Here is a 144,179-nt window from a genome sequence, read left to right as displayed (position 1 = left end):
ATTACATACTTTAAGAATCTTTTTTTTCATACTTTTATCTTTTAAATTCTAAAATATTTTCTCTCTTGGCCCAATAATATCTAGTATTTAGAAGAAAAGACTATCGAAGCCAAACTACTTTTTTAATTGAATGACATATATTTAATAATTTCTTTTTCTTATTCTTTAGAATCATAGTCAGGTGGGATGATTGACATTGAGATGTTATGACTATGACAAAAGTGTATTCTTTCCTAACAAACAATTCATAACTGTTGGGTGTGTTCTTTTGATTTTTTTTTTTCTCATATTAAAATATGCAAGTAACTATAAAATTATGTATGGAAATTGCAACACACGCAAGAATTTGGTATACTAGGATGGGCTTAAAGCCTCATGCGCCTATACCATTTTCCATTTATACAAAAGTCAGAGTTTTGACACTTGGTTAAGAATGGGTACATATAATGTGGTGAATCATTAACCAATAGAAAGCACAAGAGGTGGTGGATGAAATTTTATTCCACTCGAGCATACGTTATCATTTCCTAACTAGAATCAAAATACACTTCGATTCATAAGCACTTCCTTCTTTTATAAATCCATGCCTTCCATTCATAAGAGGGAGTATAATTATCTAATCTATTTCAATTTCCACATAATCATGATCAATGGCATTATAATCATACTCTTGAAAGAAATGGTTGCAACTCATTTCCTTTTATGACAAAAGTACAAATAGAAAAGAAAATTAAAAAAATAAAATAAATTATACATTTCAATATAATTTTTAACATAAATTTTCTTTCTCTTTTGTAGCAAATTTGTCTATATTTTATCCATAGAGATCGGACCATAGTTGGTTAACCACTTTTCTCGGTCAGGAGAACCATGCGATAATCTCTCCCTTCACACCCATAATAACCGCAAATAACGAACAAGAGTTGACTAAGGAAGATTAAATTAAAATATCCTCAAAAGGCCAAAAAATAAAAAAAATTAAAAGACATTATGTCTTAATTATGTCATTTTTCCAATAATAGGCTTGGGAGTCTTATCTTGGCTGAGAGGTGCAGGAGTCGGGTGGTATCCAACCCCTTGGACGTTATATGGAAAGGGGGTTGGAGGAAACAAGGAGGCATAGAGAGGAGATAGAGGAGAGAGAGGAGAGAGAGGAGAGAGGAGGAACGAGGTGGGGAAGGGTTATCGATATTGGATCGAGGGCCCTGGTAGAGGAGGGGGTGGGGTGGAAGACAGTACATCTCTCGCTCCCTTTGCTTTGCTATCTCTCGCTCGCTTCCTTTCCTGAGGAATGCCAAGCCTTTCCTTCACCAACATTGACAGCTTCTCTCGGGGTTGCTGCTCTCATCCTTTAGAACTTAGATAAAGTAGAAGCAAGAAATATTTCAACATCATACAAAGTACTCTCTCTCTCTCTCTCTCCCTCTCTCTCTTTCTTGCTGAAAGTGAATCTAGTTATTGATATAGACCAACCAATCAAATTATTTCAATGAGGATATGCTATGATAATGACCTTTCTACTTATCGTTCTCTTTTGTTGTTATTAATTAGTTAGTGATGATCTCTTTTCGGTTTTGGCACAACAAACAACATAAGCTTGTAAAATTTTCTTGTGTTAACTAGTTTGCTCGTCTAATTAGTTTTCCCTAATTTTGTTAAACAACCAAGGGCTCGTACTAAGAGTGTAGATCAACCAATATGCTTATAGACTAGTTGATTGTCTAACACATTGTTGTATATGCCATTTTACATAGGAGGGGTTAGTGTAGCCAGACATGTATAGTTTATTGTATAGTCCATTAGTTGCCATAATTTATTATCAAATAGTAGTTTGATGAACCACAAGCCTTAGATTTTTTTCCAATTATTAAACATTAAAATTTTTAAAATTTAATATATTAGATTCCAGCAGTCTAGAATGCCACGCTAATCATGAAGCAGCCAATAAAGTAAAAAAGTAAAATTCCTAAAAAATAGAAAATATACTTGCCAATTAAATGAGTTTTGTTGACCTTATGTGCTCTGAAGTAGCTTGAATAGAAAATTTTATGCCTTAAAAAACTTTAATAGAACAAAAAGGCTTTGGCTTTCTTCAAACTTTTATTCCAATTTCCTATTCTATAAGTATTGGCCTAAATATTGTAAATATTATGTTTAATAAAAATTTATAATATCTTCTGAAATTTTGAGGTTAAAAGTTTTTACTGTCACGTCACTATTTTATTAATTAATTTCAAATAGTCTATTTATGAAAATTAATGTTTACTTTATAAATATTATATGTATATTATTGTATAATTTAATAAGCTAAGTTTTATTATATTAACTTTATAATGATCAGAAACGATAATTGATATTCGATAACCTGCATGTGAGTTAAAAAGAAAAGCACAATATGCAATGATCCATAAAAAGATCACCTATTTAAGGGAAAACTGGAAAATCGTGTCTAGATCTATTAAGCTTTTCTACTTGGACTATTTTCAATGTTCATTTATTATCGTCTTTAGACTCTTTACTGAGACTTGTAACAATGCTAGTTTTACAAAGTTTATTATATATGTGCACTCTATGGAGCCACAGGGGTTTCATTTCATTGCAATTAGAAATCATTTGCTGACATAAATTACAACCTTAATCTATAAGAATATATCATATTAGTTACACTTAGCAAACTAATTTAGTTTTTCATCTCACTTCTCCACTTATATTGCCTCATTCTTTAGTTGGATTGCTGCTATAAATTAAGGTATTAATAAGCATGAAATAGCTATGCCAGTGGACCTACCCTCCAATTCCATCCAGTAAATCCGTAAAATTTTTACATCTCCCTTTCTCGCTAATCAACTCAAAATACGTTCTCGTCTCAGCCATTTCCTTCTATTGGCCCTTGCAGATTGCCAATGCAAATGATGCCTCCATAGGAATTTTGCAACCGAAGTTACACTAACAGTCCCAGCCCGTAAGGTAACTCATGCATGCCTACCAACCCCTGCCACCAATTCAGACCATCTCCAATGGCCGTCGCCGTCGACCACTGCCACGGTTTCAAGCCCCCCATCTGGAACCGCCGCTGCCGCCTCCGCTCCTTCCCCCACCCCGACGCCGCCCTCCTCGACCCCGACCCCCCCTACTCCGCCCTCCCCATCATGCCATCCCCTAACTTCCCCCGTAGCGTCTCCACCCCCTGCCTCTCCTCCGCCACCGCCCCCGCCAGCCCCGACGAGCCACCCGACCACATTGCCCGCATCGAGATCGTCGGCGGCCGCCGCGCCTGCGGCGTCCGCGCCCTCGTGGTTGAGGTGGCCATCGCCATGGCCTCCGGAACCCAGCCGGTCCCCGTCACCAACGGCCTCAGCGGGGCCTACTACCTCCGCAACCGCTCCGGCGAGAGCTTCGTCATTGTCAAGCCTATCGACGACGAGCCACTGCCCATCGGCATCCTCGGCCGGCCCGGGTCGCGCCACTCGGTGCGCGCCAGCGAGACCGGGGTGCGCGAGGTGGCTGCCTACCTCCTCGACCACGGCAGCTTCTCCGGCGTCCCTCCCACCGCCCTCATCAAGATATCCCATCCTGCGTTCGCCTCCGGCACCAACTCACAGGCGGCGAGACAGACGGCGTCCATCCAGCGGTTCGTGCCCCACGACTTCGACGCCGGCGAGCTCGGGCCGTCGCGGTTCTCCGTGTCGTCGGTGCACCGGATCGGCATCCTCGACATCAGACTCCTCAACATCGACCGCCATGCCGGGAATATCCTCGTCAAGAAAAGGCCGACCGGCAGCCACGGATGCCACGACAGCTATGACAGTTACAGCAACGACTCGGTGACAGAGCTGGTGCCCATCGACCATGGGCTCTGCCTGCCGGAAATCCTCGACGACCCCTACTTCGAGTGGCTCCACTGGCCGCAGGCCGCCGTGCCATTCTCCGAGCACGAAGCTGAGTACGTATCAGCACTGGACCCGTTCCGCGACGCCGAGCTCCTCCGGGCGGAGCTGCCATCCCTGAGAGAGTCGGCCATAAGAATCCTGGTTCTCTGCAGCATCTTCTTGAAACGAGCACTTGCTGCTGGTCTTTGCCTGGCCGACATCGGAGACATGATGACCCGCGAGTTCTCCGGCCTCGAAGAAGGGCCGAGCATGCTTGAGACACTCTGCAAGCAGGCCGAGGATTCCATGAACAGCACCACACTGTCATCTGACGACGAGGAAGTAGTACTCGAAGGCAATGAGTCCAAACAATTCCAATTCGAAATGGAAAGCGATGACAGAGGGTTCTCGGAGAGCAGCGAGGTGCTGGACATTCCTCTCCTGCTCCAGAGCAAGACACCGAAGGATCCGACGGCGAATGCAGATACTAATCGGAAGGTTTTGGTCCCTTTGCATGAAGATGAGGGGGACGAGGAGGGTGATGGCGGCACCAAGTTGGGAGGCATTGCAAAGAGTGTAAGCTTCTCAGCAGCAGGTTTTAGTTGCGAGGGGGTTGGGGGCTTGGGGGCTAAGAGCATTACTTTCGAGGGGTTGAGTGAGGAGGAATGGGGGCGGTTTTTGGAGAGGTTTGAGCAGCTGCTGCCTGATGCTTTTGAGGCTAGGAAGAGCATGGGGTTGAAGCAGCAAAGACTGGGGACCTCATGCAAGTTTTGAGACACAGGGGAGAGGGGCAGAAGGATGGCTGAAGCCAGTAGATTGTAGGAGCTTTTATGCTTATTGGATGAGGGCCGTAGCAAAATTGTACGTACGTTAGCTCGTGTACCATAAGGTCATTTGATGTAGGAACTCCACATACCACATCGGTGTGGGCCACCGGCTTGAACATACCTTGGTAGGTCATTTGATGGTTTCTCATGAGGATGTAAACTTAATCACCAAAAGCTTACTTTGTATTTGGTAGAAAAAAAAACTCTTGGCAAAAAAGAAAACTTTTGGACTATTTTCCGTGTCCGCCGATTGGCATGATTATTTGATCCTCATTCTCTGAACATCCTTGCAAAACCATGTGTATATAAGTATGTACAATATATTGGAATTATTTTGCTTAAAACTGCTATATTTTTATTTTATAAAAATATTATAAAAGAATAAGCTACTAGGATAAAATCAAAAGATTGAAAAAGCTTGCTTAGATTGATACGTGTGATATACACTGTCCTAAGAATGTGATTCACCCCGCACGTATAGGTCAGCGACGATCTCGTCCCCAAAGTATAACAACTCCACTCAACCCGATCCTCCTCTAATGAGTATAATCGCTGGAGAGGTTTGATCCAACCGACTCCTTCAGATGCCTAGATGAAAAAGAAAATTTGAAAGAGGCTTGGAAGAAGAGAAAAGAGAAAAAAAGAAATAAATTATCTGTCTCATCTCAAAAAGCTAAGAAGTAGTAATGTGAATTGAGTAATCCAACACACTGGACCCTGAGCCTATTTATAAACTATCCAGTGACCAATACAGTGTGGTGTTTCCGAAGTACACGATATTTCGAAAACATCGCATCTTTATAGAAGTCAGAACCAACATTTTTTTCCAAAGAGTCGCAATTCTTCTGAAAGAAGTGCCTCAAGAGAAGGATAATTATTTTAAAATTTTTAAATTATATAAAATTTAGGAGATAAGACCAGTTTATTTTTTATTTATTTTAAATTTAAATCTTTTTTCTAAGTTAAAACTCCAATATGATATTATGGAGCAACGTATGATATGTAAGTCTGTATTTTAGAGCAAAACTATGTGTATATAAGTCTGTATGATATTTTAGAGCAATGTATTTTAATTTGGAAAGTAGAATAATTTCTTCTCCTTCTCCTCCTCCTCATCCTCTTTGCGTATATATAAACACTCGCAAGCCGGATATGGAGCCTGATAGTTGCATCCATTGTTGAGTTTGAAATGGATGAACTTCCGGTTCCAATCTTTTTCAATGAACATGACTAATCCATACAATAAATGCACCACCTAAGAATTGAACCTAAAATATTTGCTAAGCAAAGAGATACCACTATTGAGACAAGTACTTGTTAATGTTCTGGTTCAAATCTTGGAAGGTATTTCCCAAGAATTTCCATGCTTAATCCTCTTAAGTTTGGACAACCCTTAAGTGCCTAAAATGTGCACCTGAGTTCGCTTGTCCAGTACTTGTAAGTTGCAATATAATTCTTTTGACTCTCATACACTACAAGAAATTAGGCGGTCTGAGTTAGTATGGGCACTCCATGTATGTGGACTTCCCTTCAGTTGTCTATCCAACTTAACACTATTCTACCAACCGAAATTTTGTACTAAAATATATAAAATCGAAAAAAAAAACTGGTCAAACTAAAGTCCAAGCATTAATGCAGCTGATCTCCTAGCCTTCTCTTATGGAAAAACAAGTAGTCTGGTGATATAATGTCTCGAGGAAACTCCCTTCTACTGCTCTACACTTGACGATATTCTCTCTAGACCCTATCTTTGTCTTGATTTGGCTACGAGCTGGCCTTTTCTTTATATATTTTGAAAGATGTATTCCTTTTATCTTACTGGAGGTTGATTAATTGAAGATGTCTGTTCACTTATGAACGTAGGAAAACTTGTTTGCGTTTTCCCCCATCTTGAACTACGCACCATTTTTGAAAGGATACTGGCCTAAACGTCATCCTTCATTATTTATTTTTAACTCGTTTCAAATATCCAGAATCATTCGGCATAATAGATTGAAGTAAACATCAAAATATTCTCCTGAGAATGTAATCACTGGCAAGTCCAATATTCAAACTTAAGCAGGGCTGCAGGAGAGAGAGAGGGTTCTATGCTTTCTATCACCATCCTCAACTAGTAGAAGTCAAGATCCAAGTTGGCTCTTATGCAGTGTTTGCGATCTATGCCTCTTGCAAGTAATGAAAATGAGCAGTTTGGATCCTTTATGGTAGAATTCTATGCTTCTGCAAATAGCCGCTATGTCATCCATCTTGGAGATGGCAAGATAAATAATATGCTTCAAGATGGATGATATGGCTGCCACCCACGGTGATATAGGAATCTGCAACGCAAAAGTAAGGATCTTGGCCCAAACGTGCAAGGGCTGATAGTGTGGCGGATTCGGTAATTACTCAAATCATATCTCATGCTCATGAGGACTTGGTGAGAGACGCCGGAAGGCATTGGAGGCTCCTTTGCTTCTCAACTTCATGGCCACAACTCGGGTCCTTCCTCTAGCGCCAACTGTTGCTGGAATTTGGACCCGGAGGCGACCAGTGGCTGAGAAGGAGGAGCTCCGGCGTGAGATGGCGGGTGGCGGTCCGTCGGCGGGCGGCGTCCTCCAAGGCACCTGCAAAAAGCCGGTGGCCGGGGTTTCCAGCGCCGGCCCTCCAATGTTTAAGTCAGAGGGAGCAAATGTGTGGAGGGAGAGAAAATGTATCCCAGAGTTTCAGAGTCCAGCCCCCTCTAAGAGGGAGGAATTTTTCTTTTATATAGGGGTACAGGTGTACCTGTGATGTGACGGGGCGAACGGGTTACCGTCATGATTGAGCATGATCGCATGAATTAATGCACGATCATGTAAATTAATGCATTATCGTGGGAGATCAGATCGGAGCCAATGAGTCATCGTGGCTGATCGGACATAGCTGAGTGGGTCAACTGTTTGCCGTGGAGGGCTTGAGATCCATAGACAGCATGCGCATTGATTGTTGAGTGAGCCGGAGATCAACGGAGGCCATGCGCATTAACTGTTGACAGCAGTAGCAGGGCATTGTTCTCGGTCGAGCTGCAGAAGGATATGACCGCAGCAGGTGGATAGTGAGGTCGGGCTTCTGAGGTCAAGGATGCTGAGGTCAGGTGCCCGGGTCGGGCGTATAGGAGTCGGGCACCTGGCCGGGTGCCAGGTCGAGAGCCCTGAAGTCGGGTTTTTGGTTGGGCATCTTGAAGTCAGACGCTTCCAGGCCGGGCGCCTCCAGGTCAGGTGCCTCCATGTCGGGCGCCTCCAATTCGAGCGCTTCCAAGTCGGGTGCCCGGATCGGGCGCCTCCAATCACGTACTGACGATGTGCTCACGTGCTTCGGGGCGATTTATTTTCCTCCAACACTACCCTCCGACTTCTGAGTTCGAGTCGTTTGCGAGCTCGAGTGTGGAAAGTAGTTGCCTTTATTGCATTAGTGGAGGCCAGGGAGCCTTAAATTATTCTGGTGCTCCGCGTGCTTTGGGGGATTCTTAATGAGAGGAGACGGGACGACGCCCTTTCGCCTTTCGATGTTGCCTCGCGTCGTGGGCTCATGATGGGGCTCCGGGATCCGATGGGACGCCGCCTTGATTCTATATTCAAAGCGTCGATCCAGATTAAATATGTTGCTTCGGTCTTCGGGGCCGACACGTGGCGAAATTTGGGCGGAGGGCAAGATCTCGACCTGCCAATCTGGGCCGTCGGGAGGCTCTATATAAACCCCCTGAGTTAGCCCTAGAAAGGTCTTGTTTGGCTATTGCAGTTGCTGTTCTCCTTTGTTTCCTTTGTTTCTTCTCTTCTTTCACAGTCGCAACCGAGTCTTCTCGGTGGCGCCCTGAGGTGATTTCCGGCGAAATTACTTGAGGTCATTTCCCACGTTGGCTCAGAGGATCCTTCTTCTTCTTCTTTTCTCCTTCATTCTTTGTTTCTTTCTCCATCTTTCCTTTTCTGGGATGGGTTGTGGTCCAGGTGAGGTCGGGTCTAGCCTGACTTAGGAGGAACTGGAGCTGGTCCGTTTTCGATTTTTCTTCCGGCCCAGATTTCGTCTCGAACCTGCAGGGTCGGAGGACCGGGTGATGAGACCTCCTTCAAGTCGGATCAGGGTGTATATTGAGACACTCTGGGCCGGCTTGCAGTTTTCTCTTCATGAGTTTGTGAACGAGTTGCTGGTGGCATACCAGCTTGTCCCAGCACAACTCGCTCCGAACTCGTGGAACTCCTGTCCCTTTGCCTTGCGCATGGGATACCGATCTCGGTGAACGTCTTTCGCCGGTGCTTCATGTTGAAGTTAAAATCGGCGGACGGAGAGTGGCTCTATCTCGCCTTTCGAGGTGGTAGGTCACTCTTCCGAGATGCCCCTTCCTCCATCCATGAGTGGAAGAGGAGATTTTTCTTTCTTTCCTCCGAGCTCACGTGGGGATTTGACTCGAGATGGGGGCATCCCCGGCTGAAGGTCCTCAATAAGCTCCCCCAGCTTTCGGCGGACGAGCAGAGGGTTCTTGATGCTCTGCATGGCCTCGGGGAAGATATCCTTCTGACCGACCTCCTGAGCGAAGAGGCCCTGGTGAACGTCGGCTTGAGCTCGGCGCGCCACGAGGGTAAAAGCAGTCATGCTGCTCCTTCTTTATTTTGCTGTCTTTTATCTTATTCGCTTCTTTCCTTCTCTTTTGGGTGCTGATTAGATACTTAGAAATTTTTTCTTCTTTTCAGACATTTCCAACATGGTGACCAGCAACACCGCACTTTTCGCCCGACTGAAGAGGAGGGCGGCCGAGGCTAGCAGGGCTCTTCTCGAGCCTAGGAAGAAGGCCAGGTCGGCCTCAACTTCTGCTCCTACCGAGGCGGGGGGGCTCTGGGGCCGGAACGTCCGGGTCTATCCGGGAAAGGGCTCCAGCCGCCGAGCATGCGAGCTCGGGTTCTAAGAGGGCGACGGACTTGGCGCCTCCAGCCTGCCCCGTCCCCATCTCTCAACGGGCAGATCGGCCGGTCGTCCGTCTGCGGCACTCAGGCCCCCAGCCGAGCAGGGGCCCTGGGGTCCCGAGCGCGTCCCGTCCCGCCGTCGTGAGCCCGGGCGGGCCGAGCTCGTTGGGGGTCGGAGATCGCTCCAAGAGGGAATCTGGCAACCCGGAGTCTCCAATTCATGAGGGCAGTTCGGCCCTCCGCGATAGCGATATCGCGCGTGAGGTATTTCGCCGCGCGTTACTTCCAGCCGACCGGTCCGAGTTCGAATCTGTTGATCTTGGCGATCTTGTCGACCAAACTTATTGTAATGCTGCCCGGGTAAGTCGCCTTCTCGTTTTTGCTTCGGTTATTGACATTTTCTTCACTTTCACTTATCGTTGTTTTTCCTGCAGCATCTCCATGAGATCGACACGCTGGTATTCATAGCTTCAGAATGCCAGAATGAGGCTCGGAGGGGCCAAAGGCAGCTGGAGATGCCCGAGAAGAGCCTTGCCGATTCTGAGGCCATGCGGCTGGAGGCCGTTGCACGGATGGAGGCTGCCAAGGCCGAGCGGCGATTAGCAGTCGATCAACTCGAAGAGGAGAGGGCCGCGCACACTTTGGCGAGGTCGGAGTTGCACGCCTCCGAGGCGCATTTGGCCGAGGCCGCCGGCCACAAGTATGAGGGCGGGGTTCTCCACCTGAAGGTCGAGCAGGCCGGGGTCTGAGAGAAGAGGGCACTAAAATAGGCCCGGGATGCGGTGGAACTCTTCAAAGAATCAAAAGAGTTCCGCGATTTGATGGAGGAGGAGGCCATGGCCGGATTCTTCCAGGGCTTCGAAAACTTTCGGAGACAAATGCAGCGGTTCTGCCCCTAACTCGATCTCACAAGAATTCGGCCAAGGATGGGGGTCGGCATGGAGAGCGAGCTTGATGTTTTCGCGATCCTCGAGGCTGAGTTGGAGGCCGCCGAGGCCGAAACTGACGCGGCCGAGCAAGCGGCTCAAGAGACTCCCGCTGGAGGAGTTGCCGAGGGCGTTCCCGAAGCCACTGGCGAAGCCCCGTCTGAGGCCGTCGCGGAAGGTCCCGAGCCAATTCCTGCCGAGGACCCCCAAGTGATCATCGTGGACAACCCTGAGGTCGGTGCTGATGAAGCCGCGACCTCTTAAGACTTAGCCTCTTCTTTTTCTTTGTTCTCCTTTTTGTAAGTAAGGTCGGCCTTTGAATACGGCCGAACCTCAATTTTGTACTTGGCCTTCAGGCTTTTATCAACAAAGAGCTTTTTCTAAACTTGTGCCTGCTTCTGTTTGCGTAGTGGATAAACTTTTATTTTGGCTGCTTGAGTTGGATTCCTCTTTGGCGAATTTCTTCAAGTCTTCAAGCTCGGATAAGTCTCTAGACTTAGATTCCGGTAGAATTCGCTAAGTTGTTAGGTTCAGCTCCAAGAGGAATCACGTCGAGGCTCTCGGCCTAGACTTTAGAAAAACTCACCAAGTCCTTGAACTCGGATTCTAAAGAAGTCTTGTTAGGCCTTTAGGCCCATCCTCTGGAAAAATTTTGCAAAGTCCTTGGGCTCGGCTTCCAGAATAAGCTTGTCGAAGCTTCGAGCTCGGGTCCGAAGATAACATAGTCGGAGGTCGGGCTATCATTGGAGCCTTCATGTTTTTTGATCTTGGACCTGATCGGAGTGCCATCAGGTAAAATTAGAGCTCATGGTGAGTGACTTGGCACTTCCGAGTCGTCGTTACAGGCCGTCTCGGCTTGAGTCGACGTTCGGACTTGATCGGGCCCTCTTCCAGAGGGGTCTGGAGCAAGTAAGGGTTGAGCTGGAGATTGGTGGTGAGGAGCTTCTCACGCTTGGTCGAGAGATTATGCGCGAGGTCAATTCAGGGGAGCATCCCGACCTTGGTCGGGGAGGGGGATCCCGAGCTTGGTCGGGACTTTGTTGACCGTCCTGCAACATAAGCAAGTTAGCGTAATGACGTAGGTGCTGGGTAGGATATACCTCTCGCACCATCAGAGCCGGGCATCTCAAGTTGAGGTAAGCAATTTCGATTGAGGTCGACTTTCAGCGGCATTCCTTGGCCTGTAGTCCGCTTTGGGCGCGCCTGCACGCCAGGGGGTCCGCGTAGGTACTGCCCCTGGGTCATGCGCTACGGAGGTCCGCATAGGTACTACCCCGTCGTCGTGCGCTACGGAGGTCTGCGTGGGTATTACCCCATTGTCGTGCGCTACAGGGGTCCGCGTAGGTACTACCCCGTTGTTGAATGCCTCGGAGGTCCGTGTAGGTACTATTCCGTTGTCGTCATCGTGCACCACGGGGGTTCGCATAGGTACTACCCCGTCGTTGTACGCTATAGGGGTCCGCGTAGGTACTACCCCATTATTGAATGCCTCGAGGGTCCGCGTAGGTACTACCCCGTTGTCGTCATCGTGCGCCACGGGGGTCCGCGTAGGTACTACCCCGTCGTCGTGCGCTACGGGGGTCCGTATAGGTACTACCTAGTTGTCGTCGTCGTGCGCCACGAGGGTCTGCGTAGGTACTACCCCGTCGTCGTTCGCTACGGGGGTCCGCGTAGGTACTACCCCGTCGTTGAAGGCCTCGAAGGTCCGCATAGGTACTACCCCATCGTTGAAGGCCTCGGGGGGTCCGCGTAGGTACTACCCCATCGTTGAATGTCTTTCCGAGGCCGAGGGAGTTTGGGCTCACTGTCGACTCAGTGGGGCATCCCGACCTTAGTCGGAAGATCGAGCACGAGGTCGAGGGAGCTTGGGCTCACTGTCGACCTGGTGATGCTTCCCAAGCTCGAGGGAGCTTGGGCTCACTATCGACTCAGCGGGGCATTCCGATCTCGGTTGAGGTCTTTGATGAAGATCAAGACCGAGCTCGATGTCAACGTGGCGAGATGTTCTAGACTTGGTTGGGGCATCCGAGCTTGGTCGGGTATCCGAGCTGGGTCGAGTTTCCTGAAGTTCTACCTGTTCCTTTCGGGGGTCATCCCGCACTTCCAAGGTTTCGATGGGCAGTGTCTGATCTGATGTGTGAGTTGGCGTCTTGGCCGGTAGCTCCTCTTGGCTAGATGCCTTAGCCGGTTGCTTTGCTTTGTGAGTCGTCATATAGCACCGCTTAGCTATTGACTGGTCCCCACGAACTTCACCTACTTCTCGGTCGATGGGGAACCGCATAAGCAGGTAATAGGTCGAGACCACAGCTCGGAGGGCATTTAGCTCTGGTCGTCCAAGAATGGCGTTGTAGGCCAAAGATAGGCGGACCACAAGAAAGTCCGTCCTCACAGTACTTTCTCGGAGAGCGAGCCCGACCGTGACAAGGAGGCCGACCTCGCCCTCAACCGAGATCGAATTCTCGGTAAATCCGACCAGTGGAGCATTCATTCTCCGAAGCTGGCTTTCTGTCATTCCCATTTTTTTGATAGGCATCGTAGTACAAAATATTTGCCGAGCTTCCATTATCAACTAGAACGCGCTTTACATCAAATTTGTTTACAATCATGGAGATGACCACAGCGTCATCATGAAGAGTCTCAACCCCTTCCAAATCTTTGTCCGAGAATGAGATGGCTTCGGAGGTGCGCGGGCGCTTCGGAGGGGTCCTTCCCCAGGTTGGTTCTTCAACTGGGCTTCCTCCTCCAATAGTGTTAATGGTGCCGGCGATAGGCCTGTTGTCATTTGGATCTTCGAGCAGTGCGGCATTTTCCACTGGCCTCCTTTTCTCGCGCCGGTTCCGCACAAACTGGTTGAATACTCCGCGGCGGATAAGCGCCTCGATCTCATCTCGGAGCTGGAAGCAATCCTCCGTGTCATAGTCGTGGTCCCGGTGGAAACGGCAATACTTCCTAGGATTGCACCGAGCTCCTGTATCCCGCATCGGGGTTGGAGGTCGGAAGTAGTCTCGACCTTCTATCTCCATTAGGATCTCTGCCCGGGGAACGTTGAGGGGAGTGTAGTTCTCGTACTTCCCTGAAGGCATTCGTGACCGCGGTGGAGATCTCGGTCGAGGCGGAGACCTTGGTCGAAGCTGTCCCTACTGTCGAGGTGGACTTCTTAGCCGAGGCAGGTTCTTATCTCGGCGGGGAGACCGGCTTCCCAGGCGGCCGTGCTCATCGTGGCGTTTCTTCTGCTTCTTTGAGACCTGCTCGGTTGCGCCCCGTCTGGAGGCGATAGCCTCTTCGGCCTTCACATACTTCCGAGCTCGGGCCAGCATTTTAGTGAAGTCGGCGGGGAAGCTCTTCTCAATGGAGAAGAGGAACCTGTAGGATCGAGCCCCAGTCTTAAGTGCCGACATGGCTATCGACTGGTCGAGCTCGCGAACCTCCCAGGTAGCAACGGTAAAGCGGTCGAGGTAGTCTTTGAGGGACTCCCTCCTTTTGTTTGATGTCGAGGAGGAAATCCGACGTTCGTCACTGACGTCGACTGGCAGCAAAGTTAGTGGCGAACAGCCTGCCGAGCTGCTCGAAAGAGGATACCGTGCTCGGCTTCAGTCCAAAGAATCAGAGCCGAGCCGTTCTCCAAAGAGTTGCTGGGAAGGCCTTGCAAAGCACAGCTTTCGAAGACCCCTGCAATGCCATGAGGGCTCGATAACTTTTCAAATGGTCGAGGGGGTCAGCAGCTCCATTGTATGGCTCCACCTGAGGCATTTTGAACCTCGGTGGGACCGGCTCTTCCTCGATCTGGCGGAAAAATGAGGAATTAGTGGTGAACTCAAAGTCACCCTCGCGCCTTGCCTTCCCGTGGTGAAGCGCTTCAATCTGGCGCTCGAGCTTCTCAACCTTTCTGTCGAGTTCCCCAGCCTGGGGGATTGCCACAGTAGTCTTCTCCGGTTCGTGTCGGTCCGGGGCTGACTCAACTTCCGAGCACTGCAGCCTTCTGTCTACGCTCTTCCCTGGCAGTTCTCTCTGGGGAGATGATCGGGCTGAGCCTTGGCAACAGCACCGTTCTTCATTGTTGGCCCTCGAGGAGCCATGGAGATTTTGGCCCTAGGGCGCTGGTCCGTTTAGAGAAAACACTGGCTGGACCTGGGCCTGTAGAGGCGGCATAGATGGGGCTTCCTCACGTTGCAGGCCTTGAACGGCTGTGACCAAGGCCTGAACCTGCTGCACTAGGATATTGAACTATTCCGGTTGGACTTGGGAAACTGGGTCAGCCGAAGGTGGCGAATTCTGGACAGAGTGTCCAGAACTTGGTGGGAGACGCCGGGAGGCATTGGAGGCTCCTTTGCTTCTCAACATCGTGGCCACAACTCGGGCCCTTTCTCTAGCGCCAACTGTTGCTGAAATTTGGATCCGGTAGTGACCAGCGGCTGAGAAGGAGGAGCTCCGGCGTGAGATGGTGGGTGGCGGTCCATCGGCAGGCGGCGTCCTCCGGAGGACCTGCAAAAAGCCGGTGGCCGGGGTTTCCGGCGCCGGCCCTCCGATGCTTAAGTTAGAGGGGGCAAATGTGTGGAGGGAGAGAAAATGTATCCCAGAGTTTCAGAGTCCAGCCCCCTCTAAGAGGGAGGGGTTTTTCTTTTATAGAGGGTACAGGTATACCTGTGATGTGACGGGGCGAACGGGTTACCGTCATGATTGAGCATGATCGCATGAATTAATGCACGATCGTGTAAATTAATGCATTGCCGTGAGAGATTAGGCCGGAGCTAGTGAGTCGTCGTGGCTGATCGGACGTAGCTGAGTGGGTCAACTATTTGCCGTGAAGGGCTTGAGATCCGTAGACAGCATGCGCATTGATTGTTGAGTGAGCCGGAGATCAACGGAGGCCATGCGCATTAACTGTTAACAACGGTCGTAGGGCATGGTTCTCGGTCGAGCTGCAGAAGGATGTGACCGCAGCAGGTGGATAGTGAGGTCGGGCTTCCGAGGTCAAGGATGCTGAGGTCGGGTGCCCGGGTCGGGCGTCTAGGAGTCGGGCACCTAGCCGGGTGCCAGGTCGAGAGCCCTGAAGTTGGGTTTCTGGTTGGGTGTCTTGAAGTTGGACACTTCCAGGCCGGATGCCCGGATCGGGTGCCTCCAAGTCGAGCGCCTCCAGGTTGGGTGCCCGGATCGGACGCCTCCAGGTCGGGCGCCTGGATCGGACGCCTCCAGGTCGGGCGCTTCCAGGTTGAGCGCCTCCAGGTCGGGTGCCTCCATGTCGGGTGCCTCCAAGTCGGGCGCTTCCAGGTCGGGTGTCCGGATCGGGCACCTCCAATCACATGCTGGCGATGTGCTCACGTGCTTCGGGGCGATTATTTTCCCCTAATAGGTTATGGTAGTAGGCGTACGGCTCTCGACAACATGTTATAATAATTAACATACAGTCCTTGCCAGCAAAATATAGTAATTAGCATATGGCCCTTCTAGCGGGTCGTAATAATTGGCATATTGTCGATTACAATTCGCCACAATATAAAGAGACCTTAGCGTTATGTTATTATTTTGAACATAATATGATGGCTCTAGTTATATATTATACTCGGAAACATATTTATAAAATTTGTATGGTTTATGCATATGTGAAAGCAAAATTGATTTTTTAACATATTTTTTTATATAAAATATTTTATTTTTCAACAAAAATTATTATTTTTAAATAATTCATTGAATTATATAAAATTTATACTTGATTCGGTATGGTAGTGTGACGTTTACTTACTGAGCTATGTAACTTACTTTTCTTTATCTTTTCAGATGAGTAAGGTCTCTCAGAGTGGGGAATGATTTAGGCTTGAGGATTTATGCTAGTAAGCTCGGAAATTATGTCTCACCCATCTAGCTCGTCGACAACATTCGATGTTGAAAAAAGAAGGATAAAGGAAGAGAATTGTATTTTTGCTTGTCTGTTACAATGTACGGGAGTAGGTGAGCAACCTTTATATAGACTAGGAGGCTGATGAAATTTGGTAAGACCGACTAAGTTTGGCACAATCAATCATAAATTAATCAAGGTGAAATTTAGTAAGGCCGACTAAGTTTGGCACAATCAATCACAGATCAATCAAGGTGAAGTTTGGTAAAGCCGACTAAGTTTGGCATAATCAAATAATCAATGGATTCTAATATCTTCCCTCAAACTCAAGGTGGTAAAGTGGACACCAACTTGAGTTTGGAAACAAGAGATCAAAAGATGTTAGGAGGATAAGCTTTGGTGAAGACGTCCGCAAGCTGATCAGCCGTGGAAACTGGATCATGAATGTATCAAAAAACTGACGTACTAGATGAAGAGTAGGAGTAGGAGCTGTTGGGATTTGGAGCGAGATTGCGCCTGCCAAGATTATCTTCGCCAAGCTTCTAACGGTACGATTTGATGCGCTGCTGCTGGAGTTTGGAACGAGACTGAGCCTGCCAAATCTACCCGCGAAGCTTCTGACGGTAAGGTTTGACGTACTGCTACTGGAGTTTGGAGTGAGACCACGCCTGCCAAGTTTTACTGTGAAGTTTTTGACGGTACGGTTTGACGCGCTGCTGCTGAGATAGAGACACCAGGAGCAACAGAGGCCGAGATGGGGACCAAAGGAAACAAGAAAGTGGTGAAAAAAATAGGGCAAACACTTTTTTTTCCTCGGCTTGGGAACAACCCCCTGAGTATTCAAGTGGGCTGGTGTCACCTTCTGATCGAAAGTCAAACAAAAAATAAGGAAAAAATAATAAAGAACAATTAAAGAGAAAAAAAAGGCTAGAATTTTATCAGGATCTCGATGAAAAAAAGGGAGCTTTGAAAGTTGCCGAGGCCGGAGCCTTGGCTACCCCCATAAACGAGATAGGAGAAACAGAGGATCTGCGAGCGACGATGACCGCAGAAAAGGTGGAAGAGAGGACGGCAGCAGGTTATATGATTGGTGGTTCTGATACCATGTTGAAAAAAGAAGAATAAAGAAAGAGAATTGTATTTCTGCCTGTCTGTTACAATGTACAGGAGCAGCCTTTATATAAACTAGGAGGTTGATGAAGTTTGCTAAGGTCGACTAAGTTTGGCATAATCAATCACAAATCAATTAGGGTAAAGTTTGGTAAGGCATGTGAAATTTGGTAAGGCCAACTAAGTTTGGCACAATCAATCACAAATCAATCAAGATAAAATTTGGTAAGGCCGACTAAGTTTGATACAATAAATTACAAATCAATTAAGGTGAAGTTTGGTAAGGCCGACTAAGTTTGGCACAATTAATCAATCAATAGATTCTAACATTCGAGATGATCCCTGATAGCTACCTCAATTCATGTTCGGTGGTGCACTGCTCGTGCATTCCTTCGTGACAAAGATGGTGAAGAAGTTTCAGCAGCCAAGCACCATCTTCTCCCAATTATCAGCTTCAATGAAGAAGATGAGTGCGATCGAGGTGCTCATCGGCACAGTGGAAGAGATCAGGAAGCAGTGCCGTGTTGTGAACTCATTCCTTCGTGACAAAGATGGTGAAGAAGTTTCAGCAGCCAAGCACCATCTTCTCCCAATTATCAGCTTCAATGAAGATGAGTGCGATCGAGGTGCTGATCGGCATGGTGGACGAGATCAGGAAGAAGTGCCGTGTTGTGAACTCCTAACCAGATATTTTTTGCTGAAATCTCCTAACCAGATATTCAAAGTCATTTTCTTGATCACACCAAATTGGATTAACTTATGGTGTTTAGTAGACGTTTGTGATGGTGACGGCAGAGATTTTGTTAAGTTGCTTCGATACAATTGATGAAGAAAATAATAGAAGTTATTTTTTTTAATTCCTTTTCTCTATTTTGTGGAAGGTGCGGTTGTGATTTATCCACTTACAACCAAGTTCCAGTCAAATCTAATTTTGACAATCATGTGTAAAATTCTATGGTGCAGAACCATGATAATGAAAATAAACAAAAGCTCTATGTGACGTGCGAATTGGTGGAATTCACAAGGTGATTGCAATATCTAATGGAATTTGGTGTGGAGCACCAATCCTAGGGTGATGCGAGGTAGTGGAGTAATTCTTTTCTTTTCTTCTCTTTTTTTTCGGATACTAAGGTTTGGCTTCAAAGCACTTCTCTAAGAAGTCATAATCTTGAGATTGTGTGATCGAAGTAGTTAGCCAAATCTCATATCCTGATTTTATGGTTGTTTTGTGCACGAAAACATCACATAAAAGGTAGAGTTTCACCTAACTTTAGAAAAAAATGGTAAGTAGCCTAGTTACCCATGTAGAGAAATTATATCCTACACCATGTGCACCAATTTGGCTCGTAGTCCTGTACCATGCCAATCACCTTATCTTCTTGCTGTGGACCAATCACTGAGACAAGCGCATAATGAATAGAACCTGTAAGAAGGAGACAAGATGATTCGTATGGTGCATGCGGCTTAGGGTATACTTTCTTCCGCTCACACCTAGGCTGGAGCCTAATCCTTTAAGGTAGACCAAGTCAAAACTCACATAACAACGATTAGCTTTATTAATCGGTTGTCGGAGTTAGGCCGGACACTCTTCGTAATTTAGCCATGTCCCTTGCCCAAGTGCTAACTGGTGGTACCATCCGTAGGCTGACGCAATCGGGGTGGGCTGCAGATTTTTTTCTTCTTTGAGGATGGCTGAATCTTTCTTCTCTTTTTTTTTTCCAAAGCAATGGCAATGGAGGCTAGGGTTCTTTGTGGTGGAAGGAAGGAGGAAGAAGATGGGTTGCTGGATGGCGAGATTGGGTTCAAGGAGGGTCAGCCAATGGACCAAATTGGACACCAATTTTAGTGGGGGCTGAAATTGGCTAGACCAATTGATTAGGCTGAATTGGGTTTTGTGGAGTCCTAATGGCAATAGGACTTAGAGGAGGACGTGGGAAAGGAGTCTTGGGCGTGAGGGAGGTGCTGAATTGCTGATGTGGCGCTCAAGGAGGGTGCACACAAGGGGTGGAGGCATGAGAACAAAGGAAGGGATAAGGATAAACTTGAGTTGGTTAGGGAAATCTCATCCAAAACCAACCCAGCTTGTGATGGCGTAAAGGGAGGCATCCCACCTCTTCCTTCAGCTCCCTTGGCGTCGCACCAAGCAAGAGAATAGCTTCTCTTCACGTAAACAAAAGGAAAATTTCGAAATCCAAAACTAACTTCATTCATCATACCCTTCTTTATATAGAAAGAAAGGTTGGCAAAGGATAAGGATAAGGACTACACAGAATTTTAAATTAGACTCCTAATTACATGAGGACTCAATTCAAAATTTAAATTTTCTAATTGACCAATCAAAGTCCTTGACACCTAAGCCTAGACACCTAGGAATCCATTCCTTATGGCGTGTGGATTGAAACACATCAAAAGGAATTCAGCCGCATGCCATGAGTTGGAATCTCGGTGGACTCCTTCTCGGATACCAACATCAGCATGAAGTTCGGGAGACTCCTCAAATGTCATCTGATCTCCAAATTTTATGTTCTTATAGTCATTGGAAAGCTACGGATATTTACTTTTCAACAAAATTTGAATCAACTTAATCAGACTTCTGTAGCTCCCAAAATCTTCAAAATACCATATGTTATTCAATCTATCATGGATTTCAACTGGATCTGAACTTTGAATTTCTTCCACATGTGAGAGGTCTTCATGGTTGAACTTCTCTTTATTTTGACATGTGACCACTTCTAATTAGCCATGGACCCATTCACGCCTTGGACTCAATCTAATTGACACTGAAGAGGCTAACCTATTGTGAATCAAATCACTTATTGCAGGGACTCAATCTAATTTCAGCTTGGACTCAACTGTTCTTGGACTCAAATTCTTTTCACCCCTCACCCAATGTCCCACGCCATTAGAATGAGGGTGGTGCTCCTGCATCAACTCTCCCCGGCTGGAAAAAGACTCGACTCTGTCGAGTTCTGTGACTGATAGAGCTCGTAGAGATCCGGGTTCAGCCGTTGGACTTCTTCCGTCTTCAACCAAGAGCAATCTGAAATTGGTCTACCCTTCCATTTAACCAAAAATTTCTGATATCCCCCTCGACGTGTGGACACAATCTAATCATCCAAGATGTCTTCAATGGTGTCTTTAGGGGCTGATCGACGTGGTAATGATGGGGGTACGGCTGGAGGGTCTTCATCTTCAGCAAAGTGACCTTCGTAGAGCTGCAGGTCTTCAACATTGAAAATTGGGCTAACCTGCAAGTCTTCAGGCAAATCAAGCACATATGCATTAGGTCCCATTCGTTTCAGTACCTTGAAGCGACCGGCGCAATAAGGATGTAGCTTCTAAAAATTTCTGCGAGGGAAGCGTTCAGCACTCAACCGCATCATCACAAGGTCTCCTTCTTTGAATTCCAGGAGATGTCGCTTCAAGTCTGCTTGTTGCTTGTAAATCTCGGTGTTGGTGTCCAAACGACGTCGAACTTCAGCATGGATGTCTTGTATGTGCCTAGCAAAGTCTTCACCACCTTCACTGGTCCTTGTGTTGATGGGAAGTGGTACAAGATCAATAGGCCGCCGCGGCTTCAACCCGAGAACAATCTCGAAAGGTGACAATCCTATGGTACGGTTGACACTGCTGTTGTAGGCAAACTCGGCATGGGGTAAAATCAGATCCCATGACTTCACATGATCCCGAATTAAGCATCGAAGAAGGTTCCCAAGACTGCGGTTGACCACCTCGGTCTGCCCATCGGTTTGGGGGTGATAGGCGCTGGAGAAGGAAAGACGGGTGCCAAGCTTCGCCCAAAGTGTCTTCCAAAAATAGATAACGAACTTGACATCACGATCAGATACAATAGTCTTCGGGAGCCCATGTAGACGAACCACTTCTTTTAAGAACAAATCAGCAACTCGTGATGCATCATAAGTCTTCGCACAGAGCACAAAGTGCGACATCTTTGAAAACCTGTCAACAATGACAAAAATAGAATCATGTCCTCGTACCGTCTTGGGCAACCCAAGCACGAAGTCCATGCTGAGGTCCTCCCATGGTGAGCTCGGCAATGGCAGTGGAGAGTAGAGGCCGGCATTGGATTTTGTTCCTTTGGCTAGTTGACAAGTTCGGCAATGTTTGATGATTCGGTGGACATCCTTGCGCAAGGTCGGCCAATAGAACCTGTCCTCCATCATAACGACGATCTTGTCACGCCCGAAATGACCAGCAAGATCTCCCCCATGAACCTCCCGGATGATGTGGTCGCGAAGAGAGGTTTCTGGAATACATAGGCGTGTGCCACGGAAGAGAAAGCCGTCATAGATCGAAAAATCAGAATGCTGCTGGTGACTCCCTGCTGAAATTTCGGTGTAGATAGGCTGAAAATATGCATCAGTAGAATATAGAATTTTTACATCATTGAAGCCCGTTACTTCTGCATTCAAGAGGGTGAGAACATGTGTCTTCTGGCTAAGGGCATCAGCGACTCGATTTTCTGCACCCGGCCTATGCTTCAATACAAAAATAAATTGCTACAGCACATCAACCCATCTCGCATGTCGCGCACTTAGCTTCTTTTGTGAATTGATGTACTTTAAAGAGTCATGGTCGGTGTACATGATAAACTCTCGATGTAGAAGATAATGCTTCTAATGTTTAGGAGTTTGAACCACAGCATAAAACTCAATATCATAAGTGGAATACCTTCGCTTGGCGTTGTTGAGCTTTTCACTGTAGAAGGCGATGGGATGACCTTCTTGGCTCAAAACTCTACCAATCCCAATGTGAGAAGCATCACAAGCGACTTCAAAGAGCTGATCAAAGTCTGGAAGTCGAAGAATTGGGGCTTGGGTTAGACGTTCCTTGATGTCTTCAAAGGCTCTAGTGGCGGCCGGCGTCCAACGGAAATTTTCAGCCTTCATACAATTGGTGATTGGTGCTACTATGCTGCTGAAATTTCTTATGAACCAGCGGTAGAAGGAAGCTAAGCCATGGAAGCTCCTCACCTCATGAATGTTACTTGGCGTCGGCCACTCCCGAATTGTCACGCCCCGAACCCGAACTTAGGCCCGGGACGCGCCAGACGCCGCACACCCGCACGGCGGACCGCACGGGCGTGCAAGGCTGAATAATCAGACACTCAAGTCACAACATCAGATCACAATATCAATACTAAAAATCTATCATTTATGATAATCAAATCAATAATTCAATTTCAAATGTCTCAAATAAAGTTGGTAACATTTATTTACAAGATCAATTACTTATGACAAAATGAATCTAAATCTATCTATGTCCAATGTCATAAGTCCTCTCCTCCCGAATCCCCCATCAATCATCTCCTGCAATTATGTCAAAAACAGGTATGAGCTACAACAGCTCAGTAGGTAACAACATGCATAAAGTCACGATAACATGTATTAAAGCATATGCAATATAACTACAGGTCATGTGCACAAATAAATATGATGATCCGCAAACCAATCCGATACTCAAGTAATATATATATATATACCATCTTAGTCTATCATATCACGCATAACATAATCCACATATCTACCGCATGACTACGGCCACATCACCCAGTGGCATGGTCACACCGAAGTGTCAACACTCTGCTCCAAATGGAGCCCTGCACCGCAGTGCTGCACCCCAGGGTGCCCCAATCTCTGCTCCTCAGAGCATGCTCCGCAGAGCCAAAACACCCCATAGTGCCGGAACTAGCTCCTCATACAAGTCGACAGGGCCAACGTTTCCACCCCATTGGCGGGAATCCTAGACAATAGTCACGCGGTCTCCAAAATCACATCCACAAATTCCAACAATCAAACTTAATATAAACATAAGTTTTCAAAACCAATATATATGCATAATAGATTTTCAGATGATCGATTTACAGTCAAAAACATGCTTCTAAATGATAATACTGCCAAGAATATAAAACATATCAATATGCTGGAAATAATCACACATATGCATAGTACATGTAAATCATACTTTAAGCAAGGTTACCTACCTGGGTTCGCTTAAAAATCCCTGCCACTAATATCACGAACCCCTGATTAAAACACAAACATTAATTATTTAATTAACTAAGAAACGTAATTTAAACTATTCCCAATCCCTTAAATTTCTAAGTTCATGGATCTAAGAATGGGCCCCTAAGATCAAACATAGACCCTAAAATCAGAACCCTTTAAACCCAAGTCAATTGTGGCCCAACACAGATTAGGCCCAATTGAACCAAACCAGATAACAGGTTCAGATCAGATTTCGGGCCCAACCCAAACCAGCCCACAGATCCAATCAGGCCCAACTCAGCCCACAAACAGTTTCCTAGCCCAACCCAAACCAGATCTGATCATACCAGATCAGATCAAATTTTGACGAACCAGATTGTACTCACATCAGGCTAACCCAAACTCCTGACTCAAATTCAGACCCTAACCAAAACCCATTCACTCAAACCCAATTCATGGAGTAGGTGGAACCGGTTCACAGTTTAAACCCGGTTCAAAGTCTGGTTCACAAGTGAGGCACGGATTTCAAAGCAAGGATAAACACCCAAAGTTCATTTGTATCAGGTTTGAGACAACAACAGGGCACGGAAAACGATGCAAGGAAAGCACCCAGCCGGAAGAAGAAGAAGAAGAAGAAGAAGAAAAAGAAGGAGAAGAGGAAGAAGAAGGAGAAGAAGAAGAAGAAAGGAAGAAGGGGGGTGGCTGGTGGCTCCGGTCGGCCCTCGGCGGCCGACTGTGGCCCTCGACGGCGGCGCTCGGCCAGCCGCCGTCGGCTACCCAACCTTCACGAGCGGCGCCGAACGAGAAGAGGAAGAGGAAAAGAAGAAAAAGAGGAAGGAGGGAGGCCGGGGCTGCAAAACTCGTCCCCCCTGTTCGCCCACCTCCGGCCGAACTCATTTCGGCCGGATTGACCTCGGCCGGCCACCGTCGGCCGGCCAAACTTCACAAAAAAAAAAAGTCTTCAGAAACAGGGGAAGGTAAAACCGGTTGATATCCCTCATTTCTCCCCTTAAATCCATAAAAAGTGATAACAAAAATATCTTCCTCACCTCCGGTCGTCAATGGATGAATCCCAGGCGGCGTTGGTGGCTCCGGCGGCGGCGGGGCTCCGGCGATCCTCTCACAAAGAGGGAAAAACGAAGAGGAGAAGGTTTGAACTTTCAGAAGAATGGGAGCTCCTCTGAGAGTTTCTCAAAGAGAGAGAGAGGGAGAGAGGGAGAGAGGGAGAGAGGGGAAGAGGGAAGAGGGGGGTGGGGCGGAGATCCCGCTGGCCGTTCGGCCGGCGTGGTCATCGTGGTCACCCCCACGATGACTCAACTGAAGTCGGCACCCCTTGCCGACTTCAGTATGTTGGGCCCTAGGACGGGCCCAACTCAGGTCTTCACACTCTAACCAACTAAAAAGAAATTTCGTCCTCGAAATTAAAACATACCTCAATTCGAGAACAAGGCAGGAAACTTCTCTCTCATCTCCTCCTCCAGCTCCCAAGTAGCTTCTCTCTTACTGTGATTGCTCCACTGCACCTTTACATAAGGAATCGTGCGCCTCCTCAAAACTTGGTCCTTCCTATTTACCACACGTAGTAAGTTCTTTTGATCTCCTTCAAAAGAATTCCAAACTCCCAACCTTGGATTAAAATACCATAATTATATCCCAAAGAAATTAATTTCTCTTGATTCTACATAGAGATCATGATTGGCTTAATAGAAATAGGAGAAATCTTTAGTATCAAATCCTCTTAATATTCTATAATCATTTTTTTTTTCTTTTCTTTCTCCCACATCATTCCAACAAATAAGAGATCCATGTTAAAACATTCCAAGTCTAAGACCAACCAAGGAATCATCAATCGTAAATGCTAAATTTAACATGCCCAAGATTCTCCCAAAAGTTGTCAACAATAGAGATCCACTGGTGAAAATTACATAGCTACCTTTAGATCATCCATAGAATCAACAACATTCTCCTGAAACTAACTCAAGTATTTCATCATAATGCCTTTTAGATCAAATATTAATGATCTTAACCAGTTTCAAAATAAGTCAAACCACCAGACTTCCGCTGCACACTCTGATTTAATTCATTTAATTCTCTAAAGTCACAAATGATTTCTGACTAAAGTATCACTTTGCATTAAGACTAAGAAACTCCAAATTTCAAATTTCCAAGTAGAACTAGAGCAAAACCTCTAGATCTTTTTGTCCTCAATTTATATAGAGTATACTTACCATAACTAACCCCCAATCCTTTAGTCAAGTTTAAGGTCACTACGTGATCTCCACAACCTTCTTAGAATCCAAAAATATCCAGGTTTAATTTAAAGGGGTAATTCTTGTATTCCCTTAGCAATTAAATCAGAAAATCTACATTGATTTTCCTTCCAACAGAATTTACTTCAAATTCAATGGGTTAGAACTGTTGAGCCAATATCACTATGAGTAGGAATTAACCCTATCAACCTCCAAATTCTTTTTCACCAAAATTCTTAATGTCTATGATCAATGCTACACATAATAACTCACATAAGCATCTCAAAATCGAAATTTCTACTCAATTTTGTATTTTACAATGACAAAAATTTCTAGTTAGATCATAAACCGAGACTTGAGTTCAAATTAACACATCCAATAGTCTCCAACAATTATAAGAAAAATTCAGTAGCCCAATCTGAATATACAAATTCAAGTAATTAGAATTCTCCACCAATTTGCTTACTAGCCCTTAAAATTTAACCCACCAATAGAAATATATCTATTTAAAATATCCAAACATGTCAATACCAAATATAATTTCATATACAGATTTAACCTCGAAGAACAATCTGCTTTAATATTATGAAAAATCGTTCTTAGCTCACTCCAATGCTATAATAGATCCATGCACAAACTCTACTCTAATAATTACCAACAAAACCAAATATTACATCTGCACTCATATCATGTTTGAACTTTCAGATCACTTACACAACATCTAAACATGATATAACTAATATGCCAAGGCTAACCTTCCTATACATGCCTTAGGTCTACCCTCTCTTATCATGATCAAAGACAATTTATACTTTCCTTCCACACTCATCGAAAACCAAATCCGATGCATACATTTTATCACAATGCCCAGTGATCTCACACCTTAAGCACTGAATTTAATTATCATGTCCCAAATGATCATAACCTTAAGCTATGATATATTTCTGTCACGATCCCTAGTGATCTTAAACATATGCTCAGATTCCAACTGGTCACATTTTCCAATAAGCTTAAACCTCAAACTTTAATGCCACTAAGACCACAGTCCCTAGTGGTCTTAAACCTTAGATTATAATATCATTCTTGTTACAATCTCAAGTGATTATAAACCAAATCTCTGATAGTTTTTCTATCATAATTCTCCACTGATACTCACCTGAACATAAACCCTAGGATACCTTAACCTTAAGCTCTGATACCACTAAATCTGTCACGCCCCGAACCCGAACTTAGGCCCGGGACGCGCCAGACGCCGCACACCCGCACGGCGGACCGCACGGGCGTGCAAGGCTGAATAATCAGACACTCAAGTCACAACATCAGATCACAATATCAATACTAAAAATCTATCATTTATGATAATCAAATCAATAATTCAATTTCAAATGTCTCAAATAAAGTTGGTAACATTTATTTACAAGATCAATTACTTATGACAAAATGAATCTAAATCTATCTATGTCCAATGTCATAAGTCCTCTCCTCCCGAATCCCCCATCAATCATCTCCTGCAATTATGTCAAAAACAGGTATGAGCTACAACAGCTCAGTAGGTAACAACATGCATAAAGTCACGATAACATGTATTAAAGCATATGCAATATAACTACAGGTCATGTGCACAAATAAATATGATGATCCGCAAACCAATCCGATACTCAAGTAATATATATATATATACCATCTTAGTCTATCATATCACGCATAACATAATCCACATATCTACCGCATGACTACGGCCACATCACCCAGTGGCATGGTCACACCGAAGTGTCAACACTCTGCTCCAAATGGAGCCCTGCACCGCAGTGCTGCACCCCAGGGTGCCCCAATCTCTGCTCCTCAGAGCATGCTACGCAGAGCCAAAACACCCCATAGTGCCGGAACTAGCTCCTCATACAAGTCGACAGGGCCAACGTTTCCACCCCATTGGCGGGAATCCTAGACAATAGTCACGCGGTCTCCAAAATCACATCCACAAATTCCAACAATCAAACTTAATATAAACATAAGTTTTCAAAACCAATATATATGCATAATAGATTTTCAGATGATCGATTTACAGTCAAAAACATGCTTCTAAATGATAATACTGCCAAGAATATAAAACATATCAATATGCTGGAAATAATCACACATATGCATAGTACATGTAAATCATACTTTAAGCAAGGTTACCTACCTGGGTTCGCTTAAAAATTCCTGCCACTAATATCACGAACCCCTGATTAAAACACAAACATTAATTATTTAATTAACTAAGAAATATAATTTAAACTATTTCCAATCCCTTAAATTTCTAAGTTCATGGATCTAAGAATGGGCCCCTAAGATCAAACATAGACCCTAAAATCAGAACCCTTTAAACCCAAGTCAATTGTGGCCCAACACAGATTAGGCCCAATTGAACCAAACCAGATAACAGGTTCAGATCAGATTTCGGGCCCAACCCAAACCAGCCCACAGATCCAATCAGGCCCAACTCAGCCCACAAACAGTTTCTTAGCCCAACCCAAACCAGATCTGATCATACCAGATCAGATCAAATTTTGACGAACCAGATTGTACTCACATCAGGCTAACCCAAACTCCTGACTCAAATTCAGACCCTAACCAAAACCCATTCACTCAAACCCAATTCATGGAGTAGGTGGAACCGGTTCACAGTTTAAACCCGGTTCAAAGTCTGGTTCACAAGTGAGGCACGGATTTCAAAGCAAGGATAAACACCCAAAGTTCATTTGTATCAGGTTTGAGACAACAACAGGGCACGAAAAACGATGCAAGGAAAGCACCCAGCCGGAAGAAGAAGAAGAAGAAGAAGAAGAAAAAGAAGGAGAAGAGGAAGAAGAAGGAGAAGAAGAAGAAGAAAGGAAGAAGGGGGGTGGCTGGTGGCTCCGGTCGGCCCTCGGCGGCCGACTGTGGCCCTCGACGGCGGCGCTCGGCCAGCCGCCGTCGGCTACCCAACCTTCACGAGCGGCGCCGAACGAGAAGAGGAAGAGGAAAAGAAGAAAAAGAGGAAGGAGGGAGGCCGGGGCTGCAAAACTCGTCCCCCCTGTTCGCCCACCTCCGGCCGAACTCATTTCGGCCGGATTGACCTCGGCCGGCCACCGTCGGCCGGCCAAACTTCACAAAAAAAAAAGTCTTCAGAAACAGGGGAAGGTAAAACCGGTTGATATCCCTCATTTCTCCCCTTAAATCCATAAAAAGTGATAACAAAAATATCTTCCTCACCTCCGGTCGTCAATGGATGAATCCCAGGCGGCGTTGGTGGCTCCGGCGGCGGCGGGGCTCCGGCGATCCTCTCACAAAGAGGGAAAAACGAAGAGGAGAAGGTTTGAACTTTCAGAAGAATGGGAGCTCCTCTGAGAGTTTCTCAAAGAGAGAGAGAGGGAGAGAGGGAGAGAGGGAGAGAGGGGAAGAGGGAAGAGGGGGGTGGGGCGGAGATCCCGCTGGCCGTTCGGCCGGCGTGGTCATCGTGGTCACCCCCACGATGACTCAACTGAAGTCGGCACCCCTTGCCGACTTCAGTATGTTGGGCCCTAGGACGGGCCCAACTCAGGTCTTCACACTCTAACCAACTAAAAAGAAATTTCGTCCTCGAAATTAAAACATACCTCAATTCGAGAACAAGGCAGGAAACTTCTCTCTCATCTCCTCCTCCAGCTCCCAAGTAGCTTCTCTCTTACTGTGATTGCTCCACTGCACCTTTACATAAGGAATCGTGCGCCTCCTCAAAACTTGGTCCTTCCTATTTACCACACGTAGTAAGTTCTTTTGATCTCCTTCAAAAGAATTCCAAACTCCCAACCTTGGATTAAAATACCATAATTATATCCCAAAGAAATTAATTTCTCTTGATTCTACATAGAGATCATGATTGGCTTAATAGAAATAGGAGAAATCTTTAGTATCAAATCCTCTTAATATTCTATAATCATTTTTTTTTTCTTTTCTTTCTCCCACATCATTCCAACAAATAAGAGATCCATGTTAAAACATTCCAAGTCTAAGACCAACCAAGGAATCATCAATCGTAAATGCTAAATTTACATGCCCAAGATTCTCCCAAAAGTTGTCAACAATAGAGATCCACTGGTGAAAATTACATAGCTACCTTTAGATCATCCATAGAATCAACAACATTCTCCTGAAACTAACTCAAGTATTTCATCATAATGCCTTTTAGATCAAATATTAATGATCTTAACCAGTTTCAAAATAAGTCAAACCACCAGACTTCTGCTGCACACTCTGATTTAATTCATTTAATTCTCTAAAGTCACAAATGATTTCTGACTAAAGTATCACTTTGCATTAAGACTAAGAAACTCCAAATTTCAAATTTCCAAGTAGAACTAGAGCAAAACCTCTAGATCTTTTTGTCCTCAATTTATATAGAGTATACTTACCATAACTAACCCCCAATCCTTTAGTCAAGTTTAAGGTCACTACGTGATCTCCACAACCTTCTTAGAATCCAAAAATATCCAGGTTTAATTTAAAGGGGTAATTCTTGTATTCCCTTAGCAATTAAATCAGAAAATCTACATTGATTTTCCTTCCAACAGAATTTACTTCAAATTCAATGGGTTAGAACTGTTGAGCCAATATCACTATGAGTAGGAATTAACCCTATCAACCTCCAAATTCTTTTTCACCAAAATTCTTAATGTCTATGATCAATGCTACACATAATAACTCACATAAGCATCTCAAAATCGAAATTTCTACTCAATTTTGTATTTTACAATGACAAAAATTTCTAGTTAGATCATAAACCGAGACTTGAGTTCAAATTAACACATCCAATAGTCTCCAACAATTATAAGAAAAATTCAGTAGCCCAATCTGAATATACAAATTCAAGTAATTAGAATTCTCCACCAATTTGCTTACTAGCCCTTAAAATTTAACCCACCAATAGAAATACATCTATTTAAAATATCCAAACATGTCAATACCAAATATAATTTCATATACAGATTTAACCTCGAAGAACAATCTGCTTTAATATTATGAAAAATCGTTCTTAGCTCACTCCAATGCTATAATAGATCCATGCACAAACTCTACTCTAATAATTACCAACAAAACCAAATATTACATCTGCACTCATATCATGTTTGAACTTTCAGATCACTTACACAACATCTAAACATGATATAACTAATATGCCAAGGCTAACCTTCCTATACATGCCTTAGGTCTACCCTCTCTTATCATGATCAAAGACAATTTATACTTTCCTTCCACACTCATCGAAAACCAAATCCGATGCATACATTTTATCACAATGCCCAGTGATCTCACACCTTAAGCACTGAATTTAATTATCATGTCCCAAATGATCATAACCTTAAGCTATGATATATTTCTGTCACGATCCCTAGTGATCTTAAACATATGCTCAGATTCCAACTGGTCACATTTTCCAATAAGCTTAAACCTCAAACTTTAATGCCACTAAGACCACAGTCCCTAGTGGTCTTAAACCTTAGATTATAATATCATTCTTGTTACAATCTCAAGTGATTATAAACCAAATCTCTGATAGTTTTTCTATCATAATTCTCCACTGATACTCACCTGAACATAAACCCTAGGATACCTTAACCTTAAGCTCTGATACCACTAAATCTGTCACGCCCCGAACCCGAACTTAGGCCCGGGACGCGCCAGACGCCGCACACCCGCACGGCGGACCGCACGGGCGTGCAAGGCTGAATAATCAGACACTCAAGTCACAACATCAGATCACAATATCAATACTAAAAATCTATCATTTATGATAATCAAATCAATAATTCAATTTCAAATGTCTCAAATAAAGTTGGTAACATTTATTTACAAGATCAATTACTTATGACAAAATGAATCTAAATCTATCTATGTCCAATGTCATAAGTCCTCTCCTCCCGAATCCCCCATCAATCATCTCCTGCAATTATGTCAAAAACAGGTATGAGCTACAACAGCTCAGTAGGTAACAACATGCATAAAGTCACGATAACATGTATTAAAGCATATGCAATATAACTACAGGTCATGTGCACAAATAAATATGATGATCCGCAAACCAATCCGATACTCAAGTAATATATATATATATACCATCTTAGTCTATCATATCACGCATAACATAATCCACATATCTACCGCATGACTACGGCCACATCACCCAGTGGCATGGTCACACCGAAGTGTCAACACTCTGCTCCAAATGGAGCCCTGCACCGCAGTGCTGCACCCCAGGGTGCCCCAATCTCTGCTCCTCAGAGCATGCTCCGCAGAGCCAAAACACCCCATAGTGCCGGAACTAGCTCCTCATACAAGTCGACAGGGCCAACGTTTCCACCCCATTGGCGGGAATCCTAGACAATAGTCACGCGGTCTCCAAAATCACATCCACAAATTCCAACAATCAAACTTAATATAAACATAAGTTTTCAAAACCAATATATATGCATAATAGATTTTCAGATGATCGATTTACAGTCAAAAACATGCTTCTAAATGATAATACTGCCAAGAATATAAAACATATCAATATGCTGGAAATAATCACACATATGCATAGTACATGTAAATCATACTTTAAGCAAGGTTACCTACCTGGGTTCGCTTAAAAATTCCTGCCACTAATATCACGAACCCCTGATTAAAACACAAACATTAATTATTTAATTAACTAAGAAATATAATTTAAACTATTTCCAATCCCTTAAATTTCTAAGTTCATGGATCTAAGAATGGGCCCCTAAGATCAAACATAGACCCTAAAATCAGAACCCTTTAAACCCAAGTCAATTGTGGCCCAACACAGATTAGGCCCAATTGAACCAAACCAGATAACAGGTTCAGATCAGATTTCGGGCCCAACCCAAACCAGCCCACAGATCCAATCAGGCCCAACTCAGCCCACAAACAGTTTCCTAGCCCAACCCAAACCAGATCTGATCATACCAGATCAGATCAAATTTTGACGAACCAGATTGTACTCACATCAGGCTAACCCAAACTCCTGACTCAAATTCAGACCCTAACCAAAACCCATTCACTCAAACCCAATTCATGGAGTAGGTGGAACCGGTTCACAGTTTAAACCCGGTTCAAAGTCTGGTTCACAAGTGAGGCACGGATTTCAAAGCAAGGATAAACACCCAAAGTTCATTTGTATCAGGTTTGAGACAACAACAGGGCACGAAAAACGATGCAAGGAAAGCACCCAGCCGGAAGAAGAAGAAGAAGAAGAAGAAGAAGAAAAAGAAGGAGAAGAGGAAGAAGAAGGAGAAGAAGAAGAAGAAAGGAAGAAGGGGGGTGGCTGGTGGCTCCGGTCGGCCCTCGGCGGCCGACTGTGGCCCTCGACGGCGGCGCTCGGCCAGCCGCCGTCGGCTACCCAACCTTCACGAGCGGCGCCGAACGAGAAGAGGAAGAGGAAAAGAAGAAAAAGAGGAAGGAGGGAGGCCGGGGCTGCAAAACTCGTCCCCCCTGTTCGCCCACCTCCGGCCGAACTCATTTCGGCCGGATTGACCTCGGCCGGCCACCGTCGGCCGGCCAAACTTCACAAAAAAAAAAGTCTTCAGAAACAGGGGAAGGTAAAACCGGTTGATATCCCTCATTTCTCCCCTTAAATCCATAAAAAGTGATAACAAAAATATCTTCCTCACCTCCGGTCGTCAATGGATGAATCCCAGGCGGCGTTGGTGGCTCCGGCGGCGGCGGGGCTCCGGCGATCCTCTCACAAAGAGGGAAAAACGAAGAGGAGAAGGTTTGAACTTTCAGAAGAATGGGAGCTCCTCTGAGAGTTTCTCAAAGAGAGAGAGAGGGAGAGAGGGAGAGAGGGAGAGAGGGGAAGAGGGAAGAGGGGGGTGGGGCGGAGATCCCGCTGGCCGTTCGGCCGGCGTGGTCATCGTGGTCACCCCCACGATGACTCAACTGAAGTCGGCACCCCTTGCCGACTTCAGTATGTTGGGCCCTAGGACGGGCCCAACTCAGGTCTTCACACTCTAACCAACTAAAAAGAAATTTCGTCCTCGAAATTAAAACATACCTCAATTCGAGAACAAGGCAGGAAACTTCTCTCTCATCTCCTCCTCCAGCTCCCAAGTAGCTTCTCTCTTACTGTGATTGCTCCACTGCACCTTTACATAAGGAATCGTGCGCCTCCTCAAAACTTGGTCCTTCCTATTTACCACACGTAGTAAGTTCTTTTGATCTCCTTCAAAAGAATTCCAAACTCCCAACCTTGGATTAAAATACCATAATTATATCCCAAAGAAATTAATTTCTCTTGATTCTACATAGAGATCATGATTGGCTTAATAGAAATAGGAGAAATCTTTAGTATCAAATCCTCTTAATATTCTATAATCATTTTTTTTTTCTTTTCTTTCTCCCACATCATTCCAACAAATAAGAGATCCATGTTAAAACATTCCAAGTCTAAGACCAACCAAGGAATCATCAATCGTAAATGCTAAATTTAACATGCCCAAGATTCTCCCAAAAGTTGTCAACAATAGAGATCCACTGGTGAAAATTACATAGCTACCTTTAGATCATCCATAGAATCAACAACATTCTCCTGAAACTAACTCAAGTATTTCATCATAATGCCTTTTAGATCAAATATTAATGATCTTAACCAGTTTCAAAATAAGTCAAACCACCAGACTTCCGCTGCACACTCTGATTTAATTCATTTAATTCTCTAAAGTCACAAATGATTTCTGACTAAAGTATCACTTTGCATTAAGACTAAGAAACTCCAAATTTCAAATTTCCAAGTAGAACTAGAGCAAAACCTCTAGATCTTTTTGTCCTCAATTTATATAGAGTATACTTACCATAACTAACCCCCAATCCTTTAGTCAAGTTTAAGGTCACTACGTGATCTCCACAACCTTCTTAGAATCCAAAAATATCCAGGTTTAATTTAAAGGGGTAATTCTTGTATTCCCTTAGCAATTAAATCAGAAAATCTACATTGATTTTCCTTCCAACAGAATTTACTTCAAATTCAATGGGTTAGAACTGTTGAGCCAATATCACTATGAGTAGGAATTAACCCTATCAACCTCCAAATTCTTTTTCACCAAAATTCTTAATGTCTATGATCAATGCTACACATAATAACTCACATAAGCATCTCAAAATCGAAATTTCTACTCAATTTTGTATTTTACAATGACAAAAATTTCTAGTTAGATCATAAACCGAGACTTGAGTTCAAATTAACACATCCAATAGTCTCCAACAATTATAAGAAAAATTCAGTAGCCCAATCTGAATATACAAATTCAAGTAATTAGAATTCTCCACCAATTTGCTTACTAGCCCTTAAAATTTAACCCACCAATAGAAATACATCTATTTAAAATATCCAAACATGTCAATACCAAATATAATTTCATATACAGATTTAACCTCGAAGAACAATCTGCTTTAATATTATGAAAAATCGTTCTTAGCTCACTCCAATGCTATAATAGATCCATGCACAAACTCTACTCTAATAATTACCAACAAAACCAAATATTACATCTGCACTCATATCATGTTTGAACTTTCAGATCACTTACACAACATCTAAACATGATATAACTAATATGCCAAGGCTAACCTTCCTATACATGCCTTAGGTCTACCCTCTCTTATCATGATCAAAGACAATTTATACTTTCCTTCCACACTCATCGAAAACCAAATCCGATGCATACATTTTATCACAATGCCCAGTGATCTCACACCTTAAGCACTGAATTTAATTATCATGTCCCAAATGATCATAACCTTAAGCTATGATATATTTCTGTCACGATCCCTAGTGATCTTAAACATATGCTCAGATTCCAACTGGTCACATTTTCCAATAAGCTTAAACCTCAAACTTTAATGCCACTAAGACCACAGTCCCTAGTGGTCTTAAACCTTAGATTATAATATCATTCTTGTTACAATCTCAAGTGATTATAAACCAAATCTCTGATAGTTTTTCTATCATAATTCTCCACTGATACTCACCTGAACATAAACCCTAGGATACCTTAACCTTAAGCTCTGATACCACTAAATCTGTCACGCCCCGAACCCGAACTTAGGCCCGGGACGCGCCAGACGCCGCACACCCGCACGGCGGACCGCACGGGCGTGCAAGGCTGAATAATCAGACACTCAAGTCACAACATCAGATCACAATATCAATACTAAAAATCTATCATTTATGATAATCAAATCAATAATTCAATTTCAAATGTCTCAAATAAAGTTGGTAACATTTATTTACAAGATCAATTACTTATGACAAAATGAATCTAAATCTATCTATGTCCAATGTCATAAGTCCTCTCCTCCCGAATCCCCCATCAATCATCTCCTGCAATTATGTCAAAAACAGGTATGAGCTACAACAGCTCAGTAGGTAACAACATGCATAAAGTCACGATAACATGTATTAAAGCATATGCAATATAACTACAGGTCATGTGCACAAATAAATATGATGATCCGCAAACCAATCCGATACTCAAGTAATATATATATATATACCATCTTAGTCTATCATATCACGCATAACATAATCCACATATCTACCGCATGACTACGGCCACATCACCCAGTGGCATGGTCACACCGAAGTGTCAACACTCTGCTCCAAATGGAGCCCTGCACCGCAGTGCTGCACCCCAGGGTGCCCCAATCTCTGCTCCTCAGAGCATGCTCCGCAGAGCCAAAACACCCCATAGTGCCGGAACTAGCTCCTCATACAAGTCGACAGGGCCAACGTTTCCACCCCATTGGCGGGAATCCTAGACAATAGTCACGCGGTCTCCAAAATCACATCCACAAATTCCAACAATCAAACTTAATATAAACATAAGTTTTCAAAACCAATATATATGCATAATAGATTTTCAGATGATCGATTTACAGTCAAAAACATGCTTCTAAATGATAATACTGCCAAGAATATAAAACATATCAATATGCTGGAAATAATCACACATATGCATAGTACATGTAAATCATACTTTAAGCAAGGTTACCTACCTGGGTTCGCTTAAAAATTCCCTGCCACTAATATCACGAACCCCTGATTAAAATACAAACATTAATTATTTAATTAACTAAGAAATATAATTTAAACTATTTCCAATCCCTTAAATTTCTAAGTTCATGGATCTAAGAATGGGCCCCTAAGATCAAACATAGACCCTAAAATCAGAACCCTTTAAACCCAAGTCAATTGTGGCCCAACACAGATTAGGCCCAATTGAACCAAACCAGATAACAGGTTCAGATCAGATTTCGGGCCCAACCCAAACCAGCCCACAGATCCAATCAGGCCCAACTCAGCCCACAAACAGTTTCCTAGCCCAACCCAAACCAGATCTGATCATACCAGATCAGATCAAATTTTGACGAACCAGATTGTACTCACATCAGGCTAACCCAAACTCCTGACTCAAATTCAGACCCTAACCAAAACCCATTCACTCAAACCCAATTCATGGAGTAGGTGGAACCGGTTCACAGTTTAAACCCGGTTCAAAGTCTGGTTCACAAGTGAGGCACGAATTTCAAAGCAAGGATAAACACCCAAAGTTCATTTGTATCAGGTTTGAGACAACAACAGGGCACGAAAAACGATGCAAGGAAAGCACCCAGCCGGAAGAAGAAGAAGAAGAAGAAGAAGAAGAAAAAGAAGGAGAAGAGGAAGAAGAAGGAGAAGAAGAAGAAGAAAGGAAGAAGGGGGGTGGCTGGTGGCTCCGGTCGGCCCTCGGCGGCCGACTGTGGCCCTCGACGGCGGCGCTCGGCCAGCCGCCGTCGGCTACCCAACCTTCACGAGCGGCGCCGAACGAGAAGAGGAAGAGGAAAAGAAGAAAAAGAGGAAGGAGGGAGGCCGGGGCTGCAAAACTCGTCCCCCCTGTTCGCCCACCTCCGGCCGAACTCATTTCGGCCGGATTGACCTCGGCCGGCCACCGTCGGCCGGCCAAACTTCACAAAAAAAAAAAGTCTTCAGAAACAGGGGAAGGTAAAACCGGTTGATATCCCTCATTTCTCCCCTTAAATCCATAAAAAGTGATAACAAAAATATCTTCCTCACCTCCGGTCGTCAATGGATGAATCCCAGGCGGCGTTGGTGGCTCCGGCGGCGGCGGGGCTCCGGCGATCCTCTCACAAAGAGGGAAAAACGAAGAGGAGAAGGTTTGAACTTTCAGAAGAATGGGAGCTCCTCTGAGAGTTTCTCAAAGAGAGAGAGAGGGAGAGAGGAGAGGAGGGAGAGAGGGGAAGAGGGAAGAGGGGGGTGGGGCGGAGATCCCGCTGGCCGTTCGGCCGGCGTGGTCATCGTGGTCACCCCCACGATGACTCAACTGAAGTCGGCACCCCTTGCCGACTTCAGTATGTTGGGCCCTAGGACGGGCCCAACTCAGGTCTTCACACTCTAACCAACTAAAAAGAAATTTCGTCCTCGAAATTAAAACATACCTCAATTCGAGAACAAGGCAGGAAACTTCTCTCTCATCTCCTCCTCCAGCTCCCAAGTAGCTTCTCTCTTACTGTGATTGCTCCACTGCACCTTTACATAAGGAATCGTGCGCCTCCTCAAAACTTGGTCCTTCCTATTTACCACACGTAGTAAGTTCTTTTGATCTCCTTCAAAAGAATTCCAAACTCCCAACCTTGGATTAAAATACCATAATTATATCCCAAAGAAATTAATTTCTCTTGATTCTACATAGAGATCATGATTGGCTTAATAGAAATAGGAGAAATCTTTAGTATCAAATCCTCTTAATATTCTATAATCATTTTTTTTTCTTTTCTTTCTCCCACATCATTCCAACAAATAAGAGATCCATGTTAAAACATTCCAAGTCTAAGACCAACCAAGGAATCATCAATCGTAAATGCTAAATTTAACATGCCCAAGATTCTCCCAAAAGTTGTCAACAATAGAGATCCACTGGTGAAAATTACATAGCTACCTTTAGATCATCCATAGAATCAACAACATTCTCCTGAAACTAACTCAAGTATTTCATCATAATGCCTTTTAGATCAAATATTAATGATCTTAACCAGTTTCAAAATAAGTCAAACCACCAGACTTCCGCTGCACACTCTGATTTAATTCATTTAATTCTCTAAAGTCACAAATGATTTCTGACTAAAGTATCACTTTGCATTAAGACTAAGAAACTCCAAATTTCAAATTTCCAAGTAGAACTAGAGCAAAACCTCTAGATCTTTTTGTCCTCAATTTATATAGAGTATACTTACCATAACTAACCCCCAATCCTTTAGTCAAGTTTAAGGTCACTACGTGATCTCCACAACCTTCTTAGAATCCAAAAATATCCAGGTTTAATTTAAAGGGGTAATTCTTGTATTCCCTTAGCAATTAAATCAGAAAATCTACATTGATTTTCCTTCCAACAGAATTTACTTCAAATTCAATGGGTTAGAACTGTTGAGCCAATATCACTATGAGTAGGAATTAACCCTATCAACCTCCAAATTCTTTTTCACCAAAATTCTTAATGTCTATGATCAATGCTACACATAATAACTCACATAAGCATCTCAAAATCGAAATTTCTACTCAATTTTGTATTTTACAATGACAAAAATTTCTAGTTAGATCATAAACCGAGACTTGAGTTCAAATTAACACATCCAATAGTCTCCAACAATTATAAGAAAAATTCAGTAGCCCAATCTGAATATACAAATTCAAGTAATTAGAATTCTCCACCAATTTGCTTACTAGCCCTTAAAATTTAACCCACCAATAGAAATACATCTATTTAAAATATCCAAACATGTCAATACCAAATATAATTTCATATACAGATTTAACCTCGAAGAACAATCTGCTTTAATATTATGAAAAATCGTTCTTAGCTCACTCCAATGCTATAATAGATCCATGCACAAACTCTACTCTAATAATTACCAACAAAACCAAATATTACATCTGCACTCATATCATGTTTGAACTTTCAGATCACTTACACAACATCTATAAAATGATATAACTAATATGCCAAGGCTAACCTTCCTATACATGCCTTAGGTCTACCCTCTCTTATCATGATCAAAGACAATTTATACTTTCCTTCCACACTCATCGAAAACCAAATCCGATGCATACATTTTATCACAATGCCCAGTGATCTCACACCTTAAGCACTGAATTTAATTATCATGTCCCAAATGATCATAACCTTAAGCTATGATATATTTCTGTCACGATCCCTAGTGATCTTAAACATATGCTCAGATTCCAACTGGTCACATTTTCCAATAAGCTTAAACCTCAAACTTTAATGCCACTAAGACCACAGTCCCTAGTGGTCTTAAACCTTAGATTATAATATCATTCTTGTTACAATCTCAAGTGATTATAAACCAAATCTCTGATAGTTTTTCTATCATAATTCTCCACTGATACTCACCTGAACATAAACCCTAGGATACCTTAACCTTAAGCTCTGATACCACTAAATCTGTCACGCCCCGAACCCGAACTTAGGCCCGGGACGCGCCAGACGCCGCACACCCGCACGGCGGACCGCACGGGCGTGCAAGGCTGAATAATCAGACACTCAAGTCACAACATCAGATCACAATATCAATACTAAAAATCTATCATTTATGATAATCAAATCAATAATTCAATTTCAAATGTCTCAAATAAAGTTGGTAACATTTATTTACAAGATCAATTACTTATGACAAAATGAATCTAAATCTATCTATGTCCAATGTCATAAGTCCTCTCCTCCCGAATCCCCCATCAATCATCTCCTGCAATTATGTCAAAAACAGGTATGAGCTACAACAGCTCAGTAGGTAACAACATGCATAAAGTCACGATAACATGTATTAAAGCATATGCAATATAACTACAGGTCATGTGCACAAATAAATATGATGATCCGCAAACCAATCCGATACTCAAGTAATATATATATATATATACCATCTTAGTCTATCATATCACGCATAACATAATCCACATATCTACCGCATGACTACGGCCACATCACCCAGTGGCATGGTCACACCGAAGTGTCAACACTCTGCTCCAAATGGAGCCCTGCACCGCAGTGCTGCACCCCAGGGTGCCCCAATCTCTGCTCCTCAGAGCATGCTCCGCAGAGCCAAAACACCCCATAGTGCCGGAACTAGCTCCTCATACAAGTCGACAGGGCCAACGTTTCCACCCCATTGGCGGGAATCCTAGACAATAGTCACGCGGTCTCCAAAATCACATCCACAAATTCCAACAATCAAACTTAATATAAACATAAGTTTTCAAAACCAATATATATGCATAATAGATTTTCAGATGATCGATTTACAGTCAAAAACATGCTTCTAAATGATAATACTGCCAAGAATATAAAACATATCAATATGCTGGAAATAATCACACATATGCATAGTACATGTAAATCATACTTTAAGCAAGGTTACCTACCTGGGTTCGCTTAAAAATCCCTGCCACTAATATCACGAACCCCACATAAACGTTAATTATTTAATTAACTAAGAAACATAATTTTTAAACTATTTCCAATTTCTTAAACTCCTAAGTTCATAGATCCAAGAATGGGCCCCTGAGATCAAACATAGACCCTAAAATCAGAACCCTTTAAACCCAAGTCAATTGTGGCCCAACACAGATTAGGCCCAATTGAACCAAACCAGATAACAGGTTCAGATCAGATTTCGGGCCCAACCCAAACCAGCCCACAGATCCAATCAGGCCCAACTCAGCCCACAAACAGTTCCCTAGCCCAACCCAAACCAGATCTGATCAGACCAGATCAGATCAAATTTTGACGAACCAGATTGTACTCACATCAGGCTAACCCAAACTCCTGACTCAAATTCAGACCCTAACCAAAACCCATTCACTCAAACCCAATTCATGGAGTAGGTGGAACCGGTTCCCAGTTTAAACCCGGTTCAAAGTCTGGTTCATAAGTGAGGCACGGATTTCAAAGTAAGGATAAACACCCAAAGTTCATTTGTATCAGGTTTGAGACAACAACAGGGCACGGAAAATGATGCAAGGAAAGCACCCAGCCGGAAGAAGAAGAAGAAGAAGAAGAAGAAGAAGAAAAAGAAGGAGAAGAGGAAGAAGAAGGAGAAGAAGAAGAAGAAAGGAAGAAGGGGGGTGGCTGGTGGCTCCGGTCGGCCCTCGGCGGCCGACTGTGGCCCTCGACGGCGGCGCTCGGCCAGCCACCGTCGGCTACCCAACCTTCACGAGCGGCGCCGAACGAGAAGAGGAAGAGGAAAAGAAGAAAAAGAGGAAGGAGGGAGGCCGGGGCTGCAAAACTCGTCCCCCCTGTTCGCCCACCTCCGGCCGAACTCATTTCGGCCGGATTGACCCCGGCCGGCCACCGTCGGCCGGCCAAACTTCACAAAAAAAAAAAGTCTTCAGAAACAGGGGAAGGTAAAACCGGTTGATATCCCTCATTTCTCCCCTTAAATCCATAAAAAGTGATAACAAAAATATCTTCCTCACCTCTGGTCGTCAATGGATGAATCCCAGGCGGCGTTGGTGGCTCCGGCGGCGGCGGGGCTCCGGCGATCCTCTCACAAAGAGGGAAAAACGAAGAGGAGAAGGTTTGAACTTTCAGAAGAATGGGAGCTCCTCTGAGAGTTTCTCAAAGAGAGAGAGAGGGAGAGAGGGAGAGAGGGGAAGAGGGAAGAGGGGGGTGGGGCGGAGATCCCGCAGGCCGTTCGGCCGGCGTGGTCATCGTGGTCACCCCCACGATGACTCAACTGAAGTCGGCACCCCTTGCCGACTTCAGCATGTTGGGCCCTAGGACGGGCCCAACTCAGGTCTTCACACGAATGGCACGAACTTTCTCCGGATCTGCTGCAACACCTTGATCTGAAATTATGAAACCAAGAAATGGTACTTGTGATTCAGCAAAGAAGCACTTCTTCAGGTTAGCATAAATTTTTTTTGATCAAAGTGTAAGAAGCACTCGGCGAAGATGTTGCTGATGCTCCACACGGCTATGACTGAAAATCAAAATGTCATCAAAATAAACAACCATAAAGCGCCCAATGTACGGTTTCAGCACTTGATTCATAACCCGCATGAAAGTACTTGGCGTATTGGAGAGACCAAACGGCATAACCATCCATTCATAGAGGCCATCCTTAGTCTTAAATGCCGTCTTCCACTCATCCCCAAGTCTGATTCTGATCTGGTGGTAGCCACTTCGAAGGTCCAACTTGGAGAAGATGGTGGCTCCATGCAACAAATCCAGCTTGTCGTCAAGCCGCAGGATCGGGAAATGGTACTTCACTGTAATCTTGTTGATTGCTCTGCTGTCCACGCACATCCTCCATGAACCATCCTTCTTGGGAGTAAGTAGAGCCGGGATGGCACATGGACTGAGGCTCTCTCGGATGAATCCCTTGCCCAAAAGTTCTTAGACTTGGCGGTGAAGCTCCTCATGTTCTCTGGGATTCAGCCGGTATGCGGGAAGATTCGGTAAGCTTGAATCGGGCACCAAATCTATGGCATGTTGGATGTCCCTCATCGGTGGAAGCTCCTTGGGAAGGTCCTCATGGGTTACATCAGAGAAATCATCCAATATAGACTTGAAATCAGGAGCAACAACTTCTGAAATTTCAGCCCCAACTTTCCTAGACATTAGTGCATACATGACTCCAACCTCTCGGCTACAAGCTTCAAACTTTCTCATGGTTAAAACCCATTGGATTATCATATTTTCAGAGGTAAATAAGTGATCCGAAGGGGCTTTAACACAACTCTTTTGTTGGCACAATATAGAGAATAACAATTGGATCGACCATCATACTCGACACTACGATCATACAACCAAGGTCTTCCTAGAAGAAGATGGCACGCTTTCATAGGTAGAACATCGCACCATACTTCATCTCGGAAGTCCTTACCAAGTGAAAAACTGATCAAGCATCTTTGTTTAACAGGGATGGAGGAGTCTTCGATCCAACTTATCCGATACGGCTTTGGATGCGGTACCGATTTCAGATTCAGCTTTTTCAGCACATCTTCGGAAATGATGTTCATGCAGCTTCCATTGTCAATGATGAGGTTTAGAGACTTGTTGGCATGCTCGACGCAAGTGTGGAAGATATTGGTGCGCCTCCAATCTTCCTCCACGTTCTCCTCCTGCTTGCAACCTATAAGAACCCGCTGCACGATGCACACAGGTAGATCTGAAGCTTCTAGTTCCACCGCAGGGGCTTCTTCATCATGTTCTTCGTTTCCTTCATTTTCCTCTTCATCAGCGGGCTGAGAGGGAGGAGTGACTTCAGAGGGTCCTATGATCTCATCCTCTTCACATACCAATGCAAATCGTTGGTCTCGGGTAGGACAAACAACGGCGAAATGGCCTCGCCCGCCGCACTTGTAGTATTCAACAGGATTCTTCCCTTGCGGTGTGGATTGTGGCATAGGACCTTTACCCTTTTCATTAGCCCTTGGAGCACCCCTTTCCTGATATGTGCTCCTATTTACAGAGGTTTCAGATCTGAAAGCAGGGACGTTACCTCGAGAAAATGGAACTCCTCGATTGGTGCTGCGCTCGGAAAATCGTCATACAACCGGTGCTTGTGCAGGGCGCCTTTGTCGTAGCTGCGATTCAACTCGAATGGCAAGTTGGTATGCCTCCTCTAGGCTGAAGATGCACGTCGTCATTAGCTCCCTCTTGATGTCATCCCTCAGTCTGGATCGGTACCGAGTTAGGGACTGTCGATCCGTCTCCGTGAGGTTGCTGCGGATCATTAACTCATGGAATCGGGCCGTATACTCCTCTACGGAAGAGCTTCCTTGACGAAGTTTCAGAAGTTCTTCGAAGAGTGTCTCCTCATAATCAAGGAAAAGAAACTTTTCCTTCAAACGAAGTTTCATCTCCTCCCAATCATTGATAGGGGGCTGTCGGAGTCGATAAAGCTTCTCTTCAACACTATGCCACCATATGCGTGCTTGGCCCTTGAGCTTCATCTTCACGAATCGCACCTTGGTTTCATTGGGCAAGCTGAACCATTCGAAGTAGTCTTCGAGAGATATCAACCAATCCTGGAAGTAGGTTGGGTCCATGCTTCCGCTGTAATCAGCAACTTCTACACGAACCCGCTTCATGACATCGTCAAGATCATTGCGCTCCCGCTGATTTTGATGAACATAGGGGTTCCTGAAATTATTCCCCATACGAGGAATGTTTGGAGGGGGCATCCGCTGATCCCTAGGTGGCCTTTGGGGTGATAGACCCCCGGGGGAGAATGCTTCAACATTGGGGTCTCCTCCAAATGACACTTCTGAATTTTTAGGTTGCGCGGGGACAGCATTATCATCTTCAAGATTGTTTGGCTTAGGGAAGAGACGATCCCAAACAACTTCCACCTTCTGATTCAAGGCCGCCACTTGCCGGATGAGCTCGGCCATCATCTCAGCACGTTGTCGTTCATTGTTGCAGGGGCGACTACTTCTGGTGCTCATGGCGACAAGGATTCGCTCTGATACCTATTGACGCAATCGGGGTGGGCTGCAGATTTTTTTCTTCTTTGAGGATGGCTGAATCTTTCTTCTCTTTTTTTTTCCAAAGCAATGGCAATGGAGGCTAGGGTTCTTTGTGGTGGAAGGAAGGAGGAAGAAGATGGGTTGCTGGATGGCGAGATTGGGTTCAAGGAGGGTCAGCCAATGGACCAAATTGGACACCAATTTTAGTGGGGGCTGAAATTGGCTAGACCAATTGATTAGGCTGAATTGGGTTTTGTGGAGTCCTAATGGCAATAGGACTTAGAGGAGGACGTGGGAAAGGAGTCTTGGGCGTGAGGGAGGTGCTGAATTGCTGATGTGGCGCTCAAGGAGGGTGCACACAAGGGGTGGAGGCGTGAGAACAAAGGAAGGGATAAGGATAAACTTGAGTTGGTTAGGGAAATCTCATCCAAAACCAACCCAGCTTGTGATGGCGTAAAGGGAGGCATCCCACCTCTTCCTTCAGCTCCCTTGGCGTCGCACCAAGCAAGAGAATAGCTTCTCTTCACGTAAACAAAAGGAAAATTTCGAAATCCAAAACTAACTTCATTCATCATACCCTTCTTTATATAGAAAGAAAGGTTGGCAAAGGATAAGGATAAGGACTACACAGAATTTTAAATTAGACTCCTAATTACATGAGGACTCAATTCAAAATTTAAATTTTCTAATTGACCAATCAAAGGCCTTGACACCTAAGCCTAGACACCTAGGAATCCATTCCTTATGGCGTGTGGATTGAAACACATCAAAAGGAATTCAGCCGCATGCCATGAGTTGGAATCTAGGTGGACTCCTTCTCGGGTACCAACATCAGCATGAAGTTTGGAAGACTTCTCAAATGTCATCTGATCTCCAAATTTCATATTCTTATAGTCATTGGAAAGCTAAGGATATCTACTTTCCAACAAAATTTGAATCAACTTAATCAGACTTCTGTAGCTTCCGAAATCTTCAAAATACCATATGGTATTCAATCTGTCACGGATTTCAACTGGATCTGAACTCCGAATTTCTTCCACATGTGAGAAGTCTTCATGGTTGAACTTCTCTTTATTTTGACATGTGGCCACCTCTAATTAACCATGGACCCATTCATGCCTTGGACTCAATCTAATTGACACTGAAGAGGCTAACCCATTGTGAATCAAATCACTTATTGCAGGGACTCAATCTAATTTCAGCTTGGACTCAAATTCTTTTCACCCCTCACCCAATGTCCCACGCCATTAGAATGAGGGTGGTGCTCCTGCATCATAGGCGCTGTTGAGCCAGTCATAAACATAGTTTGACGAAGCAACAGTGGAATCCCAACCATTATTTATTTGCTCATTCAAAGCTCAACTCATAAGCAAGGAAAGCCTGAACGCTTTAGACTTGCAGATACGAATTAGAGGTCTAGGCCAACTGATAACAAGCTGGCTTAATAAACAAATGAGCCAAGTCTGAACATTTCTCGTCAAGCACAATTCCAGCCCTGCTCCAGCTGAAATTTTATCTGTTTAATAAAATGACCGGGTTTGAATCTAAATTTTTAATTCATTTAATAAATAAATCAAGTTTGGATTAGCAAATTTTTGATCTATTCTATATTTGATCCAATTCGTATCTTATCCTATTTGATCTAGTTATCTTCTCTAAATTATTTTTTATACTGTATATACTAATTAAGTTGTGTATTATGCTAATCATTTTTTTTTTAAAATGAGTACAATCTGCCAAGTCAAAAAAAATAAACTGATATAAAGAAAAGAGTATGTTAGCAAAAGCCGTTCAAACATATTTTTTGGAGGGTTGGGTAATATAAGAGACGATTCAATCCGCCGTCCTGTGCACATGTGCTGCATGGAAAGCTGATCAAGCTACAAGCTTTGCAAAGCAACGGGTGACCATCATCGTGCTGATCATGGCAATGAGCACCTAACGGATAAAGGACGAAGAAAAGATGATTCGCCTGATGGCTACGTGGTGCACGTGTAGGGCATGCAATAATATCTCTTATGAGGTCGAGGTATCAAGCGAAGTCCACTCGGTCTTTCAAGTCAAGGTTACGTCTAACTAGAAAGAACGCAGAGTTCGTGTCGGCAATGGAGTAGGTGGCGGGTCAGAAAGCGAAATAACGTGGCTGTTCAATAAAGTGGTGGGGCCCCACTTGAAGGACTTTGTAACTACAAAACACTGAGAGTGCGGTTTATTCGACCGCCCCACTTCCCACGAGATTTATGAGCTTAGCGTGTGGGGATCCAACAGCGGATCCCCTTAGCAGCCGACGTAGTCTCTCCTCGTACCGTCCAAGGATGCGCGGTTGGCGACTTGCTACCGTGTCCTCCTTCCATGCCAATTGGAAATCTTGGTCTCCTTGGGATTATTTTGTCATTTCACAAAGTTCACATAGTACCATTGTCACCATCATATGCCCCACGTGGTCGTACACAAGGCCCATCATACATCTTTATTTCCATAAGCTCCATTTAACATGCACCCGCACTGAATCGAAAAAATTATATTTTACGCTATATATATACTATAGCAATTCATCGTACCAATTATGTTACTCGATTTTTTAGATCTCATGTGCCATGCACTTGTCTTTAATTGCCATTTTGTGCATTCCATCTTGATTTGTTCTCATAGTATGTTGTTGATATGGTGCATTCAACTGCTAATATGGCGCGCATGGTGCAAAGTATATTTTCTCAGACAAGAGGCTTGATCCTGAAACGTGGTAATAAACCTCCTGTAACCAACGCATGCAAGTTTCTATTTTCTAAGCTGGTGTGAAGAGCAACCCTAAACCAGAGAAAACATGGGAACAAAAATAATGTAAATTGTACCTAGTGAAGAAATATAATTGACATGTTGCTTATTGTTATCAGATGAAAAGTGATGGGCCAGACCTGAATATGACATTGCGAACTTCTCGGTCAAATGAGTTATGATGCCGTCAATCTCAGCTTACATAATATTGGATTTTTTTTTTACATATATGTCCTATCAAATATTGTTTATCGTACATCTATCCCTCCAAAACTAACACATATCCACCCAGTGCACACGAACAAGCAAATAGGGCAACGCATGTTCAAGAAAACATAATAAAAAAACATATGAATATAAACTAATAATATGCATATATAAAAATAAAAAGTAAAAAAAAGAAATTAGAATGACATAAATTTTATTAAAATGTAATGGAAATGTATATATTAATAGATATTAAATGAAATAAAAAATATACAAAACATAAGAATTGAAAGAGATAGCATATAAATTTAAAATAAAAAATCTAATATGAGAATATAAAAAATAAAAAATAAAACTTAGAAACTAACAAAAATGATAATTGAGCATAGAGAGTAAACTAAAAATCCAAAACAAGATACTGCTTAAAAACACAGAAAACGAGATCTATAAAACGAAAAATTAAATATAAATACAAACATTACAAAAAATATAAAGTAAAAACACCAAGAAATGATTCTAATTAGCTTGTTTTCATAACTATAACTATCAGCTTGCTAGCTTGTCCGAGCAAATGATGCAATGTTGAAAAATATTATTTCTTTTCCGAACCTTATCTCTCTCGTTCAAAGAAATTGTGAACACATCTAGAAGCGTAAAGTTTTTTTTCTTCCTTAGGTATAAAAAAGAATATTTTTTTTCTTGTGGGTATCTCAAATAAGATATAAAGAGAAAAGATTTAGACACAAAAGAAAATTGATAGAGAATATTGTGGGGTGGATATATAAAAAAAAAATGCGACAGTAATGATAGGTTTCAATATGGATTTGAGGCATAGTTGTGCTTTTCAAATGATGAGAAATTTAAGGTTAGTGAATAAGGAAGGATTTCCCTAGTTTAAAAAGAAGTCATAGCCTCTAGTACTCATGTTAAGGAATGGTGCATGCATGTAAAGGGAATGTGTTTATTTATCGATATATCAAAGGGTATAAAATTAAAAGAAAATATATTATAATATCGTTTAATGTGATTGAGGTGATTCTAGGTTTCAATTAAAATAGGGATTTTTGTATGGAGTTATAGTGATAGATGATGTATATGTTTAAAATTTAGGACGAAAAAGGATATGAGGTCAAGAAGAAATTAGGATGGAAAGTGTTTGCACCCTATGTCGGCAACCAAAATGATCCACTGAGTGGGCACCACGTGGACAAGTTGTACATAAAGATAAGGTGTAGAGTTGTCACGACTGCTATCAAACTAAATAGAAGGTTTAGTCATTCTAGGCTAAACGACCATAAGAGGAATCAATAGTGCAGATCGAACAATGCTAGAACTTTGTGAAATCAGTAATAGTTTTAGCTTATGGTCACAAGTGAGGAAGGCGCATGACCAAATAGTAGAGTAAGTGGAGTCGTAGAATGTAACTATCGGGCTTTCCAGGGATGCATAATAAGCGATGTGTGCGGTTATGAGTACAGAAAACCAATAGTTGTTTAATTAGCAGTTTAGGATAACATTGTGTACATAAGAAGATGTGATTTGAAAGAAAATCTTTCTGTCAATTTAATTAGCAATCTTTATCTTTATCTTTACTACTTTAGACTTAATTTATCGTTTCTTTTATTTTTTAAATTTCTTGCTCTAAATTAACTGGATTAACTTTAGTTTATCCTTAGCGATAGTGTATGCTTGTAGCTCCGGGTACATTCTACCTCCTTTTTCAAGTAAAAAGTATTATGATAGTGAAAGTCTTTGAATGTCAAAATATTAGAATCCACACTACTATCCATTTTCTTTTTCTCTCTTTCTAGTTATCTGGTGCTAGTGGCACACCTATGCAATTACTAAACCAAGCTGCAAGCTTGTTATCTCACATCAATGGAAACAAAAAGATATTATGGACATATTTCTAAAGTTGGTATACAACTAAGTGCAACCTATTCAAGTTTAGAGTTGTTAAGCGCAACTCAAGGATTTTTACACATGGTCAAAGGGTTAAGCTAGAAAGTATGTGGGAGTGTTTAGAATAAATTTGGAATAGATTCAAGTGTCTTTAGGGTATTATTTGGAAAAATAGGAGAAAATCATCATTAGTTGTGGAAATTAAGAAAAATGGATTTTCGGGCATATTAAATCAAAATATAACACGTACACACATAGCTAAGGTATTAAACTTTAGCAAAGGAGAGAATTAAAGGGTTAAAAGTGGTATTACTTTTTAGCAATGTTTTCTCATTTGTATCCTCATTGGTGAGACAAACTCTTTATCATATTATCAATGCAAATTAATCATTATTGATGATGTAAGCAATTTGATCAATGTTGCACACATTTATAAAAATTTTATATCTTGGTTGTTTTTGTTACATAACTTTTGCGTATGTTTATAAACATGCTAACAAACAAAAATAAAAGAAAAAGTATATGAAAAAAATACAATGGCTTTTGCCCACTTTTTCTGCTGTATGTTTGTCTTCGTTGACGGTGATACATACTCTATTAATTTTGGTAAAAAACTAAATACATTTTGGATTGGTTTGATTCGCAGGAAAAATTTTCTTTCACTAGACATTTTTTTCTGGAAAGCTGATGTTTGGGTATATGATGCATAGAAAAATAGTTTTTTATCTTTGGTTAACTATAAAAAATTGGCATATTACAGAGTATCCTATATTTGGTTGAGCATATATTTTTCTGAAAAAATTGTACGAAATACTTATTATGCCCTTAATAAAGGAAAAAAGCTTATCCCATTGTATCTGAAAACTTAAGGGCACTTTGACCAAAAAAAAATCTCAATTTTCAGCCCATGGAAAAGTGATTTTGTCATATCCCACATAAGTTTTTCTTTTCCATAAAATGTAAAAAATCTTATTTTTCTGAAAAACTACTTTTCATCTCTCTTTTTTAAAAATTACAACCAAACATAAGGCATTTCGCCATTTTTTCAATTGACAACACTTTTTGTAATAACCCGATTTCATTTGAACCGGTTTGGCCCAATTGAAAAGGGCCTAGAGTTCTACATCATGATTTTTATTGTGATGTTTAGACCTACTTCTATAGCAGAGTAGCCATTTGGGCAAGAAAGTGTTGAGTAAGGTATTGTGCACCTCGATTCTTAAATCAAGTTGTGGGTAGGTATTCACTGTATTTGAATCTATCACTAGTCAAGGTAAGAATCCCTCAACATAATTATCTACATGATTATCTAAGCTTTGTATATAGATGTTTCCTATATGATTATGGATATTTTATACATATTGATATGTGTATTATATGTTGATGAATTGATGTTGCATGGATTATGATGTTACTCATTCTAACTTTGTACAAAACTTATTAATTCGTGCCTAAGTATAGTAATCATATAGAGTGTAAATGATTTAAAGAAAATCATGATCGGATTATGGGACATGGGCGACATCCCGGCAAGTTGGCAACATAAAAAATGTGATGTACATATTGTGTCAGCCTCGAGCTAAGGTGCGGCATTATGTTTGGCCTACTATGGGCTGGAGAGCGGCTATAACTAGTCCAATACTAGAAAGTCAATTCCATTTAACGAACTGTTCTTAATCATAGTTGTGACATAATTAAATTGAATGTCGCATAAATGTAAGAGTGGAAAAAAAGGAGGGCATATGGACTAGCCGACTGTTGTTGGAAAGCAGACCTGGGGGTGACCGCGAACCAAGGAGGAGGAGCTTCTGCTATAGTGCGGTGAAGGACGGCTATCTCCGGTGGACCTGCAAGAAACCTGGGCCGGGGGATCCAGCGAAAGCCCTCCGATGCTTAAGTCAGAGAGGGATCTTGAGATATTTTAATGAAGAGATATTTTCTGGCGAGGAGAACAGATGCCTCTCTCCTTGGAGTCCTCCCCTCTTTATAGGAGGGGGTGTAGCGGTTACTCGCAATTAGATGCGATTACGCAAATCTGGGATTAAATGAAATTACCTTAGATAGCACAAAATTTGGCTGGTGATTGGTTGAGATTACCAAGATTCAGGTTTTACATTTGTTGTAGCGGAGACTGCGGGATTTGATCCCGGATATGGAGGACTTGGTGACTCCTTCTTTATGTAGACGTTACGATGTAGGGGTCTGCTTGATTTTCGGCGGAGTAGGAGTTGGTCTCAGCCTCTGACTGGATTTTTCTTGGCCTTGAGGTCAACCGAGCTTTACCTAGTCGAGACCATGCTTGCTGAGATCACGCTTGCCGAGATCATGCATGCCGAGACCATGCCTACTAAGATTGCGCTTGCCGAGATCATGCACACCGGGACCATGCCTGCTGAGGTCATGCTCGCCGAGATCATGCATGCCGAGGCCATGCTTGCTGCCTGATTTGGGTGCTTTGACCATATGCACCGGGTGATCCACTTTCCCCCCAACACCGGCCATGTGTGAAAAGTGGTGTATCAGTTGTGGACTAACATATGATATTGTGGCTGCTAGCTATCAATGAAAGCATAGTATATATTTGGCCTGCCACGGGCTAGAGCATAGCTGTGATTAGTTCAATGCCGATATCAAATCAAGATAATAAATTATGTTTAATTATAAGTAAATTGAGTTTTATATAACTATGAAATGTGGTATATATGATATCGGTTATGGGCTGAGATGCGATATTGTGTTTACCGACCACGGGCAGAAACATGGTATATGCTTTTGGCCTACCATGGCTTGGAGTATAAGCAGGACTAGTCTAATGCCAAAATGATAATATTGTCAAGATTTTACCTATGTGAACTAGTCAATGATAAGTAAATGGAATTGCTGATTAGGTTAAATATATAATGTGTATAACAAAATTGTGGTGTTGTTTGACATACATCTTGAGACTCCTATTATAGTGATATGTATAAAATTGAGTTGCTATACAGTTAGAACTTGATGTATATGTCAGTATAGCTTATATTTATGTTATATAAATATATACATTAGATCCGTTTTATATTTATTTAATTACTAAATTGTTAATATATGAATCTTATTATTTTTCTATCAGCTATATATTTGCCAAAACTATTTTTCATCTTCATGCTTGTGTGCATGCGTGAAGGATTTTTACTCGACTGTAAAACTAATATCTCTTGTCGCATTTTTTTTTTAGAGTCACAAGATGCCTAGCATTGGATGGGTTTGGGCATCGAGTTGGTGCAATAGAGTCGTTAGTTAGATAGTTAATTTTCTGATACTAGATGAATATTTAAAATTTTGTAATTGACTAAACTTTGCTATTTGATAATGGTGGATTTAATTTGATTTTCCAATGTTATTAGAATTATATTTATTGTATGGGCCTTGCATGACCTCTAGTGCATAGCTTTAGGGTTCAAGCAGCTGTGTCATATGATGAACTTGGGTGATAGGTTTAGAGCGTGACACTTTCGTTCCTCCTCTTCTCACGAACCAAACAGGTCCGTTGTCATACAAGTAAAAACAGATAAATCCTACAAGTAAAGAATTGTAATTTTATAAACATTTAGAAAAAAATGCGCACTATGGAGTATGCATTCTTGGAAATTGCTTAATTTCTAATTCTTGGAAACAGATAAGTCTCAGCCGAATGCCCATACATCCAAGTATCTCGGTGGAAATCTCGGCAGAGATGAGAACACTTGCTTTTGTTTTCCCTAACATTTTCTTTTCCTCCGAATGTATCAACCGACGTTATCCTTTGCGAATCTCTGATGAGGTGGCCCAATGAGACCCGGTGCCCATATCGTGTCGGCCCGAGGAGAGGATTTCATGGGGACGGAAGGCACGACCATGGTAGGCCGGCTTCGAACGTAGCAAATTAATGGCAGCCACATGCATCCACGCCTTGACCATTGTCCTCTCTCTATTCATTTTTGGTCTCACTCCCTGTCATCATCCAACATGACACTTTCCTTCTCTTTTCCCTTGCTCTTGCGTCTCTACAAAGCCCACTAACTCTTCCGCTCTTTCGACCCTCCTCCTCCTCTGCTATTGTTTTGTCTATTATTGCTTCCTCTTGTTGCTTCCCATGGCTTTGGCTCTCCCTGCATTCTTCTTCCCTTCCCAAAAACCCTCTCTTTTGTCTTCCCACTGGCTTGGAGGGGCTGACCTCCATTCCTACCAGCATCAGTATAGACTTCTCAAGGTTAGTTTGCTCCACCTTCCAAATTTTTTTTTTTTTAATCTTCAGGTGACTAGCAAGTCTTCTGCAGTGTCTTTAGTTGGAATTATGGTGATGTAATACAGAGTCTTATGAGTGGTTGAGTTCTTAGTTATAAAATATAATGGTTGAGTTGAAGATGAGGAATTTTTTGAATCTTTTCCAAGATTTAATAATTGATAATCTGAATAAAACGACCATGAAGGTGGTCTAAGACACACATAATCATAATTAGAAATTAGAATTATTGATAACAGGTTTTTCAGACTTAAAGCTGCTTATAAACTACCAATGAATTGGATGTATGAGTCAATTAAATGGGGTTGTTTTTGTGGTGTTTTGCAGACTAGGAAAAAGCCATGTGTTGGTGCATCACTGTCAGAGCGTGGAGAGTATCATTCACAGAGACCTCCAACTCCTCTCTTGGACACTATCAACTTTCCCATCCACATGAAGAATCTCTCAATCAAGGTTAGCTGAGGAGTGCCTAAAACCACCCTTTCACACTTTCTCTGAAACGTTTGCTAAGGATCTCAGCGAAAGATCAGTGTGGCATATGGTGCTGAAGCTAGAATTATCATTTTAATTCGTACAGGAGCTTAAACAACTCGCAGATGAGCTCCGTTCGGACATCATCTTCCATGTCTCAGAAACCGGAGGTCATCTTGGCTCGAGCCTTGGTGTTGTTGAGCTAACAGTTGCCCTCCACCATGCCTTCAATGCTCCTCAAGATAAGATACTCTGGGATGTTGGCCACCAGGTTCTTTACTTTTCTTTGAATGCCAAAATCTTCTATACTTTCTCGCAGTTCTCTTCTAATGGAGAGAATGATGATGGCTGCTTGAAAAACTTTAGAATATAGTTATGAATACATTTTATTTTGTTATTTCTCAATCGAATATTCAAATAAGATTTTCTTGATGTATGGAAAAGAAGCAAGACCAAGTGTTCTGAGAGTTCGATGTTTTTGCAGTCATATCCACACAAAATTTTGACAGGGAGGAGAGACAAGATGCCAACTTTGAGACAGAAGAATGGCTTATCGGGGTTCACTAAACGCTCGGAGAGCGAGTATGACTCCTTTGGTGCTGGTCACAGTTCCACCAGTATCTCGGCAGCCCTTGGTACCTTTGGATCCTATACCTCTCTCTAAATTATGCAGTTCATAATAGAAATCATGCTTCTTAGCATCACCATATCAACTAAAACTTCTAGTTTTCTGGTTCTAAGTGTACATAATAATGTAATCTTCTTGGTCTTGAGGTTGCACTACTCTGAGAATGATGAGCTGCCATTTATTTCGTCAAGTATTCATTGCTTCCAATACATGAAATGCTTTCTGGTGATCAGGGATGGCTGTTGGAAGAGACCTGAAGGGAAGAAAGAACAACGTGATCGCGGTAATAGGAGATGGAGCCATGACCGCGGGACAGGCATATGAGGCTATGAACAATGCTGGATATCTTGATTCAGACATGATTGTCATACTGAATGACAACAATCAGGTTTCTCTGCCCACTGCTAATCTTGATGGGCCTATACCACCAGTTGGAGCTTTGAGCAGTGCTCTCAGTAGATTGCAGTCTAGCCGGCCTCTGAGAGAACTCAGGGAGGTAGCCAAGGTAAGCAAAGGCATATATATTCTGTTTAACTTTGGGTGGATGGGTTATGTGGGTGTGCCAGTGTGGGTATGTTCATTTTTTTCTTCTCCCTATCTAAGGGAGAGCAATAATAAGACTGCAAGGCCAAAAAGTTTGAAAAAATTCTGACCAGAGCTTCACTTTAACGGAATTCTAGATAAAAATTTTGGAGAATTGCTCTAGATGGATCCTACTTTATTGTTGAGTTCATGGGCATGCTCATTTTTTCTCCTCCTCATCTATGGGAGAGTAATAATCCAAAAACTGGAAAAATTTCTGACCAAAGCTTCACTCTAACTGAATTCTAGATAAAAATTTGAGGGAATTGCTCTTGTACATGGATCCTACTTTATTGTTGACTTCTTGGGTATGCTCATCTTTCTCCTCCCTATCTAAGGGAAAGTAATAATAAGACTACAAGGCCAAAAAGTTGGAAAACTTTATGACCAGAGCTTCACTCAACTGAATTCTAGATAAAAATTATGAGGAATTGCTCTTGTACATGGACGTTCACAAAAATTTTGATCAATTGTCTTGTGTAAGACTGGTCACCAATTTCTTTAACATTGCTATTGAGCTAGATTTTGCAAGCTTATTGCCACTGAAATTAGTACTACTAGGGAATTTCTTCAGTATTGTCCGCTGAGGAACTAGAATCAGTTCTCCTGGCACAAACAAGCATTATGATGCAGCCAAAAGCACCAGTTATTTCTCTTTTCTGCAATCATAAAAATCTGAAACGTGTGTTTGAACAATTTTTTAGGGAGTCACAAAGCAGATTGGTGGGTCAATGCATGAACTAGCTGCAAAAGTTGATGAATATGCTCGAGGAATGATTAGTGGATCTGGTTCAACATTGTTTGAAGAGCTCGGTCTCTACTACATAGGTCCAGTTGATGGTCACAACATGGATGACCTCGTCACCATTCTCAAAGAGGTTAAGAGCACAAAAACAACAGGCCCCGTTTTCATCCATGTTGTAACTGAGAAAGGAAGAGGATACCCCTATGCGGAGAGAGCTGCTGACAAGTATCATGGTGAAGACTGAATTCTACGGAGGAATGCAGAGTGAAGAAGATTTGAGAATTAGTTTCTACTCAGTGGTAACGTCTGCTATGTCGTAATCTGTGTCTTTTTTTTTCCTCTTCAGGTGTCGCGAAATTTGATCCAGCAAGTGGGAAGCAATTCAAATCTAGTACCAAGACTCAGTCTTACACAAAATACTTTGCTGAGGCTTTGATGGCTGAAGCAGAGGTGGACAAAGATATTGTTGCAATCCATGCAGCAATGGGAGGGGGAACAGGCCTCAACTACTTTGTTCGCCGCTTTCCAGCAAGGTGCTTTGATGTTGGAATCGCAGAGCAGCATGCTGTCACATTTGCAGCTGGTCTAGCCTGTGAAGGCCTTAAGCCCTTCTGCGCAATCTACTCATCGTTCTTGCAACGGGCTTACGATCAGGCAAGTCGATGTCTTGCGCTGCATTTGCTTCTCGAGAATTTGCAGCAGAAGTATGAGAACTTGAGATGCAGTCATGAGCCAGCTGATCCATTTCATAGGCATTTGAAGCAAGATCTCACCAAAATACATTTAGAATTGCGAGAGACTCATGTTTCAGTTTTTGTGATGCAGGTGATACATGATGTGGATCTGCAGAAACTGCCGGTAAGGTTTGCGATGGATCGGGCAGGGCTCGTTGGGGCCGATGGACCGACTCATTGTGGATCCTTCGATGTCGCATACATGGCATGCCTGCCAAATATGGTGGTCATGGCTCCTTCGGACGAGGCTGAGCTGTTTCACATGGTTGCCACTGCCGCAGCCATCGACGACCGGCCATCTTGTTTCCGATATCCAAGAGGTAATGGGGTTGGTGTTCCTCTACCTGCAAGAAACAAGGGTGTCCCTCTTGAGGTATTTGTTATGCTTCAACTATGTGTAAGCTCACATAACAATCATGAGGACAAAATAGATTAACAGGCTTTGGCAGGTGGGCAAAGGTAGGATACTGATAGAGGGTGAGAGGGTGGCACTTCTGGGATATGGAGCAGCTGTTCAAGCCTGCTTGGCTGCTGCTTCCCTGGTAGAGCAACATGGCCTGAAAGTAACGGTTGCGGATGCGCGCTTCTGCAAGCCATTGGATCGCGCCCTCGTTCGAAGCCTAGCGAAATCGCATGAGGTTCTGATCACGGTTGAAGAAGGCTCCATCGGGGGATTCGGCTCTCATGTTGCTCAGTTCATGGCTCTTGATGGCCTCCTTGATGGCGCAACTAAGGTAAGATCCATCGCCTAGTAGCATGATCGGAGGTGTGGTTATATTAGAAGTCTTGCAGGATACTGATTCTGATTTCCAAATTATTGGGTGCAGTGGAGACCAATGGTTCTTCCAGATGGATACATTGACCATGGATCACCAGCTGATCAGTTAGAAGAGGCTGGCTTGACACCATATCATATAGCAGCTACTGTATTTAGTATTCTTGGACAAACTAGAGAGGCTCTTGAAATCATGTCATAGTGAGAAAACAACAGGTAAGTAGATAAAGAGGGTGGTCTTTGTCCCCCTGACTGTAAATTTTGATGTTAGTGTGGTAAGAAGAAAACAGGTCTTTGAGCTAGTCTGAATGCAAAATGATTCACTTGACCAAAGGATGATAACAAATGGATTTTAACTGTTTAAAAACATTAAATCTCTTTTCCTATGATAGGAAAACATTAAATCTCAGAAGGAAAACTTTCGATGTTCAGTAACTCAGGCTCTGAGTATTTATAATTTTGTTGAGGATTATGTATTTGTTTGCTCGAGAACAAAAGAAAATGCAGATATCTTCGGAAATTCGTAGAGATATCTGATCTCCGATGCCTCGATAGGGTGTATAACGAGAAGCCAATTAGAATTCTATGCCTTCATAGGAAACCAATGTTGGCAGTCATAGTAAGATATAACTAAGAAGTTGTTATTAGTTCACTAGAACATCACAACTTACAAAATGAAGTTGATGATTATAAAATTTGTAAATTACATTTTTCAAGCATACTTAAAAACATCCTTTCGCAGCCAAGGGAAGCAATCGAGGACCATTGCAACCGATTATGCTTAACATCATAGATGATATCATCCACCTTCCTAAATGAAGCATGAAGAGTTCTTCTCTTCCTTTCAAATCAAATGGACCACCAGGTAGTCATGAACAAAATATTCCAACATCCTTGAAAACTTGCTTAATTCTCTTCTGCTTACAAATTGTCCAAAAAGAAAATAATGAAGCTATTCACTTCCAACTTGGTCATTAAGGATTTCCATGTAAATTTAACAAAATCATCAAAGATTATTTGGATGGGGCCAACTCCACTTCTTCAAATAATCCAATTTCAAAACTTTCTCCTTTAGAACAAGCGAATAGAAAATCTCAACTTTTTCTGAATCAATAAGTGGACCAAATCTCTTTCCTTTTAGGCATTTGAACTCTCCCAAAATTAAGTTAGTTATAGAAGGACTTTATGAAAACTATCCTGATAAACTCCATTCCCATACTAACTTGTCTGAATTTAAGGATGGAGAGAAGGAATAAACCAACTGAATTAACTGAAATAACCCTCCAAGCAACCCTTAGGAAATAGATCTTCAGAAAAAACAATCTCCAACTCTTTCAGCAATTAGCTCTTAAATGGAATTAGCAACCAAACAATTTTTATCAAATGTCAAACTTAAAAGTTTACAAAAAAAATAAGAATTTAGAGTACATGTTGTATCACACTGATCCAGCTAGAACCTAGCTCTCAATCCATCATCCAGTCTGAAGGAAACAATCTTTGGGCTTTTAAGACTCCCTCCTAGAAAATGAAGCCCAAGGAAGACAAGAATAGGAATCAGAGTGCCTTCGCTTTTGATAATTAATCACACAAACTCTCTCCCTCCAAACCAAGTGCTCTGCATTACAAAACCACCGCCAAGATTCGCCCGGAAGTGCTTTTAATTAAGTTCTTCCAAGTTCCTAACAGCAAGATCACCTTGAGATTTTGATTTGCAAACAATCGTCCAACTTACCAGGCAAAACCCTCCATTAATAGAAACTTCTCCTTTCCAAAGGAAACCTCTTCTAATCCTATCAATCCTTTTAATCACCCCCAAGAAGGAATCAAGGACAGAAGATAGAGAGGAAGATTAGATTAAACAAAATGCTAAAGTTAACCTCCCCCAGAATAAGAGAGCTTTACCCCTTTTTTTTTGTGTGTGTGTGTGGGGGGGGGGGGGGGGGGGGTGTTTACAAAACTTGACCATTGGATCATGCCCCACACATATCTCAAAGCACTCCCAACTCTTCCATTTACATCTGCATGGATCTGAAAGCAATTGTTGTATGGTCCAACGGTAGATTCATGTGAAAGAAGGTGGTGAATCCATCTCCATGCAAAAGATACAACCCCTATCCTATCCAAAAATTATTATACTTTATTTTCTTTAAAATGGAATTATGTTGATAGTAATGTCTCGTGCTATTATTTATCCTCTCTCTCTCTCCTCTTCCTCCCTCCACGCTCCCTCTTTTTTTTTTCCCGATATATCATGCTCTCTCTTAATAAATTTGGTCTTTGGGCCATTTCCTCTCAAAAAAACAGAAAATAAAACTAAAAAAGACAAAGTTGAATATGAAAAAGAAAATAAAAATAATGGATAAGCTTTCTGACTAAGTAGGATCTAAGCTTTCCGTCAAGAGAAAAAAAAAGAAAGAAAGAAAAGCAAGAAAAAAAAGCTAAATATAATTTAATAGAAGAAAAATAAAATTTTAAAAATAAAAAAGAATTGAAAATTTTAAATAGGGTACAATAAATTTAAGGGTCCAACTGGGTTTGAACCTTTTCATTACAAGAAAAGGAATAAAAAGAAAATGGAAAGAAAAAATAAAGAAGAAAGCAAAATAGAATTTAGCAAAAGAAGAGGAAAAGAAAGAAAAGTGTGATAAAAAAGAAGAAAGCTATATATAATTTAACAGAAGAAAGAAAAAAATAAAATTTTAAGAAACGGAAAGGAGTAAAAATTTCAAACAATATAGAATTTGCTTATGGGCCCAACCGGGTTTGAATAAAAGCTACATAGAATTTATCAAAAGGACAAAAAAAAAGAATAGTATTTTTAAAAAAATCATAAAATATATAATTCATTTAAAGGCCCAACTGAGTTTGAATGAAAGCTAAATAGAATTTAGAAAAAAAAAGAAAAATTAAAAAAAAAGTAAAAAATTAATTTTACTTAAGGGCCCAATTTTGAAACAATGTTGGCAAAAATTCTTTTTCTTATAGAGGTTTGGACCAAATTTGTCTCCCAAAATATCCAAAAAAAATAAAAATTATTTTTTTAAAATGGAATTGATGTAATTCTATTGTTCGCACCTTTTGGTGCCATCCTTTATTCTCTCTCTCTCCCCCTTTTTTTTCTCTTTAATATTTTTGAGAGGATTGTACTTCTCTTCCGGATAAATTTAGACTTCGGCTTATTTCCTCTATTAAAAAAATAGAAAAAGAGTTAAATATGAAAAAATAAATAAAAAATAAAGGGATTGATTTTTAACTATGAAGGATTTTAGCTTTTTTTTTTTTGCTAAAACCGGTGTTTCATACAAGTCGGGTACGAATACACCCAGACGAATCTGCAAACAAAATGTCCCGGAATGCACCGGGCAAGTCATCCTCACCAACCCATAAGGTGTCTCCCGAGTGGCTAGCCACATACGCCGCCACCCAGTCCGCGGCCCCATTGGCCTCCCGATATATATGCATAGCCCGAAAGATGATCCCCTCCCCTACCATCGACCGTATATCACGAAGCAAAGGATGCACTCCTCCTCCATCACTGTGAGGGCCCTGCTGGGCCCAGCTGATCATCGTGGACGAGTCGTCCTCCAGGAGGATAGAGCTCGCTCGAAGCACTCGTCGCGCATGTCGCAATCCCAGCCAAGCCGCTCGCAGCTTTGCCCCTGGGATTACTAGGAGGAAAGGAGAAGAAAGAAAAGTGGGGGAGAAAAGGAAGAAAGCTAAATATAATTTAATAAAAGAAAGAATAGAATTTTTAAAGAAAAAAGAAGTATAATTTTCAAATAGTATACAATTCATTTAAAGCCCAACCAGGTTTGAACCTCTTTTCATTAGGAGACAAGGAATAGAAATAAAAGGGAGAAAAAAAAATAAAAGAAGAAAACTAAATAGAATTTAGCAAAAGGAAAAAGCTAAATACAAATTAGCAGTAGAAAGAAAGAATAGATTTTTAAAGAAAAAAGTGAAAATACAAAAAAAATAAAATTTATTTAAGGGCCCAGCTGTAGTTGCATGAAAGCTGAATAGAATTAGCAAAAGAAAGAAAGGAGAATATGAACAAAAATCTACTAAAATATGCAATTCATTTAAGGGCCCAATGAAGCTTGAATGAAAGCTTAATCGATTTAGCAAAAGAAAGAAAAATAATTAAAAAAGTAAAATATTCAATCTTATTTAAGGGCCCAACCGGGTTTGGACCTTTTGATTGAGACCCGAAGAATAGAAAGAAAAAGGAAAGGAAAAAAAAAGAAAAAAGCTAAATAGAATCTGCAAAAAAAAGAGGAAAGCTAAATATATTTAACAGAAGAAAGAAATAACAGAATTTTCAGAAAAGAGAGAGAAAATTAAAAATTTTAAGTAGTATGAAATTCATTTAAAGGCCCAACTAGGTAAGCATGAAAGCTAAAGAGAATTTAGAGGGAAAAAAAAATGTGTATATATATATATATATATATAACGAGAGTAAAAATAATAAGTTTCATTTAAGGGCCCAACCGGGTTCGAACCGGTGACCTATTGATCTGCAGTCAATTGCTCTACCACTGAGCTATGGACCCGAAGCGTGGAATAAAAACTGCTTCTAACTTTCTAAGTTCCATGATACATCAAAAGCAAGGAGCCCTCACTATAATTCATTAATACTTTTCTTCTTTTTTCTATTTTAACAATAATAACTTGGCCACCCCTTGTGCACTTATGTCATTAAGGGCTTAACTGGTAACAGCACCAAATAATGGTCCATTAGTCCAAATCTGTTTGGGTCTAATGTTAGGTCCCAGTCTTAACTTGTTTTACATGAGGCAAGTGTATAAGGTTTGCTTGAAAGCTTGGGAACCAAATACATCAATGGGGGCATTAGATCGATCTTATATGCTGATGACACTTTGTTATTTTCTGATGCTAAAGATTAGTTTAATAATGCCGAAATTTATCCTTTATTATTTGGAATTGCTTACTGGGCTTAAAATAATCTTGAATAAGGATCAAATACAAGATTGTTAGATCACCTAGACGGTCCTATGTTTCGGCCCGTTAAATGACTTAGGCAAAATGCCCAGATGCCAGGTGTTTTGAGTAAAAAGTATCTTAATATAACTATTTTATTCACAGAATTACAGAATTATGAAATTTTTATTTAACGATTTTATTTTTACATAATAATTTTTCTAACAGGTGGTTTAAATTATTTAAAGTTTCGAAGAAATATAACATTTTCAAGCATCAATTAGTATCACATTACAAATGGGCTTAAATAATTCTTTACTAGAATAGAATTAGTTAAAAATAATAATATTTCACAAAACAAGAAATAACATACTCACCGAGACAAAGGCAGGCAGACACTTGTCTAGGTGCCAAACTAAGGGATTTAATAGTTACCTTATGGAAAGTCTAAAATACATCAGACACAGGTATTTAGGTTGTCCATGCACCTAGGTATCCATCTATAATTTCCTTAGGTAGGTAGTTTACTTGGATACTCCAAAAGGTGTAAAAATTCTAACAATAATTTTTTTTTTATATAATAGTAACTCACGCCATATGCATATGAGTGCATCCATAAGAGTCAAAAAGAAGAAGCCAACCAAGGGGTGGGGGAGCTGACTCCATACTCTTCCAGCGAAATCCTCCTGATTGGTGTGCCGCATAAAAGACAACCCAATCGGCCGCACTATTCGCCTCCCGATAGACATAGATAGCCCGGAATGCTGCAAGCCCTCCCATAATCTCACAAATATCCCACCTTCAAGATGGATACAGGTCGTCCCTAGGACCAATCTGGCAAAGATAATACCCTCCTATGTAGCTCTCAGCTCTGCACCATTGATTGACTCGTCGACGACGCACGCCGTCCCTCGACCGCAATGAACCTGGACTCATGATCCCTGATCACAAAGCCCACTCCACCTCTATCTCCTCATGGTTAACCTCCATGAACCCATGTTGGGTGTCTTCTAATCCACGTAGGCCGAGTTCGCTCTGATATCATTTGTCATAATCCAGAACCCCACCCAAAAAAACTAGCCGGAAGATATTTTTTGGGTTTCTTAGTTCTGTATAAGTACTCAAGATCTTCTCGACGAATAACCGATGTGGGACTAAACACACACCCGCATAGGTTCTCACACTCTATTACTTAGTTTTCCTATTCATTGCTTAAAATTAAAGAAAGTTATTAGATGAATTTATCCATGTTGGATAAATTCGTCAAAAGAATTTCTAGGTGGAAGAAAAGGTTGGACATCCTGCAGAAGATTATTGCCTCTCGGTTTTGTTCTAGGAACTATTCTCACCTTCTGGAGGTCTTCTCTAAATTAAGTATCAAGTTCAATGGTTAAAAAAAAGATAAAAATGGGAAAGGAATTACTCTAAAAAGGTGATGATAAGATCTCAGGTGGTGCTTGTTTACTCAACTAGAGAGAATTTACCGACACAATTCTGTATAGGATTGAAGGTAGTACGCATATCGATGATTGAAGGAAATATGCATATCGAAGATTTAAAATCTTTTAGTGTTGCGCTCTTAGTTAGGCGGTGATAATACTTTTCCGAAAAAAGGATTAAATGTTGAAAAATGTTGATTGCAAGGAGGCATTATTCTAGAAAATGGTTCGGGCGTGCTTCTAGTTATTCTATCATAGCTTGCTTCTAGAAGCATGTGCGAAAAATATATAATATTTTTGTAGTTAGGTCGAAGACATACAACACGGACTAAACGATTCGTTCAATGAATCATAAGGCATGGACTCAATCATGGCCAAGGTCGTTCAATAATGTTCATCAATGGTAGTTTCAGGGACACTCAATAGGATCAGGATGATTAGTCTAGCAAGCTGCCTGAGCACCAAGGCGGTTCAGGGCCTCTTTGCAGTGGTCGACCCAGATATATATGATAGGGAGATGGGACTAGTACTTGGATCCATGGGTCGTCTTAGAGAAAGAAAGAGGGAAAGAGAGAAAAAAAAGAGAGAGATAAAAAAGAGAAAGAGGAAAGAGAGGTTGGGATCCTTGGGGGTCGTGCCAGAGGACTTGGCTAGCAGCCAGTGGGGGTGGACAGCTGGCGGTGGTGGCCAGCAAGCAAGAAATCCAAGAAAAAAGCTTGGAAAAATAAGGGAATTGAACATTTTTCTTTGTTTTCAGTTGTTGATCACTTATCGGTAACCATGGCTCCGCTATAGAGAAAAGTAGGGAGGTTGAGGAGTTCGGTCGTAGGCCCATCAATAGAGAAAAGTGGCGGCGGTGGCTCGAAAAAGGAAGAAAAAATTCGGCCAAATATAGTGGATGGTGAGCAAGGGACTTTCCGATCGATTTTCAGCCGATATCTCGGCGACGACAACAATTTCATATCATGAGAAAAAAGAAAAGAAAAGAAAAGAAAGGCCGAGGCATTACCTCAGCTCCGACGGTGTCGACGGCCCCAATTTCAGGCAGGCATGGTGACAAAAAGCCGTGGACTCGATGGGAGAAAAGAGGAAGAAAGAGGGTATGAGATGGGTTGCTTGATGGTGGAGTGTTGTGAGGAGGGAGAGGGCTTCCCTTTTATAGAGGAGCCTAGGAGCCCTAGGATCCCGAAAACCCTAGGATTCCAATTTCTAGCCAAACTTATCGGAGAGGTGGAAGATCCCATTAGCCAAACTTATCGGAGAGGATGGAAGACTCCCATCGCTGATCATGCACAGGGCACGCAGGGCCAGCCCCCTTTTGGGCCAAGCTTGGGCCCGTCAAGTGGTCTGGGCTGAGGCCTTCACAAATAAATCCTTGAAAAGTGAAGTTGTGTATCATTCGTTTGTCAAGTGCCAAGAGATAACTGGAGTTTGTCCTCCTGCATAAGAGGAAGACTACCTTTTTCATCTTGTTCACCATCTTTCAAATTCAATAATTCTGTTCTCCAATACAATGACCTTATTTGGTGATGAACTTGAAGGTTGAATCTCAAACTCTAGTACATGATGTCGAGCTTCCTTTAGGTTGTTTCAATGTTTGTGCCTTTTTGACATATTTGATTCATCAAACTGCAATTCACAACTTCTGATAATCTTGTGGACAATTGGATCCCATAATTGGTTTCATTTCACACATTTAGTGTAGCCAATAAAGATATATTTCTTTGATCCGAAGCGACATATTTCTTTGACAACTAGGAAATGATGCACCAGCATGATAATCAAGTATTCTTAAATTACGATAATCACAAGGAGTTCTGAGCTCTATCTCCTTTGGAGACTTTCTATCCAATGTCATGAAAAGTGAGTGATTGCCAAAGACATCTCATCCAGACATATGGTCTCAGCCAATATTTTTTGTTCCAATAATATCAAATAACTCCTCATTTGACAAGCACAAATGAATTGTAGGCAATGCCTTACCTATGAACTTTTAGCTTCCAAAGCTCAAACTATCTTCTATCAGTTTTTTTCCATATCAAACCAACATGTTACCATTGCAGTAATTTGTCAACCACCCTTTTTTTATAAACCTTGATGCTCTGATACTCATAGTAGTGACAAGAAAACCACAGCATTACTATGAACCGAATCACGTAAGAGAGAAGATCATACAATATTAGATATAACCCACATTCAAGATGTACATCACTATGTGGAAGAAAGTATCAGACAAGAGAACATAAATAAAACACAAGAATAGACCAGCAACTTACGCTGTTCACTAACTATGGCACTACATTCACGAGCACAGATAACACCATAATCACCTATCAACACAATAAATTACAAGTGGGTCAAAGAGATTATGTCCCCTACAAGTTGGATACACTTCTACGAGATTCTCAGCAGATGGAATTTTATATTTTGCAATCCAAACAAAGATACTGATTTTCTTCAGCTTTCCAGATCACAAGAATTCTAGATTCAATTTTGCGTTACAATATCATCATATTGCGGATGGGAAAATATTATTCTCTTTGACTGACATTATTGATCCTTGGGATTGAAAGGACTCATCTTGTGGCCAGCAGGCAGTTACAAGCAGCTAGGACGGTGGTAATGTTTTTGTGTTACCGAAGTGAGTGGAAAGAGGAACTTCATGAATGTTTTCAGAAGCTTGTGAAAAACAATGTTTAATGATACAGGCAAATTAATCAGTGGTTCCTGAACTACCAAAATTTATTCAGTGTATTCTAAAATATTTAACTAATAAGCCTAGTCATTAGGCTCGTATTGGACTTACTTTCCCTGATTGAGAAGCAATTTGGGCATAGTGATCACTACAGAACTAATTGATTGAGACACAAATACACTAGATACCCTTAAGTGCTGCCAAAACAATATTCTCTATCTCATTGAGTCGGACAACCTATGCTCAAGCTCAATTGGAATCAAAATAGATTTATATTGTAAACAATGACAAACATATGATATAATGTATCATCTTTCAATTATTTACATTTCAAGCTTAATTGAAATGAACACAAGCCAGTGGGGCAAATCCTACGCTTAGATCATTTGCTAGTCTGGGAGGCCTGAAATTCAAAAATAAAGAACAATCATATGCAGCAAACTTACATCAGCACGAAGTTGGAAATTAAGTAATGACGAAAACAGCTACGGACATTGTATAATCTTTGTAATCAAGACAGAACTGCAAAAATACAAGACAAAATCCATATTGTTGGTTCATACTTTAAACTACCATCTTTTCTACATGAAAATATAGTTTATTGTCACGGAAGATTCAAAAGCTGATGAGTAAAATTTAAATGGAGAAAACATAAAAGATTTTGACAGATGTAACACTTATCAATTCATCATGAAAATGAAAAATCCCAGCAGGAACAGCACCAATTGGTGGTGAAGAGCGACCTCAACAACTGAAGCAACTCCTGTTGCTGGTGCAAAACTACCAGTGGGCGTGTTCGTGCTCAAAACAACCACCACCCAGTCACCTTCATCAGCGATCCCAGCTCCAACAAAATGACTATCATTCAGATTTTGAGAGTATTGGGATTTTGTGAAGTTGGTCAGGACAAGATCTCGAGCTAAACCGGGTACACAAGCTGGCATTACAGCAGCATCTTGAGTGACCGTTGCATTGAGATGGCAGTGGTTCAGAAAGTCTGGATAGTTGGGGAACTGTTGCTCGGTACCAGGAACAGTATTGGAGCCTGTGGTGTTGCTGCAATCTTGACCCTTAAACTGTTTGGCCAGTTGTTCTGACAAGCACTCCGCATGTTGATTCTCCGTTAATGCTGAAAGGTTGAGGGAAGCTCTGTAGCTGTTGATACCTTTAAGAAGTTCACTGCTTGTATCTGCAAAGAAAGAGATCATGAGGCACTTCATCCATATGAAATGATGGCAGTTTAGAAACTCCTAAAAGTATGAAAGTGTTTCTGATAAATATAAAAAAATATTAGAGACAAGTTCCTGAAAGGTCATACTTGCACTAAAAAGAAATAGAAAGCAGAAAAGAGTGATAGCCCAATTGTTGCACTCCTCTCACTGGGATCAGGTTTTGTTCAAAACTCGGAATTGTTCTCCCAAATGTTTAACATGGTTGATTCTTCTATTAAATCTATGAAACAATTTGTGGAACTCCCACAATAGCCCTCTAAAGTGCATGTTTGTGTATATGCATGAGTATACTACAAGCATAGTAGAAACACACACAAAGATACATATGTATGTACATATATACATATGTGTGTGTGTGTGTGTATGTATGTATATATACATGCAAGCACATGTACATGCATGCATATACATGTATGCATATATGTTCGTACATATGTATATATCTCTCTATATATAACATACAAAAATGCATATGTATATACATACATATAGTAAGGATGGGTTGCAATAGAAATTTTGCAGACAAATACTTCTCAGTTTTTAGTCATCAAATTTCAGGTGTGGCTTTAAGATGCAGGTCAAAGCTGTAAAAGTAATAGTTCCACGGAACTTCCATAAAGTGCTCCTTCCATCAAGAAAATAAAAGAGGAGAAAACATAAAAAGAGGAGATAATGATCTTCCTGATGCTCATCTTTGCTCCAGACACTTCACCCACCTCTTCCTCCCTCTCTGAACCCCTGACAACCTTGTCTAATACTTCTCATAATCCTGAACATACAACTCCCACCAGCCCACTTCTCTTCCCCCTCCTCCCCATGATGCCCCAGCATCACTTCCTCCTTCACTCTCCCAAGTGCTAGCCCATGTTGCCGCCCTCCCCCAACCCAAATCAAGAAATGCTGAACCAGCCCATACCGGCCGGTTCAGCCAGTACCGAACTGATCCGGTTCGGCGTTAAAAAATGGTACCGGCCCTTATCAGTCCGTACCGGTCTTGAACCGGCCCATACCGAACAGTACCGGCTTGGAACCAGTGGGAACCGGTCAGTTCGCACCGGTTCCAAATTTTTTTGGACTTTTGGCTGCGTGAACCAGGCCAAACCAATAGTACTAGTTCGGTTTCGTCCAAACCAGTACCGAACCGGTCCGGTGGCCGACCGATTTGGCGATCCTTGACCCAAATCACCTCCTTTTCTCTTTGCATCCCCACACTCCCCAACCTTCCCCCATCCTTTCTCTCTATCATTTTGTACTTTAAAGTTATAATAATCATAATGCCATTTTACTCCGGCCAACAAGAAAGGTAAAGAAAAGTTAGCTGCACATCCGTCGGAGAGAGTCGAGGTCTATTCACTCAAATTCTGAGATCAGATCATCCCACAATAGTAGCTCAAGCGATAATGCATCTGGTGGCCAAGATGACACGATAGTTTATGACTCAACCTCAGGGTGATCTTCAATTAACCAATGAGTCCTAGTTCACTCATGCAACACAGTATAGAGACCATGGTGCATGATCTAGTAGAACCCATGAGAATACCATTACATATAGAAGACGGATCCTTCGAGGTCATTTAGGACACGACACTATTGATGCAAATGACTTGGCATCTAGAATAAGGTTTCTGGACGTATCCAGATCCGAATCATACATTAGATCCTATTCCACGTAGGAAGGCTATGACTCGCATAGATATGGTTCATCTGAGGAATTGTATATGAGTGGGTCTTCAAGCCTCAAGCATTTTATGGGTCGGATTTTACTGTCAGGATATTCGGATGGCCAGCCCAATGGCAGACAAAAAACTCCTTTTAGGGTACCTATCCAGGATGCACAAATTACTCCTCTCAGGTTAGCTATCTAGGAGAAACAAATTATGAGAGGATATAGAGAGAGGACCGCAATGCTCTAGGAGTCTTGGTCTGCGGTGCTAGGTCCAGACTATGAATACGATCCCGACATCCACAAGGGACATTGACGTTCGACAATATTTTAGATATCGGTACATATTTTGTACTTTAAATACATTAAAGTACTCCATTTATTGTATTGTATGTATATTTACTTATAAATATATTAACTAGTCTGCTTCAAGTCCATTTCATGGTAAAAATGAAGTCAAACCAATGATAAAATTACAAATTAGACAATAATAATTATGAAAATTATAAGCGGAAACAAAAAATTGAGAAAACAAAAAAAATAGAAACAAAGAAAAATTAAAAAATTGGCACACCAATCAACTAACTGGTATGCCATGGTGTACTGTATGTCGGAACAATACTGAACTTGTATGTACCATACTAATGACCAACTGTACAGTCTTGGTGCTGGTCGGTCAACATTGCATGTAGTATTCCGACCTAAAAAATTTCTTAAAGAATTTATCCTTAAGCTCAACAACATGCAGCGACATGAAAACAAAATAGACTCTCCCTTTTGTCCACTTTCATCAAAATCTAATGAGCATGCCTTCATCTATATCACAACTAATTACAGATCAAAGAAAACATGGCATCCTTTCCATTAATTTTCAATATGAATGGGACATTCCATGCTGAAACAAAAAAAATCAGAGAGACATTTTATTAATTAAAAATATTAAAGAAAAGATTTAACATGTTCTTTGGGACTTGTACCAGGCACCAGTGCATGCCTGCTATGATGGACCAGCATGAGCTGGCACTTGAAACCAACTAGAACAACTGAAAAGGTAAATTTATCTTGTGAGATGCATCTAAATTCTTATAGAATGAATGAAATCTTATAGACAAAAGGTAATACATAAGCACTACCATTGAAAAGCTTTCTCAAGGCTTGTATTTTCAAGAATATGGTATACATACAAATCATGGTGATAAGAGAATCCAAGTTATGAAAGAAGATGGATGAAGGTTCATGTTGTCACTGAAGCAAAGAGTTGATACCAGGAACAAAAGGGAGATCCAGCCCATATACAAGGGATAGACCAAAGTCATGCTTACATCATGGAGCACAAACTAAGTTCTTTCAAACCTGTAAAGGATCAATATCAAACTGCACCTAAAACCATCTTATAAGTTATGAAACTACAAAAAGCCAAAGACAAACAGAGTCAACATAATGTGGAGATACATCACTAAGACTATTGTTTTCCAGGACTAGGCATGCAATAGAACTAAAGACAGGTTTTTCCATTACGGCCATCAGTCATTTTTCTGTAGGGGATTTCCAAATAAAAATGGGACATTTGAGACCTTAAATTGATCTTGATTTTTATTGATTATTGAGCTGATAATGTTCTCATGTTTTCACCTGAAATTTAAGTTTTCGTTTAATGCACCGGTGCAGATAAGGTACTATTCGAAGATCTGGTTAATTTGTTGGACCTACTGAATCAGCTGCCAAGGCACATCTTGGGCTAAAGACATGCACTTGAGGCTTGTATCCCCAAACTTTGAAACTGATTTCATGCCTTCAATTGGTTAGAATATTATGATGGCAGAGAGTTAGCAATGTTGTAATGTTAGTTTGGCTTGGTCAAGGGTCTCTAATAATGTAATTAGCTCGAAAGAGTTTGCCAAGTACTACACCTGGGTTGGGGATTATTATTGTGGCTTTATATTCAGAGAAAGTTATAGCATAAATTTATGATGTAGTTTTCTTGATTTTACAAACATAAATTTTGTGCATATCAATGTCTTACTCACAAGTTAAAGAAATATAAGCAAGGGAACATTTAGTCCCGAGTCCTAATAGTCACCAATCACTCACAAGCCAAAACACATCAACAATTGCAGAAAAGAAAGCAAGATTTCCATCAAATATCTGAAGGCATCATTTTATTTATCTGATTCAACATGGACATCGATCATCCAGTCATAAACATCAAGCATCAACTAGACATAAAAGTCAAATATTTATTTCCATCTTCCATATATTTCCAAATTAGGATTTCCTTTTCTCTTTTTCCTTCCCAATATTAGAATTTTTAAATCTAGGACACATCTTTGTTATTTTGCAATGGATCCATGATCCAGCTGAATACATGAAAAAGGGCATATCCGTCACTTCAAACAGAATGAGCAGAAAAACAAAATCTAAGGAAATGTCCATTCATCTAGCCTGCAATGAAAGGGGGAGATATTACATTTTTCATCTCTCTCAAACCTATGATTAATCAATGTTTCTCCCATCAAACAAAGTTATGCTCATGCCATTACCTTGACATTATAAAAAAATTTAAATCCATAGCTAACCAAGTACATGAAACAATCCACAGTCTTTAACTTACTTCCCAGGCATATACTCAGAGAGAATAAGGGGGGATCGAATTACCATCAGATCTGGCAAAATGAAGAAGGAACACGAGGAGGAAGAAGGAGAAAATGGAGAGACGGAGACTCATTTCTGACTATGCTTCCTTTTCTTGAGAAAATAGAAAGGAGATGAAGGAGGAAAATGAGAAGGGTGGGAAAGGATGGATCTTCACTTCTTTCACACCCACTTCTTTTCTTTTATTCTATTCCTTACTTTATTTGTCTCTTTCCTTTTAGCTTTTTGTTTTTTAATCAACCACACTGAGTGGAAGGACTAGGTCGGTGCTCTGTGTCTCTTCTCTGTTGCTACTTACTCAGCAAGGGCACCAAAGCATAACCCTTTTTCCTAACAAAGAAGAAAGGGCAGTAGTAAACTACCCTTCTTTTACTCACCTTCCTTCCAGCAAAGCGACACTGCAAAGGAGCCCCATGCCATAATATCTCCAAAAGGTACGATTTGTAACGCTTACTATAAGTCTGAAGCTTGATTCATGTCTTTCTTTTTTTTTTTTTAAGAGTCTGATGGATATGCACTTGGATAAGATGTCCTCCAAGGCAGGGACTCTCAGCAGCTACCTCTTGGTTGTCATTGCCATGATAACAATATGTTACAAATTATAAAATTTAACAAAATATATGTTTTTGATTTTTTTAGCTGGATCATTCAATAAAATATTCTCATAAATGAACAAACGATAAGATGTCCTCCAAGGCAGGGACTCTCAGCAGCTACCTCTTGGTTGTCATTGCCAGGATAACAATATGTTACAAATTATAAAATTTAACAAAATATATGTTTTTGATTTTTTTAGCTGGATCATTCAATAAACCTATGATTAATCAATGTTTCTCCCATCAAACAAAGTTATGCTCATGCCATTACCTTGACATTATAAAAAAATTTAAATCCATAGCTAACCAAGTACATGAAACAATCCACAGTCTTTAACTTACTTCCCAGGCATATACTCAGAGAGAATAAGGGGGGATCGAATTACCATCAGATCTGGCAAAATGAAGAAGGAACATGAGGAGGAAGAAGGAGAAAATGGAGAGACGGAGACTCATTTCTGACTATGCTTCCTTTTCTTGAGAAAATAGAAAGGAGATGAAGGAGGAGGAAAATGAGAAGGGTGGGAAAGGATGGATCTTCACTTCTTTCACACCCACTTCTTTTCTTTTATTCTGTTCCTTACTTTATTTGTCTCTTTCCTTTTAGCTTTTTGTTTTTTAATCAACCACACTGAGTGGAAGGACTAGGTCGTTGCTCTGTGTCTCTTCTCTGTTGCTACTTACTCAGCAAGGGCACCAAAGCATAACCCTTTTTCCTAACAAAGAAGAAAGGGCAGTAGTAAACTACCCTTCTTTTACTCACCTTCCTTCCAGCAAAGCGACACTGCAAAGGAGCCCCATGCCATAATATCTCCAAAAGGTACGATTTGTAACGCTTACTATAAGTCTGAAGCTTGATTCATGTCTTTCTTTTTTTTTTTTTTTAAGAGTCTGATGGATACGCACTTGGATAAGATGTCCTCCAAGGCAGGGACTCTCAGCAGCTACCTCTTGGTTGTCATTGCCATGATAACAATATGTTACAAATTATAAAATTTAACAAAATATATGTTTTTGATTTTTTTAGCTGGATCATTCAATAAAATATTCTCATAAATGAACAAACCCAGAAGTCAGAACTATTCAATTACTCTTGAATTACATGCAAATTTTATAGTTTAGTCATGATTTGTCGACAACTAGCCTATGGAAGCTTTATGTCTCACAAACTAATGATACTATATATTGTTGCTGGTGATGTTTTTGCTATTGCTTACCATTCTTGTCTCTCCCATATTTACTTTTTATGCAAATAAATATGTAAATATCTTGGAAAGCTTAAGTTCTTTGCTTTTATCATTTTGTTCTCACTCATTTGCCATTCAAATTCTTTCAGAATGTTTGGCAAAATTTCTGGATATTTCTCAAATCTGAATCTTCATCTCTACTGAACTTGTTACTGTAGTCATTGCTGGATTGGCTCTGACTCATGACAGGCTTTCAAATAGATGTTCATCAGACAAAGCAAACAAGGGTCTAGTTTCACCGAGAGACTGATTTGCATCCAAATAAGGCACCATTAATATGACATACTTGAAATCTCAGCCCTCTATATCTCAGCTGGTGTATACCAATCTGTCAAAAGATATCAGACCATATAATATCAACATGTGACTCCTATTTTATTATCCTAAACGATTTTTTTTGCACGCACATTGCATGTGAAAAATCCATAATCTTGATGTAGTAATCTATTTTAAATTGTTCCAAAATATGAGAATCTAACAAGCTAGGAGATCCAAAGCTCCTTCTATAAGTTTTCCTTAGGTCAAAGGTAAGCATCCAGGAATATTTTGTAATTAAAGAGACAAATTAAATTCATACTTGAAAAGGCCATAATATGGAAAAAGGTTTCTTTTTTGTTCAAACTTCAGTAAACTTCACAGTTTTTTTAATGACAACAATGTTATTGAGATTACAAGTTTGGTCGAAATTCGTAGTTAAAAAAATTCATGCAAATTAAAACGGCGAATTAACCAATAATTTTCCTACTATACAATTAGCCTACTACTAGGCATAGACAGCTGATTGTCCTTGGGTCAATCACATGTGTGCAGATGAGAGTAATTTACTATCATAGTTCCCTATCCAGTAAATATGTTCTTAAGCCTGTTTCTGGTTGCAGTATAGAAAATCCAGAGATAGCTGTCCGTAACCTTACATATCCCTCCAAGATTCCTTTAGCCCTAGATTAAGATTAAATTGTCGTTTAATTGGAAATTGGTAGGGATAACTGAGGAGGTGGGGGAACGTGGAGAAAAAGTAAGAGAGAGAAGGAATAAGTCTCTAACTTTTGCTGGGTAAATTATTTCAACCCTGCCCGTCCCATCAAAGCAATAATTTTAACCTAGGATAAGGGGATAAGTGGCATTGACCAGGCTAATCTTATTATCCCAAAAAGTAAAGTTGTTTGTTGGGATTGAAGAATGAACTACCCCTTCTTCAGGGGTATACTGCAACCAACAAGCCCCCAAGTCTATATCTTTAAAAAACATGCCTAAAAAGAGAAAATAGAAAAATCAATCAAAAAGATCAGTGCATTTATTAGTTATTGACTTGTAAAGTAAATGATATTATTAAATAGCACAAAATTGAGATCAAAAGACATTAAGGATCCCGTATACAGATGAGACTACATCCATATAAAACTCTGCCCCATAAATATCTAATATCATAAATCAATACACATTCAAAAATGCAGAAATTAAACCAACTTCTCCATCAAATATGGAGCAGCATCATTCCATTTATCTCAAACGGACATGGATAACACTCATTTAATCATCAGAAAAGGTCAAGTCGCCATTTGATTTTTCATAAATTTCCTAACTGGGAATTTTCTTTTTCTTTTTCATTCACTATATTAGAGTTTTTAAGTCCAGGATCTCTTAAAGTATGACAGGCTCGCAGAGCAACGGCTAGCTCCTAGTTCTTTGGAGATAGAATTGATGATCCAAGAGAGGACCATGTGATTGCAACGAACCCATGACATATACAGAGGATCGGTCGAGCTTGGCTTGGGAAGAGACCCATCAATGAACTCTATTTTGTGCTTGGCACTTAATGCCCTATACATGGAATGGCTCCAGGTGGGGTAGTTATCACCATCAAGGGGCTGCGAGACCAACATGATGCCTGGGCTATCGCCATGATGGAGAAAATATGGGCTGGAATGATCAGCAGCCATATGGGGCATGGAAGCAAAGGCACTCGAGATAGAACTCGAGGATGAACTTGAAGATGACGCCACTAAAAAAATAGAAATAAAAAATAAAAATCGCTCTGATACCATGACAAATGTGAAGAAAACTAAGATTGGAGGAAGATGCTCTGTCCTTCTGTTTGTATTAATGTATGATTTGTTCAATATATACAAGAGTTTGAAATAATCAATAGCTACAACTAAGGACTAAAGAAAGAAAGAAGCAAAAGAAAGAAAGAACTAAATGAGAGAAATAGCTAGCCGTTGCTCTGCTAGCCTGTCATACTTTAAGAGGATCCATTTTTCCTTAGTTTGGCAAAATAGAATCTATGATCTATATATCCAGCCCAAAATACATGAAAAGAAGGATATCAGTTACTTCCAACAAAAAGCCAAGCAGAATAGAAAAATCTAAGGAAAATGCACCATACATATAACATGCATTAAAAGGGGAAGATTTTACAATCCCAACTCTCAAATTTATGATCAATCAATCCTTCTTCTACCAGACAAAATTGTGCCAATTCGCACATACAAACTTCCCTGGAGCATAACTTTGATATATGATGTCTGTTTATGGTTTATTTTTCTCTTTCTTCAAATTGAGTAACTTCTCAAGATCTATGGCATGGTGACTCACCAACAGGCCTATCAGCCTTCAAATAACCCCATTTTGAGGCTGTTTAGGCCTCCAAAAAAGCCCTGTCAAACCAACTTTTATCGTTTTTGGAAAATTTTAATCGATCTGTATCTTCCAATATAAGAGGAATAGGTGATACGATAGAAAGCAATGTTGATGTAGAAGTTAAGATCTAGCTTCAGAAGATTTTAGGATTTCCAATGATTATTCTTACCAGTCACTGGCTATTTCAGGAAATTCTGACTTCTTTTAACTAGAAGAGGACAGAATTTTCCTAATAGTAAGTGACTAGCCGAAACTAGACTGAGTGAATCCTTTGAAAGATTGGATTTTAAATCAAGGAATTGGATGAAGATTACAAAAACAGTACAATATTTTGTTGCGAAGGATATATTTTATTTTAATATGAGAAAAGGGGTTTCTAGTGACCATATATCCCTATTATCTAAATTTTACTTTGCTAGGAAGAAGAAAGAGTTGATTTTGTGGTTGAGGAGAAAAAATTTTGGAACTAAATCCTTTGGATTTTAAATTGAGAGATTGGATAAGGACTAAAAAGACTATATTCACTGTACAATGCATCAAATTACATTGTTAATAATAGATTTTAATGTGAGAGAAGATACGTAGACTAGCCATATGCTAATATAAGTTTTACTATGAGAGGAACAACTAAGACTTGATTTCTTGATTTTGGTTCATGAGTAGTTATATTAGTAAATCTTGAAATTTTTTGCTTAGATTCTCATATCTATCTCTCAATGTGCAACTGCAAAATACAATCTTGAAAGTTCCTCTTTCTCTTGTTTGGTCTTGAAGATGCTTTCTCCTTTCATGTTGCAAGTCAAATGGCAAAGTGCCAAATTAAAGTCTGAGGCATCATGCTTCATACACATGCTTTGTTTTCTGTGGTGTATCTCTAAACTCTAGTGGAGGTTCCATCTCAAACACCAAACCTATTTTTCTTGTACTTTATTTCTCCTGTTATTGTTCTTTATTTGATGGGTAAGTTTGGATCAAATATTATCATCATCGATGATAACTTAAAAAACCTGTAATTCTTAATTGGAGATCAGTAGATCTAAGTAGACTTAACATTCTATCAGGTAGAGTCTCAATAATCTGAGGTGGTGGAGGTTCTTCTCTACTTTTGTTACTTTTAAATATGTATTGATCTAAAGCTTTCCAGGAGATCTAGATTGAAGGACGTGATTGCATTTTTTGATGAGTTCATAAATTTAGCTATTTCTTTTTACCTACCTGTCTTCATTTCCTGAAAGTTTTGTCCATTTTCCTCTTCAAGTATTCTGCTACATTATTTTTCATGGTGCAACCATATATGTTTGGCCCACACCTTGTAAAGGAAGAAGAGGGTCTGAATCCCCTCCAGTACAACTTTTGTACTCAAGAGTTTAGTAGCACCTGGATTTTTGCCACATTATGTGCACCTAGGTCAGACGGTCTCTAGAGAATTAAGATGTGGACATAGCATCCAAAGTAGTGAGAGCCTAAAATCAGCTAATGGGAAGAGCCATCCATCATCCACGCCATTAGTAGCCCCACTGCTGGACTTCATGTTTCTCCTTGCAGCCTTCTATCTTCCATGCTCTGTTTTTTCGTCCATTGTTTTAGAAAAATTTTCTTCAAAATAAACTTTAATAGCATTGAACCATCCATATTTTGCTTAATGGAGAAGGAGAAGAAAAAGTCCCTAAGTTTATATATCTATCAAACATGCCTAGAGAAAGGTCAGTGCATTTATAATATTAGTTACTAACACATAAAGTGAAAGATATTATCAAATAGCAAACAATTAAGATTAGAAGACATTAAGGATCACATGTAGAGCAGCGACTACATCAACAGAAAACTTTGTCCCGTCGACATCTAATATCATAAATCAAAGAATTTTAAGCAAGAAGACAAAATATCGGACTAATAAGTCCCAGCAGTCACCATTCACTTACAACCAATACACATTCAGAAATGCAGAAAAGAAACCAACTTTTCCATCAAATATGGATAAACATCATTCCATTTTATCTCAAATGGACATGGATATCAATCATTAAATCATCAGAAAATGTCGCATATCCATTTCATCTTTCATAAACTTCCCAACTGGGATCTTCCATTTCTTTTTCATTCCCAATGACAGTTTTCAAATCCAAGATCCATTTTCCTTACATGAAAAAAATGAGCAGAAAAGCAAAAATCTGAGGAACCATACATCTAGCGTGCACCGAAAGGGGAAAACTTTTCATTTCCCATCTCACCTCAAATGTATGATCAATCAATGACAAACTTATGCTGTAAACCAAAAGAAAAGAGAAAAAAAATACCGACAAAAACTTATGCCAATGCCATTACATCAACAGTATAAAACAAACTAAATTCATCGCAAGCAAAATACGAAAAACGATCCACATTGCAGGCGTATATTTAGAGTGTGAGAGGGGGGATTGAATTGCTTACCATCAGATCTGGCAAAATGAAGAAGGAAGGCGAGGAGGAAGAAGGAGAAGACGGAGAGGCGAAGACCCATTTTTCAGCGTTCCTTCCTTCGTCTTTTGTCAGAGAAAGTAGAAAAGAGTAGAAAGAGGGGGAGGACGATGAGACTGGGGTGGTAAGAAGGCCGGATCTCCATCGCTGTCACGCCAACTTCCTTCCTTTTTTCTTAACTACGCTGAGTCCTATTGTCGGTTTGGTGGATTACGTACAGTGTACTGCAGGCAAAACTGGACACGGGTGTGAGAACGTGTCTGAAAAACGAATTGTATGCTTTGGTCTAAAAAAACCTGCACCGATGATTAAAACAGCAACCCTAATCAGCTTAATATATTTGAGGGCCTAAGGCGAACTCACTAAACAAAATCTTTTTCCTTTCGGTTTTATCTTTGAGGCCTTTTCTGCAGTTGGCCAGCCTAAGGTGAACTCACTAAGCGGGCTTTTTCCTCTGTTTTGTCTTTAAGGCTTTCTCTGCAGTATGTCTTTTTTGGACTGGGGCCTTAGGCGATCACCTCAGTCACCCTGATCCTAACAAATAATACCATAAATTTCAAATGGCCAAGTTCATCGCCGACCTAATTGCATAGGCCAAGGCTTGACATCTCACTAAAAAGAGCTAAAGAGAAATTATTATCTAATTTTTCAGTGCTATATAAATATTCAAGATATTCTCAATGCACAATAGATATAAAACTAAACATATGCTTGCACGAATCCTTACATGTTCTCTGTTTCCAAGCCCCAGCATCATCACGAGACTAAAGTTCTTAATATGATCTAATCAAATTTTCAAACCGACAACCCTATGGTTAGCCCCAAAAGAATATGCACTTCAATGTCCCTTTCAACTTAGGTTATGAACTAGATACATTCTAATACTTTTTATATCAATCTAGGATTGCACTGTAAAAAGCTAGCTAGAAATTATTTGGATTCCTTGTATAAGTATCAACATATAATCAATGTCGGACTAAGGATATGCCTACATGTTCTCACGTAGTCTCTCTATTTTAAGCATGCCTGGTTGACCAGATCCAATTCAATCAAATTCGCAAGCACCAGGATCAGCCAAGTGATCAACTCCAAAATCTGTGCTGCAACGTCCCAAAGTCCACAGAGGGAATTAGGCTGAATCTATTCCGATACTATTTATAACGATCTAGGATCTTATGCAAAAAGACTAATCCAAAATTATTATTTGAGTTTTTTGGCATTATAAAAATACTTAAGATTTCTTCGGTATACAACCGATATGGGACTAAACAAACACCCAAGCAGGTCCATGTACCCAAGCTTCTTAAACAATGCCTAAATCCCAACACAATGCTACAAGGTCTGCGCCCATTTCTGGGCCAATTGCTGATTTGCAAGTGTAGATCTATGACATTTAATGAGTTATACCTAGCTCAAGCTCTAATAAATAAGTCATTTACTTAGGAGCTAAACTTAGGTGAATCATGACTAACCCATTTAAGTGTGGGAAGAGTACAAGGTCTCCCAAGACGTTCGTATCTATTTTTTTTGAATGGGATGGGGAAGTTTAACTGATATCAAAGTGTGGGTGGAATCAAATCCAAATCAATATTATAAAGCACCAACTGATGGAAATGTAGATCACCTCAAAAGAACTCAAATAAACCATAAGTAATTTAATTTTACTGAAACAACCAGTTTTGATATGTACCTCTTCAACGTTGTTTTCTAATCGGTCCGAGGCGTGTAGTCACTGTCTTTGAAAGAGATTTGCCTCCTTATGTGCACTGGATTCTGACGATCCCTCCCTAAGATACAACGGACCGTTGAATTTATAGACGTGTACAGTACTATAAATTCTCTTGAACTTGGCAGGGTATTTTCAGTATGCTCGTACATAATAGTTTAGTGGGAGATGAAGAAAAGATCGAGAAAGAAAGAAAATAGGGCTTGAAAGGCCTTTCTCTTTTTTCTTCTGCTTAAAATCGTAAAGAAAAACCAAGAAAATATCACCGCTAGGAAGATAAGAATGAGAGCGCCTGTCTCTCTCCCTCTCGGTTACTTTTTGGGCTTCACATGAAGAAACCAACGTCTCTCTATTCAAGATGGTTTTGAAACTGCCGTCCATTGATTTCTTCAATGGGTAGAGCAATCAAGTTGATAGCCATTGAGTTCTTCAACGGAAAAGACTTTAAGGACGAGGCAATAAAGGTTTGTAACGGTTGTTCTCAAATTTCAAAAAAACTTCTTAAATTCCCCACCATTTTTGAAATTTCAAAAAAATTTGAGATAATTTTAAAAATGACAGAAATTTTGAAAATTCAAAGTATGAACAATCAGTACACTTAGCTTTCGATGAAAGATGTCTTCCGAACTTGAATCTTCATCTAGTTAGTATTTCGTCATCCACGCCGGTCCGAAGTAAACAAAGTCTTGAACTTAGACTTTATGTATAGATTTTGAGAATACCGAACACTAAGAGTTGACCCTACATGTGAGTTCCATCGGGGTAGCGCATTACGGTCGTACACAAGTATCTTATTTTGTGAGTGTCTCTTAGAGAACAAGCCTTAATTCTCTATTTAACTGCGGCCCCACAGTCATACTCACATCGGTGATATCTTCAAAGGTATACTGCAACTCTATACCTTGCTATAATAGCCTTGATATCATTAAGGCATTACGTCATCCTCCTGTCCAGTGTAGTTGAGCACCTGCTCCATAGAGATGGATAGTAAACCGAGTTCACTTTAAATTTGGTTAGGTGATCTATATTTCCATCAATTTTGAAAGAGATTCACCTCCTTACGTGCACTGATTTCTGGCGATCCCTCCCCAAGATACAATGGACCGTTGAATTTGTAGACGTGCACAATACTACAAATTCTCTTGAACTGATGCATAGTACTGTAAATTCTCTTGAACTCGGCAGGGTATTTTTTATATGCTCGTACACGATAGTTTGGTGGGACATGAAGAAAGGATAGAAAAGGAAAAAAAATAGGGCTTGAAAGGCCTTTATTTTTTTTTCTGCTTGAAACCGTAAAGAAAAATCAAGAAAATATCACCGCTAGGAAGACAAGAATGAGAGCGCCTGTCTCTCTCCCTCTCGGTTACTTTTTGGGCTTCATATAAATAGATGTTGGAGCCCAACGTCTCTCTATTCAAGATGGTTTTGAAACTGCCATTCGTTGATTTCTTCAACGGGCAGAGCAATCAAGTTGATAGCCGCTGAGTTCTTCGGGAAAGAATTTTAAGGACCAGGCAATAAAAGTTTGTAACGGTTGTTCTCAAATTTCAAAAAAAACTTCTTACATCAACTGACTTCATGAACTCAACTAATTATTAAGGCTTTCATACACTAGCGTCAGGTACATGATATGCACATGAAACGAAGCATAGCTATGATATTTTCCAAAATAAACTTTTATATTTATATTTCAAAACTATTTCCAAAAAATTTACTTTACTTTTATAATTTTACATATATGTAAATAGAATTAGAATACATATTTTACCTTAACTTCTTGCAAAAGGATTTAACAATTTTGACACTAATAATAGGCTATCCAAATGGTTGAACATTATGTACACTGCAAAATATATCTAGAAACCAAAATTCATATATTTTGGTGTTCTCTAATGCATGCATCAAATTGATATAAAAATGAATGGGAGAGTCATCTTTCAATGCCAGCGAAGTTGGAACCTTTACCCTAGCAGGAGCAACAATGGGAGACGTTCAAGCCAATGAGCCAAAGTCTAGTTGGCAAAAAATAGTTGATTGAAGTCCAAGCAGAGGGAGATAATTTCTACTTCAAGTGTACATCTGGTTCGCGATCAGGATTGAAATCAAAATTGAAATGGATTAGAATGGAAATCAGAATGGCCGAATTCTCCGACGCGTTTGATCCGTGGCTAAAATTGAAATTGAAATTGGAATGGAATTTGAATATTAATGGAGAGTCCGGATTAGATTTTGGCAGATTAGGGGCATTCTTATTCACCTCTGGAATCATAATAGGAATGAAAATCCCCTCAACCAAACAGTTGAAACGAAAGCCACTCATTCCCATTCTCATTGCTGAGCCCAACTCTCCCCATACAAACATAGCAACATTGATAAGAATCAAATTGTATTATAGCATGCTGAACTTTTCACAATGTATAATTCATCGGCTAATTGCTAAATTGCATTTATATTGACCATCTATATAATGATATCCACAAATTCTAAAATACTTCAATTAGGAAAAGACATCAGACCACTAGATCTCATGAGCATATATTTTATTTAAGATTATATTCCAATCAACTAGGGGGTGCCAATCTTATAAAATAACACATTGCCTCATTGCTTTGACACATGAAAAAATTTCAAGGTAGACAATGCGCTAGCTGAAGCATCAAATGAAGGATGAGGATTAAGTGAGAACTAAATACTAACGTACAACACAAAAAAGGAATCCATGGGACAAGTTTCGTTCAAAACTCAAATCCAAACACAGATAAACTACATAGTATAAGCAATCATTATTGTCACGCCCCCGCCTCTGCGAGGCACGTGAGGCACCCAGTGCCCACGTGGGGGCCACATGAGGGGGGAACACGGGGCTCCCCTGCCAGATATTGTCCGGTTCTGGGTGGCAGCTGGGTTAGGAGTTTGCTCGGCTGGCTGCCTGGCAACTCCTCTCCCTCTTGATCCTCTCCTCCGAGCTGCAATATTTGCCAAGACTTCATTCTCTCTGTTCCTCATTTTCACCTATAAAAAAAATATTAGCATAATTCAATTAACTAATTTTTTTTTTTATTTTGAATATGCCGAATTTAATTTAACGGGACTTAACTACCCATTTTCCTTACTAAAACTTTTTTTTTTTATACCCTTTATTAAACCTGGCTCTGATACCACTAAATGTCACGCCCCAAATCTGGATCATGACACAGCCGTGCTATTGCTAACTTATGCACACAATAACACGAAGCCACATAAAATTTCATAATAAAAATAAATAGTTTCATTTACTAATGTCATAACATTAGTGAAGAAGTTGGAACAGTACAGAGCTTCTAAAATCTGATTATTACATAACATTTTCAATTACCCCAACCCTGAATAACATCAAGCTCCCTGCTCCTAGTGGTCTTAATCATCTGTAGGAAAAAAAGTAGATAAAAAGGTATGAGCTACACAGCTCAGTAAGTAACCAGGTACTATCTTATTGGATCAAGTACAATTATGCCAATGCAGTGATTAAAAAGCCAACAGTTGATGTAAAATAAAATATTTTATAGATGATATACACAAATCAGGTCATAAAGCAATGCATGTTCTATCCATAAAAATTCATAATCATGATAATGCAAGTCATATAAAAATATTGCCATTTATCCATACTTTATAAAACATACTCTCAGACGGATGTGCTGCTATGGTCACTATAATCCCGTGACAGGGCCTGTTAATCTTAGTCGACTAATTCTGTTATTCGTTACCAACTTTAACCCGTTGGCAGAGGGCCTGTTATTCTTTGGATGCTAGCTCCAGGGTGTCGACTGGCCTCTATTTCTAGAGGTGGTCATAGCTATCTGAGAGTTCATAAATCATATTCTTTTTCTGTCATAAATCATAATCATCATAAATAGGTTTGAAAATGATAAATGGTATTATATAATTTAAAATGCATAAACATGCCTCAAATATCATTTTTCATACAGTCTAACATAATCATAATTTCATAACTCATACACCATCAAATATTCATGAAGGATGCTCTTTAATCAAATTCATGAATTACATGCAATCATATACTTGATCCTAGTTTTGAGAAAAATATATCATAAGCAATACATTTTCATAATGATGAATAACAGTAATTTAAAAACTTTAAGATCAGTGCCAAGGTTACTTACAGCAATATGCTTTCCAATTTCTTACGTCCGGGTGACAAATCCTTGATCACCTAAATAAATCACATAGGGGTCACATTATTCTCTATTTATTTCATAATTTTCTAATTTATCATAACATGAATTTACTTGCTTGGATCTCAAGTCCAATTTATTTAATTTAGAGCCCTTGGCCTCGATTTAGAACCAGATTGGGTTCACGTAGGTCAATTGGGTCTTTAATTAAAGAATTGGGCTCGGTTCCTGATTGGGTCTAGCCCTATCGGGTCAATTTGGTCTTCTGATTATGTTATTGGGCTCAATTTCAAGTCCAATTAAGTTTAATTTTGGTCCAGGGTCAATGTGGCTCATCTAGGCTTGAGTCAGGGTCAGCCCAAAGTCAATTCGGTCTCAATTTAGTTAAACTGGTTTTGAATTGGGCTTGATTCATATTCAATTTGGGTCTGCTGAGACTAACTCAGCTTAATTAGGTTCATATCCAACTCAATTGGGTTTAATTTGGTTCGGATTTAACCCAATTTATAGTTTGGGTTCGTCCGGACTTAGCCTAATCTGACTGGGCTCGGTTTTAATCAAATTTGGCTAAACCCTTTTTTTTTTATTTTATTTGGGCCTAACAGGTTCGGATCCGTACCCGGATCAGACCCGTTAGGTCGGACCCGTTAAGGGTCTCTCACTTCTTCTTTTTTTTTTTTTCTTTCCTTTCCTTTCCTTTTCTTTTTCTTTTCTTTTTCTTCTTTTCTTCTTTTTCTTTTCTTCCTTCTTCCTTCTTCCTTCCCGAACCTTCTTCTCCCATTTTTTTTTTTCTTTCTTTTTCTTCTCCTCCTCTTCTCTTCTCCCGATTTCTCCTTCCCCCTTTTCTTCCCATTTCTTCTCCCATGGAGGGAGGAGGGCGAGCTCGGGAGGAACGGGCAGCGGCCGATGGCGCCCGGCGGCCGGCCCGCGGCGCCCACGGCCACACCCGCGGCCGTGCCCGTGGTCGTGCTCGGGGGCGCATCGGCGGCCCGCGGCCGCGTCTGCCTCCCGCTGCCGGGCATATGACTCGTTCCAGAGCCTGGGCATATGAGGCGGGTGTCTCCAAATCCTACAGACGCGTTTTGGGTGGAAAACAAAACCGGGGAGGGGTGAAGGACGCTTGCGTGAAGCCCCAGAACCGGACAATATCTGGCAGGGGAGCCCCGTGTTCCCCCCTCATGTGGCCCCCACGTGGGCACTAGGTGCCTCACGTGCCTCGCAGAGGCGGGGGCGTGACATTTGGTATCAGAGCCGAGGACGGCTCTTGTCCGATGGTGGGAAGGGTGTGAGGCCCAATAGTCCCACATCGGAAAGACTCGTTCTAGAGCCTGGGCATATGAGGCGGGTGTCTCCTAATCCTGCAGACGCGTTTTGGGTGGAAAATAAAATCGGGGAAGGGTGAAGGACGCTTGCGTGAAGCCCCGGAACTGGACAATATCTGGCAGGGGAGCCCCGCGGTCCCCCCTCATGTGGCCCCCACGTGGGCACTGGGTGCCTCACGTGCTCCGCAGAAGCGGGGGCGTGACATTTGGTATCAGAGCCAGGTTTAATAAAGGGTATAAAAAAAAAAAGTTTTAGTAAGGAAAATGGGGAGTTAAGTCCCGTTAAATTAAATTCAGCATATTCAAAATAAAAAAAAAAATTAGTTAATTGAATTATGCTAATATTTTTTTTATAGGTGAAAATGAGGAACAGAGAGAATGAAGTCTTGGCAAATATTGCAGCTCGGAGGAGAGGAGCAAGAGGGAGAGGAGTTGCCAGGCAGCCAGCCGAGCAAACTCCTAACCCAGCTGCCACCCAGAACCGGACAATATCTGGCAGGGGAGCCCCGTGTTTCCCCCTCATGTGGCCCCCACGTGGGCACTGGGTGCCTCACGTGCCTCGCAGAGGCGGGGGGCGTGACATTTGGTATCAGAGCCGAGGACGGCTCTTGTCCGATGGTGGGAAGGGTGTGAGGCCCAATAGTCCCACATCGGAAAGACTCGTTCCAGAGCCTGGGCATATGAGGCGGGTGTCTCCAAATCCTGCAGACGCGTTTTGGGTGGAAAACAAAACCGGGGAGGGGTGAAGGACGCTTGCGTGAAGCCCCAGAACCGGACAATATCTGGCAGGGGAGCCCCGTGTTCCCCCCTCATGTGGCCCCCACGTGGGCACTAGGTGCCTCACGTGCCTCGCAGAGGCGGGGACGTGACAATTATATTTGTCGACTTAAGAATGAATGACCTAACAACTAATCTTATGCATGTTAGGTTGTTTAAATTTAATATTTTATGCATTTTCCCATATATTTTGTTGATACTATAATCAGTATTCCATGAGAACCTAAAGAGGTTCAATCTTTTACTTCTGACTTATTTAAGATACTCTCTAAAGTTTCTGGAAAGAAACATTAAGTAGCATATTTATGCAAATCCACGAAATTCAGTGAAATAAGTAAATGGATTCATCCATTTCTATCACTGGTAGCTGAATTATTATGCATACATCGGAATAAGTCATCTTTTGAACCTTCAAAATAGAGCTTTAGGTTCATGGGCATGAAGTAAATGACAAACCTGCAATGAGCTATAAAAATGCAATGCAACACTTGGAGGCTCGAATAGAGCCATCTTCTCTGCCATAGATCCAATGATACTAGGTTTATATATCCCTAGAGATTAAGGCTGCAAATAGATCAGGTTGACCCGTGACCCAATCCAACCCGACCTGTTTAGACCCGATCCAACCTGAATTTTAGGACCTGTGAGGCCGGATTGGGTCCTAATTTGGACCAGTTCTATTTTTTGAGTCGGATCTGCGTCAACCCAATCTCGATCCGATCTGGACTCGACCCGACCCATTTTTTTTTGGGTCAAGTTTGGATGGTTTACCAAAAGAAATTCGATCCGATCCGATCCGACCCGCACTCGGATTACGGATTACTCATTTAGACCCGCTGGCGGAAAGCGCTCCCCTTCTTTCTTTCTTCCTTTCTTTCTCTCTCTCTCTCTCTCTCTCTCTCTCTCTCTTTCTTTCTTCTTCTGCTGCTGCTGCTTCTCACCCTCCCTGGATGATCCTCCGATCCCCATTTGACCCTCAGCTCCAAAATTTCACCTACCGCTACCAAAGCCCATAAAAATTAAAACAGTTTCCCCCAAACCCAACTCCCTCCCCTCTCCTTTTCCCCTCTCGAGCTTCTCACTACCCCATCATTTAGCTGGGAATTCTTTCTTTCCCATCGACGCGTTCTCTGGAAAAACTCAATGTGTTTTCCAAGATATTGAGACCTCTCCGCTTGCCATGGATCTCGAGGGTGGCATCTACTCCAGTCCCTCCAAGGTAAGCTGGATTCCTCATCTGTTCCCTGTCTCATCTCATCTCATCACATCATCTAGTTTTCATGCGCTGATAAGGATTCGAGGGCTGGGTGATGACAGAGGGATTCTTGGAGGGCGGTGTTAACTTTGGCGTACCAGAGCCTGGGGATGGTGTACGGGGACCTGAGCACGTCGCCGCTGTACGAGTACAAGAGCACCTTCGCGGGGGACATCCAGCACTCGGAGACTAACGAGGAGATCTACGGCATGCTCTCCTTCGTCTTCTGGACCCTCAACCTCTTCCCGCTCCTCAAGTACGTCTTCATCGTGCTCCAAGCCGATGACAACGGCGAGGGCGGCACCTTCGCACTCTACTCCCTCCTCTGCCGCCACGTTCGCGTCGGCTTCCTCCACAGCAGCCAACTCGCCGATGAGGAGCGGACCGGACCCGGACTCGAACCCGAACCCGACTTGAATTATTCAGGTTGGGTCTGGAACTACGTAGACCCAATCAAATCTGAATAATTCGTTGAATGAAAATTATAGTTGTGGACGCGATCCGACCTGATCCGATCTTCAATTAGGTCAGATTTGAGTCTAAAACTAAGACCCGAGCGAAAAACCGGATCGGATCGGGGTCACTTAAGACCCGATCCGATCTATTTGCATCCCTACTAGAGATGGAGCATACAATTGAAAGGATTACATAGTCGCAACTAATTGAGGCTTTTATTTTTTTATGGTAAAGGAGGCAAAGCCACCAGTTTCTATTGAGGAGAACACACTAAAAATTTATGTAGAGGATGAACCTCTTGACTTGCTGTACTCAAGTGAAGCGCCTTTCTTTAGACACCTATACAAGAGAAATCAACAAAAATAACCAAATGCATCTAATAAAAGATATTAAAATTTAAAAAAAAAAATGAAAAGAAGAATGTTGAAGCATATTTTTGAGATAATTGTTAGCAAAGTATAATTATTCATGATGCCATAGTATGTGAAGAAAAGAAAAATGTAAGGGCATGACTTTAGGACTGGAAAGGCCCTTTGAGCTTCTTTCTTCCAGTGGTCACGGCTTGCATCCACGGGTGCAAACAAACCAAGTGAAGCTGAGCTGATCATCAGGTTGCGTGGGCTTAGTTTGATATGTAACAATGGTGGTAATTTATGACCTTACCCCGAAATAACCCAATTTAAGGGAGTTCAGGTTTTTGGGAAAATTAGTTCGGGTCATATGAACCAATTTGACCTCCTTGTTAAAATGAGTCAAGAATCCTGACACATTCAACTCGCTTAGACCTATTTAATAGCTGGGTTGCATGGATACAATTATAACCCAAATCTAATTAAGACATGCTTAGTCCATTTAATTGTTTAAGATTCATTGCTTAAACTTATTTGACTTGACTCAACTTATTTATTAAAAGGATTATGCAAGTCAGGTTGAGTTAGCTATCTAATAAAAAGATTGGGTTTGGTATCTGATTTTTGACCCATCCAATGAATAGGTTGGTTAGGTTAATAGATTTCCAACCTGACTCATGCCCGTCCCGATGCCCGGCTAGAGCTCAAGCCGAACTTGACATATCTTGCCTAGGCTCAAGTCATATGAGCCCTAATGACATATCTATCTAAATCTGTCCTCTCACCATAAGAAAATCAAGAATTACCGATCCTTTTTATTGTATATACCGATACTTATAAGCATCATTAGTTTTATATAAAACGTCACAAAAGCATCGGTAATGTGAGCACTGAAAATCAATTTGCCAACGCTTTCAGCAATTAGCGACGCAAATAAGCATCACCAATTAGCAATGCTTAATAGCGTCGGCCATTAGGGACGCTAACAAATGTCAGCCATTAGCGACGCTAAAAAGTGTAGCTGATATTTCTTATAACGACACTTTAAAGTGTTGTAAGAGTTTCTTAAGAAATATATATATATATATATATATATATATATATATATATATATATATATATATATATATATATATATATATATATATAATCAACGAAAGCATTTAGTCCAATCAAACCCATACATATCAAAAATTAGATTTGTTGTGGAACGAACAAAATCATTATAAGCTTGAATGAAAGTAATTAAATATTGTTTAAAGTTTTACATTCTCATAGTAACAAAAAAGCTACAGCTTGCTCTAGGTTTTTTTATAAAAAAGAAAAAAATAAATCCAGATGTAACCAATCAATCTTATTTTGTTAAAAATTGAAAGCGAACACAAAATGCAATTAGTAGATATCATCTTCTAATCAAAAAGACTATCAAGGGAAACTCCAATATATCAGATTCGGCTATTATTTGGGATTCGGCTCATTCAGCTCCTCTTCAGCTGCGAGATATTTTGCATGCTGATGCCAATAGTCGTATTTATTGTAGAGCCGTATAATTATTGCCGTCTAAAAAATTAAAAAAAGCCCCAGCCCAATGAGGTGGGGGCTTTAAATGCCCCAGCAACAGGGAGCTCTTCCATGCCCACATTAACCAACATGGCAATTGCCTTGGCAGTTGGCAGATCAGCTTGTTTGCTGCTGGTTAGAGGTGGTCTCATTTCGTGCTGGGAGGAGGACAGGCCTCGTCCCAACACAACTCCAGCACTCCATGAATGAGGCCAGCTTGTGAAGTTGGTCTACAACTTAGATGGATCAAATGATGTAACAAGGCTATATTTTCCTCAATCTGCAAACAGATCAATCAAGGTCCACATGTTATGTACTACAATGAACCTTTTTTTCTTTTCTTTTTTCTTTTTTCTTTTTTGACAAAGAAAAAGTGGTAAAATTGTCTAGTTACTGTAAGCCATGCTTGCTTTTCAGTTTTTGCTTGTACAAACTTAAAACATATTGAATAATCCAGTCATTCTTCCCAATTAGTAGAACTTGGGGGATCTAACTTAGCATGGATTCTTCTTTGCTTAAGCCTTCTTAGATCTGAGATGGGGGTTGCTCTACGGATTTGGGAGATTAAGATTTAATAGAATTAAAGCAAAAGAAGAAGAGGAGGGGAGGGTAAGAGCTAAAGCTAAGGAGAAGGAGGTGCTAGAGAGGGGGGGAGGAGGAAAAAAGTATCTGCGAGGACGGGTGGAGGTGCAACTCGGGTGATTGGGGTCAGTCGGTCGGGGCCGAAGAGGAAAAGGGGCTGCAATCAGGACGCTAGGGCTGGTGGGTCGGAGGAGGAGGTTTTAATATTTGCTTTGGATGACACTTATAAGCATCGTCTTAGTCTTTTCTTTTAGCTTCCGACGACGCTTATAAGCATTATCTTAGTCTTCTTTTTGGCATCCGACAACACTTATAAGCATCGTTTTAAACTAGTCTTAGGCTTTCGATGACGCTTTTAAGTGTCGTCTTAATATTTGCTTCCGATGATGCTTATAAGTGCCGTCTTAGTTTAATTTCTGACGACGCTACTTAGAAGCGTCGACAAATTTTGACGCAGGAGCCAAATTACCGAGGTTTCTATCGAGCATCGGCATATATATGTCGACAATTTTCAATTTTTCTATAGTGTCTCTGTTCAGACTAGCCCGATCTCTAAAATTTCTTTTAGCTCGACTTGTTTCCTAATTTTTTTTTATTTTTTTTTTTTGCTAAAGGAAAGAGGAAGGGGGGAGGAAGGGGGGAGCCCACCCCCGCGTAGCAGCCCCGACCACTGGGCCCCCACCCTGCCAGGAGAATGTTCGATGCGGGTAGACCAAGTCGTGTGTTGGGCACGCCGACCTATTTTACTCATACCCTCCCCACCTGTGGGCCGGCTCGGTTACCCAACCCGACCCTCCGTGTGAGTACGTCACACCTGGCACCACCTAGGCTACCAGCCGACCAGTAGCGCTTTCAGACCCCGTGTCCAGGCGTGGGGCATCCGGTCCCCGAATTTAATCGACGCCCGCGCATTTCGAACCTGGAACCACTTGGTTGGAAGCAAACGCTCCGTTCCAACTGGGCTACCACCTTGGTGGCGACTTGTTTCCTAATTGAGCCAAGCTTAAACTGTCCCAATCGAACAGACCTTGAGATGCTCAGTACAGACGGTTTTTTTCAAGCTCTACTTGTAGCACCATATCTTGATAAAGAATATTCAAACCTAGGATCTCCTTGCTATTTTCAATCAATATCTTCTGAGAATGCAAGCTAGAATGATATCCCAAAAATCTCCCCTCTCAAACCACTAAACTGACAGCTAGAAATGGAATATATCATTTTTTAATGTTGTAAAAAAAATCAAAGCTGTAGATTAATACAAAAACGCTTTCAACGCATTTTCTTGCCGAGGCAGGACAAAGCCTGACATGTCAACTATGGATCAAAATCGGACTTAGAAATTACCTAATCGAATCCCTTGACACTCATCTGCAATCACTCATTACTTGTACCAACCAAAATTATTTCAAATTAGCATGCTTATATGATCGCATCCAACAATACTTACTTGCAACAACTTGAAATCTTCAGACGCCTGCAAGACTCAAATTCATGAGCTCTTTTCATGAGATAATTATGCTATTAAGCCTCATATTTATTGTTGATGCATCCCATGTCAGCTTAAGTTTCTGAGGTCAATTGGTCCATTAACATAGTTTCCATAGAGTATCGTTTATCACTTTTCAATCTTTCCACGATACTTACCAGAACGGTTGCACCCAAATCTAATTATGGGCCGGGCTTGGGCCGAGAAAAGGTTAAATTTTAAATAGGCTCAGCTGGAAGCGTAATTAAAAATAAATAGAGTCTCAGCCCAGAGCCCGGCCCATGATCAGCTATAGTTGCACTATGCAATCTCTCTTTTAAAAAATTGAAAGTAGCCACTTACCAAAGAAAAATGGACTATTGATCAGTTAAACTTTACATATATACATAAGCAACCAGGTAAGTAGAATATTAGATCATCTCATTGAGAGATTATAACTCAGTGGGCCCCCCTAAAAAATAAAATAAAAATAAAAATCTACGCCAATCTTGACATGTACACTCTGCTTTCCATCCTTGTCTACTCATCAATTTCATGATCCAACCATGGACAATCATCTCAAAACACTAATGGTGCTTCTCAGCATGTCCAAGATGATCTTAGGAACTATAATGTCGCTTTTAGGAATAAAAGTTAATCAATCCATTAAATAGTTAGCCTCCTAGTGAACTGGGGTTAGCCTCCAATGAGGCCCAGTACGGCCCATTCAAGGCCTATTCTTACATAACCTATATAGAACAATCTCGTTAGCTTATTCATTATCAGTGACAGATATGAGTGCAGAAACCAGTGGAGATGCAGAAAAGCATACCATGTCAGACCATCAGATAAGCAACTTAAGGTAACTGGAAACATTTGAAACATTACCGACACAAATAGTAGGAAATGTAAAATAAATAGGAGTGGTAGAAAGTTTATTACTATCCGAGACATTGGGGAGGGAAGCAGGAGGGAGAATAGCTTAGCTGCAACTGGGGAGGGAATTAACTGGTGTTGTTTTCAACTATACTGTCCCGCAGGCTAAAACTAATTGCCGAGCATAAAATTTCCAACTAAAGTAAGACTTCATACTTCTTGATGATATGTGAACCCAACATGGTCATAAAGTTCTTGAGTTATATTGACCCAACACTTCCAATATAATAAAGCAGCAGAGTTGCACTTTTCAAGCTCGAGAGATTATCACAATACCTACGTTGCATGCCAATATATTGCTAATGAACTATTGAGGCCTCAGTCTTAAACATTTATACTCTTCTTTCTTTTGGTTTTTGTTTTAAAAGAAGCCAAGCCTCCAGGAGGCTGCTTATCCTCTCATTCTTACATCCCATTAGGGGACTGATGGTTGTTACACATTAAATTTACAAATACCTCATCGACAAACCATTCGTCTTGGGGGGAGGGGGGGTGTAATTCAACATAAATTCTTTTACAAACAAGAGCTATCATTGTTCTAATAAAAAAATCAGAGAAACATCTAAATACAAAACACTTTTACTAAGCGGCTCCCTATGATGTGAAAGTCTTTCAATCTTCTTGATTATTAAATCTCTCTCTTCTTCAAGATGCTCACCTTCACCTAGACAAAGAAATAAAAATCAGATAACAGTAATAATAAACCTACAAAAGAAAAGGCATGAACCAACCCTATGACAGCCCATTGTTTAGCAAACCAGATAGATCTCTATACCTCAATTTACTTAGCCATAGTGAAGATAACTGCCCAAGGATAATTATCTTCATTGCCGATGTGGATCACTTGGATGTGCACAGCCAAAGTTTTCCACGCATATGGCACGCGAGAATTGTGGTCCCTTCAGCAAAATTATTGTTGTGATTTTTGTCCACGCGTAGGTTGGAATTTTAAAGGGACAGCTATCATGATAGCGCCAAAGAAAGTTTCGCGGAAATTTCGTAAAGACAAGCATCTTTCGTCTTTTTTTAATAAAGTAATATTCTTTCTCTTTTTAAAAACTTCGTCTTTACGACCGGGACCTGTTAAAGAATATTTCTTTCCCTGTTGCGTGATAAGGACATCCAACGACGGGCCAGCTGCCACTCCAGTGAAATGTGGTTTAGATTCTCTTTCACCTTGACTTAAATAACACCGCAAGTATCACGAGAAATGTTTTTTTTTTTTTTTTTGATACAAACAAACATGAAGACTTGACGGGAGGAGAAGACACCAAGCAATATTCTTCCTTCGATTTTATTTTTTTTGTTGTGAAGTCATTCTTCCTGGTAGGCGACGGGAAGAAGCGTAATCATGGATGACATGCATTTGGTTCCCAATCCAAAATAAAATTAAAATTAAAATCAAAAATAAAATAAAATAAAAATTAAAATAAAAATTAAAATAAATATATTTTTCGATAGGTTTAGTTCATCGTTGAAATCAAAATCAAAAAACAAATTAAACCGAATATTAAAAAAAAAAATTAGATTACATTTTGAAAAATTAAGATATTGTTATTTCTTCTTGAAATCGGAATAAAAATAAAATTTTCTGCAACCAAAAAAAATGAAAACAAGAGTGATCTATTTTCGTTCCCATTCTAGGTATAATTCTCCCAGCCAAACATCTTCGGATTATCGTTCCTAAAATCATGTAATGGTAGCCCCGAATGTTCGTTGACGTGACAGTAATTTAGTTTGGTAAGATAAACTGAAATAATGGGTAATTACTACAATGCAGAGCACTTGATTACAGACGTTGGGACCACTATTGATTAACCTTTCTGTTCGCATCAAGCAGGGAAGGGAATAGAACAAAAAAGGAAAGCTTCCGGAGCACCTACAGATCTAGCGGAAAGAGGGAGAGCATTTCCACTGGGTCACTTTCTTTGCCATTCATCAACACTTCTTCCCAAATCAATCGGAGAGACTCTTTGGAGCCTGGAGTAATGGCTGACGTGCTTTTCTCAGCCTTGCTACCGGTGGTGATGGAGAAGGCAACCGACCATGTTCTCCAACAGTTTGGAATGATGTGGGGCATCCATGAGAAGCTAGAAAAGCTGGAAAGAATGCTGTCGGCAATCCTGGACAGACTTGGAGATGCAGAGGAGCGGCAAGTCAAGGAAGCGGGTGTGAAGAGCTGGTTGGCAGCACTGAAGAATGCAGCCTACGAAGCAGACGACATACTGGATTACTTCAATGTGGAAGCAAAGCGGCGGAAGGCAGAGATTCAGATCGACATGACAAAAAAGGTGCGCAGCTTCTTTTCTCTTGGCAATCCAGTTTCGTTTCGCCTTAAGATGGGGCGAGAGTTGCATGCTATTGTTGAAAAAATAGAGAAACTAGTAGATGAGGGAAATAAATTTGGTTTCACGGTCAAAACCCAACCACAAAAGGACAGGCCACAAACCCACTCCTATGTGGATGAGTCAGAGGTCATCGGCAGGGAGGAAGATAAAGCAAAAATAGTGGAGTTGTTACTTGATCATGATAACAACCGGAATGTTGCAGTCCTTCCCATAGTTGGGATGGGGGGTTTGGGTAAGACCACACTGGCCCAATTGATTTACAAAGATGAGACGGTGGAGAAACATTTCGAGCCACGAATGTGGGTCTTTGTGTCGGATGAGTTCGATGTTAAAAAACTTGCTAAAGATATAATAGCTTCAGCAGCCCCAGATGATAAGTGCGACCAATCGGACATGGACTCGTTACAACGCCGCCTTCGAGAAGTTGTAAGTGGGAAGAGGTACTTACTTGTATTAGATGACATTTGGAACGAGGATCAGGCAAAGTGGACTGAGCTAAAAACTCTACTAGAAACGGGTGGAGAAGGGAGTAGGATTGTTGTGACTACACGAAGTGAGCGGGCATCGTCGATAATGGGTACCCTCGGCCCTTATCGCCCAGAGTGTTTGACTGAGGATGATTCTTGGGCATTGTTTAAGGCCCTGTTTGGGGGAGCTGTTAGCAGTAGAGCTGTTAGAAGTAGAGCTGTTGGAAGTAGAGCTGTTTGAAGTAGAGCTGTTATAAAAAGCTGTTTGCTGTTTGGTAACTACATTCGTAAAGTGCTGTTGTACTTTATTTTGTGTTTGGTAAACAAACTAAGAAAGTACTTTTGTATGACAAAATTACCATAAAGGACATTGCATAGTATTATACAACAGAACATAATAAAACATAACATAAATTAATACATAAATATACGATATAGTATAATATTATTGTAATATAAAATAATATTATGTTAATATAGCATAATAGTAATATAATTATTAGAATAAATTAATATTTGGTAATATAACATAATATTAAATTATTTAACATAACATATTAATGTATTATGATATAATATAATATATATTATATTTATAGTATAATACAATAATAAAAGTATAAAATATTATAATTATTAGTATAAATTAATTTCTCATAATATAACATAATATTAAATTATTTAAAAAAATATTAATGTATTATAATGTAATGTAATATAATACAATATTTATAGTATAATACAATAATAAAGGTATAAAATATTATAATTATTATTATAAATTAATTTTCCATAATATAACATAATATTAAATTATTTAAAATAACATATTAATGTATTATAATGTAATGTAATATAATATAATATTCATAGTATAATATAATAATAAAGTTATAAAATATTATAATTATTTGTATAAATTAATTTTTCATAATATAACATAATATTAAATTATTTAACATAACATATTAATGTATTATGATATAATATAATATGATCTTATATTTATAGTATAATACAAAAATAAAGGTATAAAATATTATAATTATTAGTATATATTAATTTTCCATAATATAACATAATATTAAATTATTTAACATAACATATTAATGTATTATGATATGATATAATATGATATTATATTTATAGTATAACACAAAAATAAAGGTATAAAATATTATAATTATTAGTATAAAATAATTTCCCATAATTTTTCATAAAATAATTTTCCGCGGTCCAGGGGCTCTTCTTCGTGGTCCACGCTCGAGGAGGACCTCAGCGTGGGCCGCAAGGTTGATGATAAAAAAAAAAACAATAGATTGATTTTGGAAGGTATGGAAAAGGATTAAAAAAATTTTCTTCTAAAATGTGGTTCAAGAGATGCATACAAAAATTGAAAAGAAAAATACCTTTTCTTATGGAAGGGAGTTTGACGGTTAGGGTTCTTGGCTCCAGCAGATTTTTAGGTTTATAAAGGGACAAACTATGTAATTATGTTATTTTAATATGGACATTTTTGTCAAAAATACAGCTTTCTGAAAAAGCTGAAACAGCTTCCTTTCAAAAGCTCCAAATTGGAGCTTCCTCCCAAAAGCTGTTTTCAGCTTCCCGCAAAAGCTGAAACAGCTTTTTGAAAAATTTACCAAACACAGTTTTTCATCTAAAAGTACTTTTGGAGGGCCAGAAAGTGCTTTCTGGCCCTCCAAAAGCTCCCCCAAACAGGGCCTAAGAAGAAAGCATTTGAAGGGAGAGCAGAAGAGCCTAAAAATCTCGTAAACATCGGCAAGGAAATTGTCAAGAAATGTGGTGGGTTGCCTCTGGCAGTGAAGACACTGGGGGGCTTAATGCAGTCCAAGAGCCAGGAAAGGGAATGGTTGTCCGTGAGGGATAGCGAGATTTGGGATCTGCAGGGCGCTGAAGATAGGATCTTAGCAGCACTAAGGTTGAGCTACAGTCATTTGCCTTCCCATTTAAAACAGTGCTTTGCTTTTTGTGCCATATTTCCCAAGGATTATGTGATGCAAAAGGATCTGTTGATTCAACTATGGATGGCCAACGGATTCATTCCATCCGATGGAAGAAAGGCGTTGGAGGACAAAGGGCAAGAGATTTTTAATGAGTTGGCTTGGAGATCTTTCTTTCAGGATATCAAGGAAGCTGAGGAGGACGGTGCTCTTTCATCCAGGCATGAACTTTATTATGTAACAACATGCAAGATGCATGACCTCATGCACGATCTGGCACAATCCATTATGGGGAACGAATGCCTTAGCATACAGGATCCTGCCAGGCAGGAAGATATATCTACGAAAGCCCGTCACTTGTTTACATTTAGGAAAGTTCAATTGAATAATTATCCAAATATTCTCACTCTCCGGTGCTGGGGATTCTCCGCTAGTATGCCTGCGGATTCATTAAAGCCAAAGTCCTTGAGAGCATTGGATCTACATTATAGTCCTATCACACGACTGCCTATTCCAATTGAATATTTGAAACATCTGAGATACCTCGACCTCTCTTATAGTTTTATTGAAGCATTACCGGATGCCACCAGCACACTTTTCAATCTACAAACTTTGAAACTCTCTAGATGCAAGAATCTACATAAGCTGCCTAAAGACATGAGAAATATGAGTAGCCTGAGGCATCTCTACATTGACAGATGTCCTAGTCTGAAGCAGCTGCCAGCAGGTATCAGGCACTTAAGCAGCATGCGAACATTAACCAAATATATTGTAGGCAATGATTCTGGAAGGCGTATAGGTGAATTGAATAGCTTAAATCTCGGTGGCCTTCTAGAGCTGTATAACCTGAGGAATGTAAGGGATGCAGCAGATGCTAAAGAAGCTAATCTTAGCTCGAAGCCTAACCTTTGCTCATTAATATTATGCTGGGATATGACTCAGTGGAATCCCGATCAATTCTATGGAGAAGATGTTTGGCCAACAGAAAATGCTGAAGAGGTGTTGGAAGCCCTTAGACCTCATGATGGCTTGAAGCTGCTAACAATATGGCGCTACGAGGGTGGCAGCTTTCCAACATGGATGATGGACACTGTATTGCTGCAAAATGTTGTTGAAATCCATCTGGGAGCTTGTCCAAGATGCCAACATCTTCCGCCTTTGTGGCAGCTACCTTCTCTTAAATTTCTCTGCTTGTTTAAGATGCATAACGTCAAGCACATTTACGGCAGCACCATCTATGGCAATGCAAGTAATGGCACAGTGCGAGCATTCCCCTCACTAAAAAGACTGGTGTTGCATACGATGCAGAGCTTAGAGAAGTGGTCAGAGTTTGAAGGAACTGCAGAGGTCCCGTTGGTTTTCCCTCATCTTGCTGAGCTTGAGATCAGTAATTGCCCAAATTTGATGACCATGCCAGAGCTACCATCTCTCCAAAGTTTAAAAATGAAGGGAACTACTAATAAGCAGTTGGGCTTGATCTGTAGTCTGACGACACTCTCTTCCCTTACTTCTCTCCTATCTTTGAGGATGGATTCTTGTGATGATCTGGTCTACTGGCCGGAGGCAGAATTCCGTGGCTTGAACTCACTGAAGAACTTAAGTCTCTATCATTGCAAGAAGTTGGTTGGCCCGTCACCTTTGCCATTATCCTCGTCATCATCAGGGGATGGGGAGCTCCTACCGAACTTGGAAGAGCTGGATATTGGAGATTGTGATGGTCTGTTGGAATTGCCCAAGTTGCCTGCTTCCCTCAAATCATTGCATGTTGACAGCTGCCCCAAATTGAATTCCTTGACAGAAGGCCTACCACTCCTACCAAACCTGGAAGAGCTGGATATTGAAGATTGTGATGGTCTGCTGGAATTGCCCAAGTTGCCTGCTTCCCTCAAATCACTGGATGTAGACTCCTGCCCTAAATTGAATTCCTTGTCGGAATGCCTGCGACATGCCACTGCTCTTGAGCATATCTATATTTGGAGTTGCCCAAGCCTGACTTCTCTGCCAGTAGATCTGGGGCACCTAACAGCACTCAAGGTGATGTCTATCACCAACCTTCCTGGCTTGAAATCTTTGCCACAAGGGCTAGGACAACTCGCTGCACTCAAGTCTCTGCGCATCGGCAGTTGCAGCAAATTGTCATCTCTGCCAGAAGGTATGCATGGCCTTACTGCCCTTCAGAATCTGTCTATTTGGCAATGCCCTCAGCTTTCATCACTCCCAGAAGGTCTGCAACGACGACTCCCCGGCCTTCTGGATCTGAATATTGAAGGGTGCCCCAACCTCGAGAGAAAGTGTAAGAGAGGAGGACCGTATTGGTACCTCATCTCACGCATCCCCAGTATCGAAATATTATCTGAGAGGAGCAACTTCAGCACATCCCTTCCTTCCTTTTCTTGCTTTAGAAGACCATCTACAGTCTAATGTCATCTCAGTCCTTTCGAGGTACAATCCCACCTCTCTCACACACACAAATGAAATAGAAATTAGTGAGTACAATTATTTATGTTCCCTCACATTCTCGTTCCTGCTGAGGGAATCTAGTGGCAAGTTTTAGTTCGGTTTGTCCATGCTCACTGAAGCAGTTCTTAAAGGTAATCAATGGCATCTTCCTTAGATGGTAGCCACTGTTCACATAAACTATTATGAACCAATTCATGATTCTGACAAGAATTTTTCAGGGATAAGAGGTCAAGTGGGAGCTGGAGGGATGCACATTGAAATTTTTCATTCATTTTTTCTCATTTTATTTTCTCTTGCTATGTCAGATAAGCAGCAAATTTAGCTTCAAGATGAATTAAGAGAGTCCACGGTACAAGCAGCTTTCTTGTCGATCATTTCAACATTGAACTTCTTGCTATTCTAAATCCAGTAATAGAAGAAACGACATACTATGCCTTGGATAAACTTTTCAAAGATTTCCAGACATTCAATGATCAAGTGGCTTTGTATGAATCTTCCTGATAGATTTGCTTTTGCTGTTGTTACGCATTTAAAGGGACACTAGGAAGAGATAAGCTTAACTCCCTTTCAGAAGATGTTATTTGGCATGTAATGTGATGTTGATTGTTTTCTCTGAACCTTATTTTATTTCATGTCCTTCGATATATAAATATTGTATTTGAAGACTTTGGATGGTACTTCTGCTTTATGTACCAAAAATAATTGAAAGATGGAGATGTTCATTAATTATTTGAACATCCACTTTGGGTGCTCTAACCATTTTTAAGTATATCATACAACAGCTATTTGATTGAGAATGCCACTCTCACTAGCATGTTTGTCTTGTTTGCTTTTATGAGAAAATGTTACTCGTGATGTTTTCTCACAAGCTTTGGCACTTCTCTGGTTAATCTGGAAGGAGGAAAAAGAATGGAGTTAAAAGGTTATTTTTCTTGGAAGAGGGCCTCCCTGAGGGCATTGATGTTTTTTTGCCCTCTTTGCCATTTTTTCTGGGCAGTAAATTGGTAAGCTTCAAGAGAAAGAGAAGCTAAATTTCTTGTTGCTGGCACCTCTGTCTCTATTATTGGGCACAGATACTGGATTGAGGATCCTAGAGGTAAAATATAGAGTGTAGATTGCATGACAATTCCTCTCATATTTGTGCCCTTTATATATTTCAGAAAATGTAGCTTGGCTGCTCCCTAGGAGTTACTGCTATTTGTTCGGTTTTCTTTCGGGGTTGTTCCTATGCCTACACCTCTATTGCATGTAATTCAATTACAGGTTGCAATTAGAAATGCTGCAATTGAAGTTGCCATTGCAAAAACTGTTTCTATTTAATTTTTATATATTTGAAATACTCTAAGCTAAGATCCAGCAATTTTTTGAATTCCTATACACAATTTTTATTTGTTATACTATTTCTATTTATGTTATGTGAGCCCGCTTAGCTCGGAGATTAGAGCATGATCTACTAAAGTTATCCCCTTGGTAACAATTAATGGCTTTCTACATTATACTATAATAATTATCATACTATTTTTATAATTATAATAAAAAATAATGATATTATTAAATTATTATTAAATTATTATTAAAGTATTATAACAATAATTACTATATTAATTAAATCTCTATGAAATAATTTGTCATTATAAATCAAATATATTATTATAATAATAGACAGTATCCAGAATATATATTATTATGATAACTATTAATTATTAGTTAAAATGTATTTTTGTGCTATGAAGTTTTAGGGTGCTAGTAATCAAGACAATGAAGTTCAAAATGTTACGAAATTATACGAAATCAGAAAATCATGCAAACGAAGCTCAATGTCGTCTATCCTCTAGAGTGACATGACTGCACATCAATTTTAAATTTACTGATTTGGCGAATTAAGGATTAAAATAATATTTTCTACCTAGTAAATCAAATAAAAAACTAAAAAAAAAATCTTGAACCCCTAATTATATTCTATACCTAGTGTACCAGATTAGCTAGGCCAACAGAACCATATCCATCGCTCTTAGCAACCTTAGCATCTTTAACGTATCCAGCACCTTCAGCTATGCCCCCTTGACCCTGCAAACTTTAACACTGTCGCAACCTTTCTCGCCCTCCGCGATATCTCCCTCCCCCTCTTGTCCTCTCCTTCAACCTCCCTCACAATTCCTCGGTCGCCGCCTCCCCGACCGGCACCCAGTTCAACTATCCGGACATGTACAGCACCAACCCTGACAAGTGTCGATCTAGCCACACTCGACAACCGGCTATCGTGTCGGCGGCGCCTTCATCCTTTATGCCGCGGCCAATGGGAGGCTTCGGGGCGGCGATGAAGAGGGGGCCAATTGTGAAGATGGGCAAACCAGTACAGGCGTCAAGGAAGGGCTTCTCAAGGGCATCAACAGTGTTTCAAAGGGTGGTGTTCGAATGACGACAGAGGCCTAGCGGCAGATGAAAACGGTGAAAGGGTGAGCAGGGTCGGTGGCGAAGAGCATGAGCATGTTACGGGAGTGTTGGGAGTGAGCTCCCCTAGCTCCGCGACCCCTCTGCATTCTTCCCTAACATACTCCAATGCCTTCCTGTTCTTTTCTTCTTATTCTTGCCCCTTTTTTGATAACTTGGTTGGAGTTCAGAGAATCATAAATTCCATAGTCCATACTAGAATATCTGCCACATGTCAGGCTGCATAGTTTTTTTATTGCATAAGTTCATGCTATCTGTGTAGGTAAATGATCCCCTTCTAACAATACTTGAACTATTGTTTAATATTCGCTTCGGACCATGCTTATAAGCATCGTCTTAGTCTTGTCTTTTGGCTTTCGGTGACGCTTATAAGTATCGTCTTAGTCTTCCTTTTGGCTTCTGACGATGCTTATAAACATCGTCTTAAACCAGTCCTAGGCTTTCGATAACGCTTTTAAATATCGTCTTAATATTTGCTTCCGATAATACTTATAAGTGTCGTCTTAGTTTAATTGCTGACAATGCTACTTAGAAGCGTCGACAAATTTTAGCGCGGTAGCCAAATTACCAACGCTTCTATCTAGCATCAGCATATATGTGTCGGCAAATTCCAATTTTCCTATAGTGTCTCTGTTCAGACTAGCCCGATCTCTAAAATTTCTTTTAGCTCGACTTGTTTCCTAATTGAGCCAAGCTTAAACTGTCTCAATCGAACAGACCTTGAGATGCTCTCTACAGACGGTTTTTTTCAAGCTCTACTTGTAGCACCATATCTTGATAAAGAATATTCAAACCTAGGATCTCCTTGCTATTTGTCAATCAATATCTTATGAGAATGCATGCTAGAATGATATCCCAAAAATCTCCCCTCTCAAACCACTAAATTGATAGCTAAATGGAATATATCATTTTTTAATGTTTAAAAAAATCAAAGCTGGAGATTAATACAAAAACACTTTCAACGCATTTTCTTGCCGAGGCAGGACAAAGCCGACATGTCAACTCTGGATCAAAATCGGACTTAGAATTTACCAAATTGAAGTTTAGAGAATTATAGATTCCACAGTCCATACTGGAATATCTGCCACATGTCAGGCTGCATAGTTTTTTTATTGCATAAGTCCATGCTATCTGTGTAGGTAAATGATCCCCTTCTAACAATACTTGAACTATTGTTTAATATTGGCTTCAGACCATGTTTATAAGCATCGTCTTCGTCGTCTTAGTCTTGTCTTTTGGCTTCCATCGACGCTTATAAGCATCGTCTTAGTCTTCCTTTTGGCTTCTGACGATGCTTATAAGCTTCATCTTAAACTAGTCCTAGGCTTTCGATAACGCTTTCAAGCATCGTCTTAATATTTGCTTCCGATGATACTTATAAGTGTCGTCTTAGTTTAATTGCTGACAACGCTACTTAGAAGCGTCGACAAATTTTGGCGAGGAAGCCAAATTACTAACGCTTCTATCTAGCATCGGCATATATGTGTCGGCAATTTCCAATTTTTCTATAGTGTCTCTGTTCAGACTAGCCCGATTTCTAAAATTTCTTTTAGCTCGACTTGTTTCTTAATTGAGCCAAGCTTAAACTGTCTCAATCGAACAGACCTTGAGATGCTCACTACGGATGGTTTTTTTTAAGCTGTACTTGTAGCACCATATCTTGATAAAGAATATTCAAACCTAGGATCTCCTTGCTATTTTCAATCAATATCTTCTGAGAATGCAAGCTAGGATGATATCCCAAAAATCTCCCCTCTCAAACCACTAAACTGTTAGCTAGAAATGGAATATATCATTTTTTAATGTTTTTAAAAAAATCAAAGCTGTAGATTAATACAAAAACACTTTCAACGCATTTTCTTGCCGAGGCAGGACAAAGCCTGACATGTCAACTATGGATCAAAATCAGACTTAGAATTTACTAAATCGAATCCCTTGACACTCATCTGCAATCACTCATTACTAGTACCAACCAAAATTATTTCAAATTAGTATGCTCATATGGTCGCATCCAACAATACTTACTTGCAACAACTTGAAATCTTCAAACGCCTACAAGATTCAAATTCATGAGCTCTTTTTGTGAGATAATTATGCTATTAAGCCTCATATTTATTGTTGATGCATCCCATGTCAGCTTAAGTTTCTGAGATCAATTGGTCCATTAACATAGTTTCCATAGAGTATTGTTTATCACTTTTCAATCTTTCCACGATACTTACCGGAATAGGTTGCACCCAGAGCTGATTATGGACTGGGCTTGGGCACGAAAAAGATTAAATTTTAAATAGGCCCAGCTTGAAGCCTAATTAAAAATGAAAAATCCATAATCTTGAAGTAGTAATCTATTTTAAATTGTTCCAAAATAAGAGAATCTAACAAGCTTGGAGATCCAAAGCTCCTTCTATAAGTTTTCTTTAGGTCAAAGGTAAGAATCCAGGAACATTTTGTAATTAAAGAGACAAATTAAATTCATACTTGAAAAGGCCAAAATATGGAAAAGGGTTTCTTTTTTGTTCAAACTTCAGTAAACTTCACAGTTTTTTAAATGACAAAAATGTTATTGAGATTAAAAGTTTGGACAAAATTCGTAGTTAAAAAAAAAATCATGCAAATTAAAACGGTGAATTAACCAATACTATTCCTACTATACAATTAGCCTACTATTAGGCATGTGTGCATAGTAGAGAATTTTACAATCATAGTTCCCCATCCAGTAAATATGTTCTTAAGCCTGTGTCTGGTTGCAGTACAGAAAATCCAGAGATAGCTGTCCCTAACCTTACATAACCCTCCAAGATTCCTTTAGCCCTAGATTAAGATTAAATTGTCGTTTAATTGGAAATTGGTAGGGATAACTGAGCAGGTGGGGGAACGTGGAGAAAAAGTAAGAGAGAGAAGGAATAACTCTCTAACTTTTTGCTGGGTAAATTATTTCAACCCCACCTGTCCCCTCGAAGCAATAATTTTAACCTAGGATAAGGGGATAAGTGGCATTGACCAGGCTAATCGTATTATCCCAAAAAGTAAAGCTGTTTGATGGGATTGCAGAATGAACCACCCCTTCTTCAGGGTATACTGCAACCAACAAGGCCCCAAGTCTATATCTTTAAAAAACATGCCTAAAAAGAGAAAATAGAAAAACCAATCAAAAAGATTAGTGCATTTATTAGTTATTGACTTGTAAAGTAAAAGATATTATCAAATGACACAAAATTGAGATTAAAAAACATTAAGGATCCTGTGTGCAGCATAGACTACGCTCTCATTTGAGAGAGCTTTTGGAGGGCCAAAAAGCACTTTCTAACCCTTCAAAAGTACTTTTAGATGAAAAAGGGTGTTTGGTAAAAATTTTGCAAAGCTGTTTTAGCTTTTCTAAAAAGCTGAAAACAGTTTTTTGGGAGAAGCTACATTTTGGAACTTTCCGAAAACGCTGTTTTCAGCTTTGTCGGAAAATATTTTTTTACCAAAATATTCCTATTTATAAGTCTCCTTTTTCTCCCAAAATCCTCCATCCCACCGCCTCTCCCCCTCTCACCCTTCCCTCTCTCTCTCCCCCTCTCTATTGAAAGAGATCGATCGGTACTAGCAGTGATTGCATGCTGAAATTTTAAAATTTTTGTGGTTGCACCTATTCGGGTTGCCTACGTACCCCTTCACAAGAGAGATCAAGCCATACGTAGTTCTTTTAATTTAAAAATTACAGCGAAAAATATTGAATTAAATATTTTAATTATAGCATGCATAAAAAATCAGATTTCAAAACATCACTACAAAGCACATGATCGATATGCCGGAATCGTTTAAACGATTATGCTAAAATATTTGCATGATTAATATCAGATCTGAAATGAGATTATTAAGTTCTAAACTTAACTAATCTATGATCCAACTAATCTTCGAAACCTATTGAATAGGTTCTGAAGATTACTCTATGAAGAGCCCATGAAGAAGTTTAACCCTCGGGGATTAGATCTTAACTAAAGTACTGGTATGAGATTTATACCTTTGCAAAATCAGAAAATAGTTGATCTGATGCTCGAGCTTCGTAGACACACTGATGTAGCACCAGTGCAGGGAAAGAGGAGAAGAAGGAAGAACAAGAGAGGGAGAAGAAAGAAGAGGTTCTAGGGACGCAGGAAGAAGAGAAGGGGAGGAGGAAGAAGAAGAAGAATAAGATGTGGGGGAAAAGAAATTCTTAATCATTCATTAAACCTTAATCATGAAAATAGTTCCCTATATATAGGGCCCAAATACACAATTTGCATAAAATCCCCTTGCACAAAAATAACTCCTAATAAGCCCACAAATAACACGAATAAGCCCTAAAATGCAAACAAGCCCAGAAATAAAAATAAAATAAATATGCAAATAAACGAGTCTGACTCAATCCGGGGGCTCAGGATCATCTGGATGAAGGGCTCTGATGTCCCCATCAACTCCTCCCGGGTGAAAAAACTCGACCCCGTCGAGTACAGATCTGGCCGGCTGTCGTACTACTCCAGAAGATCGGGGTCAAGGCGCTGCAACTGTACTCTGAAAATCTACGTCACATCAGACTTTGGTCGACCTTTCCACCGAACAAGGTAACGTTGGTAACCACCGTTCCTGGTTGAAATAACCTGCTCATCCAATATATGTTCTATTTGTTCTCTGCGTGCATGAAATTTGGGAGGTGGTGGCTCAACAGCAGGTAATAGGTCAGGGTGTCCAACATGGGCAGGTATATCAATAAAGAGGTCAGAAGGCATGAATATTATCTTTTTGTATGGGACTAAATCTTCAATATTAAATGTCGCACTAATCCCATAGTCATCAGGAAGATCCACAACATATGCATTCGAACTGATTTTTTTTATGATTTTAAACGGTTCTACACTACAAGTTTGCAATTTCTTAAACGTATCTGAAGAAAATCGTTCAAGCCTAATTCTTATCATGACGTAATCTTTTTCACTTAACTCTTTATAACGTCTGTCTAAATCAGCAAGGGATTTATATTTTAAGTTATTAAAGTGACTACAATTGCTGATTTCTTGATGTAATGAATGTGGATATGATGCACTTGATTGTGCAGACTCAAATACTCTATATTGATGAGACATAAAAAACAGGTCTATGGGTTGCCTAGATTTATAATCATGCACAACTTCGAATGGATTCCTGCCTATGGACTTATGAACCGAACTATTATATGCAAACTCAACTGTCGGTAATATTAAATCCCAGGTCTTAGCATATGCATTTGGGTTGAGCCTATGATGTGGAAGGTTGGGCAAAAATACTCTGGAAACTTGATCAATTGCGTGTTGCATATCACGCATCGAAGAAAGAACATCCGGAAGATCATCCGGGACTACATCATTAAACTCCTCTAGAAGGGAAACTACTATAGGAAAATGTTCAAGATTGGACTCTACATGGGTATCTTTAGCTACAAGTGCCAATTCAGGTGACTGGCTCTCAATATCTGTCACTACCTCTTCCACAGTAGTAATGTAAAGTGGCTTGGTTGTACTTAGATCAATAGTCTTCCTTTGGGAATCTTTTTGGACAAAATCTAATTCTATAGGTTCGTCTTCAAAGTCTTCTTCATAGTCTTCTATATTTGGTTCATAGACTTCTTCGACATATTCGACCTCTTGGCTCATAACTTCTAGTTCAGTAATCAGGTAGGTCCTAATGGAACATTGGGATGCTATGTGGTCGAATTGTTGACACCTTGAGCATTGGGTTTGGTGCCCAAGAAAATGGGGAAGGATTACCGGTGGTGCAACCAAACAGATTTTAGGTTTGGCTGCAATAGGGGTTGGCGGTGTAGGGGTCCTAGAATTTTGCATGAGCTCACGGATCTCTTGTGTGAATTCTTTGTATCCAGCCCGCATGGCAACGATCTATTCTATGATAGACCTCAAAATGGCGGAATTCATGGTAGCTACAGGGGTTTTAGGTTGATTGAGATAATACTCCATATCACTACAGGTTGGCATGCAATGATGACACTCGGTGATGATGTGAAATGCAGTGTCACTAATGAAACCCTAATAACTATGATGTAGGACCAAATTTGATGCAGGACAACTTACTAATGCAATCTATTATAATTTCAGAAATCAGCAAGTCTTCACAAGAACAACTTAAAATTTAAATATTGCTGATTTTTACTTCGGTTATTCAGAATTAAGGATTAAGATTATTCAATTTAAGAAATTAGATTACAATCAAGTTGTACAGTTGTTCTGATCCCAAAATAATCTGATCGAATAATATTGAGAAACGTCCTGTTACTAAGGTGTGCTAATTTAATACCAAGATTTAATGGGTAATAGGGCGGGTTCGGAAGTGAAAGGTTCAATGTTCTGAATTGTGACAGCAATATAAGTTTTCAAAATGTGGCTTTCATGCAAGAGAACTAGAACATAATTAAATGAACAAGCCAGAAAAAGTAGAAACCTATCACCTGTCGTGAGGCAGGCGACCAGAATCGTCTGATCGTGGGCTAGGGCGACGATCAGGGGCGCGGCTGCAGTTGATGGACTCTCCAATTGCCGAAGATAGAACCTGAGTACAGCAGCTCCAAAGAGATCTGACGGGCCTGATGGACCGGTAAAAGTGGAGGAGAGCGGGCCTGCTGGGGTTTGGGCCACAGAAGGAAAGATCAGTCCTGTGGGCTTGGGCCTGTGGAGTGATGGTTGGGCTCTGAAGAAGGGGGCGGGCCTGTTGATTGATCCATGAGGGACCGTGAGCCTGAGGTCGGTTCTGTGGAGTGGAGGAGGACGTGTGACAGGTCTCGACCGAAACCCTGGGGAGCTACACCTTGGGAGGGGAACGGAGAAGCTCAGGCGGCGAGAGGCGCGAGCGGTGGTGAACGGCGGAGGGGCGTGGCAGCGGCGTGGTGCGGCAGCAGTGTGGCGCAAGGGCGGTGGAGCGGCGCTGTGGTCGGCCTCGGAGAAGGAGGCGCACGGGGCTCGGCAGCGGCGGGGAAGGCTAGCCGGCGCGGAGACGCTGCTCGTCGGGGAGGGCAACGACGGCTCGGTCACCGGAGGTCGAGCGGCGACGGCTTGGGGTGCTCGGACGAGGCGGCAGATCCGGAGGGGGCGCTCGGAGGAGGCGGCACGCGGCGACAAGGCGGCGACGGGCAACAGTTGTTGGACTCAGGCGGCGGGGAGGCACCGTGGACGAAACGGCGGCACCTCGGCTGCTCGGCGAAGACGGCGTCGGCGGGCAGATGATCGGGGAAGAAGAACAGGTAAGGGTTTTTTTTTGTGTTTTTTTTTACGCACGTGCGGTCACGTGTGGGCTTCGTGGAACCGGGTTTCGGTTTATCGGGTTGGACCCGACCCGATACTCGTCACGGATTTGTCACGTGTAAATCACGTGCAGGACTTTTTTTTTGGATCCGAGCTACTGGATTCGGGTTAACGGGTTTTGTGACTTACCCGTTAATCCTTTCTTCAACCTTCCGATGGGTTCGGGAGGATATGCCGATCTCGGCGGCGGCGATCGCGGGGCGGGGCGGCAATCACGGGCGGCGGCCGGTCACGAGCTCCGGCTGGTGGCCGCTGCGGACTTTTGGCGACAGACGGCGGCCGACCACAGGTTGTTCCACGGCGGCAGTCTCTTTTGCGGACCCGACGCAGGCGGCCGGTGGCAGACGCGGGTGGCTCGGGTGGGGTGCTCGTCGGCAAAGTTTGACGGCGGGGAGGCGGCGCGATGCGGGGTGATGGTGGCCTCGGGTATGGTGACGGGTGGAAGGGGAGGAGCAGCCGCAGGGGTTTCCCCTTTTTTTACTTTTGTGTGGGAGCCGAGAGAGAAGAAATGGGCAACAGAAGGGTTTTCTTCTCTCTTTTTTTTATCTGGTGAGAACCGAGAGGGAGGGAACGTGGGCAGTTGAGGGAGGAGAGTGGTGAGGTGAGGCGACGCAGCAGGCCGAAAGTGGGGGTGGCGGAGGTGATCCGTTCAGAAATAGGATCTCCGGGCTTTGGCGACAGAGGCAAAGCCGAAGCTCTGATACCAAGTTGATGTAGCACCAGTGCAGGGAAAGAGGAGAAGAAGGAAGAACAAGAGAGGGAGAAGGAAGAAGAGGTTCTAGGGACGCAGGAAGAAGAGAAGGGGAGGAGGAAGAAGAAGAATAAGATGTGGGGGAAAAGAAATTCTTAATCATTCATTGAAACCTAATCATGAAAATAGTTTCCTATATATAGGGCCCAAATACACAATTTGCATAAAACCCCCTTACACAAAAATAACTCCTAATAAGCCCACAAATAGCACAAATAAGCCCTAAAATGCAAACAAGCCCAGAAATAAAAATAAAATAAATATGCAAATAAACGAGTCTGACTCAATCCGGAGGCTCAAGATCATCTGGATGAAGGGCTCTGATGTCTCCATCACACACACTCGTCTAGCCTCTATGAATAATCCACGCGAAGTTCCTGGAGAGATCCAATCCCATGGAAGTGCTAGCTTGCGTAGAATTTCTTGAGGCTGAAATTTGATCTTTCCAACACTATCAACTTTTGATCCGCCTTCTTCGAAGAATTTAGAGGAATGGTTTATAGGGATTGAAGAGGACTTAGATCTGATCTAAAGGCTCTTATCAGGGATCCCTATCAGCTAAGCTAAGAAGGACTTATGGGAAGATGAAGTCGGCTCAAAGAAATGGTGCTACGGTTTTAATCTTGCTTTTTTTTTAAAAAAGAGAAATTAAATGTAGAATACCCCAAGTATAAGGTGTAGCAAAGTAATATTTTCGGTGAGTCCGAGGTCGAATCCACAGGAATTTGACAGTAAACAAAAACTAAAGGCTGAATAATATTTGGATTAACAAAAATATAACTAAGGCATCAGGATTCAGCCTAGCACTTCATCATGCTTTTCTTAAAATCACCTATTAATTATAATAAAATAGATTTAGTTTTATGGGCAGCATTACAGTAATTCTATTTTAAACTACAGGGATTTCTAAGCATCTGTTATACCCGGGGGAAATAACAAATCAAAGGAAATATATAAGTTTGAAATAATTTCTATCAATCTACTGCACCATAAATTAAATCAAAAATATTAAAATCCTATTGATGATTAAAGGAAATACATGAAGAAAATGCTAGGCTTTTCCCTAGCCTTAGCTAAAAGAGGTTTAACTACTCATATGAGATGGAAGCAATTTTTGTAAAAAGGATTTAGCAAAGAAAAAGAATAAAACATAAACTCTTTCTCCCTTTTTATTTAGAAACAGAGCACTCTGTCTCTTTTCATTTTCACGCTCCCCATCTCCACCGGATGGCTTCTTTCCTCCGTGGCCTCCTCCTGCTCTCTCTGCCAACCGGGAAAGATGTGGATGTTGGCTTCCCCCTCCTCTCCTTTCCGTCCTCGGCTCTTCTTTGCCTCCACCGGCAGCAAAGACTTGGGATGGGAAGAGCCGCTAACACTTGGATGGATCCGGCCGGCTGTCCTCTTCTCTTCCCTCGCTCGGCTGAGAAAAATCGGAAGAAAGATGTGGTTGTTTGGCTTCCCTCTGGTTCCCTTCTGCCTCTCTCACCCCTCCTCCCTCGTAGCCCCTTCCTGGTTCCTTTTATAGACACCTTCAGCGGATTGGAGAAGCTGGAACGCTGCTGGGAGCGGATGAGACGCGGGGTGGAATGATCCTGCTGGTAACGGCTGGAAGAAGATAATACAATCGGATAGGGAGTTGCTGAGGCGCGGTTGAAGATTTGGCTTCTTCCCTTTTGCTGCCGTTGGGAATTTATTTTCATGTTTGAGAAGACTCTTCAGATGAATGATGGGAAGAATGGAATGTGGATGACCGTTGGGAAGAAACAGGGGAGACGCTTGGAGATGATGAACGTTGGGAAGCTCCTCACGGCCGCTGGCTCGAACAGATGGAATGTGGCGATGGTTGGGAAGCTGAGAAGACTCCTCTAATGGCTGGAATTCATTTGCTGTAAAGGAAGTGGAGGGATGTTGAGAAGTTGAAGACTTGGGCAGATGATCGGATGCCGCTTGGAATACGTGGGACGCGGACGGTTTGGGAGCTGTTCGGCTGCTGGGATGAACCGAACGGATGCATGGAATATGTGGATGGCCGTTGTGGATGAGCTGGGATCTTCATGACGCGGGCACTAATGCTGGCTGAATCAGCTGGACGCAGTGATATGGATTGCATGATGGATGACGGGCAACGTGAGACTCAGATGAGACGCTAGGGATTTGTTGAGCACGGGCTGCCAGGCATTGAGCTCAAATCCAACGTTATTGGGTCTTTTGAATTACATGCACTCAGACACAAATAAAACATTAATTAATTAATTTTATTAATAAAGATTAGCTATAATACAAATTAAGATAATATGAAAATTTTACTTTTGTACTCTCATCACACCCCCCAACTAGCTTATTGCTAGTCTCTAGCAATTTAGTGTGAAAATGATAAAATGAGGGTGCAAAAGTATTGTTTATTTTATTAATATATATCAATATGCATGAATTAAAATAAATACTCACTTTCGTAGAGCATTACGATTGCACTTAGCACGTGCAACAAGCCGTTAAACCCCTAGGTTATCCTAGTGGACGAGTGTTGTCTCGTGAAGGTTTGCAGTGATGTTACCCACAAACATCGTTTTTAAGTTTAAAAGATACTTTAAATCATAGCAACCCTTAAGGCAAATGAAAATGTGACGTCTCAGAATATCTATACCTCCACCACAATTGGGTACCCCTTGAGTTCTAGGTGCACTACTCAAATTCACAAGTGTTAACTACCATTTGTTAGCTCCCGATCCACTGAATTTTCCGAATATCATATGTTATTTGTCCAGAATGGTTTGCATATAAAAATGAAGCTATCAATCCCAACTAGACATCCCAGGTACACAGAGTTCCAAAACAATGGAGTCAAACCAGTCATCCACATGTCACTTGGTTTAAGTTTAACTAACTCACTCATGTTTAAAATATATTTTTTTTTAATCAAAATGACTACAACAGTCCAACTCCATTAGGCTCTAGTAAGGTCCATGTAACGAGCTTTAGGTCAATGACTCTTGATCCAGTTGGCTCAAGGCATTAGGTGAAACACCCCTCGGACTTAATTACTCGAACCAAACTACGCCACGAGGTCAGACTAGTCACTTATTTCAGTCATTTTCACCTTTTTACGCGAACACTCGCTGCTTTGTAGGCAAGAGGCCCGGTTACTCAGTGAAGACAAACTGTATTATTTCTCTCTCTTTCTTTCTTTCTTTTCTTTTTTCTTTTCTTTTTTTTTGTGACTGTATTGTGACTATAGGTCAACCAAGGTCAGAACATAAAGCACCCAGGTGATCTAGCCAGGAATTTCAATCTCTATCTTTATGTGAAAACCAAATCATGAACTTTAGGACAAGGACACCCGTACTTCTCTTGCGAATAAGGTCAACAAACAAATAGGTAACACAAGTGAACTCCTGAGGCTTTCCTATTGTCATTGAATACTTGTGTGGGGATCTAATAATAGGTCTCTAATAAGTCATAATGTGCTCCTTGTCTTAATAGCTGCACATGTTTAATTCTATAAAAAAATTATTATTTTTTATTTATTTATATATTTATTTATTTATTTATTTATTTTATTTTTTTAATAGATTTTTTTTTTTTGAAAGATATGACAATTGGTATAATATATAGACAAATACAGTAATCTCTCCCCCCAACTTAATTTCAACATTGTCCCCAATGTTGCAACATGAATGCATGAAATATGGCATTAATGATTGTATGAAGGATAATAAGGCTGAAGGTGAGAATTTACCTGATAGAATGACTGCATACTGTTGTTGCTCTCCAATTGTCATATTAACAGAAAATGAAAGAAAGACAAAATTATGATACAAACAGAGGATCTCTAGCAGATATAGAGATCAATCCTGATAAACAGGATCTCCCAGATTGGTCGATTCAACCTCTGGGGTAAAGTTTTCCAAAAATAACTTCAAACGTTGGCCATTTACTTTAAAAATATTACCGTTGTTTGGATTCTCTATCTCAACAGTTCCATAAGGATAAACAGTTTTAACTATAAACAGGCCGGTCCACCTAGATCTCAATTTTCCTGAAAATAAATGAAGTCTTGAATTATACAATAGAACTTTCTGGGAAGGCTCAAATGTTTTCCTTATAATATTTCTATCATGAAAGACTTTCATTTTGTTCTTATAAATTCGAGCATTCTCATATGCTTCATTCCTGATTTCCTCTAGTTCATTAAGTTGAAGTTTGCGTAGTGAACTAGCCTTATCCATATCAAAATTAAATCTCTTAATAGCCCAGTAGGCCCTATGCTCCAATTCCACAGGCAAGTGACACGGTTTACCAAAAATAAGACGGTATGGAGACATACCAATCGGGCTTTTAAAAGCAGTACGATAAGCCCAGAGTGCATCAGTTAAACGCAAAGACCAGTCTTTGCGATTTTGGTTAACCGTTTTTTCCAGAATATTCTTAATTGATCGATTGGATACTTCAACTTGTCCACTTGTTTGTGGATGATAAGGGGTGGCGACTTTATGGGTGATCCCATATTTTCGCATTAAAGCCTCAAAAGGCTTATTACAGAAGTGTGAACCCCCATCACTGATGATGGCTCGAGGCGTTCCAAATCTGGAAAGAATGTTTTCTTTTAAAAATTTTAAAACAGTTTTATGGTCATTATGCTTGCAAGGAATTGCCTCAATCCATTTGGAGACATAATCTACAGCTACTAAAATGTACAAATTTCCGAATGAAGGAGGAAATGGATCCATAAAATCTATTCCCCAACAATCAAATATTTTGATAATTAAAATTGGATTGAGGGGCATCATATTCCTACAAGTTATCCCACCTAACTTTTGACAACGCTCGCAAGCTTTGCAAAAGTTATGGGAATCTTTGAACAAGGTGGACCAATAGAAACCGCACTGTAAAATTTTTGCAGCCGTTTTCTTAGTAGAGAAATGACCACCGCAAGCTTCAGAATGACAAAAGAAAATGACAATAATAAATTCGTCATTAGGTACACATCTCCTAATAATTTGGTCTGGGCAGTATTTGAAAAGATAAGGATCGTCCCAGAAGAAATTTTTTATTTCGGTCAGAAATTTTCTTTTATCCTGTTTATTCCAATGAATCGGGAGTTCACCCGTGACAAGAAAATTTGCAATGTCTGCAAACCAGGGTGATGACGTGATCTCATAGAGTTGCTCATCAGGGAAAGTGTCTCTTATGGGTGAATTGTCTATGGAATCTGGAAGAGTGAGACGGGACAAGTGATCAGCTACTACGTTCTCTACCCCCTTTTTATCTCTTATTTCTAGAAAAAATTCTTGGAGCAGAAGGATCCACCTAAGCAAACGCGCCTTAGCATCCTTTTTTGAAAGAAGGTACTTAAGGGCAGCGTGGTCAGTGTAGATAATGATTTTGGATCCAATCAAGTAAGACCTAAATTTGTCTAGTGCAAATACTACGGCGAGTAGTTCCTTTTCCGTAGTGGTGTAATTCTTTTGTGCACTATTTAAAGTCTTACTTGCATAGTAGATAACATAAGGCTTCCTTTCTTTTCTTTGCCCTAGAACTACCCCAACTGCATATTCACTAGCATCACACATAATTTCAAAAGGAAGCGACCAGTCAGGTGGTTGCATGATGGGAGCAGAGGTCAGCAAGCTTTTAAGTTTATCAAAAGCTCTTTGACATTCTTCAGACCACACAAATTGGGTTTCTTTTTGAAGGAGATTACATAAGGGTTTAGATATTGAGCTAAAATTTTTAATGAATCTCCTATAAAATCCTGCATGACCCAAAAATGAGCATATATCTTTGATAGTTTTTGGGTTGGGTAAATTAGCAATTAAGTCAATTTTAGCCTTGTCTACTTCAATTCCTTCAGATGAAATGACATGCCCGAGAACAATTCCCCTAGTTACCATGAAATGGCACTTTTTCCAGTTTAAGATTAGATTCTTCTCCTCACACCGAATTAAGACTAGCCTTAAATGGTTCACACAGTTTTCAAAAGAGGAGCCGAAAACCGAAAAATCATCCATAAAGACTTCCAAAAAGCGCTCAACCATGTCAGAGAAAATACTGAGCATGCATCTTTGGAAGGTTGCAGGAGCATTACATAACCCAAATGGCATTCTCTTGTAAGCAAATGTGCCAAAAGGACATGTAAAAGTGGTCTTTTCCTGATCTTCAAGATCAATTGCAATTTGGTTGTAACCGGAATAGCCATCTAGGAAGCAATAATATTTATGACCTGCCAACCTTTCTAAGATTTGATCAATAAAAGGTAGAGGAAAGTGATCCTTCCTAGTGACAGAATTAAGTTCCTATAGTCAATACATACACGCCAACTAGTGGGGACCCTAGTTGGAACTAATTCATTGTTGGCATTTTTGACTACAGTAACACCAGATTTTTTCGGGACCACTTGGGTTGGACTTACCCATTTGCTATCTGAAAGTGGGTAGATCATACCCGCATCCAAAAGTTTCAGAACTTCTGCCCTAACCACATCCTTCATGTTTGGGTTCAATCGACGTTGAGGTTGACAAGAAGGTCTCGCATCAGCTTCTAGGTGGATTCTATGAGTGCAAATTGAGGGACTAATTCCCTTGATATCAGCAATTGTCCACCCTATTGCTCCCTTATGTTCCTTGAGAATTTCTAACAATTTTAATTCTTGACTTTGTTCGAATTGGGATGATATGATCACAGGAAAAGTCTCTTCGTGACCAAGGTATGCGTACTTGAGCTCAGATGGCAAAGGTTTTAGCTCAAGTTTAGGTGCTTGAACACTAGATGGTAGAGGACTATTGTTGCGTGTGGGCAATTCTTCCACTACCAGAAAACACGCGTATAGTGACCGAGATTCCCGTCACTATACCGTGTTTCCGGTTACTAATATGGAATTTGTGACCGGAGCTTCCGTCACTGATTTGGTTACAAAAACACGCGTCACTAAATTATCAGTGACGGCGGCGATTCCCGTCACTAACCCCCGTGACAGAACCGCCGTCACTAAGCCGTTACAAATTCAAGAATTAAATATTTAAGAAATTATGTATTTCCCGTCACTATCTAGTTGCGGAGTTAGTGACGAAGGTAACTTGGTCACTGATTTTGTCACAGAATGCGGTCACAAGTTTGGTCACTGATCTGTCACAACCGTTAGTGACAGATTTAGTCGTCACAGACATGGTCACACATTTTGTCACTACATTTGTCATTAATCCCGTCACTGACCTAGTGATAAGTTTACCGTCACTAATTGGTTACAAACGTGCTAAGCAAAATCAATTTTTATTAACCAAAATTCTGTCACTAAGTTTATGACTGCTCGTCACAATACTTGGTAAACAATTTAGTAACCAAAATTTGGTCACCGATCACAATCTAATAACCTGGTACATTTGGTACATTGATTGGCTCATAATAATAATAATAATAATATCATTAATAGCAAAGGCATTCAACATTACGCAAAAGTCATTTTAAATGTCATTCAAAATTGGCATCAACATGTCCTGAATCTATCAAAATCAAAGTCTAAAAATATGTCATAAAGATCAACAGAGATTTCATTCCTCCTAGGAATGCAAGGACCTATCATCTAAGGCAAAAACAATCATAATGAAGCATGATCAGCAGAACCAGAATCACCATTACACCCCCGATCTGCATGCCTTGTTCCAAAGCCAATCTCTTCTCTCATCTTTTGAAGAACCTCCTCTTGCCATTTTTTCTTTTCCTGCTCAAGAATACGTAGAAGGTCTTCATGAGTGTACAGCTCTGGAGCTTGACTTGTAGAGGTGGAAGAGGATGATGATTGCCCAATAATTCCAGTGAGATCCTTTAGGGGACTAAAGCCATAGACATGGCCATGAGTTGGGACACCAGTTGCCTCAAACCACAAGTCATAAAAAAATGGAGATTAATCATTGAGAGCTAATAGTATCGGACCATTGGAACCACAATATCTGATGTTGAAACTCTTGAAACAAAGTACTACTATAATCCTTGGCAGCTGGAAACACAAGCCTTTAGTCAATAATTTCATCAGTTTTTCAGTTGAAGTTAAAACATGCGCCAAAGAGTGAGATCTGTTTATTTAGAAGAACCCCCAAGAACATATATTCTCTAAATCCTGGCTGCTTCATATTTCTCAAAAAGAAAAAAGGGAAGAAAAAAAAAAAGAAATAGTTGCTGCTCCATGTCACAACATGAGATTTTGCGGTTCCAAACTTAACAGACACTATTAATCAAAAAATTCGTCTGCTAAACGAAACATCAACAGGGAATTAAGGGAAACAAACCCTGCTTCACCACAGCATCTCAAAAACCCTGCTTCACCACAGCATCTCAAAAACCCTGCTTCACCACAGCATCTCAGAAAGGAGATTAAAATGTATACATTTACATCCACATCTGGAATCTTGGATCATGTATATAATGACTAGATGAAGATGAACACAAAGAGATGTAAACACAGGATCATGTATATAATCGAAAGGCACGGCGATCAAGCGCGACGCCGGATCCACAGGGGAGACCCTCGGTAGGTTCCTTCCCCCTTCCTCTTCCTCTTCTTCGTTTCTTTTATTTTGTTATCATGGGGTAAAAGGAAATGGGGTTAGGGTTTACCTCCGGGAAGAACCGGTTCTGAAAATCCTAGCCGACGAGCAAGAAACAGGGGAGCGTCGACGGGGTGACGTAGCCGCGATGATCTCGTCCTGGGCGAGAAGGAGATGAACACAGGCGCCGAGCAAAGAGACAATGAAACCCTCGGTAGGTTAGGGTTTACCTCCGGGAAGACCAGTTGTGGGTTCTAAAAATCCTAGCCGACGAGCAAGAAGGAGGGGGGCGTCGACGAGGTGATGTAGCCGCGATCGGGAGGCGTGATGTAGCCGTGGTCGCCGTCGGCAAGGGGGATCGGAGAGGAGAGGCCGGAGGTGGAGGAGAGGAGAGGAGATGGGAAGCCGCGATGCCAAATCCCTAACCACGCCAATCTTTTAATCGAGACCAAATGCTTCGAGTCACAGGCTCACCCTGTCACCCAGCTCCAAATCGGGACGGGACTGCAAGCCAAATTTCATATTGAATTATTTTTGGACTAAGTCGGTGTGCAAACCAAATTTCATATTAAACTATTTTTTATCTATAAGGTTGATTGGAAGAAGGCTGATTGGACGGAACTTGCTGGAAAAAATATTTTTGAACTATAAAGCATGGTAAAAAAAATTCGAGACCTTCTTCCAAAATCCAATCCCATTGCAGGAAAGTTGCAATAGGGGTACAAATGGGTCATGGCCAACACCATGAGATTTGAAAATGAGAAGGAATTTGAGTTTTCTGGAGAGCGTTTGGAATTTGAGTTATCGAAGAAATTTGGGCGAAACGGCGGGCATACTTAGTTTCATTTTGGATTTCCACCTATCTGTATCCAACACGAGATTTCCACCTATCTGTATCCAACAAAGAAGCTGAATCTAATATAGCACTGATTTCTCTAAAGTTTTGGTTGATATCTGTATTTCCGAAATGAGTTAGGCATGTTTCTAAAGAATCAGAAGAAAGAGATGGGACAAGAGCATCTTCTACAATGGAGTCGATCAGATTAACTCCATAAATTTCATCATTTTCGTTGTCATTATCGGGTTGTTTACAAATGTTAAATATATTAAAATCTATAGTCATATTCCCGAATGACATTTTCATTATTCCATTTCAACAGTTGATCAAAGCATTGGAAGTAGCTAGAAATGGGCGGCCTAGAATGACAGGTATTGGAGTGGTACAGTTCATGACAGGCTGGGTATCTAATACTATGAAGTCGACTGGAAAATAGAATTTATCAATTTGGACAAGTACATCCTCGACTACTCCTCTTGGTATCTTTATAGATCGATCGGCAAGTTGGAGAGTAACCTTGGTGGGTTTTAGTTCACCAAGTCATAACTATTCATAAACTGAATAGGGCAGTAAGTTAACACTTGCACCTAAATCAAGAAGGGCTCGTTGTATCCTGAAGTTTCCTATGATGCAAGATATGGTAGAACAACCAGGATCTTTATACTTAGGTGGGGTGTTGTGTTTGAGAATAGCACTCACCTGTTCAGTTAGAAAAGCTTTCTTTTGTACGTAAAGCTTTCGCTTTATGGTACAAAGATCTTTTAAAAATTTGGCATAAGATGGGATCCGCTTAATGGCATCTAATAAAGGAATATTAATCTTTACTTGTTTAAAGATATCCAGAATTTCTTGGTCAGGTATTCCCTTTTTAGCTGCAAGCAAGCGCTGAGGGAATGGAGCAACTATCTTGTGATGGGGTATTGGATCATCTTGTTCATTATCATCTTCATCCTTCTTTTCAATAGATTTTTCAGGTTTGTCATCTTTTATCGGAATTTCTTTGTTAATTATTTTTCCACTACGAAGGGTTGTGACAGACTTAACTTGCTCATATTTATGTTGGGATGAACTTGCTTCATGGACCTCATGTTGACCCTTTGGGTTAGATTGAGGTTGGGCTGGAAATGTCCCTTTTCCCCTAACATTTAGTTGAGCCTCAATTCTACCTACAGAATTTTTAAGTTCTTGGAGTGATTGCATTGTATTCTGATTTATTTGAGTCTGCCCTTGCATGAAAGTTTGCAAAGTATCTTCAAGGGATTTCCTATGTGGTGGCACATAAGGAGTAGGAACAGAATTTTCTTGAGATTCATTGGCAGTGGGTCCATGTCTCCAACTAAAGTTAGGATGGTTTCGCCAATTAGGATTATATGTTTCTGGAAATGGTCTTTTATAAGTATTGGTGAAATTTGCTTGATCATGCAGCACTTCTTGAAAAGCAGGGATTGTAGGACAATCCTTGGTCACATGTACATTACTCTCGCAAATCCCACATATACTTTCAACAATAGTTTGTGCTTTTCCTATATTGGCTTTGCTTAATTCCATGGCTTTAACCTTCCTAGTCAGATTAGCAATTTTTACATTGACATCATTATCATCTTTAATAAGATATATTCCTCCTTTTGCATTAGGTGCTATTTTAGATTTTTCATTTTTATCTGTTGTATCCCAAGCTTGTGCATTTTCTGCTAAAAGATCAAAATAATCCCAGGCTTCATTTGGTTCCTTACTCATGAATTCACCATTACACATCATTTCTACAAATTATCTCATATTGGAGGACAAACCATCATAAAAGAAATTAATGACCCTCCAAATTTCATATCCATGATGTGGGCAAGCAAGCAAAAGGTCCTTAAATCTTTTCCAACACTGAAAAAATGTTTCTCCATCTTTTTGTGCGAAGTTCATGATATTTCTTCTAAGTGTGTTTGTTTTATGTGTTGGGAAGAATTTCTTTAAAAATTCTCGTGTCATTTCTTTCCAGGTAGCTATGGTCCTAGGCCTTAAGGAGTGTAACCATGACTTAGCTTTTTCCTTTAAAGAAAAAGGAAATAACTTAAGCTTAACTACCTCTTCAGTGACATCATTGAAATGAAGTGTTGAACACACTTCATCAAATTCTTTCAGGTGCAAATAGGAACTTTCAGAATCAAGTCCGTGAAACTTTGGGAGTAATTGGATTATTCCTGGTTTCATGTCAAAAGCTCCCGCAGCAGTAGGAATAACCATACAGGATGGGGTACTGGTCCTAGTGGGTTGTAGATAATCACAAAGCGTTCTAATAGGTAAGTCATCTTGAAATTCATTATCTCCCTGATTACTACCATTATCTTCCATTTGATTATTTGAATTTTGAACAATTAAATTTTTATCTCTTGATTCAACTCGAAATAATCTATTCGTTTTATCTCTCTTCCACAACAGCATATACTGAAATTTTATTTTATTTTATATATTTTATTATTTATTTATTATTATTATTATTATTTTATTATTATTTTTTTGGATTGGTACAAGTACCACCTAAAGAGATCTAAACAAACACACGAACAAAAATTTAATTAAAATTATGCATTAAAACATCACCCAATAATTTCTAATGTTTTCCTAAAAATTTTAGACAGCTCCTAACTGGTTTGAAGAGAACACCTAAGCCTCCAATCCGGTCTAGTAACCTTAGTCGATCAGGTAAGCTCCCAGGTAAGTGGAGGGGTCACAATGCGTGTAGCAAAGGTCCCACTTAAGACCCACTTTCCTCGAACAGAAACTGTCTCCCGTCAATCACTTAGAGGGACAAAACTTGCCTAGACATCGACCCGGGCCATAGAGCGAAATTGGTGCAACTTTCAGTGGTCTTCGTCCTATTGAGCTCGAATATCCTTAGGGGCCAACGTCTAGTTGATTTTAATTAGGCTTAGGATATTTATGCACTGGGATGATTTTTGGGCTAAAGACGAGTGATGAAATTCCGATCTTATCTTTTTAATGGGTTCAACCCTTAGATTATTTTATGCAAATGCTTTATACTATATGCAACAATCAAGAAGATTTTTAACATTTTATGTCATGACATTAAATTGCATTTGAATAGTTGATCAAGCAAACTAGCTAAAAAAAATTTTTAATTTTTAATTTTATTTTTATTTATTTTATTATTATTTTAATTATTAATTATTTTTTTTAACAAGAGTAAAATTCTAATCTAGGAATTAAAATAGGACTAGTATGAACAAAATAGGAAAAATAATTTAAATACTCACGGCCGGAGTTTGTTCACTCCGGGAATCCAAAAATTTGATCTTGATCTTTCTCGTTACTAGTCCTGCTTTGTGTCGTCCTTGAATCTGAAAAGATTTGAAATTTCAACCTTGTTAAAAATAAAGAAAAATTGAAGAACTAGAAATTAAAAATTGAAATTTGCAGCCTTGTTCTCGTTCGCACGTTGCAAATCCTCGGCAACGACGCCAAAAACTTGCTCACGGCCGGAGTTTGTTCACTCCGGGAATCCAAAAATTTGATCTTGATCTTTCTCGTTACTAGTCCTGCTTTGTGTCGTCCTTGAATCTGAAAAGATTTGAAATTTCAACCTTGTTAAAAATAAAGAAAAATTGAAGAACTAGAAATTAAAAATTGAAATTTGCAGCCTTGTTCTCGTTCGCACGTTGCAAATCCCCGGCAACGACGCCAAAAACTTGCTACGGTTTTAATCTTGCTTTTTTTAAAAAAAAGAGAAATTAAATATAGAATACCCCAAGTATAGGGTGTAGCAAAGTAATATTCTCGGTGAGTCCGAGGTCGAATCCACAGGGATTTGACAGTGAACAAAAACTAAAGGCTGAATAATATTTGGATTAACAAAAATATAACTAAGGCATCAGGATTCAGCCTAGCACTTCATCATGCTTTTCTTAAAATTACCTATTAATTATAATAAAATAGATTTAGTTTTATGGGCAGCATTATAGTAATTCTATTTTAAACTACAGGAATTTCTAAGCATCTGTTATACCCGGGGGAAATAACAAATCAAAGGAAATATATAAGTTTGAAATAATTTCTATCAATCTACTGCACCATAAATTAAATCAAAAACATTAAAATTCCATTGATGATTAAAGGAAATACATGAAGAAAATGCTAGGCTTTTCCCTAGCCTTAGCTAAAAGAGGTTTAACTACTCATATGAGATGGAAGCAATTTTTGTAAAAAGGATTTAGCAAAGAAAAAGAATAAAACATAAACTCTTTCTCCCTTTTTATTTAGAAACAGAGCACTCTGTTTCTTTTCATTTCCACGCTCCCCATCTCCACCGGATGGCTTCTTTCCTCCGTGGCCTCCTCCTGCTCTCTCTGCCGACCGGGAAAGATGTGGATGTTGGCTTCCCCCTCCTCTCCTTTCCGTCCTCGGCTCTTCTTTGCCTCCACCGGCAGCAAAGACTTGGGATGGGAAGAGCCGCTAACACTTGGATGGATCCGGCCGGCTGTCCTCTTCTCTTCCCTCGCTCGGCTGAGAAAAATCGGAAGAAAGATGTGGTTGTTTGGCTTCCCTCTGGTTCCCTTCTGCCTCTCTCACCCCTCCTCCCTCGTAGCCCCTTCCTGGTTCCTTTTATAGACACCTTCAGCGGATTGGAGAAGCTGGAACGCTGCTGGGAGCGGATGAGACGCGGGGTGGAATGATCCTGCTGGTAACGGCTGGAAGAAGATAATACAATCGGATAGGGAGTTGCTGAGGCGCGGTTGAAGATTTGGCTTCTTCCCTTTTGCTGCCGTTGGGAATTTATTTTCATGTTTGAGAAGACTCTTCAGATGAATGATGGGAAGAATGGAATGTGGATGACCGTTGGGAAGAAACAGGGGAGACGCTTGGAGATGATGAACGTTGGGAAGCTCCTCACGGCCGCTGGCTCGAACAGATGGAATGTGGCGATGGTTGGGAAGCTGAGAAGACTCCTCTAATGGCTGGAATTCATTTGCTGTAAAGGAAGTGGAGGGATGTTGAGAAGTTGAAGACTTGGGCAGATGATCGGATGCCGCTTGGAATACGTGGGACGCGGACGGTTTGGGAGTTGTTCGGCTGCTGGGATGAACCGAACGGATGCATGGAATATGTGGATGGCCGTTGTGGATGAGCTGGGATCTTCATGACGCGGGCACTAATGCTGGCTGAATCAGCTGGACGCAGTGATATGGATTGCATGATGGATGACGGGCAACGTGAGGCTCAGATGAGACGCTAGGGATTTGTTGAGCACGGGCTGCCAGGCATTGAGCTCAAATCCAACGTTATTGGGTCTTTTGAATTACATGCACTCAGACACAAATAAAACATTAATTAATTAATTTTATTAATAAAGATTAGCTATAATACTAATTAAGATAATATGAAAATTTCACTTTTGTACTCTCATCAAATGGCTGAATTCTTTTCTTGCTAGGCTTGCTCTCTTGGGGTTTTTGGTTGGTTCGGCCACTAGGATGAAGACCTCCTTTTAATGTCGCCCCACCTCCTCTCTCTCCTCCCTTTTACACGCCAACCATCAGAAGATGGTTTTGATTTTGTGGAATTTGAATTCAAAAAACAAATTCAAACGGAGTTGGGCGATTTGAATGCATGGCGCCATGATGTCTTTGATCTTATCATCACCCTTCATCATGGAGCCTTATCCTTTCGATTACAATCAATCTCCCACGCCCACAATCAGATTAGAGGTCATGTGGTGATTTTGTGGTGTTTGAATTCAAAATTCAAACTTAATTAGAAGTGAGATAGAGATAAGGATGACATATGTCATGGCGCCATGAAGAAAGAGAATTTGATCTTATCCAATTCTTTTCATGAATTTATCTCTCCATGTCGCCCCATCTGATAATGAAGGAGGTCCCTCATGTGTGCCACATGTCCCATGGCACCATTAAATAAATTAAATTAGTTTTTAATCATATTAAAAAATCAATTCATAGTGCCATGCATGGATATGTGACATGTGGATTTTAAGATTCGAACAATTTTAGATCAAACCCTTTTAATTTAATTAAATTCTAACTATTAGGACTGTCCAATTACCTTGAGTTGAACCTAATCCAATTAGGTCAATCTCTAATTAAGCACAAATTTAATTTAATTTAATTTGGTCAACCTAAGTCCTCTTGATTCAGACCTAATCCAATCAGGTCAAAAATCCTGATTGAGCCCAGAGTTGATTCCAATTCAATTTGGCTCATCCTTAGTCCAATTACTCAATCAAATTGAATTCATTAGTAATCTAATTACTAATTAATCCTCCAATAATTACTTTAATTATTTTTACGATAATTTGCCAATCGAATTGACCAAATTACCCCTGAATGATTTTCAATCATTCTTCAGCCATCTTGATCAATCAGGAAACTTCTATGCGTGTGACCTTATAGGTTCGAACCTAAGTCGGTAGTACAAGAACGACTTCCTACACTAATCGATGTGACCATCTAGCAATGGTATCCGACATCCGGATAGGCCGAATATATGCGAAGCAAATATTCTGGAATTCTGAACTATGGTTGCTGTATAGTTCATCCCTTTGACTCCTAATGCCAGGATGACCTCAGAGTTCTGTCAAATCTGTAATAAGTATATCCTTTATGTGATCAACTTTAGAAATCGTGTGACTCCTCACAAGGATTACCCTGGCCAAGATTTTGCTAAATTGAACTCAAAGCATTATCTCCTGTTTCTAGGAAGGGTCAATTCCATCTTGACTCACGCACTGATTTTGTAAATACTTGACTGTACCCAGTAACCTTCCATCCCAGAATTAGAAATTCTGCTAGTCCGGTACCAAAGTACAGTGAGTTGCTTGCTAATCACTGTGGTGATCTCAGGTCTGAGGGATACTTATACCCATATCCACTCGGAACATCTCTTGATAGTAGAGCATTCCGGAATTGGTCACGTTCAGTGAAATGTACTCCTACACTTCACCTGTGTGACATATCAGTGTCTCCACACTCCTTGGTTAAGAGGACAACCAACGTATATGTCACACAACGACCTAATCTCGATTATGTTGTCATCCTAGTAACAGCATATCATTTGGTCGCGAACAGATTTAAGGACTCGAAGATAAATCCTCCTTTATCATAAAATATGTCTTAAGGACTTCAACATATAAGAGTTTATTTGAAGATGTACAATAAAATGATGAATAATGCCAAATAACACTTTATTAATTTGTCAATTTATTTACAAAATTCAATCATCAACACACTGACGATTGACTTTTAGGATACAATTCCCAACATCTATCTCCTTCTTCTTCTCAATGCCGCCGGCCCTTTTTTTTTTTTTTGGGAGGCAGCCTGTGGCTACCCACGGTGGCAGCCACCACGCTGGCCACCATCCGTGGCCGCCTCCCCAGCCGCAGCTGCGGCCTGTCGCCCCGGCGAGCCGGCACGGACATCCGGCTCGTCGCTGCGACCCACCACAGCCATCGGGCAGTGGAAAGTAAAACAAACAAAAAAAAGAGGTAGGGGAGGAAAGGGCAGCCATGGCCGCCGCCTCCCCGGCAGGCGCTGCGGCCCGCCATCCCGACCCCCCTATAATATTATATTACATTATATCATAATACATTGATATGTTATGTTAAATAATTTAATATTATATTAAATTATTATCCTATAGTATACAATATTATAGTACTTTATTATAACAATATTATATTACATTACATTAATATTATACTATATCATATATTTATGTATTAATATATATTATATTTTATTATGCTCTCTTGTATAATACTAATAATGTTCTTGATGGTCATTTTGTCATACAAAAGTACTTTCTCAGTTTGTTTACCAAACAAATGTTAAACCGCCACAACACTTTAGAAATGTAGTTACTAACAGCAAATAGCTTTTTATAAAAGCTCTACTTCTAATAATTCTACTTCCAACAGCTCCCTCAAATAGAGTCTTATCCATAGTGAAGATAACTGCCTAAGGATAATTATCTTATTGCCAATGTGGATCACTTAGAAGTGTGCAGCCAAAGTTTTCCACACATAAGGCACGTAAGAATTGTGGTCCCTTCGGCAAAATTATTGTTGCGATTTTTATCCACGGGTAGGTTGGAATTTCAAAGAGACGAGCCATCGTGACAGCGACAAAGAAAGTTTCGCGGAAATTTCGTCAGACGGGCATTGGTCGTTTTTCTCTTTTTGAAAACTCCATCTTGACGACCTAACAGAGACCGTGTTAAAAAATATTCCTTTTTTTGTTGGATAATAAGGAAATCCAACGGCAGGCCGGCTGCCACTCCAGTGATATGTGGTTAGATGCTCTTTTTGGGAGCCCTTTTAGGCTTTAGCCGTTTCCAGACTTTTTCTGGTGGTGGTGCCATGTCCTGTCACCTTGACTTAAACAACACTGCAAGGATGAGAAACGCGAAGACTTTTTTTGTTTGACACATTCAAATGTGAGGACTTGACGGGAGGAAAAGAAACCACCAAGAAGCAATATTCTTCCTTCGATTTTTTTCTTTTTTGTTGAAAAGATATTCTTCATAGTAGGCGACGGCCGGAAGAAGCGTAATCATGGACGACACCAAAGATGTATTTAATTCGCAATCCAAAATAAAACTGGAATTAAAATCAAAATAAACTAAAATAAAAATTAAAATAAATATATTTAGTTCATCATTGAAATCAAAATCAAAAAAGTTATTAAAGTGAATATAAAAAAAACTAAGATTATATTTTGAAAAATTAAAATATTTTTATTTCTTCTTAAAACGTCCAATAAAATAATAAAATAAGAGGCATCTATTTCCGTTCACATCAAATCTCTCAGCCAAACATCCTCGGATTATCTTTCCTAAAATCACATAATGGTAGCCACGAATGTTCATTGACGTGGCGGTAATTTGTTTTGGTAAGATAAAACTGAAATAATGGATAGTTGTAATACTGTAGTTACAACATGCAGTGCACTTGATCAAACAGACGTTGGGACCACTATTAATTGACTTTTCTGTTCACATCAAGCAGGAAAGGAAAAAAGAGCAAAGGAGAAAAACTTCCAGAGCACCTACAGATCTAGCGGAAAGAGAGAGAGCATTTCCACTGGGTCACGCTCTTTTCCATCCATCAACTCTTCTTCCCAAATCAATCGGAGAGACTCTTTGCAGCCTGGAGTAATGGCTGACGTGCTTCTCTCAGCCTTGCTACCGGTGGTAATGAGGAAGGCGACCGACCATGTTCTCCAACAGTTTGGAGTGATGTGGGGCATCCATGAGAAGCTAAAAAAGCTGGAAAGAAAGCTGTTGGCAATCCAGTCCAAACTTGGAGATGCAGAGGAGCGACAAGTCAAGGATGCGGCTGTGAAGAGCTGGTTGGCAGATCTGAAGGATGCAGCCTACGAAGCAGACGACATCCTGGATGAGTTCAATATGGAAGCAATGCGGCGGAAGGCAGAGATTCAGATCGATATGACAAAAAGGGTGCGCAGCTTCTTTTCTTTTCATAATCCAATTTGGTTTCGTTTTAAAATGGGGCGAAAGTTGAATGCTATTGTTGAAAAAATAGAGAAACTAGCAGACGAGGGAAATAAATTTGGTTTCGAGGTCAAAACCCAACCCCAAAACAGGGACAGGCCACAAACCCACTCTTATGTTGATGAGTCAGAGGTCATCGGTAGGGAGGAAGATAAAGAAAGAATAGTGAAGTTGCTACTGGATCATGATACCAACCAGAATGTTGCAGTCCTTCCCATAGTTGGGATGGGGGGTTTGGGTAAGACCACACTGGCCCAATTGATTTACAAAGATCAGAGGGTGGAGAAACATTTCCAGCCGCTCATATGGGTCTGTGTGTCGGATGAGTTCGATGTTGCAAAACTTGCTAAAGCAATAATAGCTTCAGCCACAGGGGTTCAGTGCGAGCTATCAAACATGGAGTTGTTACAACGCCGCCTTCGAGAAGTTGTAAGTGGGAAGAGGTACTTACTTGTATTAGATGATATTTGGAACGAGGATCAGGCAAAGTGGGATCAGCTAAGAACTTTACTAGGAACTGGTGGAGAAGGGAGTAGGATTGTTGCGACTACACGAAGTGAGCGGGCATCGTCGATAATGGGTACCCTCGGCACTTATTACCTACCGTATTTGACTGCGGATGTTTCTTGGGAATTGTTTAGGAAGAGAGCATTTGAAGGGGGAGCAGAAGAGCCTCAAAATCTCGTAACCATCGGCAAGGAGATTGTCAAGAAATGTGGTGGGTTGCCTCTGGCAGTGAATACACTGGGGGGATTAATGCATTCCGAGACCCAGGAGTCGGAATGGCGGTCCGTGAGGGATAGCGAGATTTGGGATCTGCAGGTCGCTGAAGATGGGATCTTGCCAGCACTAAGGTTGAGCTACAGTCACTTGCCTTCCCATTTAAAACAATGCTTTGCTTTTTGTGCCATATTTCCGAAGGATTATGAGATGGAAAAGGATTTGTTGATTCAACTATGGATGGCCAACGGATTCATTCCATCCTATGGAAGAAAGGAGTTGGAAGACAAAGGGCATGAGATTTTTAATGAGTTGGCTTGGAGATCCTTCTTTCAGGATATCAAGGAAACTGGGGAGAATGCCTTATACGGGCGTCTTTATTATCAAACAAGATGCAAGATGCATGACCTCATGCACGATCTGGCGCGATCCATTATGGGGAATGAATGCCTTGCCACACTGGACCCTGCCAGGTGGGAAGATATGTCTACGAAAGCCCGTCACTTGTTTGCATTTAGGAAAGTTCAATTGAATAATTATCCAAATATTCGCACTCTCCGGTGCCCGGGATTCTCTGCTAGTATTCCTGCGGATTCATCAAACCCAAAGTCCTTGAGAGCATTGGATCTGCATTATTCTAATATCAAACGACTGCCTATTGCAATTGCATATTTGCAACATCTGAGATACCTCGACCTCTCTGGTAACCCTATTGAAGCATTACCGGATGCCACCAGCACACTTTTCAATCTACAAACTCTGAAACTCTCTCGCTGCAAGAATCTACGTAAGCTGCCCGAAAACATAAGAAATATGAGTAGCCTGAGGCATCTCTACATTGACAGATGTCCTAGTCTGAAGCACCTGCCAGCAGGTATCGGGAAATTGAGCAGCCTGCGAACGTTGACCAAATATTTTGTAGGAAATGATGCTGGATGGCGTATAGGTGAGTTGAATAGCTTAAATCTCGGTGGCCATCTAGAGCTGTATAACTTGAGGAATGTGAGGGATGCAGCAGATGCTAAAGAAGCTAATCTTAGTTCCAAACATAACCTTTGCTCATTAATAATATGCTGGGATATGGTTGAGTGGTATCTCCCTTTCCGCTATGAAGAAAGTGCCCATGAATGTTTCGAAGAAGATGTTTTGCCAGCAGAAAATGCCGAAGAGGTGTCGGAAGCCTTTAGACCTCATGATGGCTTAAAACTGCTGAAAGTATGGCGCTACGGGGGTGGCAGCTTTCCAACATGGATGATGGACTCTCTATTGCTGCAACATGTAGTTGAAATCTATCTGGGAGTTTGCACAAGATGTCAATATCTCCCGCCTTTGTGGCAGCTACCTTCTCTTAAATTTCTGTACATGATTAAGATGGATAGCGTCAAGCACATCCGCAGCAGCACCATCTATGGCAACGCAAGCAATGGCACAGTGCGACCATTCCCCTCACTGAAAAGATTAGTGTTGCATACGATGAAGAGCTTGGAGAAGTGGTCAGAGTTTGAAGGAACTGCAGAAGTCCCGTTGGTTTTTCCTCACCTTGCTGAGCTTAAGATCATCAATTGCCCAAATTTGATGACCATGCCAGAGCTACCATCTCTCCAAAGTTTAGAAATGAATGGAACTACTAGTAAGAAGTCGGGCTTGATCTGTAGTCTGACGACACTCTCTTCCCTTACTTCTCTCCTATCTTTGAGGATGAAACATTGTGATGATCTGGTCTACTGGTCGGAGAAGGAGTTTCGTGGCTTGAACTCACTGAAGATGTTAAGTCTCCATCATTGCAACAAGTTGGTTGGCCCGTCACCTTTGCCATTATCCTCGCCATCATCAGGGGATGGAGAGCTCCTACCAAACCTGGAAGAGTTGGATATTAGAAATTGTGATAGTCTGCTGGAATTGCCCAAGTTGCCTGCTTCCCTCAGATCACTGTATGTTGGCTACTGCCGCAAAATAAATTCCTTGACAGACGGCCTGCGACTCCTACCAAATCTAGAAAAGCTGGATATTACACGTTGTGATGGTCTGCTGGAATTGCCCAAGTTGCCTGCATCCCTCAGATCACTGACTGTCTACCACTGCCCAAAATTGAATTTCTTGATGGAAGCCCTGCGACTCCTACCAAACCTGGAAGAGCTCGATATTGAACATTGTGATGGTCTGCTGGAATTGTCCAAGTTGCCTGCTTCCCTCAGATCACTGAAAGTTGGGTACTGTCCCAACATAAATTCCTTGACAGAAGGCTTGCGACATGCCACCTCTCTTGAGAGTGTCAATATTTCAGATTGCCCAAGCCTGACTTCTCTGCCGGTAGATCTGGGGCACCTAACAGCACTCAAGAAGATGGATATCAGCGAGCTTCATGGCTTGGAATCTTTGCCACAAGGGCTGGGACAGCTCGCTGCACTCGAGTCTCTGTTCATCAACGGTTGCAACAAATTATCATCTCTGCCAGAAGAGATGCAGAGCCTCACTGCCCTTCAGGATCTGTTTATTAGCTGTTGCCCTCGGTTGTCATCACTCCCAAAAGGTCTACAACGACGACTTCCTGGACTTGAGAATCTAGCCATTGAAGGCTGCCCCGATCTGGAGAGACAGTGCAAGAGAGGAGGACCGTATTGGGACCTCATCTCACGCATCCCCAGTACTGAAATATCGTCTAAGAGGAGGGGCAACTTCAGCACATTCCTTCCTTCCTTTTCTTGCTTTAGAAGACCATCTACAGCTTAATGTCATCCCAGTCCTTTCCAGGTACAAGCCCATCTCTCTCTCTCTCAAATGAAACTGAAATTAGTGAGTACAATTATTTATGTTCCCTCACATTCTCGTTCTTGCTGGGGGAATCTAGTGGCAAGTTTAGATCAGTTTGTCCATACTCACCAATGCGGTTCCTAATATGAGATGGTAGCCACACTACACTGTTCACACAAACTAATATGAACCAATTCATGATTAATTCTGACAAGAATTTTTTAGGGATAAGAGGTCAAGTGGGAGCTGGAGGGATACACATTGGAAATTTTCATTCATTTTTTCTCATTTTATTTTCTCTTGCTATGTCAGATGAGCAGCAAATTTAGCTTCAGGATGAATTAAGAGAGTTCACGGTACAAGCTGCTTTCTTGTCGATCATTTCAGCATGGAACTTCTTGCTATTCTAAATTTAATAACAGAAAAAACGGCATACTATGCCTTGGATAAACTTTTCAAAGATTTCCAAACATTCAATGATCAAGTGGCTTCGTATGAATCTTCCTGATAGATTTGCTTTTGTTGTTGTTACGCATTTAAAGGGACACCAGGAAGAGATAAGCTTAACTGCCTTTCAGAAGACGTTATTTGGCATGTAATGTGATGTTGATTGTTTTCTCTTAACCTTATTTTATTTCATATCCTTCGATATATAAATATTGTATTTGAAGACTTTGGACAGTACTTCTGCTTTATGTACCAAAAATAATTGAAAGATGAAGTGTTCATTAATTATTTGAACATCCACTTTGGGTGCTCTAACCATTTTTAAGTAGTATCATACAACAGCTATTTGATTGAGAATACTACTCTCATTAGCATGTTTTTCTTGTTTGCTTTTATGAGAAAATGTTACTCGTGATGTTTTCTCACAAGCTTTGGCACTTCTCTGGTTAATCTGGAAGGAGGAAAAAGAATGGAGTTAAAAGGTTATTTTTCTTGGAAGAGGGCCTCCCTGAGGGCATTGATGTTTTTTTGCCCTCTTTGCCATTTTTTCTGGGCAGTGAATTGATAAGCTTCAAGAGAAAGAGAAGCAAAATTTCTTGTTGCTGGCACCTCTATCTGTATTATTGGGCACAGATACCGGATTGAGGATCCTAGAGGTAAAATCTAGAGTGTAGATTGCATGACAATTCCTCTCATATTTATGCCCTTCATATATTTCAAAAAATGTAGCTTCGCTGCTCCCTAGGAGTTACTGCTATTTGTTCTGTTTTCTTTGGGGGTTATTCCTATGCCTACACCTCTATTGCATGTAATTCAATTACAGGTTGCAATTAGAAATACTGCAATTGAAGTTGTCATTGCAAAAACTATCTCTATTTAATTTTTATATATTTGAAATGCTCTAAGCTAAGATCCAGCAGTTTCTTAAATTCCTATACACTATTTTTATTTGTTATATTATTTCTATTTCTGTTATGTGAGCCTGCTTAGCTCGGAGATTAGAGCATGATCTATTAAAGTTACCGCCTTGAAAACAATGAACTGCTTTCTGCTATTATACTATAATAATTATCATACTATATTTATAATTAAAATAAAAAATAATGATATTATTAAATTATTATTAAATATTATTAAATTATTATAAAAATAATTACTATATTAATTAAGTCTCCATGAAATAATTTGTCATTATAAATCAAATATATTATTATAATAATAGACAGTATCCATAATATATATTCTTATGATAACTATTAATTATTAGTTAAAATGTATTTTTGTGCTATGAAGTTTTAGGGTGCTAGCAATCAAGACAATGAAGTTCAACATGTGGAAATTTAGTCACGAATGTTAAGAAATCATACGAAATCAGAAAATCATGCAAACAAAGCTCAATGTCGCCTGTCCTCTAGAGTGACGTGACTGCACGTCAATTTTAAATTTGCTGATATGGCGAACTAAGAATTAAAATAATATTTTCTACCTAGTAAATCAAATAAAAAACTAAAAAAAAAAATCTAGATCCGGATCTACCACTTCTTGACCCCTAATTATATCCTAAACCTATTGTACAAGATCAATGGTACACTAGACCAATAGTACAGAACCATATCCAGCGCCCTTAGCAACCTTAGCATCTTTAATGTATCAGCACCTTCAGCTATGCCCCCTTGACCATACTAGGAAGGGCTTCTCAAGGGCATCACAAGTGTGTCAGAGGGCGGTGTTCGAATGATGACAGAGGCCTAGCGGCGGACGAAAACAGTGAAAGGGTGATCGGGGGTGGTGGCGGAGAGCATGTTACGGGAGTGTTGGGAGTGAGATCCCATGGCTCAGCGACCCCTCTGCATTCTCCCCTAACATACTCCAATGCCTTCCTTTTCTTTTCTTCTAATTCTTTCCCCTATTTTGATAACTTGGATTTTAGAGAATCATAGATTCCACAGTCCATACTAGAACATCTGCTACATGTCAGGCTGCATAGTTTTTTTATTGCATAAGCTCATGCATGCTATCTGTGTAGTTAAATGATCCCCTTCTAACAATACTTGAACTACTGTTTATTTAACCTTTCCATGTCCAGGTTCATGAGTCATGGCATTTTAGACTTTCATCTCGATTTTCTATTTATTTTAGATTTATTTAACCTTTCTATTGTTTATTTTAGAAAGGTTTGTCTAACCTTTCTACTATTTATTTCAGAATAACTATTTATACTCTCTCTCTTGACTCCTCTTCCTCTCTCTTCCTAGAAGGTTTAGCCCTTCTTCATCCCCTACAAATAAGACCATCATATAAGCAACACAAGGTACCTGGAACATTAGAAACATTTACCAACACAAATGGTAGGAAATGTAAACTAAATGGAAGTGGTAGAAAGTTTATTTCTAATCGGTGCATTGGGGAGGGAAGCACGAGGGAGAATAGCCTAGTTGCAACTTGGGAGGGAACTGGTGTTGTTTCAAACCATATTGTCCTTAAGGCCAAAACTAATTGCCGAGCATAACATTCTCAACTAAAATAAGACTTCATACTTCTTGATGATATCTGAACCCAGCATGATCATAAGGTTTTGGAATTACATTGTCCCTACACTTCCAATGCGACAATGCAGCAAAATTGCACTTTCCAAGCTCGAGAGATCATCACAATATCTATGTTGAATGCCACTATATCACTAAAGAAATATTGAGGCCTCAATCTTAAATATTTATACTCTTCTTTCTTTTGGTTTTTGTTTTAAAGGAAGTCAAGCCTCCAGCAGGCTGCCTATCCTCTCATTCTTACATCCCATCAGGGGACTGATGGTTATTACACATTAAATTTACAAATTCCCCATCAACAAACCATTTTTTCTCAGTGGGGGGGTTAATTCAACATAAATGCTTTCACAATCAAGTGCCATCATAGATCCAAGCACGGATGGTTAAGAAAAAAACCAGGAAAACATCTAAATACAAAATACTTTTACTATGCGGCTCCTTGCGGTAGATGTGAAAGGCTTTCAATCTCCTTGATTATTAAATCTCTCTTCTCTTAAGGTTGCTCATCTTCACCTAGAAAAACAAAGGAAAATTAGATAAAAGTACAAAGAAATCAAAAAAAAAAAAGCAAGAAGCAACCCTATGACAACACAATATGACAACCCATTGTGTAGCAAACTAGATAGATCTCCACACCTCAATTTACTAACCATAGTAAGGATAACTGCCCAAGCATGATTACATTCATTACCGATGTGGGTCACTTAAAAGTGCAAAGCCAAAGTTTAACACGCATAAGGCACATGAGAATTGCTGACTTAAAAGGATGTACTCGATCGATAATTGTGATCCCTCATAGCCCCATGCAAAGGGACCAAGTATGATGACAAAACAGTATTTCTGAAAATGTTTTAAGTTGCTTTGTGGAGGCAAAGGAGAAGATGTTTCGGTGACTAATACATTATTTTTCAATAGAGGTGCTTCCTTGTACTTTTCTCTTTATTGGAAGTATAAGAATATGAAAATCTCAGTGACATGCAAATTCACATGGCTTGACTTGCATGGCATAAGAAAAGTTCAAGGGTATTCCTACCATTTAACAAGCATTTGCTCTCTGTAGTTCACAGAACTAAAATCACCATGCACTGGTCATTTCACCACTACATTTCAACACTCTTCATACACACTGAAACTGTAAGATTTTTTTGGCTTTTACTGCAACTATCGGATCATCGATCTAATGATTGTCAAGCAGAAGTTCGAAACTCGGATATAACAGATTATTGTTAACCGAAGACCTACAAACATTCTGCTGTGTTGGTGGCTCAGGCTTTCTTAGATGAGAACACAGCATGTGCAGTGCCTATGGGACCGTAGGAGTGTGATGGAAGCCCCTCTTTTGGTATATAGAAAAATTAAGTATAATTGGTGTGTTGGGTGGTTGGTGATTCAAGAACTACCTCAAGGCAGCACCTAAAATCAAGAGAAAATGATAGGTAGAGCTAGGACTAACTCGGGTTAGCACCTAGACTCTTTCAAGAAAAGTTTGAGCAAAATGCTTCAAGTTTTTTTCATTGATTCAAAATATGAATACAAAATACAAAAAGTAAATATTTAAGGACCCCCCCTAAAGACCTCAACAACTTTTTAAATTAAAGGATAATTCAAATTTCAAAAACAATTCAAATTTTCTAAATTAAAGACGAGTGATCCTCCTTAAATCATGGAGTATACCAAAACCAAACTTTCTAAAATAAAAGACTCTATAAGAAAGTAAACTTCCTAAACCAATTTCCACGCCAACAATCAAGGAATTTTCTTCTAAAGCCCCACTCCTAAAAAATAGGAATGTGCCTCCTTAGTCTCTCCTTCTTCCTAGCACTTTTTTTTCTTTTTGGCCACCAAGAATTGCGCCTAGCTCCCATCCATGCATGCCATGCATGCCACCTTACTTGTCAACCAAGCCTTGTATGCGCTCTTCCCTTCCAACCGAGCCATGTATGCAACTAATTACTCCTTGCCTTGCCTTTCTAGCCTTGGCTCGCCTTGCCCTTTTTGTAGCATTCCTTATGGCCTTCCTCGTGTCTCCATCAGAGTGCCAGTAATCGATATTAGAATAGGTATCCATGCAAGAGGAAGCAACATATTGTTATGATCACCATCGATCTGTGTTTTCTGATTTCTATGTAACTAGATATTCACATTTTCATTTTTGGCTGGTGTACTTGCTTCTTTTAGAGAGCAAGAACTAAAATCAAGTGGGTATATTTATTAAAGAGAAGAATATCTATAGAATAATGGAAAGTGGAGGTGGACAAAAGATTGTGTATAAATATACACACACATAAATATATTAAAAAGTGTCGACCTTTATATGAAACCTTGACCGAGCAAAAACTTTTATGTTGCCCCTGATCATTCAAGCCCACTCCTAAATTCATGCGCAGTGAACTTGCCTAACGACATCCTCCACGTACATTTTAGATTATCAAACCATTTTTGTCAAACAGTACATGTAATCATCATATTAAAGCAAGACAGATATGTCGCCAACAATTCTGTTGTTAGGATCAGTTAAGTTTCTGTGACAGCAAAACCAAGCAAATCTATTAGATATTGTATCAAACACATTCTAGCCTTATAGGCAACGATGCATTATGCTTTGATTTTTCAATCCAAGACTGATATCAACAGTTACAGCTTAAATAGGCTGACGTAACTCTTCAGACTAGTTAAAACTGGACATGGGCCAACATCAAGCCACTTACAAGTTGTAGCTACGTACCTTTGCATAAATTTATGGTTCTAATGAAGGTTCATCGTATCGGTGCATACAACCCCATAGCAGGAGAACCATGCCTTAAAGTATCAAACCAAGACTAAATATCGGGAGCATACCAAGTATAGGTTCGCCGAACCGGCTCCAATTCTAGATGTATCGACTCTATATCAACATGGTAGCGATACAATATCCATTTCCAAGATTGTGAACCTTGGTTCTAATGCCAATAATAAATAGGACCTAAAACCATTGTCCATAAGAACCTGCAAAAATTATATTCCCCCAAACAGTTTGTGAATGAATCTTAGTATAAACCAGTGCCCATAGGCATCAAATACATTGTCAAGATTACACTAGAAGCACTCCATCTAAATCTATCTGAAGTCGCCAGTGCTGATACCTCAGCCTCCTCTTACTAACACCGTTCCAACACACGTAAACGAGAAGTCCTACTACACCTAGAGGTGGGCATTGGGCCGAGCCGGCACGGCCCGGCATGAAGCGAGCCGTGCCTACAGTAACGGGCCGTGCTAGGCACGGTCCATAAAAGAGGGTCGGGCTAGGTTAAGAATTTCTGGCCCGCGGGCCGAGCCCGGCACGGCCCATAAGGGCCTGGGCTGGCACGATTCGTGGGCCAAGCACGGCATGGCCCGCGAGCCAGCCCGGCACGGCCCACAAGGGCCTGGGCTGGCACGATTCGTGGGCCAAGCACGGCACAGCCCGCAAGCCAGCCCAGAACGGCCCATAAAGGCCTGAACCGGGCCTGGGCCGGGCCTGGGCACGGCTCGTCCCCCTTAAAATAAATGAAAATAATTTTTTTAATAAATTAATAAATCTTAGGAACTAAGAATTTATTAATATAAAGCCACCTTAATGGTGGAGGGTTTGGCATAGACCCCTACCAGTTTATTAATTTAAATCAAAATGGTACATGAAGGGAGGTTTGGACCTTGGTCTGACCTCCAGAATACAATAAGAAAGGAGAAAAAATAGAGATGACTCACTTTAACAATTAAAAAAATAAAAATGTACAATTATAAAAAATTAAGAAATAAAAATAAATGATCAAAATCTTACTAATCATCAGTATTCACTATTCAGTAGTGTTTGTATCATCATCATTAGAGGATGTTGTATTATGTCCACCTTTATCTTGAAGTCTCGCCTCAGCATCCAACTAATCTTTGTAGCATAGAAGCATCTCAACCGTTTCGCCAGTCATCCTACTTCTCTTTTCGTCAAGAATACGCCGACCTGCACTAAAAACGGATTCCGATGCTACTGTGGACATCGGCACAGCTAAAATATCGCGTGCAATTGCAGACATAACAGGATATTGATTTTTAACACTCTTCCACCAAGATAATACATCTAGACTCTCTATTTGATTTTCATCATATGCAGACTGAAGATCATTTCGTAAATAAAATTCTAGTTCACTACTTAAAGATGAAGAAGATGAAGATGAATTTGAACCATGTGTGTGTTTTCTCTGTGCAATGAATGAAAAAATAGATGACGAACGAGAACTACTAGAAGAAGAAATAGAGCTTTGTATGAAAAATCTAGATCCACGGATTTTTTCATCATATATAGCATAAATATCATAAAGAAGTTGTTTTACCTCAATTTTAGCAGGTTCAGGATCTTGAATCATATTTTCACAATATGCATCAAGTAAAATTAGTACGTCATTCAATTTAACTCTTGGATCAAATACAGCAGCTAAGTTATGCATAGGACATATCTTGTCCCAATACTCATTCCATTTAGATTCCATTTGTTTAATAATAGGCATTAAAACATCATCATATCTATGTTCTGCAAATTTTTGACTAATCATATATGCTTGTTGTAAAAATGAACATGAAGTTGGATAATAAATACCGAAAAGAATATTAGTAGCATTATAAAAATTAAGCAAAAAATCTTCCAAAATTTTTCCTTTATTCCAATCAATTTCAGTCAATGTAAAGCCTAATCCACGATCATTAATATATGCACTTAATAAGTTTTTATATGGGTATGCATCATGTATCATGCTATATGTTGAGTTCCAACGAGTAATTACATCAAGTTTAAATTTTTTAAAACGTTTACCATAATTTATACATGGTTTCTTAAATTCTTGAAGTCTTGATCTTGAAGCATGAATATAAGAAACTGCATTTCTAATTTTTGAAATGACATCTTGAATCATGCCCATACCAGCTTGAACAGAAAGATTTAAGATATGACATGCACATCTAATATGCAATAAATTTCCATTTAACATGAGATGCAATGAGTCCTTTAATAATGTAACAGCAGAATTATTATTAGATGCATTATCAAAAGTAATAGACATAATTTTATAATTAATATTATATGAACATGCAGTTTGATAAATGGCATTTGAAATTTGTTGCCCAGAATGTGGAAAGTCAAAAGCACGAAAAGCAAGAATACGTTTATTTAATTGCCGATCATTATCAATGTAATGAGCAGTAATAGCAATAAAACAATTACTACCTATAGATGCTGACCAAATATCAGAAGTTAATGAAACTTTTACATTTAAAGTAGAGAGTGTTTCAATTAAACTTTGTCTCATTGCTAAAAAGTTAGTCATAGCTACTCTTCTAAATGTATGCCTACTAGTTCTTTTGTAAGCAGGTTGTAGGTTTAATTGAACATATTCTTCAAAATTAAAAGATTCACATAAACTAAAAGGTAATTCATCCTTAACTATCTGTTGCTGGTGGTCCAAACCGAGAACGATTGGCACAGCGGTGTGAACGGGGTTCCGTTTGAGTTGCCTTGGTTGGTGTTGATTGCGCTCCACCTTCCACCGGGAAACCTGCAAGCAAGCCTCGCACCACCACTGGGGTAGTGGGGGCCCTCCGACGATCAAGTCAGAGGAGATTGGAGGAGAAGGAGAGATAATAGTAGCAAGTAAGAGAATGCTCTGGAAGTTCTTGCTTACCCTCCCCCTTCTCCCCCCAGCCGCATATATACCAGGCTGGGGGGTCCTTTTGGGGGGTTGGTCATCGTGTAGCACGATGGAGCTGCCACTGACATGGCCGTTACAGGGCGTCGTGGGGCAGCGCTGGGTACGGCCATGACAGGGCGTAGTGGAGCTCCGCTTTGTACGGCTGTTACAGGGGATCGTGGAGCAGCGCCGGATACGACCGTTGCTGGGTGTAGTGGAGCAGAGGGCCGCGGCGTGCCTCTGGGGAATAGCCTGTCGTTGTCGAGAGATGCCCGACTCGGGGTCGGTCTGCGGAGACGAAGATGTCCGACTCGGGGTCGGATTGCTGGATCAAGGGGCTGCCGACTCGGGGTCGGGCTGCGGAGCCGAAGATGTCCGACTCGGGGTCGGATTGCTGGATCAAGGGGCTGCCGACTCGGGGTCGGGCTGCGGAGCCGAAGATGTCCGACTCGGGGTCGGATTGCTGGATCAAGGGGCAGCTGACTCGGGGTCGGGCTGCGGAGCCGAAGATGTCCGACTCGGGGTCGGATTGCTGGATCAAGGGGCTGCCGTAGTCTTCCTGGGCGCGCGTGCCGGTCACGTGGGGCATGGTGGCTAAGTTCCCCCGTAACAGTAGCCCCCCACTTCCGAGCCTGGAACCAGAAGGGGAACGGGTGAAGGGAGTGATGCTTCGAGATTGCCGCCATCCCTCGGAGAGGCGCGCGCGCTTCGAGCTCCCCGCCTTCTTTATGGCGTATGGCGGTTGTTGCTGACCTGGCAGTCTGAGGATTTCGGCGGACATCCTTCCTTAATGGCGTCGATTCGCCTTTGGGGCGCGAGCGAC

The 144,179-nt window shown here is 40.7% G+C and overlaps 7 protein-coding genes, 1 long non-coding RNA gene and 2 other non-coding genes across 14 annotated transcripts; 6 read left to right on the top strand and 4 right to left on the bottom strand.

Moving 5' to 3' along the window:
• The first annotated feature begins 1,105 nt into the window (after positions 1-1,105).
• On the top strand, positions 1,106-4,935 carry LOC103721668 (phosphatidylinositol 4-kinase gamma 8-like). Its single transcript, XM_026810242.2, has 2 exons — positions 1,106-1,400; positions 2,897-4,935. Exon 2 carries the CDS (start codon positions 2,979-2,981, stop codon positions 4,641-4,643), a length of 1,665 nt encoding a protein of 554 aa, XP_026666043.2. The 5' UTR covers positions 1,106-1,400; positions 2,897-2,978; the 3' UTR covers positions 4,644-4,935.
• A 49,224-nt stretch (positions 4,936-54,159) lies between these two features.
• On the top strand, positions 54,160-58,700 carry LOC120112838 (probable 1-deoxy-D-xylulose-5-phosphate synthase, chloroplastic). Its single transcript, XM_039132741.1, has 10 exons — positions 54,160-54,399; positions 54,760-54,885; positions 55,010-55,174; positions 55,388-55,538; positions 55,765-56,036; positions 56,818-57,091; positions 57,205-57,512; positions 57,684-57,965; positions 58,042-58,326; positions 58,420-58,700. The coding sequence occupies exons 1-10, from the start codon at positions 54,283-54,285 to the stop codon at positions 58,567-58,569; spliced, it is 2,130 nt and encodes a 709-aa protein (XP_038988669.1). The 5' UTR covers positions 54,160-54,282; the 3' UTR covers positions 58,570-58,700.
• A 4,148-nt stretch (positions 58,701-62,848) lies between these two features.
• On the bottom strand, positions 62,849-62,920 carry TRNAC-GCA. The gene has a single exon. It is a non-coding gene; the product is annotated as a tRNA-Cys (tRNA).
• A 4,779-nt stretch (positions 62,921-67,699) lies between these two features.
• On the bottom strand, positions 67,700-80,243 carry LOC103697244 (uncharacterized GPI-anchored protein At3g06035-like). Of its 4 annotated transcripts, XM_039132740.1 has the most exons (3): positions 79,903-80,243; positions 68,186-68,631; positions 67,700-67,845 (listed from the first exon to the last, which is right to left on the bottom strand). In XM_039132740.1, exons 1-3 carry the CDS (start codon positions 79,970-79,972, stop codon positions 67,825-67,827), a joined length of 537 nt encoding a protein of 178 aa, XP_038988668.1. In that variant the 5' UTR covers positions 79,973-80,243; the 3' UTR covers positions 67,700-67,824. The 4 variants fall into 4 exon arrangements, with proteins under 4 accessions (XP_038988668.1, XP_038988665.1, XP_038988667.1 ...); XM_039132737.1 differs by lacking the exon at positions 67,700-67,845 and having other exon boundaries at positions 67,916-68,631; XM_039132739.1 differs by lacking the exons at positions 67,700-67,845; positions 79,903-80,243 and adding an exon at positions 73,972-74,108 and having other exon boundaries at positions 67,916-68,631.
• A 4,655-nt stretch (positions 80,244-84,898) lies between these two features.
• LOC120112952 lies at positions 84,899-86,503 on the bottom strand. The gene is made up of 2 exons (XR_005514612.1): positions 85,822-86,503; positions 84,899-85,062 (listed from the first exon to the last, which is right to left on the bottom strand). It is a non-coding gene; the product is annotated as an uncharacterized LOC120112952 (long non-coding RNA).
• Positions 86,504-89,112: 2,609 nt separating this feature from the next.
• Positions 89,113-89,654, top strand: LOC103695551 (potassium transporter 2-like). Its single transcript, XM_008776916.3, has 2 exons — positions 89,113-89,151; positions 89,250-89,654. The coding sequence occupies exons 1-2, from the start codon at positions 89,113-89,115 to the stop codon at positions 89,652-89,654; spliced, it is 444 nt and encodes a 147-aa protein (XP_008775138.2).
• Positions 89,655-96,151: 6,497 nt separating this feature from the next.
• Positions 96,152-102,528, top strand: LOC120112837 (disease resistance protein RGA2-like). 2 transcript variants are annotated; one of them, XM_039132736.1, is made up of 3 exons: positions 96,152-97,523; positions 99,082-101,757; positions 102,081-102,528. In XM_039132736.1, exons 1-2 carry the CDS (start codon positions 96,525-96,527, stop codon positions 101,734-101,736), a joined length of 3,654 nt encoding a protein of 1,217 aa, XP_038988664.1. In that variant the 5' UTR covers positions 96,152-96,524; the 3' UTR covers positions 101,737-101,757; positions 102,081-102,528. The 2 variants fall into 2 exon arrangements, with proteins under 2 accessions (XP_038988664.1, XP_038988663.1); XM_039132735.1 differs by having other exon boundaries at positions 99,082-102,528.
• Positions 102,529-102,546: 18 nt separating this feature from the next.
• LOC120112931 lies at positions 102,547-124,117 on the bottom strand. Its single transcript, XM_039133144.1, has 8 exons — positions 123,906-124,117; positions 123,220-123,431; positions 122,674-123,120; positions 118,939-119,083; positions 118,229-118,483; positions 117,601-117,658; positions 116,652-117,222; positions 102,547-102,666 (listed from the first exon to the last, which is right to left on the bottom strand). Exons 1-8 carry the CDS (start codon positions 124,093-124,095, stop codon positions 102,547-102,549), a joined length of 1,998 nt encoding a protein of 665 aa, XP_038989072.1. The 5' UTR covers positions 124,096-124,117.
• On the top strand, positions 123,488-123,594 carry LOC120112970. Its single transcript, XR_005514620.1, has one exon. It is a non-coding gene; the product is annotated as a small nucleolar RNA R71 (small nucleolar RNA).
• A 6,591-nt stretch (positions 124,118-130,708) lies between the features above and the next one.
• Positions 130,709-135,471, top strand: LOC113461917 (putative disease resistance protein RGA4). Its single transcript, XM_039132734.1, has 2 exons — positions 130,709-134,670; positions 134,983-135,471. The coding sequence occupies exon 1, from the start codon at positions 130,843-130,845 to the stop codon at positions 134,647-134,649; it is 3,807 nt and encodes a 1,268-aa protein (XP_038988662.1). The 5' UTR covers positions 130,709-130,842; the 3' UTR covers positions 134,650-134,670; positions 134,983-135,471.
• The last annotated feature ends 8,708 nt before the right edge of the window (positions 135,472-144,179 follow it).

The sequence above is a fragment of the Phoenix dactylifera genome, chromosome 13 (genome assembly GCF_009389715.1).
Source record: "Phoenix dactylifera cultivar Barhee BC4 chromosome 13, palm_55x_up_171113_PBpolish2nd_filt_p, whole genome shotgun sequence".
NCBI lineage: Eukaryota > Viridiplantae > Streptophyta > Magnoliopsida > Arecales > Arecaceae > Phoenix > Phoenix dactylifera.
Note: the sequence above shows the minus strand (reverse complement) of the source record. Positions and strands in the feature narration are given on the sequence as shown.

Bases quoted from the DNA above. Each gene is read 5' to 3' on its own strand.
- LOC103721668 (XM_026810242.2), top strand. From the start codon at position 2,979: ATGCCTACCAACCCCTGCCACCAATTCAGACCATCTCCAATGGCCGTC.
- LOC120112838 (XM_039132741.1), top strand. From the start codon at position 54,283: ATGGCTTTGGCTCTCCCTGCATTCTTCTTCCCTTCCCAAAAACCCTCT. The intron at 55,539-55,764 runs GTACCTTTGGAT...TCTGGTGATCAG, and splicing joins CAGTATCTCGGCAGCCCTTG to GGATGGCTGTTGGAAGAGAC. The intron at 57,966-58,041 runs GTATTTGTTATG...AGGCTTTGGCAG, and splicing joins ACAAGGGTGTCCCTCTTGAG to GTGGGCAAAGGTAGGATACT.
- LOC103697244 (XM_039132737.1), bottom strand. From the start codon at position 79,972: ATGGGTCTTCGCCTCTCCGTCTTCTCCTTCTTCCTCCTCGCCTTCCTT. The intron at 68,632-79,902 runs GTAAGCAATTCA...CTTTCTTTGCAG, and splicing joins TCATTTTGCCAGATCTGATG to ATACAAGCAGTGAACTTCTT.
- LOC103695551 (XM_008776916.3), top strand. From the start codon at position 89,113: ATGGATCTCGAGGGTGGCATCTACTCCAGTCCCTCCAAG. The intron at 89,152-89,249 runs GTAAGCTGGATT...GGGTGATGACAG, and splicing joins TCTACTCCAGTCCCTCCAAG to AGGGATTCTTGGAGGGCGGT.
- LOC120112837 (XM_039132736.1), top strand. From the start codon at position 96,525: ATGGCTGACGTGCTTTTCTCAGCCTTGCTACCGGTGGTGATGGAGAAG. The intron at 97,524-99,081 runs GCCCTGTTTGGG...ACAGGGCCTAAG, and splicing joins ATTCTTGGGCATTGTTTAAG to AAGAAAGCATTTGAAGGGAG.
- LOC120112931 (XM_039133144.1), bottom strand. From the start codon at position 124,095: ATGCTGTTGTGGAAGAGAGATAAAACGAATAGATTATTTCGAGTTGAA. The intron at 117,223-117,600 runs GCTTAGGTGGAT...TTGTCATTCTGA, and splicing joins AAGGATGCTAAGGCGCGTTT to AGCTTGCGGTGGTCATTTCT. The intron at 102,667-116,651 runs GCACTCTGGGCT...TCCTCCTTCCAG, and splicing joins GGTCTTTGCGTTTAACTGAT to ATTAACCAGAGAAGTGCCAA.
- LOC113461917 (XM_039132734.1), top strand. From the start codon at position 130,843: ATGGCTGACGTGCTTCTCTCAGCCTTGCTACCGGTGGTAATGAGGAAG.